The 144,179-nt window shown below is 42.3% G+C and overlaps 8 protein-coding genes and 2 pseudogenes across 10 annotated transcripts in view; 6 read left to right on the forward strand and 4 right to left on the reverse strand.

Moving 5' to 3' along the window:
* Positions 1–4,326: 4,326 nt before the first annotated feature.
* LOC128124141 (vomeronasal type-1 receptor 4-like) lies at positions 4,327–5,226 on the reverse strand. The gene has a single exon (XM_052760341.1). It carries the CDS (start codon positions 5,224–5,226, stop codon positions 4,327–4,329), a length of 900 nt encoding a protein of 299 aa, XP_052616301.1.
* Positions 5,227–29,105: 23,879 nt separating this feature from the next.
* On the reverse strand, positions 29,106–30,114 carry LOC128095623 (vomeronasal type-1 receptor 4-like). Its single transcript, XM_052714775.1, has one exon. The coding sequence runs from the start codon at positions 30,112–30,114 to the stop codon at positions 29,176–29,178; it is 939 nt and encodes a 312-aa protein (XP_052570735.1). The 3' UTR covers positions 29,106–29,175.
* Positions 30,115–36,940: 6,826 nt separating this feature from the next.
* On the forward strand, positions 36,941–50,905 carry LOC128094493 (zinc finger protein 883-like). The gene is made up of 4 exons (XM_052712905.1): positions 36,941–37,187; positions 37,787–37,825; positions 40,450–40,576; positions 48,490–50,905. Exons 1-4 carry the CDS (start codon positions 37,101–37,103, stop codon positions 50,277–50,279), a joined length of 2,043 nt encoding a protein of 680 aa, XP_052568865.1. The 5' UTR covers positions 36,941–37,100; the 3' UTR covers positions 50,280–50,905.
* A 3,842-nt stretch (positions 50,906–54,747) lies between these two features.
* Positions 54,748–65,983, forward strand: LOC128125595 (zinc finger protein 883-like; annotated as a pseudogene).
* A 117-nt stretch (positions 65,984–66,100) lies between these two features.
* On the forward strand, positions 66,101–72,641 carry LOC128125598 (cyclin-H-like; annotated as a pseudogene).
* A 132-nt stretch (positions 72,642–72,773) lies between these two features.
* Positions 72,774–76,753, reverse strand: LOC128125597 (vomeronasal type-1 receptor 1). The gene has a single exon (XM_052763177.1). It carries the CDS (start codon positions 76,708–76,710, stop codon positions 75,778–75,780), a length of 933 nt encoding a protein of 310 aa, XP_052619137.1. The 5' UTR covers positions 76,711–76,753; the 3' UTR covers positions 72,774–75,777.
* A 15,131-nt stretch (positions 76,754–91,884) lies between these two features.
* LOC128125596 (zinc finger protein 501-like) lies at positions 91,885–101,130 on the reverse strand. Its single transcript, XM_052763176.1, has 5 exons — positions 100,872–101,130; positions 98,486–98,524; positions 97,262–97,388; positions 96,212–96,298; positions 91,885–95,711 (listed from the first exon to the last, which is right to left on the reverse strand). Exons 1-5 carry the CDS (start codon positions 100,968–100,970, stop codon positions 94,789–94,791), a joined length of 1,275 nt encoding a protein of 424 aa, XP_052619136.1. The 5' UTR covers positions 100,971–101,130; the 3' UTR covers positions 91,885–94,788.
* Positions 101,131–111,534: 10,404 nt separating this feature from the next.
* LOC128094659 (zinc finger protein 773-like) lies at positions 111,535–127,170 on the forward strand. 3 transcript variants are annotated; one of them, XM_052713138.1, is made up of 4 exons: positions 111,535–111,647; positions 117,569–117,695; positions 118,178–118,261; positions 119,267–121,015. In XM_052713138.1, exons 2-4 carry the CDS (start codon positions 117,575–117,577, stop codon positions 120,232–120,234), a joined length of 1,173 nt encoding a protein of 390 aa, XP_052569098.1. In that variant the 5' UTR covers positions 111,535–111,647; positions 117,569–117,574; the 3' UTR covers positions 120,235–121,015. The 3 variants fall into 3 exon arrangements, 2 of the variants coding, with proteins under 2 accessions (XP_052569098.1, XP_052569097.1); XR_008213024.1 differs by lacking the exon at positions 119,267–121,015 and adding an exon at positions 121,141–127,170 and having other exon boundaries at positions 111,578–111,859; XM_052713137.1 differs by having other exon boundaries at positions 111,578–111,859.
* Positions 127,171–128,705: 1,535 nt separating this feature from the next.
* LOC128094261 (zinc finger protein 773-like) lies at positions 128,706–134,750 on the forward strand. Its single transcript, XM_052712500.1, has 5 exons — positions 128,706–129,086; positions 130,857–130,895; positions 131,961–132,087; positions 132,656–132,754; positions 133,254–134,750. Exons 1-5 carry the CDS (start codon positions 129,015–129,017, stop codon positions 134,159–134,161), a joined length of 1,245 nt encoding a protein of 414 aa, XP_052568460.1. The 5' UTR covers positions 128,706–129,014; the 3' UTR covers positions 134,162–134,750.
* A 7,067-nt stretch (positions 134,751–141,817) lies between these two features.
* The window catches only part of LOC128124142 (zinc finger protein 773-like), a 6,861-nt gene continuing 4,499 nt past the window's right edge, over positions 141,818–144,179 (forward strand). The window contains exon 1 of the mRNA XM_052760342.1: positions 141,818–141,850. Coding sequence (XP_052616302.1) covers positions 141,818–141,850 — 33 coding nt within the window. The remainder of the gene's footprint in view (positions 141,851–144,179) is intronic.

Raw genomic sequence — 144,179 nt, forward strand, 5'->3', positions numbered from 1 at the left:
CCTCCACTGTTGGTGGGAATGCAAACTTGTCCAGTCACTCTGGAAATCAGTATGGCAGTGTCTCAGAAAATTGGCAATCAGTCTACCTCAAGATCCAGCTATACCACTCTTGAGCATATACCCAAGGAATGCTCAATCATACTCCAAGGTCACATGTGCAACTATGTGCATAGCATCATTATTCATAATAGCCAGAACCTGGAAACAATCTTGATGCTAGTTGCCCCTCACCTGAAGAATGGATAAAGAAAATGTGGCACATAAACACAATTGAGTACCACTCAGCAGTAAAAAAACAATGGCACCATGAAATTTGCAGGCAAATGGATGGAACTAGAAAATATCATCCTGAGTTATTTAACCCAGACTCAGAAGGACAAACATAGTATGTACTCACTCATAAGTGAATACTAGATGTGAGGTAAAGGATGGCCAGACTGCAACCCACAGCTTCAGATAGGCTAGCTAGCAGGGAAAGACTCTAGGAGGGACACATGGATGGCTCATCGAAGGAGAAGTGGAAGAGATCTACATGAATGGACTTGGAGTAGGGGAGCATGGAGGGTGAGGAATGGGGCATGAAAACATTTTGAAATGGAAGGGTGGATCTGTAACAGGGACAGAGAAGGAGGGTAGGGAGGGAGATACCATGACAGATGAGAACATCATAGGAATAGGAAGAGACAGGGTTCTGGGGAGGCTCTCAGGAATCCACAAGGATGACCTCACCTTGGACTACTGGCAGTGGTCTAGAGGGTTCCTGGCCTGGTCAACTTGGAGACCAGTCTAGCAAATACCCTAACTGTCATCATAGAGCCTTTGTCCAGTGAGTGATGGAGGCAGATGCAGAGATCCATGGCCAGGCTCCAGGCTGAGCTCTGGAAATCCAATCAATGAGAGAAAGAATGAATTCTGCAGGTGGGAGACGACGAGATTAAGATGGGAAGACGTGCAGAGATGACTGGCCACACTAGTGGAAGCCCATGAACTGTAGACTAGTGGCTGTGGAGTTCCCATGGGAATGGACTAGGCCCTCTGGATATGGAAGATGGTTGTTTGGCTAAAAATGTTTGGGGGGAACCCAGGCAGGGGGATGGGGATCCATCCTAGTGCATGGGCAGGCTTTGGGGAGCCTGGTGCCTATGGTATGATGCCTTGTACATACTTGGTGCACTGGGGAGGGGCTTGTACCTGCCTAGGCTCAATGTGCCGGACTCTGCTGAATCCCCATGGGAGACCTTGAGGGATGTGGGGATTTGAGGATATGGGGTGGCTTGGAAGGGAGGCCTGGAAGGTGGGCGCAGGGAGGAGAGGGGATCTGTGGGTGGTATGTAGAGTGAGCAGAAAATTTCTTAACCAAGAAAAATGAAAAGAAAAAAAGAAATTTTACCATTCTTTTCACATAAAATTCACATATCCCTTTTTTCCCTCCTCCTACCCCTCCAGGCTTTGCACATCCACCCACTCCCTATTCCCTCAAACAAAAAGGTAAGCTTTCCCAAGGAGAGTCAGCAACCTGGTACACTCAGTAGAGGATGGTCAAAGTGCAGTAGAGGAAGGTCGAAGTCCCTCCCCTGCCTCAAAGCTGTGTTAGGTGTTCCATCAAAGGTCGTGGACTCCAAAAAGCCAGCTCATGACCCATGGATTGATTCTGATCCTACTGCCAGGGGGCCCTTTAAGCAGATCAAGCTAAACACCTGTCTCCATTATGCAGAGGGCCTAATCCAGTCCTGTGGAGGCTCCACAGTTGTTGGTCTAAATTTCATGAGTTCCCACTAGTTTGGTTTGGTTGACTCCATAGGATTCCTTTCTTTTTTTTTTTTTTTTTTTTTTAGGTTTTTTTTTTTTTATTAATTTATTTTGCAATACAATTCAGTTCTACATATCAGCCACGGATTCCCTTGTTCTCCCCCCTCCCGTCCCCCTCACCTTCCCCCCAACCCCCCCCCCCATTCCCATCTCCTCCAGGGCAAAGCCTTCCCCACAGACTGAGGTCAACCTGGTAGACTCAGTCCAGGTAGGTCTAGTCCCCTCCTCCCAGGCCGAGCCAAACAATCCTGCATAGGCCCCAGGTTTCAAACAGCCAACTCATGCAATGAGCACAAGATCTGGTCCCACTGCCTGGATGCCTCCCAAACAGATCAAGCCAATCAACTGTCTCATCCATTCAGAGGGCCTGATCCAGTGGGGACCCCTCAGCCATTGGTTCATAGTTCATGTGTTTCCATTCATTTGGCTATTTGTCCCTGTGCTTTATCCAACCTTGGTCTCAACAATTCTCGCTCATATAAACCCTCCTCATTCTCGCTAATTGGACTCCCAGAGATCCACCCGGGGCCTAGTCATGGATCTCTGCATCCAGATCCCTCAGTAGTTGGATGAGGTTTCTAGCACAACAATTAGGGTGTTTGGCCATCCCATCACCAGAGTAGGTCAGTTCGGGCTGTCTCTCGACCACTGCCAGCAGTCTGTTGTGTGGGTATCTTTGTGGATTTCTGTGGGCCTCTCTAGCACTTTGCTTCTTCCTATTCTCATGTGGTCTTTATTTACCATGGTCTCCTATTCCTTGTTCTCCCTCTCTGTTGTTGATCCAGCTGGGATCTCCCGCTCCCCCAAGCTCTCTTTCCCTCAACCCTCGCCTTTCATTACCCCCACTCATGTCCAGGCTGTTCATGTAGATCTCATTCCATTTCTCTGTCATTGGGTGATCCCTTTATCTTTCTTGGGGTCCTGTTTTCCAGGTAGCCTCCCTGGTGATGTGAGTAGCAGACAAGTCATCCTTGTTTCATGTCTAGTATCTTGCTATGAGTGAGTACATACCATGTTTGTCTTTCTGAGTCTGGGTTACCTCACTCAGGATGATTTTTTCTAGATCCATCCATTTGGAGAGATGGCTCAGCCGTTAAAGGCTAGGCTCACAACCAAAAATATAAGAGGGATTCCTTTCTTGAAGATAGGGAGTCTTAAGCCCTTAAGTAACTTACAGCAATTTTTTTGCTAATTTGACATGGGACCAAACAGCATCCTAATATTTATATTTGTACAAACTGCAACCTCCACTATTGCATAAACTATTACACTCCAAATTTCCCCCTTACAATTTTTGAATCACGTATATTTTTATACACTAGACCCATAAAGGTATTTCCCACCTTCACAATATGTTTCTAGCTCCCTGGATTCAACAAATGCACCAAATTAAATGGGCAAATATGAAGACTCAAAGCAAGAGTCCACATATGAGAGAGACATTTAGCATCTGTCTTTCTGTACCTGGGAATCTCAACTTTTCATCACGGATGAGAGGGTTTCCTACAAGTATCTAGTCTTCTCTGAGGGATGATTTACCTTTAACAGTTCTAGGGGGTTCAGGGAGATGTGCTTTCTTCAGTGATATAACCACTAATATTTTGCCCCTGCTCTAAGTAAATAACCTCCAAACAATGTTCTGACAAACTCTAATTAAACACTGTGAGCCACACACAAAGTAGGACACAAAAGTAGGAAGGAGATGTATTGAGAAGAACAGTGTCACTCAGAAACAGAGTGGGATGAAAGAGTAGAAAGGAGAGGTGAAATACCTAAGTCATCCTATGTAAATTTATGAAATAATCAAATAGTTTTAAATTTAACATAAAGCAGCATACCCTGCAGTGAACTGTTTTCTCTTGGAAATACCATGCACTCATGCACATAGAGCAGCTGCGGTTACCTGCACAAGACCATCCTTATCAGCATGCCATCATGGGTGGAGGTGTGATTCACAAGATGACAGCCATATGAGGGGAGCTGAAGACACTTCCTGCTTGTTGGAGGAAGGGAGTCAAATCCCTTAATGATTTAGGGATCAGTAAACTGCATTTATACAAATAAATAATCACCCAACCATGCTCATGCAAGAAGCTATAATTAAATCCTATGGGGCATTAGAAATAGAGACATGAATAGGACACAGATTGGTGGGGTGGAGAAGGAGTCTGGAGGGGTTTATAAATATGAATCATGGGTAGATAAAATCAAAGAATATAAGCATGTGAGAACTCATGAAACAAACCTTGAAACACTTTAAACAGCCAGGATAACAGTGCCTATCATGTCAGCACTGAAGAGATGGAGGAAAAAGAGTTAACTGACTCTTGCTGGCCAGCACATCCAGTTGAATAGTTCCCTTGGAACTGTGGTTGTGACAGTTCTGAGTCCCATCTGGATGCTGGAATTGAACCCAAGCCCTCTGAATGAGCAGTCTTCTAACCAATGAGACATGGAAAGGGGAATGCAGACAGCACAGCTTTTAGAGCTCTTTGACGACACACGCAGTATTGTCAGTTAAGAACTGGGACAGCAGAGACTGAAAATGGAGGTGTGGTGTCTGATGAGCAGAAAGGGGCAGAATGCTGGGAAGCACGCAGCCATGGCTACACCTGAATTAGACAGCCACCAATCGGTTCCTTCCAGGACAGCCAGATAAGATGTAATGGCAATAGACGTTACATAGAAGAGCACAAAGCTGCTCACTAGACTGAGGATTCTTTGAGTGGCTCTGGTCTCAGGGGATGACCTAGGAGACAGGCATCTGTGGATGGGTTGGACCCTCTGCTTGTGTTTGAGCAAGTTAAATACCATGTAGCCACTGGCACACATCATCAGTCCCAAAAACATGACATCATTGGATGTCAATAGGATTACAGTAAGTGTTTTGATTGGTCTCCCAGGATTCACAACAGCATAGAATTCATAAAAATTTATAGCAGTAACATTTCTGCTACCCCTTATGTCAGTTATATACACTGGAATGTAGGCATATACCAACATCTGGAGGGCCCAGCACAGGCCTAGGGAAGGGCCAATGATACTGGGGGCTCTGACTTTGAGCTGTGCCAACTTGGAATTACTGGAGCTGATGGTGATGGCCTGAAAGACACTCAGAAGGAATGTAGAGACAAGGGATACTCCTCTACCAACTCTATGAAAATATAAGACAAGTTTACATGAAACATAATCTAGATAGTAAGTCTGACTAAAAGCAGCAATGGTCTGTGGGACTCCTTTGAAGAGAACTATGAAGTTGGCCCAAGTCAGGTGTTTGACAATCAGGTCCATGGGCTTTGTTCTGATTCCAGAGAAGTCAGCAATGATAAAACAACAAAGCAAGGCTGAGTTCCCCAGCATTCCCAGTGCAGTCTGAGATATGAAGAAGATCCCCACAGCCAGCTGTCTGGAGGTCATTATGCCATGGTCCTGGGTGCCTGCACAACAGGTCCAAAGAGCACTTGTTACATAAGTTGTACTATCTTCTTCTTAGTATGTCAAACAATGTTAGACACTATTAACAACTGATAGCTACTATGAAATGGGTAGTCAGCTTCCTTTAGAAGGTGGCCCGGATAAATCAGTATACTCCAGTGGATGGTCTTACATCCAAGAGCATAGGGCAACACAAAGTGTGTTTATGGGTTAAAAACTCTAAAAGACACAAAGGTAGGTACGTTGTGGAAGATGGTATATTTGGGAGAAGTAGAGGAGGTATGAAAATGATCAACATATATTATACAAATTTATCCAAAGTTGAAAAATGAGAAAACGTAATAGAGAATAATAAAAGAGCAATCAAAGTGGAGAATGCAAAATAGAGACCGTAATAAAAAACAAGAAAAAAGACAAGTTGTCCTCAGATACCAGCAAAGAAAACATTTGAATTCTCCTTTGTCTGCACACTCACAAGTAATGGAATTTGCATGTGAGTGTGTGTACATATATGTGCTTATTTTTGTCTTTAAGTGTTTTCAAAATTACTTCTTAATCTCTAAATGTATTGTAATTAATTTAAAATATAACCCTCTAATACTTTAACCAAGTCTACAAAACAGGAAATAGCAGATGACTTGGAAACGTGTTTAAAACATTATAAGAATGCACTTATTCCTTAGGAGGATAGCTGGTGAGATCATTCATCTTTTTGTAGTGAAATTAAAGCACAACAGACCCAACATGGAAATAATGAACAATAGTAGCATCTACTTTTATCTGTGGGATATAAAATTTCAGTAATATAGCGATAAATGTTACAGAAATTGATACATATTTGAATACGGTCAAAGATGCAATGGGTCCCTAACATGTAGCTAAATAATAATTGACATATCTGTGTGATTCAAAAGCAACATATATGTTGGGAATGAGGACACATATCTTTAATTCCAACATGTTTTAGGCAGAGTCAGGAGGATCCCTGTGAGTTTGGACTTGCCTGGTTTACATAACAAGCTCTAAAACATCCAGCACTGTGTAAAAAGAACCTGTCTCAAAACCACATAAAAAGTAAGCTCTAGTGGACATGGATATATATGTCTGGGATAAGTTAAATAATTAAAGGCCTTGGAACTGTATGACATGAAGTTGAATTCATTCAGTACTCAAATGCCTACAGACTTGAAATTTAGACATTGAAACATCGGTTAGTCACTTGCTCCTCATTTCACACCTGAGAACAAGAAGACCTCTAAAAGAATACTAACTTGTCACAATGCCACAATACACAGCAATTTACAAAAGGATAAAAAAAATATTCTGCACTCATATACAGCCACTGTGGGCAGCAGAATTAGAGGTGTAAACAAGCAGAGGCCATCAAACACCTCTCAAATTGCTCTCGTAACTAATTGTATTTAGGAGATATTTTACCAGCCCAAGGACCAAGGTCTGGGATTCCCAAAGAACAACAAGTGCACGTAAATTCTGAGAAATAGTCAGAAATGGTTTTAGTCACCAGGATCTCCACATTACTGGGAACAAATACACTGTTACTCTCTTGGAAAAGAACACAAAAAGTAGAAATCCAGGTTATTTTCTCTCACCTGCAGCCTCCATCAAACTATGTGGGTTTCAGTTCTTGGGCAGATCCTGCCCATATGAGCATTCATCCTGTGCAGGAGATGTTTCCTGAAAGAGGAGATCAGTTCAGAGGTACAGTGCTCTCACCCACCTTCCAGAGACTGCACTGTCCTCTGTACACTAGGTATCTGAAAGAGAATAACTTTCCTGTGCAGGTAGGATGCATAGGAAACGGGGATTTCTAGAAGGAGACTCAGTGGTCTTGGGACCTACAAACCTCATATAGGTACAAAGTTGATGGCGACCCCCAAGATGAAGGTTGAATGTTCTTAGAGCTCATCCCCCAAGAGGATGAGAGGATCTTGTCACAGGAAGGGACAATGACAGTTATACTGAGACAGTTGACATCACCTCTGAAAAACATTTGTTCCCATCAATAAACTGGTAAAAAATTTGACTGAGGAGTGAGCATTACAGAGAGGCAGGTTAAAGTGTAAAGTGACTCTTCTCTCCTGTGCTGTCAATAGCTGAGGTTCCTGAAGGGATAACCAGGAAGCTTACATTCTAGGAAGCAGGGACTGAGGGCAATGTGTGAAGGTACAAATACACTTGACTGTGGGGGTGCATCATTATGAAAATATCACTTACATTCTAAGAGACTGGGAGTTTTGTTGTACCTCCTAGACAGAGTTAATGCACCATGAGCTAGACTGCTATCCTATTGTGCATTATGCCTGTTTTTTAAATCTTACTTAAAGAGATCAATGCAGGGCTTGGAGAGATGGCTCAGAGGTTAAGAACACCAGCTCCTCTAGCAGAGGCCCTGATTTCAATTCCCAGCAAACACATGGTGGCCTACAACCATCTATAATGAGCGCTGGGGCACTCTTCTTAACAGCAGGCATAAATGCAGGAAGAATATTGTATATATAATAAGTAAATAAATCTTTTTTAGAAGGAGAGATCAATGCAACAACTGCCCTGCTTGACTTTGATTTTCCATGTAATCAGCTTTTAAAACATAAGCTAATGCATAGCTTTAATCCTAAATTATGTAGTCTTCCAGGCTCCTGACCCAAAAGTAGTGAAGGTGTGTATATAAGTTATGGTAACAAATGATAAATAGAAGAAGGAATTTGAAAGCAACATTATGAAACAAATATCCACCATAAGTATTGAAAATATCCAAGATATAAGAATATATAGATCTATATGCAATGATGGTTACAACACTGTTTGATATCTGGATCAATCGGGTGAATTTGCATTCAGTGATATAATACGCTGTAGGACACATTTAAAGACTGCTTTAAAGTATCTCCCATTCTTTCCTTCATGTGAAACTTCCATACTGTTCAATAAATACAGTGCTAAGTGTTTGGTGAGGCACACAGGGAGAGACAAATTCACAATTCATCAATCAGGTAGGTACTGATTTAGACTCCAACCGCAGACAGAGAATGAAGGAAGGCACCAGGTACGAGAGGTAAAGAATTAAAATCTGGGGACTAGAGAGATGGCTCAGAGGTTAAGAGCGTTGACTGCTCTTCCAAATGTCATGAGTTCAATTCCCAGTACCCACATGGTGGCTCACAGCCATCTATAATGAGATCTGGTGCCCTCTTCTGGCCTGCAGGTATATGTGCAGGTAGAACATTGTATACATAATAAATCTTTTAAAAAAAAGAATTAAAATCCGGGTTGTTTTTGGTTTAATGACTGGAGAAAGTGCTTCTTAATTTATATTCCATATCATGGCCCTGACACATATTAAATATTTCAGGGATACTACTAATTTATTCATTCCAATAGACCCTGATTCTTTTAGTCTGTCTGTACATAATTTAATTTCCTCCTCCTGTCCCCACATGAAGTGGACCACAACACTTCCTTTACTAACTTCCCTTCTTCCACTCATTCCTTCATACTTTGAAGTTCAGGACCAGATGGCTTTAGGACAGAACTCTGATGGATTTTCAAAGAAAAGTTAATCCCAGTACTCTACAAATTATTCTACAAACTAGAAACAGAAGGGTCACTGGAAATTTGCTTTACACTGCAACAGTTACCATGATATCAGGACCACAAAGAGACACAAAAAAGACAGCGTATTACCCACCAATTTCCCTTGTGATCATAGATGCAAAATTCCTCAATACAGTACTTGCAAACAGAGTCTAAGAACACATACAAACAAGAAGAAATATCCACCATGTTCAAACAGGCTTGATTCTGGAGGTGCGAGAGCAGTTTAGCATTTATAAATCAGTAAATGTAATTAATGTGCCAACTAAACAAACTGAAAAAAATGATCATTTTTGTAGATGCAGAAAACGCTTTTGACAAAATCCAATATCCATCATTATATATGCCCTGGAGAGATTGTGGATATTGAGGACATTTCTCAACATTATTAAACCAAACTTATAGCCAACATAAAATTAAATGGAGAAAAACTCAAAGCAATTGCACTAAAATCAAGAACAATACAATCTTGTCCACTCTCTTCATAAACATTCAATATAGTACTTGAAGTATTAGCAAGAGTAATAAGACAACTGAAGGAGATCAAGGAGTTATAAATTGAAATACAAGTCAAAGTATCTTTTTTTCTAGATAATTTTATAGTATATGGACGTGACCCTAAAAATTCTACTGGAAATATCCACAGATGATAAATACTTTCAGTAGTGTCTCTGGATCCACAATAAACTCAGACAAATCATTAGCTATCCTATATACAAATAACAAGTACCATACAAAAGAAATTAGTGAAATATCATTTGATCCATGACAGTAGCCTGAAATAATACCAAATATCTGGAGTATGTCCAACCAAGCAAATGAAAGACTTGTATGATAAAACCTTTGACTCAATAATAAGATATTAGAGCATAAAGAGATCACTCATGCTCATAGATCTGGAGGAATATTGTATTAAAAATGGCCATCCTACCTAAAAAAAACTGAATTTTGAGACTGAAGGCAATCTCAATTAAAATTCTAAAACATATCTTCACTGAACTTGAAAGGTCAATTCACAGTTGCATATGGAAACAAAAAACTGAACATCACTAAAACAATCCTGAGGAATATACTAACTTCTGGATATCACCATCCCTGATTTTTGAGTTGTACTACAGAGCTATAGTAATAAAAACAGATGGTATTAGCACAAGACAGACATATTGATCAATGGAATCCAATTGAAGAACAACATCACAAAATTGTTCATTATTTGTAATTTCACTGATGCAACTGTTGATCATACATGTAGGAAATATGACATCATTTAAAATACCCACTGACCAACAGGGCTCCTGTGAAAAGTCAATATCCCTGGAAGATTTTTAAAGCTCTGCCTACCTGGTGTTGTACTAACTGAGAGGCCATGAACTTTCCCAATAAGAAGTTGCCAGTGCACCCTCCTGCCACATCTGTGTGGATGAAAAAAATGTGGTTTTTAACAAGATGTTTCAACGGAAGAGTTGTTGTGGCCTTTGAAAATCCTGGAATGACAATGAATAAGACATCTGTACTATGTTCTTGATTAGAGTATCCAATTCCCATCAGTATAGTGTAGCGATAGTCAATGTTAAATTAAAAAAACAGTGACCAACATCCACCATATTTTGAGACCATTGCTGTGCTCAAACTTGTGCAATCACTGTGCCCAATTTAAGAAATGGGAGTTTGTCTTCACAGCCATAGCATTCTGCACAAGAAGGTACCCTGTGTTCATATTAGTCACTTCCATTGAAACACCATTCTCACTTTTAAATACTCACTTTGTTATATTTTAATAAGAGTTAATTGTATATTGGAAAATATAATTTTTAAAGATTTATTTTTTTATTGTATGCATAAAAGTCCGTATCATTTCGGCCATGCAGTCTTGTTTACCTAACCATGTCTCATGCTGTGGATCAACACAGACCTAAAGACCAATACCAGAATTGAGATCTCACTGCTTTGATTCCTTTCTTAACTCAACAGTGAACACAGTCCTTTTCTCCTCCATGAATTGGACAACAAAAGCTCTGTTTCATGTGTACGGCTCCTTCAATCATGCCTGACCATGTTCTTTGATGTTTTAGTCCCTTATAGTCACTGAAATATCAGCCAGAAATAACAACATATATTAGTAACACATTAGATCATGTCAATCAGGAACTTATTTATCCTATATTGACTCGTGTGCATCCTTTGCTTGAGGGGAAGTGGTAAATTGAACTCCTCAATTTCTCTGCTTCTGAAGATCTCACACTGATCCCACAGATTCATTTTCAGTGATTTCATGAGCCAGGTTAGGAGAGACTACTTCTTCCCTTGATGTGAAGATACATGATGTAGGCAGTTCAAATAGAGTATTTCCAAATTTCCCTAATTCCCTGTACTGTTAAAGAACCTATCTCAATACTCAAACTTACATCTTTGCTTTCCATGGATTACAAGTTAATATTCATCATTGTTGTTTTCTACTGTTTTTTTCAATAGTCTCTGCTCTTGAATCCTTAAAGTTATAAGAAATGGCACATGGAAGTTTAAATAGCTAAGTGTATAAAAGCCCAGCAGAAGTAACAATACATGAGTAACAGCTATCCTGTCAGTTGGACATCATTTTTTTTGACATTTATAGATCTTTATTGTGGACAGTAGCACAGAGGGGGATCTGATGTTTATGATGCCAATAGACATATGCTTTCTTTGCATTGTAGGAGTAAACACTAAAGTGATAACTATAGATGAATTACTAATGTCATTAATTTGTATATGCATCATAAAACTCTAATGTGTTCTGAAATAGATTAAGAAGAAAATTAAGTAAATATAACATTCCATTTCAAATTGTGCATACTTACTAATTTTATACAATTCATAATACATTCAAGTAAAGGTAATGCATATGACTTATGTAAAAATGAAACCGAATAATGTGAAAAACTTTAACATTGTCCAAACTAAAATAAAGAATTAAGTGTGAATGAAATATGGCTGATGGAAAGAGCCGTGCCTTACCATCCATAAAGCCAAGTGCTCTGTTAGCAACAATGATAATCAGTAAGGGAAGGCATGTGATCAGTTTGTACTCATCATTAGATTAATTTTGAAACAGGATAGATATCTCAATCCCAAGTAAAACAGGGAGGTTTCAAGCAAGTCATTTTACCTCTAGTCATTCAATACAGTGAGGAACTGCCTGCCTAATTCTTATGTGTAATGTTACATAAGAATATCTTAGACTCAAGTTAAAGATTTACATCTATATCTTCCAGGATTGTGTCCTATATAGCCATGAAAATGTTTACTCTGGTTATGAAACCATAGTAGCAATAGTAATCATACTGTAAACTATAATCATACTGCAGCTATAGAAATAATACTACAGAAAATAGTCTACATATCAGGTAAGGTAAGAAGAATTATCACATTGACTCTTTACCATAATCCTCAACACCTCCATAGGCTGACAGCATTATCCTGGTGTTACCCACAGTCACCCTGTCAGAGACTCATTCTTGTGAGTTCTCTGTCTATCCCACAGATCTTTTCTATACAAGATTCCCATTACTAGACATCAGCTACTAAGAAGGCCCTTTCCTCTTGTTGGCCCTGCTGATCAGACTGAAATACAAAGTACTCACCTGCCTACTCACCTCTACATGGTGATGTGCTCATTGGGTAGATCCAGAGTCGTTAATAACCAGCACTGCGAGGGAGTCACCTGAGGTACAGATTTTGTCTCTGTGACCTCACCTCCCTCCAGAACTGTAATTTTCATTTCACCTGTAGTGGCAATAACAGTGCTGGCCTTGGGAGACAAAATCAACTCAAACTTTTTCTAGTTACTAATCAACAAAGATACTTAAGAGTTTCTTGTGAATCTCTCCAAATGGATGAGGTGTTTTGAAGAGCCATTGAGTTTTCATGATCCCCAAAGTCTGACCAGGATCCTTTTGGAAGAGCTAGAAAGTTTGAGGTCAGGCTTGTGAGAAACTTAGAAAAGTCTCTATGTCGTTATGGATTTCAGGATTTAGTAATTTTGTCCAAGACAAATCAACTTAGTTTTTTATGAGTTACATAATTTCTTCTTTAATGTTTGAGTATTTTATTCATGCATATATGTTTCTGTCAAGTGTACCTGCCAGTATCTCCTTTTCATTTCCTTTCTTTTCTCACACCACAATTCCCATCAAAATTCATACACTTAGTTGAGAGAGAAAGAAAGAGAGGGGGAGAACTTGAAGGTGTTTATTGATATGTCAGCTTAGCAGAATATTCGTATTAGTTTCTCCCCCAGGGTCTCTGTACTCTTTAGCTGCATATTCTTGTCCTTGATAATGGTGCAAGGCATGGGTGCCATCTTGTGAACTCTGCCTTCAAATAGTTAATGAAGCAGTTTATTACATCCATGGTGATCATCAAACTATTGCACCACATTTGTTGTCGGTGTTGCTCTCAAGGTTCACACCTCCACAATATTTATAATTATGTCTAACACTTTGAAAACTACCTGGTAGAGATGAAGCTTCCACCATTCATTCTGCATGTTCTTTGACTCAAGTATGTGATATCTTTACCAATATACTCTTACAATCTAGGGATGAAAGACTTGTAAATCTTACAGCTATTCACATTGATCTTGGTTTTCCTCAATCTATTTCTTAACTTTCAAGCACCTAACTTGCTCCATTTTAGAGTACTTGACAGTAAAACATAGTTATGGTATCTGAGAAAACTAACTAAAGAAGTGGGACTAAAGGGGAAAACATGGTGTCACAATTGTTGTTGAATATTAGCTCAAGAGGTGTCACATTTGTTTATGCTGTGAAACATTTGTTTAATGATGCAAAATATATTGCATTCTTTTCTGCTGCATTTGTTTAATTCTGTGAAGCTGTGTTACTTTGCCTGTCTAAAGATTATAGTCACTCCCTTAACATGCACACTCACACAGACATATATAAATATTCTCAATATATAAAAACAACCTGCTTAGTATATACATTGTTACTTGGTATTTGATGACCTATTCAGTGGCTCTTCCCTGGGAAAGACTATTACTCACAATCTCAGCATTCCTTGGTTTTCTATAGTTCTCTGTCTATGGGTGGGGATTCAAAAGGCTCGGCCCTTATATGTCACCATGTCTATCATTATCATACTTACTTATATCTTATTTAGGAAGCCACGTTAATGATACTTCATAAGTATAGCCTCTAGAAAATTAGGAGGACCTTCATTCACATGACTAGTTTCCTGTTCCTCTGGCTCTTGCAATCTTTTCAACCTCCCTTCCACTGTGATCCAGGAACCTGAAGTTCAGGTCTGCTTAGATAAATCAAATGGGTCTGAGCACCACAATGTCTCTTGTTCTCTTCAATTTTATTTGATATCCTTCTCTATAAAGGTCCACATCTATTGCAAAACACATTTCCAGGGTGAGGGGTGAGACCTATACTTTTCTGTAGTTTAAGGACAAATGTTTACAATGTGATTAGGATCCTAACATAGACTGTGGAGTCAAGCTCCAAGGCTACAACAAGGTTAAGAGAAAAAATCTACTTAGGACTCCCCCCACTTTCTTTAATATGAAGAAATCTATTCACACATTAGGTGATCTGGTCATGGTCTTTATTATTCGGCTTCAGCATTTTCTTCACAACTTACATACACATTTAACTGCAACTTTAGGCAGCAAAAAAAGGTTACAGAAAACTCTTCTCAGGGTCACAAAACATTCCTTGTATAAGCCAAAAGAGACACAGGCAGCATACTCATGTCTGCTGTTGATAGTGGGTGGCTGTAGAGGTGGTTGTTTAAAAAAAAGTGTGGGTTTTGGCTGCACATTATCTTCCTAAAGAGATTAGCCTTAGGTGTGACAAGGGGAAAAGGCTAAGCTATTGAGAGATCTAAAGAAAAAGCAAAGAGATTGATGGGCGTTGGTGGCCCCTTCCTTTAATTCCAGCACTTGGGAGGTAGAGCCAGGTAGATATCTATGAGTTTGAGGCCAGCCTAGACTACATAACAAGATCCAAGACAGTCACCAAAGGTACACAGAGAAACCCTGTCTCAAAAAACCAAGAGAGACAGAGACAGAAAGAAAGAAAGAAACTGTGTACTACTCTACATTTCTTAGGTTTATTTGACATTATAGGTTGACATGTGACAAAGCTGTCAGTTCCTCTTTGCAGCTTCCAACAGAGGAGAACAACTGCAGCCCCTTAACTGGGAGCCACATGCAAATAACCAATGGGTGGAATGATGTCTATGGGTAAAAATGGTGACCTGTGTAAGTCAGAAGGGGAAGCAAGCAGCACAGTTTCACAACAGCACTTTCACCAAAGGCTGACTGGCAGAAAAAAAAAACTCAGATCTAAAAACACAATTTCTGTCCTGCAGCCTCAGCAGAGAGAGGACCTTGTAACTTTTTTTGTTCGATGCTATGAAGCCAAGCCTTCTCCCTGTAGTTCTGGCCATCTGTGTAGCCTTTCCTACTGTAACTAGGCATAAAGCTGAGTCCTTTCTGGACTGGTTTAATTGATTAGCTAGTTAATTGCCTATAATCCACATAAAATCTATGACTAAAAGGAGTTAGTAAACTGAGGTTAAAATCTAGGACCATATACTAGGCTTAGAATGTTCATACAAAGTGATGATTATTATAAGATCAGAGCAAGTATGTGCTGGATCCCTTTATTTGCTGCTACTATGAGAAACACAGAGAATTTTATGTCTTATTATCTGAAGGACTTTCATTCAACAAATCTAGAAACTTCATAATTTTATCCTTGAGTTTAACCTGTGAAATTCCCACTTGTGATCTAACCACAGAGACACTTCATCTGTCCTGGTTTGCCCTGTCATCATAGCTAATTACAGAGAACAGGCTTCTGTGTTTAACATCATAATACAAAATAAGAGCAGAACTATGAGAGGTTGTTTTATTTACCTGATTAACACAATGTAAAGAGAAGTCATTCTTCTGTCAATACACAGGAATGACAGTGCCCAAAGAATGAGAATAACACTGTTAATGTCTTGTAACAAGTCCCACAGCTGTTTTAGAGGAGAACCATCACACAAGAGAACCATAGACAGAAGCAGTCGGAATTTATAGGCAACGTTCCTTACAGGCCCTGTCTATGAGTCTCTTCCATCAGATAGGTTGTCATCTGGTGTGTTGGCCTTATAATTCTCTGTTGTTATCTACTGGATCTCCTTGAGAACCCCATCAGGAATCACGCTGGTTTAGTAAAGTGACAGTATCAGATTCTCCTTAAATCCATGACTTTACTACTTCTGGGTCTTTGGCTAGGTTTCCAGCACCAGGAATTTTTCCCTGCCTAAAGGAGAAAAATTTCCAAATTCTTTTTATGCAGCCATTATTAGCCTTAAACCAACACAGGCAAAATCCAACAAAATATAATGTATATGTATGTATATATATATATATATATATATATATATATATGAAAATCTATTATAAATAATTACATGCAAATATATACAGATATATACATGTATAATAAATTTTCTTTTCTATCACTAACTAGGAGGAAGTTATGTTGCTTGTAGGGAAATGTATGCAAAGAGATAGTTACATAAAGTGAATAAAACCAGTCATAGAAAATTCAGACAATTACAATTACATTAAGTGAATAAGCTAGTTATGGAAAAAACTGTTACAGGACTGGTGTGGTGGTAACACACCTTTAATTATCTACCATGACCAAGTAGGTTTCATCCCAGGGATGCAAGGATGGTTCAACATATAAAAATCTGTCAATGTAATACACCATATAAACAAATTGAAAGAAAAAAACATGATTATCTCATTAGATGATGAAAAAGTCTTTGACAAAATCCAACATCCCTTCATGATAAAGGTCTTGGAGAGATCAGGAAAACAAGGAACATACCTAAATATAATAAAAAAATAATAAATGCAATTTACAACAAGGCAACACCCAATATCAAATTAAATGGAGAGAAAATCAAAGTGATTACACTAAAGTCAGGAAAAAGACTGTCTACACTCCCTGTATCTGCTCAATATAGTACCAAAAGTTCTAGCAAGAACAATAAGACAACAAAAGAGGATACAAAATGGAAAAGAAGAAGTCATATTTTATCTATTTGAAGATGATGTGATAGTATACATAAATGACCCCAAAAATTCTACCAAGGATCTCCTCAAGCTGATAAACACCTTCAATAATGGGGTGGAATACAAGATTAATTCTAAAAAATTAGAGACTCTCATATATACAAATAATAAATGGGCAGAGAAAGAAATTAGAGAAACTGCACCCTTTACAATAGCCACAAACAATATAAAACACCTTGGAGTAATGCTAACAAAGCAGGTGAAAGTCCTGTATGACAAGAACATTAGGACCTTGAAGAAAGAAATTGAAGAAGATATCAGAAAATGGAAAGATCTTCCATGTTCATCGATAGGTAGGATTAACATAGTAAAAATGGCAATCTCACCAAAAGCAATCTACAGATTCAATGCAATCCCCATCAAGATCCCAGCACAATTCTTCACAGATCTGGAAAAGCAATACTCAACTTTATATGTAAAACCAAAAACGCAGGATAGATTTTTAAAATTACTGTACAAAAAAGACACTTCTGGAAGCATCACCATCCCTGACCACAAGCACTACTATAAACTTATAGTAATAGAAAAAAAACAGCTTGATATTTGCATAAAAACAGACATGTGGACGAATGGAATCAAATGGAAGACACTGACATTAATCCACAGACCTATGAACACCTAATTTAGTCAAAGAAGCCAAATGTTTACAATGGGAAAAAGAATGCATCTTCAACAAATGATGCGGGAATAACTGGATGTAAACATGTAGAAGAATGCATATAGATCCACTTATATAACCATACACAAAACTCAAGTCCCAGTGGGTCAAAGACCTCAATATAAATCCAGTTACACTGAACATGGTAGAAGAGAGTGTAGCTAGAGTTTTCCTGGTCCTGACTGCCCATGGTCAGGACAAATCTCTTTCACCTGACAGTCCCACAGCTGCTCAGACCCATCCAAGTAAACACACAGAGACTTATATTACTTATAAACTGTATGACCATGGCAGGCTTCTTGCTATCTGCTCTTATATCTTAAATTAACCGGTTTCTATAAATCTATACCTTTCCACATGGCTCGTGGCTTACAGTATCTTACATGTTCGTACTCACGGCAGTGGCTGGCAGCACCTTCTCATTCAGCCTTCCTGTTCCCAGAATTCTCTTCTCTGCTTGTCCTGCCTATACTTCATGTCTGGCTACTGGTCAATTAGCATTTTATTTATACAGAAAGATATCCACAACAAGAGAGAGTAGGGAGTAGCCTTGAATTCATTGTCACAGGAAACTACTTCTAAAATATAGCATCAGTAGTGCAACAATTAACAAATGGGACCTTCTGAAACTGAGAAGCTTTTGTAAGGAAAAAGACACAGTAAATAAGACAAAATGACAGCCTACAGAATGGGAAAAGTTCTTCACCAACTCCACATCTGACAAAGAGCTAATCTCTATACTATATTAAGAACTCAAGAAACTAGACATCAAAATACCAAACAAACCAATTAAAAATGGGCTTCATAACTAAACAGAGAATTGTCAACAGAAGTATCTCAAATTGCCAAAAGACATTTAAAGAATTGCTCAATATCCTTACTTATCATAGAATTGCATATCAAATTGACTCTGAGCTACCATCTTACATTTGTTAGAATGGCTAAGATCAAAAACAATGATGACAGTTTATGTTAGAGAGGATGTGGTGCAAGAGGAACACCTCTCCACTATTGGTGGGAGTGCAAAATCATACAGTCACTTTGGAAACCAATATTGTGGATTCTCAGAAAATTGGGAATCAATTTACCTCAAGACCCAATGATAACCACTCTTGGGCATATACCAAAGGAAGGCTCAATCATACCACAAGGACACTTGCTCAATTGTTTTCATAGCAGCATTATTCATAATAGCCAGAAACAGGAAACAACCTAGATGCCCCTCAACCAAAGTATGGATAAAGAAAATGTGGTATATATACACAAATGAAAATGTGGTACATATACACAAGGGAATATATCGTACATATACATAAGTGGAAATGTGGTACATAAACTAAACAGTAGTAAAAAAAACATTGGCATCATAAAATTTGTAGACAAATGGATGGAACTAGAAAATATCCTGAGTGAGGCAATCCAGACTCAGAAAGACAAACCAGGTATGTACTCACTCACAAGTGAATACTAGATGTAAAACAAAGGATAACCAGACTACCGCTCCACAGAAACGAACAAGGAAGACCCAAAGAGGGATTCATGGATTGCCCTGGGAAGGAGAAATAGATGAGATCTCCTGTGTAAACTGGGAGTGGGGGGTGGGGACAATAGAGGGTAGGGAATGGGGGATAAGAACATAAAGGAATGGGATTGTTGAGCTTGAACAGGGAAAGATTGGGAGAGCAATGAAAGAGATATCTTGACAGAGGGAGACATCATGGGAATAGGGAGAAACCTGGTGCTAGGGAAGTTCCCAAGAATCTGCAACAATGACCCCAGATTACACTACTAGCAATAGTGGAAAGGGTGGCTGATTTGGCCTGCCCCTGTATCAGATTGGTGAATACCCTAACTGTCATCATAGAGCCTTCATCCAGTTACTGAAGGAAGCAGATACAGATACCCACAGCCTAGCACCAGACTAAGCTCCAGGAGTCCAGTTGAAGAGAGGAAAGAGGGATTCTATGAACAACGGGCATCAAGATTATGATGGGGAAATCTACAGAAACAACTGAACCAAGCTCATAGGAACTGATGAACTTTAGACCACCAGCTGTGAAGCCTGCGTGGGACTGGAATAGGTCCTCTGCATAAGCCAGAAAGTTGTGTAGCTTAGTCTGTTTAAGGATCCTCTGGTAGTAGGATCAGGATCTATCCATTTTGCATGAGCTGGCTTTTTGAAGCCCATTATCTATGGTAGGATATTTTGCACAGACTTGATGCAGGAGGAGGGGCTTGTACCTGCCTGAACTGAGTGTACCAGGCTTTTCTGACTCCCCATGGGAGGCCTTACTTTTTCAGAGGAGGTGATGAGGGTGGGTTGGGAGTGAAGGCTGAGGTGAGAGTGGAAGAAGGGATGAGAGGGGGGTCTGTGGTTGGTATGTAAAATGAACAAAAAAATTTCTTAATAAAGAAAAAATAAATTTCAAAACATGGAATATACAACTGGCCTGGTAGTGGAGTCTCACATCTTTAATCCCAGCACTCAGGAGGAAGAGGTAGGCAGATCTCTGTTGAGTTCAAGGCCAGCCTGGTCTAGAAAGTGAGTTCCAGTACAGCAAAGGCTACACAGAGAAAGTATATATATATATATATATATATACATATATATATATATGTATATATATATATATATATATTAAAGTTGGTACTGGAAATAATTATCAAGGAGAGACACAGGCTATACAGTTTGTCCAAAAACAAGACAGGATAGGAATTGTCTATTCAAATTTGGAGTAGGGGCTAATGCCAAAAGCTCAGCTGCTCTGTGTTTAAAATGGCTAACTGTATGAATGGAACAATGACCCTTAACTAAAGAAAAATTCACTCATTTTAGCAACTAGTACAGGAACAGTTAGGTGCTAAACACATGAGGAACTACAAGTCCTCGGGATTCCATATATTAAGAAAAAAATCGTGGTGTCGCATGCCTTTAATCCCAGCACTTGGGAGGCAGAGCCAGGTGGATCTCTGTGAGATCAATGCCAGCCTGTGCTATAGAGTGTGTTCCAGGAAAGGTGCAAAGCTAAACAAAGAAACCCTGTCTTGAAAAACCAAAAAAGAAAGAAAGAAAGAAAGAAAGAAAGAAAGAAAGAAAGAAAGAAAGAAAGAAAGAGAAAGAGGAAAAGGAAAAGGAAAAGGAAATCTGGAAAATGGCAAATGTTGACATATTTGATAGCTGGAAACAAAGAATTTCAACACATGGGTACATTACAGCCTGGAGTTCCATTCCTTCTTGCTTAAGGAAGAAGGAGGAGAAGGGGGAAGAGGAGGAGGAGGAGGAGGAGGAGGAGGAGGAGGAGGAGGAGGAGGAGGAGGAATTACACCAATCTGTATACTAGGAATTCATGGTGCTTTAAGCTCTGTCAAAACCTCATAATTAGAGGATGGAGAGATGATTCAGTGGTTAAGACCACTGGCTCTTTTTCCCCAGGTCATGACTACAATTCCCAAACACCACATGGTGGCTCATAACCACCCATAAGGAAATCTGGTGCCCTCTTCTGACATGCAGCCATAAATGCAGGCAGAACATTGTATACAGATAAATAAATGAATCTTTAAAAAAAATCTTAAAAAAAAGAAAACTCATAAATAAGGAGGTCTTAAACTTTTAAAGAACTTACAGGTATTGTTTGGTTTACATATCATGGGTCCCATATGCCTTGTATAATTTGTGTTTGTACAACCGCAAATTCCATCATTGCATAAAATTTTACACCCCAAATTTCCTCCTTACAATATTTATACCACCTATAATTTATTATCCCTGCTCCTTAAAGGCATTTCTCAACTTCACAATCTGTTTCTACCTTCCTCAATTCTACAAATTTACCAAGATAAACAGGCAAATCTAAAGAGTCAAAACGCCCTTCTGGAACAGAGGTGAGGGCTCAGCCCGGACCCCATTCCTTGGCACCAGCCACTCTGGGGAAGACCTGCCAAACTTGACCACAGGTTCTGGCCACTGGGCAGGTTCCCTTCTAACCCCACCAGAGAGGATCCCCTTCTTCAAGACCCCTGGCAGACCCTGCAATCTCCACGCCCTGCCCCCACGCTCATCTACCCAAAACCCCAGTCACTTCCTGACACTTAGAGGCTGGCCCCCAGTTCCCATCCTGCCCCAGATTTCAATTCTGGACCAGAGGTGAGTGTCCTGGCTCAGAACGGACCTCATCTTGGGCACCAGCCACTCCGGGGGAAGACCTGCCCAACTTGGCCACAGATTCTGGCCACTGGGCAGGTTCCCTTCTAGCCCCACCAGGGAGGATCCCCTTCTACAAGAACACTGGCAGACCCTGCAATCTCCACGCCCTGCCCCATGGCCATTAAAACCCAGACTCCAGTCACATCCTGAGACTTAAAGGCTGGCCCCCAGCTCCCATCCTGCCCTGGATTTCCCTTCGGGACCAGAGAGAGAGAGAGACAAGAGCTCCCATCCTGCCCCAGGGACTTCCCTTCTGGACAAGAAGGCTCATCCTGCCCCGAACTTCCTGTCTGGACAAGAGCTCCCATCCTGCCCTGGAGTTCCCATTTGGACAAAAGAGCTCCCATCTGGACAAGAGAGAGAGACTTCCTGAATCTGTCAGCACTGTCTGAACCAAGTGCCATGATAAGACCAAGAACGAACCACAAGGAGATGGGCAGACGTCAAGGCAGAAATAGATACAAAAAATGAAGAGCAATACAGCATCACCAGAACCTAGCCCTCTTCCAACATCTAGACCTGAACATCAAGAATTGGAAGAAGCAGAAGAAAACAGCCTTATGAATGACATCATGAAGAAGCTAGAGGCTTGTGTACAGGAAAAGACAAAAAAAATAGGGAGAACACTGTAAACAACTAGAGGAAAGGGCAAACAAATTAGAAGAAAACAATAAAGTCCTGGAAGAAAACAATAAAGTACTGAAAGAAAATCAAGAAAAAGCAATGAAACAAATGAAGGAAACAGTCCAAGACCTGAAAAGGGAAATAGAAAAAATGAAGAAAACACAAACAGAGGGAATGTTGGAAATAGAAAATCTGAGTAAACGATCGGGAACTTCAGATGCAAGTATAACCAACAGATTGCAAGAGATGGAAGAGAGGATCTCTGGCGTTGAATATACAGTAGAAGAAATAGATTCATCAGTCAAAGAAAACACTAAAGCCAACAAAGTCATGAACCAAAATGTCCAAGAAATTTGGGACACCATGAAAAGACCAAACCTATGAATAACAGGGGTAGAAGAAGGAGATGAATACCAACTCAAGGGCACAGAAAATATATTCAACGAGATCATAGAAGAAAACTTTCCCAACTTAAAGAAGGAAATGCCTATGAAGATACAAGAAGCCTATAGAACACCAAACAGACTGGACCCCCCAAAAGAGTCCCCTTGCCACGTAATAATTAAACAACTAAACATACAGAATAAAGAAAGAATATTAAGAGCAGCAAAGGAAAAAGGCCAAGTGACTTATAAAGGCAAACCCATCAGAATAACACGCGATTTCTCAATGGAGACTTTGAAAGCCAGATGGTCCTGGACAGATGTAATGCAGACACTAAGAGACCATGGATGCTAGCCTAGACTAATATACCCAGCAAAACTTTCAATCATCATAGATGGAGTGAACAAGACATTCCAAGACAAAGCCAGATTTAAACAATACTTATCCACAAACCCAGCCCTACAGAAAGCACTAGAAGGAAAATTCCATCCTAAGGAAGTGAGATACACCCAAGAAAACACAGGCAATAGATAAAGCCACAGCAATAAACCCCAACAAAGAGAAGTACACACACATTACCTCCAAAAAATAACAAGAATGAACAATCACTGGTCATTAATATCCCTCATTATCAATGGACTTAATTCACCTACAAAAACACATAGGATTACAAAATGGATATGAAAGCAGGACCCATCTTTTTGCTGCATACAAGAAACACATCTCAAATTCAAAGATAGACACAACCTAAAAACAAAAGGCTGGGAAAAGTCTTTCCAATCAAACGGTCTTAAGAAACAAGCGGGTGTAAACATCCTGATATCCAGTAAAATAGACTTCAAACTAAAATCAGTCAAAAGAGATCAAGAAGGGCATTACATACTCATCACAGGAAAGATCCACGAAGATGAAGTTTCAATTCTGAACATTTATGCTCCAAACACAAGGGCACCCACAAATGTAAAAGAAACATTACTAAAAATTAAACCACATATAAAACCCCACACATTAATAGTGGGAGACCTCAACACCCCACTTTCACCACTGGACAGATCACCCAAATCGAAACTTAACAGAGAAATAAAGGACTTAACTGATGTCATGACACAAATAGACTTAATTGATATCTACAGAACATTCCATCCTAACAAAAAAGAATATACCTTCTTCTCAGCACCCCATGGAACCTTCTATAAAATCGAACACATACTTGGCCACACAGCAAATCTCAACAGATACAAAACAATTGGAATAACCTCCTGTGTTCTATCAGACCACCATGGTTTAAAGTTAGATTTCAACAACAACAACAAAAACTACAGAAAACCTACAATCTCGTGGAAACTGAATAATGCTCAACTGAATCACCAATGGGTTAAGGAAGAAATAAAGAATGAAATTAAAGACTTCCTAGAGATCAACGAAATCAAGACACCACATACACAAACTTATGGGACACTATGAAAGCAGTGCTAAGAGGGAAATTCATAGCACTAAATGCCCACACAAAGAAGTTGGAGAAATCTCACACTAGTGACTTAACAGCACACCTGAAAGCTCTAGAATAAGAAGAAGCAAAGTCTCCCTGGATGAATAGACACCAGGAAATTATCAAAGTGAGAGCTGAAATCAATAAAATAGAAACAAAGAGAACAATACAAAGAATCAATGAAACAAAGAGTTGGTTCTTTAATAACATCAACAAGACAGAGAAGCCCTTATCCAAATTAACTAAAAGGCAGAGAGAGAGCATCCAAATTAACAAAATCAGAAATGAAAAGGGAGATATAACAAGTGACAATCAGGAAATCCAGGGAATCATCAGGTCATACTTCAAAAACCTCTACTCCACAAAATTGGAAAATCTGAATGAAATGGATAATTTTCTGTATAGTTACCACATGTCAAAGTTAAATCAAGACCAGATAAACAATTTAAATAAACCAATAACCCCTAAGGAAATAGAAACAGTCATTAAAAGTCTCCCAACCACAAAAGGCAGAGGATCAGATGGTTTCAACACAGAATTCTATCAGATTTTAAAGAAGAGCTAATACCAATACTCTTCAAATTGTTCCACAAAATAGAAACAAAAGGAATATTACCAAACTCTTTTTATGAGGCTCCAGTTTTCTGATTCCCAAACCACACAAAGATGCAATACAGAAAGAGAATTACAGACCAATCTCCCTCATCAATATTGATGCAAAAATACTCAATAAAATATTGGCAAACAGACTCCAAGAAAACATCAAAACAATTATCTACCATGATCAAGTAGCCTTCATCCCAAGGATGCAAGAATGGTTCAACACACTAAAATCTGCCAATGTAATACACCATATAAACAAATTAAAAGACAAAAACCACATGATCATTTCATTAGATGCAGAAAATGCCTATGACAAAATCCAACACCCCTTCATTGTAAAGGTCTTGGAGAGATCAGGAATACAAGGAACATATCTAAACATAAGAAAGGCAATTTACAGCAAGCCAACAGCCAACATCAAATTAAATGGAGAAAACCACAAAGCAATACCACTAAAATCAGGAACAAGACAAGGCTGACAACTCTCCCCATATTTATTCAATATAGGACTCAAAGTTCTAGCTAGAGCAATAAGACAACCTAAGGAGATCAAGGGGATACAAATTGGAAATGAAGAAGTCAAACTATCACTATTTGCAAATGATATGATAGGGTACATAAGTGACCCAAAAAATTCTACCAGGGAAGTTCTGCAGCTGACAAACACCTTCAGCAATGTGGCAGCATACAAGATTAACTAAAAAAAATCAGTAACCCTCCTATATACAAACGATAAAAAGGCTGAGAAGAAAATTAGAGAAACATCACTCTTTACAATAGCCACAAATAATATGAAATAACTTGGAGTAACTCTAACTAAGCAAGTGAAAGACCTGTATGATAACAACTTTAAGTCTCTGAAGAAAGAAATCAAAGAAGATATCACAAAATGGAAATATCTCCTATGCTCATGGATAGGTAGGATTAACATAGTAAAAATGGCAATCTACAGATTCAATGTAATCCCCATTAAAATCCCAACACAATTCTTCACAGGCCTGGAAAGAACAATGTTCAAATGCATTTAGAAAAATAAAAATCACATAATAGCTAAAAGAATCCTGTACAACAAAGCCACCTCTGGAGATATCACTATTCCTGACATAAAGCTCTACTATAGAGCTATAGTAATAAAAACAGCTTGGTACTGGCCTAAAAACCTACATGTGGATCAATGGAATCAAACTGAAGACCCTGACATCAACACACACCTATAAACACCTGATTTTTGACAAAGAAACTATAAGTGTACAATGGAAAAAGAAAACATCTTCAACAAATGGTGCTGGCATAACTGGATGACAACATGTAGAGGATGGCAAATAGATCCATATCTATACCCATGCACAAAACTCAAGTCCAAGTGAATCAAAGACCTCAATATAAAGCCAGTTACACTGAACCTGATTGAAGAGTAAGTCGGAAATAGTCATGAATGCAGGAAACCACTTCTTAAATATAACACCAGTAGCACAGACAATGAAAACAACAATTAATAAATGGGGCCTACTGAAAATGAGAAGCTTCTGTAAGAAAAAGGACACAGTAAATAAGACAAAACGACAGCCTACAGAATGCAAAAAGATTTTCACCAACCCCACATCTGACAGAGGGCTGATCTCCAAAATACATTTAAAAAAACTCAAAATACTAGACATCAAAACAGTAAACAATCCAATTTAAAAATGGGCTACAGAGCTAAACCTAGAAATCTCAAAGGAAAAATTTCAAATGGCTGAAAGACATTTAAGGAATTGCTCAGCATCTTTAATCATCAGGGAAATGCAAGTCAAAACAAAACTCTGATACCATCTTACACCTGTCAGAATGGCTAAGATCAAAAGGACTGCAGACAGCTTATGTTGGAGAGGATGTGGAGAAAGGGGAGCATTCCTCCACTGTTAGTGGAAGTGCAAACTGGTACATCCACTTTGGAAATCAATATAGCAGTTTCTCTGAAAATTGGGAATCAATCTACCTCAAGACCCAGCTATACTACTCTTGGGCATATACCCAAGGAATGCTCAATCTTACCACAAGGACACATGTTCAACTATGTTCATATCAGCATTATTCATAATAACCAGAACCTAGAAACAACCTAGATGCTCCTCAAGAATGGATAAAGAAAATGTGGCACATATACACAAATGAGTACTACTCAGCAGAGAAAAAAATGACATAAAATTTGCAGGCAAATGGATGGAACTAGAAAATATCATCTTGAGTGAGGTAACCCAGACTCAGAAGGACAAACATGATATGGACCCACTCATAAGTGAATACTAGATATAAGGCAAAGGGTAATCCGGCAACAACCCACAACTCCAGAGAAGCTAACTAACAGGGAAGACCCAAAGATGGATGCATGGCCCACCCTGGGAAAGGGAAATAGATGAGATCTTCATGAGTAAACTGGGGATAAGGGGTGGGCAATGGAGGTAGGGGATAGGGCATGAGAACATAAGAGAATGAGATGGTTGAGCTGGAGCAGAGAGGGATGGGGAATGCAATGAAAGTGATACCATGATAGAGAGAGAGAGAGAGAGATCATGGGGATAGAGAGAAACCTGGTGGTAGGGAAGTTGCCAGGAATCCCCAAGGATGATCCCAGCTTGGACTACTAGCAATAGAGGAGAAGGTGCCTGAACTGAACTTGCCTGCCTCAGAGATTAGACCAGTGAATACCCTAACTGTCATCACAGAGCTTTCCTCCAATGACTGATGGAAGCAGATGAAAAGATCCACAGCAAATCACCATGCACAGCTCCAGGAGTCCAGTTGATGAGAGAGAAGAGGGATTCCATAAGCAACTGCATCAGTATCATGATGGGGAAACATGCAGGGATGACCAAACCAAACTAGAAGGAACTCATGAAAGTTGGATCAATGGCTGTGGAGCCTACATGGGAATGGACTAGGCCCTCTGCATGACGAGATAGCTGTGTAGCTTGATCTGCTTGGGAGACCTTCTGACAGTAGAATCAGAATCCATCCCTGATGCATGAGCGGGCTTTTTGGAGCCCACTACCTATGATAGGACACCTTTTGCATCCTTGAGGCAGGGCGAAGGGATTGAACTTGCCTCAACTGCATGTGACTCCCAATGGGTGGACTTGCCTTCTTGTGGGTAGGAAGGGGTGGAGGGGGAGTTTGGGGGTGGGAGGAGAGAATAGGGGGATCTTTGATTGGTATGTAAAATGAATGAAAAAATTTTCTTAATTAAAAAAAGGGGAAAAGTTTAAGATAAAGAAGGATACTCAACAGACAGTGGTGGCACACACCTTTAATCCCAGCACTCGAGAGGCAGAGCCAGGCGTATCTGTGTGAGTTCGAGGCCAGCCTGGGCTACAGAGTGAGTTCCAGAAAAGGCACAAAGCTACACAGAGAAACCCTGTCTCAAAAAAAAACAAAAAAAATAGTTAAAAAGGTTGAGGATTTAGCTCAGTGGTAGAGTGCTTGCCTAGCAAGCGCAAAGCCCTAGATTCAGTCCTCAGCTCCGGAAAAATAAAATAAAACTTAAATAAAATAAAATAAAAATAAATTTAAAAAAAGAAGGGTACTCTTCAGTGGACTGCTTTGTCTTGGAAATTTCATGCATCCATACACATAGAGCAGCCCTAGTTACCTGCATAAGACAATCCTTAACAGCATTCCATCATGGATGGAGGTGTGACTCATAAGATCCCAGCCATATCAGGGGAGCTGAAGACACTTCCTGCTTGTTGGAGGAAGGGAATCATATGCCTCAATGATGTGGGCACCAGTAAACAGCAGTTATACAAGTAAATAATCATCCACCAATGCTCATGAAATAAGCTTTAATTAAATTCTATGGGGCATTTAAAAAGACATGAAGGTAGAACACAGATTGGTTGGAGTGAAGAAGGAGTCGGGTGTGGGGTTATAATTAAGAATCATGGGTGGTGAATATCAGAAAGTATATGTGGGTTGAGAACTCATGAAATAAAACTGAAAACTTTAAACATCCAGATAACTGTGCCTATCATGTTAGCACTGAAGAGGCAGAGGCAGAAGAGTTAACTGACTCTTGCTGGCCAGCACATCTAGCTGAACAGTTTGCCTGGAACTGTGGTTGTGACAGTTCTGTATTGCCATGTGGGTGCTGGGAATTAAACCCAGGTCCTCTGAATGAACAGTCTTCCAACCCCTGAGACATGGAAAGGGAGATGCAGACAACACAGCTTTTAGAGTTCCCTGATAACACAAGCACAGAATGTTGTCTGGTAAGAACTGGGACAGCAGAGCCTGAAAATGGAGGTGTGGTGTCTAATGAGCAGAAAGGGGCAGAATGCTGGGAAGCAAGCAGCCATGGCTACACCTGCATTAAACACCCACGAACTGGTTCCCTCAAGGACAGACAGGTAAGATGTAATGACAATAGAGGTTGCGTAGAAGAACACAAAGCTGCTCACTAGGGTTAGGATGCTTTGAGTGGCTCTGGTCTCAGGGGATGACATAGCAGCCAGACATCTGTGGATGTGTTGGACCCTCTGCTTGTGTTTGAGCAAGATAAACACCATGTAGCCACTGGCACACATCATCAGTCCCAAAAACATGACATCATTGGATGTCAATAGGATTGCATTAAGTGTGTCAATTTGTCTCCCAGGATTCACAACAGCATAGTATTCAAAAAACTTTATCCCAGTAACATTTCTCCCACTCCTTATGTCAGTTATATACACTGGAATAAAGGCGTATATCAACAGCTGGAGGGCCCAGCACAGGCCTAGGGAAGGACCAATGATACTGGGGGCTCTGATCTTCAGCTGTGCCCACTTAGAATTACTGGGACTGATGGTGATGGCCTGAAAGACACTCAGAAGGGATGTAGAGACAAGGGATACTCCTCTGCCAACTCTATGAAAATATAAGACAAGTTTACATGAAACATAATCGAGATAGTAAGTCTGACTAAAAGCAGCAATGGTGTGTGGGATTCCTCTGCAGAGAACTATGAAGTTGGCCCAGGTCAGGTGTTTGACAATTAGGTCTGTGGGCTTCGCCCTGATTCCAGAGAAGTCAGCAATGATAAAACAACAAAGCAAGGCTGAGTTCCCCAGCATTCCCAGTGCAGTCTGAGACAGGAAGAAGATCCCCACAGCCAGGTGTCTGGAGGTCATTCTGTCATGGTCCTGGGTACCTGCACAACAGATCCAGAAAGCACTTGTTACACAAGTTGGAATATCTTCTTAGCATGTCAAACAATGTACTGCATAGTCACTATCACCTTATGTTCATAAGTAATGTTAAAATGTGTCTTTCTAGTAAGAAGTTTACTCGGTTTCAATGAATTCTTATTGTGTTTGAATTGCAGATAATTAGCTAGGAAATTGTGGGAAAAAATTAAACATTATATTGCCATGAATAGATGTTAGCATTTTCAAGTGCTTTACAATTATTTGTTGGTTTCAAGTCAACAGTGTTGTTGAGAGAGGGTCTAATGATCAGCCTGCATTCAGATGAGTGTCCTGGATGCAGACACACCTCAGATTTCCTATACCCGGCAGCGAAAAGGCAGAGACTTGTAAGAAAGGAAACTATTCATCTCCAGACAAAATAGTAATCCCTAAGGAAGGTATTATTCACAACTGATAGCTACTATGAAAATGGTAGTCAGCTTCCTTTACAATGTGGCCCTGATAAATCAGCCATGCTCCAGTCGGTGGTCATACACCCAAGAGCACAGGGCAGCACAACCTGTGCTTTACGGGTTAAAAACTCTAAAAGACACAAAGGTAGGTAGGCAGAGGAAGATGGTAAAATTGGGAGAAGTGGTGGTGATGGTAAAATAGTGCTGGTGGGTGGCACTGGTTACCGCCAGAAAAGTCACAGTCCACGGCCATGACTACCAGAGTTAGAAAGAGCTTTATTAGAAAGAAGGAGGGGAGAGGAGGGGAGTCAGGCCTGGAGAGAAAGAAAGACAGCGGGAGCAGAGAGAGAACACAGAAAGAGAGGGTGGGGGTCCGCGTCCAGCTTTAATAGGCTCAGATTGCGTGACCATGCAGGGGGTATGTAGTCGCCAGCGCCTGCTGATGATGTAAGGCGCCAGACCCGGAAGAGTGAGAGCAGGATCCTAACGGGGGAAATATGAAAATGATCATAAATTACACAAGCTTCTCCAAAGTTGAAAAATGAGAAAACATCATAGAGAATAATAAAAAAGCAATCAAATTGGAGAATGAACAATAGAGAGTAATAAAAAAAAAAAACAAGAAAAGAGACTAGTGACCCTCAGATACCAGGTAAGAAAACATTTGAATTCTCTGTACACTCACTTGTAATTGAATTTGCATGTCTGTGTGTACATGTATGTGCTTGTTTTTGCCTTTAAGTGTTTTCAAAATTACTTTCTAATCTTTTAATTTATTGTATAAAAGAGTATAGAGTATAAAATATTACTCTATAATACATAATGGGAAAGAGGAAGAAACTTGTGAATGTGTTTAAAACAGCATCCAATGAATGCATTTATTCATTAGGAGGATCGCTAGTGAGATTCCTAACCTTGTAAGGAAATTAAAGTACAGTAAATGCAACATGAAAATAATGAACTATAGTAGCATCTATTTTTCACTATGGGATATAAAATTTCACTATTATAACGATAAATGTTAGAAAAATTGACAGATTTTAGAATACTGTCAGTCAAAGATGCAATGAGTCCCTAACATATAGCCCAATAATAATTGACATAACTGTATGATTCAAATGCAGTATATGTATTGGGAATGGTGACACATGCCTTTAATTCCAAAAAATTTCAGGCAGTGTCAGGAGGATCCCTGTGGGTGTGAGGCTGGCCTGGTCTACATAACAAGCTCCAGAACAGCCAGGACTATGTAAAGAGACCCTGTCTCAAAACCAAACAAATAAAAAGTAAGCTCTGGGTGACACGGACATCTGTGTCTGGTGGAAGTTGGAATAGTAGGGGTCTCAGATCTGGGTGACATGAGATTGAACTCAGTTACTCAAATGCCCACAGACTTGAAATTTGGATATTAAAACATCAGTTTGCTGTTGCTCCTCTTTTCACAACCCAAAACAAGAAGCCCTCTACAAGAATATTAACTTCTCTAGTTATAGTTGAAGATTAATTAGGATAGAAAGTGAATTAGATACATTTTGGACTTAACAAAATAGGATAGATAATGAAATTATTTTCTCTGAATTTGTCAAATACAAATGGACTAGACATTGTTTAGACATTTATTACTTGTATATATTGTATATAGTCATTGTACTTTTGTATATAACTTTTCTTTTGTTAGTTATAACCTTTTTCTTTTTTTTCCTTTTTATTAAAATAGAAAAGGGGAAAAAAAAATAAATAAATTTTAAGATTGAAAAAAAAAAAAAAAAAAAAAAAAAGAATATTAACTTCTCACTATGCCCCTCTATACACCCATTTCCAAAAAGGGAAAAAATATTCTGCATTCATATAAAGCCCCCGTGGACAGCAGAATTTGAGGTGTAAATATGCAGAGGCCATCAAACACCTCTCAAATTGCTCTTGTAACTAACTAAATTTAGGAGATATTTTACCAGCCCAGTGACCAGTGTCTAGGATTCCCAAAAGAAAACCAAGTGCAGGTGAACTCTGAGAAACAATCATAAACTGTTTTAGTCACCGGGACCCTCACATTACTGGGAACAAATACACTGTCACTCTCTTGGAAAAGAACACAAAAAGTAGGAATCCAGGTTATTGTCTCACCTGCAGCCTCTGTCAAACCACTTTGGGTTCAGGTCTTGGGTGGATCCTGCCCCTATGAGCATTCATCCTGTGCAGCAGCTGTTTCCTGAAAGAGGAGATCAGTTCAGAAGTGCAGTGCTCTCATCCACCTTCCAGAGACTGCCCTGTCCCCTGCAGACTGGGTGTCTGAAAGAGACCACCTCACGTATGCAGGTAGGATGCATCTGTGGTGCTGGCTGCTGCATGGGGACTCACTGGCTAATCAGGCCTACAACCGTAATATGGCTCCAAAGTTGACAGCAACCCCCAAGATGAAGGCTGAATGTTCTCTGAGCTCATCCCCCAAGAGAATGACAGGATCATGTCACAAGAAGGAACAGTGACAGTTATGCTGAGGGAGTTGATATCACCTCTGAAAAACACTTGTTCGCATTAATAAGCAAGAAAAACTTTTAAATGAGTAGTGAGCAACGCAGAGGGGCAATTTAGAAGTGTAAAGTCACTCTTCTCTCCTGTGATATCAGAAGCTGAGAGTTCACGTAGGATAACCAGACAGCCATTGCATTCTAGAGAGCAGAGACTGAGGGCAAAGGGTAAAGTTGAAAGTTCGCTCTACTGTGCTGATGCATCATTATGAAAATATCACTTACATTCTAAGAGACTGGAAGTTTTGCTGGATCCCACAGCCAGAGTTAATGCACCTTGAGTTCATTAAGATGTAAGACTGCTATCCTACTGTGTGCTCAGTCTCTTTTTTAAACCTGCCTTTAAGAGAACAATGTGACAACCAACTGTACTTACCTTGGATTTCTCATGTAATCAGCTTTTAAAACCTAAGCTAATGCATAGCTTTCATCTTAGAATATGTAGTCTTCCATCCCCCTGATCTAGAGTCATGCAGGTGTGGGTGTATGTTATGGCATTAAATGCCGCAAAGAGCAAGTAGTTTGAATGCAACCTTATAAGGCAGATATCTACCGTAAATGTTGAAAGGCGCATGATTGTAGGCTGATAGATCTGTGTGTAGTGATGTTTGCAGCACTGTTCTCTGGGTCAGTTGAGGGCCACTGGAGTCGGTAACTTAATCTCTTGTAAAGCTCTTTTAAACATTTCTGTAAAGCATCCCTCATTCCTTCCTCCAGGTGAAGCTTCCGTGCTGTTCAATAAATGCAGAACAGAGTCTTTTGTAAGACACACAGACACACACAGAGACAGGGACACAGAGATGCACAAGTCATCAGTCAGGCAGGCACTGATTCAGACTCTCACAACAAACAGACAGAGAATGATGTAAGACACAGGGAAAGGTTCAAATCTGGGCCTGTGCTCTTAGTTAAATATTCGTGGAAAATGCTTCTTAATGTGACCCTGACACATTTTGAGTACTTTGGGTCTATTATTAATGCATTCAAACCAACTGCTTCTTTATAGTCTCTTTTCAAAATTTATCTGACAATTTGTTCCATAGATGCCTTATGAAATTCACTTGTCATTGGATGTAGTAGCAAAATCCTTTAATCTCATCACTCAGGATGCAAATGCATATGAGTTGGTGGCCAGGCTGGTCTACATAGTAAGTTCCAGGGCAGGTAGGGGCTGCACATAAATAAATTCAAGGTTTTTTATAATCATTTTTCACAAAGGAGATGGCTATGTGATTAAGTGCTTCCTGAATGAGCATGAGGATATGAGTTGGAATCACACACACACACACACACACACACACACACACACACACACACACAAGCCATGGAGGTAATGTGTGTCCATAACCCCGTTGCTAGGGTATCAGAGATGAGAATCACCAGAGGATTACTGGCTGCCCAGTCTAGCCTAAAGGAAGAACTCCAGGTTCAGTGAGAAACGCTGCCTCAAAAAATCAGGTGGAGAGTAATTAAGGAAGGCACAGCTCATTGACCTCTGACCTCTATTCAAGCAGGAGTGAGCACACACGTGGTGGGAGGGGCAGGGGAGCTCATTAGAGTGGATAAAATATGCAATCACCCATTAGATAGAATGCTCAACTCCGTACTATTTTCTTGAATAAAGGTCTTGGCAAGAACTGACAATGGCTGTTGCTCAATGGTGCAAATCCATCATGGGATCAGTAAATGATTTGTGAATGACTGGCCGGTCAGCATGAGGAGCAGATAGTGATAGTAGCATTCATTTATTCATTATTTTTCCCTCTCATTTTAAAGAAAAGGATCGGTCAAGCTGGGAGTGTAGGAGGTGGCAAGTTTCTCCTGGTCCTTCACAGAAGTACATGGGAGAAATCGGCATTTAGACTTGGAATTCCTGGGTTATGACTATGCAAGTAATTCTACCTGTCACTTAGCCTGGAGCCCAGGAATTCCAATGTGTGTGTGTGTGTGTGTGTGTGTGTGTGTGTGTGTGTGTGTGTGTGTGTGTGTGTTTATTAAGTGATTTTTTTACTGTTATATAATACATGTATCTTAAACATTAGCACAATATTCATCTAAAGTACATGATTAAACAAGGCAAGGTGTGGCACATCTTTAGTCCTAGCACCCAGGAATTAGAAGCTGAAGGATACGGAGTTCAAGATTATCATTGGCTAAATAGCAAGTTCAAGGGTAGCCTGCATGACATGAGACGTCTCAAAGTAAAATAAAATAAGCTGGTTGTGGTGGCCCCTGTCTTTAATCCCAGAATTCAGTAGGCAGACTATGGGATCAAAGGCATGCATCACCACACCTGGCTCAGTTCTGTATACTCCACATAAATGATGTCAGAGACCATGCCACATTTTGCATCAGGCTTCCTTCATGTAACATAATATTTTTTATATTCATCTATATTGTGTGGCTTGTATTAATGCCTTATTTCTTTGCATCAGAGTTCCTTCTCACATTCAAATGCTATTTATTTATTTCTATTTTTATGGTACTTCCAACTAGTTTTAAATGAATTTGGGGTATTTTAACATAATTTAACTGCTTACAGATTAATCTCTAAATATAATGTCTCTATTTTATATTTTATTTATTTTTTATTCTTTCTTTTTTTTCTTTTTTAGAGTGATTTAGTGCATGCCTAACATGTGCAAGGTCCTGGGTGTGATCTCCAAACACAAACACACACACACACACACACTCTCACACTTCTATGGAATCTTTCTTTGATGAGCCTCTCAAAACCAACCTAGAAAAGGCACTCCCTCAATGCAAGTGTTTTTCTGAATCACCTTGTCTAGAGATGGTCTGTTCCCTCCCCAGGTTCTGTGATGAGGAGAGTGGAACAAAACAGCCCCAGAGTAAAATCAATCGCATGTTCTTAAAGAACAGTTCAAAAGTGAACATTTCCAACAGACTCTACCACTGTTTCTCCTGATATAAAAACACCTGCAATTTGCTAGGCGTGAGGGCACACACCTTTAATCCCAGCACTCCAGAGGCAGTGGCAGGAGGATCTCTATGTGTTCGAGGCCAGCCTGGCTTACAGAGTGAGTTTCAGGAAAGCCAGGGTTATGAAGTGAGACTGTGTCTCAAAAACAAAGAATAAATAAATCCATGCAATGCGAAGGAGACGTTCAGCGTGGGGACGCTCATCCTAGGGAAAAAAGCTCAGTCAGGAAACTCCCTCCCCTGCCTTGCCTTTCCTGTCAGTATCTGCTAGATGTGGTGAACACCTGATTTAATGGTGTTTATTCTTTCCCAAAGAAATTTCACCTGAGGAGACATTGCTCTGCCTGGGACCCTCCCCAGTGTGAATACCAACTGGCTATCTTGTAAAGGGGGTTCCCAGTCCGTTTCTGCTGAATGTTTTCAGATCCCAATTTGATGTTTTGATATTTCTCTATCCCTTGCTAATATTTTTTTTTAACTTTGGCTTACTCTATCCTTAACTCGCTCGTTCAAAAGGCAAAGAGAGGTTTACAAAATCTTGCAAAGGAGGCGTGTATCGGTTTTCCTGTCTGCCATTTTAACTTTCTAAATTTGTGCTAAATTACCTCTATTTAAGTCACGCTGCAATGTGGCAGCCTTTGGTTAGGCAGTAACATATTCCTTCACTAAACATGGTCTGGGATATGCCACGGTCTGCAATGCTTTCCTTTATGAATACGTATAGGCTCCCCCAAATAAAATCCCCACTCTTCCTTTACTGCAAAAGTATTAAAAAATAAGTAAAGATCCTTCTGAGGATGGACCACGGGTTGACGTTGTTGCGGACCTGAGCATAGGAACTACATTACCCAGAATGCCAAGAGCAGAATAGCAAATCCTGAGCCAAAGAGAGCAGTTTCAGACCGGGAGGACCGACAGGCACTGGGTGGGACTTCCTACATTGCGCCCTGTCTGTGGTTTAACTTCCCTTGGGTAAATTTTTGGAGGAATCCGAGCTTTGGGATAGCCAAGTTGGACTCAAGGAGCAGTCGCCGAGTGACGGCCGATGAGACCACCGGCAGCGGTGGTGGCCGTGCGCGGGTCCCAGCACCATCAGCAGAGTCCGATGGCGACTCCGAGGCATCCGGCTCAGGTGAGTGCTGCATGCTAGGCGTTCCCCTACCCCAGACACTTCAACCCTAAAGCCTATTGAGCGCCCCTCACGTACCCCACCCCCGCTAAGCTCATGTCCCTATGGAAGAAATACCTGAGTCCAGAAGAGTGCCAAGCCTGTGGGTGGGGTCCCCATTTCTCATAACTAGTGTAACGAGGCATGGGATAGTGGGACCAGAAGGAGATTGATTGACTGGTATTGGTAATGTCATGTTTGGACACATGAGCCAGAAGCATTCTAGCTTGAAAATGGCAAGGTGAAGCCTATTACTTAGGTCCTCAGGGACCTAGGAGCCAGCGGGACCTAATGGAAGATGAATGTGGTCATGGGCTGTACAAAATATTCCAAAAGCTGCACAAAGTTAGAACGGGCTGGGAGGAGATAATACGGATCCTCAGGAAGGTTAAGCTTTGTGCAACATCCCACAGCTGGTATGACTCAGCATTGTGCACTAAGATTTAGAGATAAGTTGGACATGCAAAGGTCGTGAAGATCTGGGACTGGACAGGGGTCATGGGAAGGCCTGAGCTCATGAAACCCTACCTTGGTCCTTGACTCTTACACCTTTCTTCCCACAGATTTTGAGGTCCACAGAAACGCATATGGTCTGCACACAGGTGAGTGAGTGGTGAGGTGGTGAGAACCTCAGCAGTGTGACCCCACTCCTGGTCTCAAGTTGATAGTAGAATTCATTTTTGTGGGACTTCTTACGAGTGGGATGTGAAGTCTAGCATGGAGGCACATCTCTGTAATCTCAACACTTGGGAGGACAGAGGCAAAAGGATCACCAGTTCAAAGCCAGCCTGGACTACATGGTGAGACCCTAAGAAAGACAGAGTGCTTGGTAAGATGGCTCAGCAGGTAAAGGCACTTGCCACCAAGCCAGAGGACCTAAATTAATCCCCAGAACCTACATGGTAGAAGGAGAGAACTGACTCCTGCAAATTATCCCCTGATTTCTGTGAGTATGCACACACACACACACACACACACACCCCACAATTGAAAAATGAATAAACCTAAAGAAGAGGAAGAGGCATGACCAGCATGGTAGCTCACTGGGTTAAGGCACTGAGCACCAAGCCTGACAACTTGACTCTAACCCCAGGACACACAGAGTGGAAGAAATGGACCAACTCCATCAAGTTATCATGACCTTCACGTTCATGCTAATTTGAACACATGAACACTCACTCGATAAATACATACATACATATATACATACATACATATATACATACATACATACATACATACAAAGAAGAGGGGTATTGGGATTTCAAAACCCGTAGTGGGGCTGTCAGCTGATAGCTAGTCACACAGATCTGAAACTCTGAGGAAGATTAATCATAGAGACATCCCAAATGGCGAAGGCTGATTTTGCCTACAACTATAGCTTGACTTTTAGTTAGGAAGTGAAATTGGGTCTTTTTTATTTTACTTTTTATTCTTCACTTCTTCATGTTCTAAAGGCTGTTGTTTTTTGTTTTTTTTTTTTTTTACACCTCGAGTCAGCTGGTACTCCTGCCTCAGTCTGCTAGGTGCTTGGACTATGAGTGTGCACCATTACACCCAGAAGGAACCCGATCTTCATAGTAATGCCATTAGCAGAAAAGTAAGGGTGAAAGCCATGACTAGATCTGATGATGACTGAGCATCTAGCTGGAGATATAGACATCATTAGCACACCTGAGTGAGTGGAGGAGCTATAGGAACCAGGTGAGAATGTTGCTGATCTGGTAGGTGGCCAAGGCTTCCATAGAAAGTGTGGAACTCAACTCCGACTGAAAAAAAAAAAAAAGAAATCATTGAGTTAACATAACACACACACACACACACACACACACACACACACACACACACACACACACACACACACCGGCCTCACCAGCATTTAGGAGGGAACCTTGGAGTGTCTGAGGAGTTTCATTCAGACAGATGGAGAGCTCAGGGGCATAGGTGTTCATCTGGGAGGATCAGTATGTCTGGAGCCTAGGAGGGCTTCTGTAGCTAGACATTCAGTCGAGTTTAGTTAGAGGAAGCCTGTGACTGGTGAGATGGCATTAAATGCCACAAAGTGGTGAACCAACCTGTCACTCCCCAAGTTGTGATGTTGACTGGCCTTAGAGCAAGGAACAGAATCAGCCATAAAGGCATTGGGAGGGACTAGCAGCTGCCTCTCACACTAGAAAGCCTCTTGCCTCCATTTAGGAAGCTTTCTCTAGATACCTTCTGCTAAACAATGCCCAAGGAGATGCTTGTGGTATGGGGTTTGGAGTTTGTGGTGGCTGTGGGAGTGAGCTGTTATAAGAGAGGTATGGACTAAAGAAACACCTAGTGATGGGAAAGGTTAGCTGGATACCTGCAGTCCCTGGGATTAGGATGCCAGGCAATCTCTTACTTGGTTTGGTGGGGGAACCCGAGGAAATTTTCTTGACCAAAGTTAGGTCAGCTAGACTTTGTGAGTTGCTTCTGTCGGTTAAAGGGTTAAAGACAGGGAAAGAGCTCAGAGCAGAACAGAGTTTACTGATAAGGTTCTTCAAGTACGTGGAGAGAGACGTTCAGAACTGACTACCATTTGGAATTATTTGGGGTTCAGGGTGCACCCACCCCGTATACCCCTTTCTATTGGTTGATAGGCGTCTCATACCCCTTCAATTGCAAATGAATCTCAGCTTCTGTCTATGAGCAAGGAAGCCATTGCAATAGGACCCTGTGATTCGGTTTGTGAGCAAGGAAGCAGCTGTAAGAGGGCCCCTTCCATTAGTGCATGAGTAACTGTGGATTGGCTGGGATAAGAGTGGGCATCCCAACCCCTTCTGTTCTCTGTGGTATACCAGACACAGAGAGACCCACCACATGCAAAAGGAAATAGGCTGTTTCAGAGGAATGCAAACTGACCACCTGTTGCTTAGGGCAAAACGCTATTTTTAAAAAGTCCTCACACTGTGGTTTGATGCTCCACCTTCTCCCCTCCTAAGGGCCCATGGCCTCAAAAGAAGTTCTGATAGCCTTGTTATTGACAGGTCCAAAATGCATAGCTACTCCCTCCTCTCCTTCCTCTGGGTGCACTGGGAGGTTGTAGTGATCTGGGAATGAAGTCACAGGTGAGTCTCAGTGTGTTGGGCTTTTTAATCTTCTCAAGAGGGGAGTAAGCAAGGCGGGGGGGGGGGGGGGGGTTGAGTAAACTAGGAATCCTAAAAGAAGTTAGTCGTTGAGTGACTTATCCCCATCCTGACAGGGCTGTGTGACCTTTGAAGATGTGGCTGTGTACTTCTGCCAGGAAGAGTGGGAGCTCCTGGATGAAGCTCAGAGGCTACTGTATCTCAATGTGATGCTGGAAAACTTTGCACTTACAACCTCACTGGGTAAGGCCCCTGTACCTCCTCTGTGTCTTGGTTCCCATCTGCCTCTTTCTCCTAGAATGAGCTCTGCCCTTTCCACAGCCAAACTATAGGCCCTGTTGACTCCCCTACTTTCTTGACAGGTATGTTATGGGTATCAGTGCTGAGCTACATTCACTGCCCAGAGCAGCCCTAATGCATGCCACCCTGAGTATTCATCAAAATGTCTGGGTGGCAGAAGTCCTACAGTCATAGTAACGGGGCTGTCTCACTTTCTTTTCTGTTGCTTCGATAAAATACCTTGACAAAAGCAACGTGAGGTGGAAAGGCTCTATTTAGACTCAACGGTTCCACATTACATTCCATCACAGCAGAGAAGTCCCGGCAGCAGGGGTTTGAGAAAACCGGTCGCATCGCATCCACAGTCAAGAGCAGAGAACAATGAATTCATGCATGCCAGTGCTCAGCTGATTTTCTCATTCATAGTCAGTCCAAGACCCCAAGCCCAGGGAATTGTGACATCCATAATGGGCAGATCATCCACCTCAATTAAGGTAGTCAGAACAGTCCCCCACAGCATACCAGAGGGCCCTTCTTCCAGGTCATCCAAGACTGTGTTAAATTGACAGTTAACAATAACCACAGCTTCTAAAGTGACATTGCCCTTTACTTGTTCAGATGGCCATGTTATATCCATAATTCCTTTTTCTCCAAGTTCTGCCCCCTTCTGGCTGGTGTCTGATAGCTGTGTCTTTCAGAAATTTCATACGTTGTGATGCTTGGTGCTTATGTGGACTTTGGACTGTTGTACATGACCCTCTATCCAGGCCTCTTTAAAATACTGATCATTTTTTTTGCCAATCACTCATCTGTCTTGTCTTTCTTTAAGACTTACGTTTTCTGTTTCCTATGGTGTTTAACAACTTGGGGTTGGGAGAAAGTCCTGATTTCTTTTCACAAGGTGGACGGACATGTCAAGATGGTCACAATGGTTGCCTGTTCCTCATGAGTGAGTAACAGTTGATGCAGGGTATGACACCGGGGTTGTGTTCAGATCAAGCCAGGAATCTGCAGTGTGTCTAACAGTATTATGATGTAATAAATAAATCCTTCCTTCAATTAGTCACCTTGGTCATCATGTTTTCTCATAGCAATGGCAAGTAACTGGCATACTAACCAAAAAGAAAGTAGCTATGAGTTGTAGGTTTTCTTGACACCAAGTCTCTGTTTCCCAGGTAGCAACTGGTGTCCAATGATTCAGTTTATCTAGCAGGAGTTCAAAATAGGTCACACAGTTAGAAAAAAAAAAAAACAAAAACTGCTCCCAGTTAAATGCAGGTTTTCTTTAGTATTCTCTTGCAATGTTCTGAATGTCTTTGCTGTCTGTAGCAATATTCCCCTGTTCATTTCTGATTTGGTTAATTTGGGTCCTCTCTTTCTTTTGATTAGTTGGGTCAAGGTCTGTGATTCTTTGCTGTATTGTCTTTATTTCTGTTTCATTAATTTCTTTCTGGTTTTTATTATTTCTTGCCATCTACTGATCTAGGTTTGTGTTGTTCTCATGCTTTCCAAATTCTTGAGTTGCCTTCGTTAAGTCATTGATTTGAGCGTTCTGATTTTTTAATGTAGGCTCTTAGAGCTCTACACTCTCCACATAGGACAATTTTTAATGTGTCCCAGAGATTTTGTTGTGTTGTGTTTCCATTTTCTTTTATCTCTGGGATACTGCCAGCCCAACACTCAATAGTGCATTTAATTCCATTGGATTTGTGCACTTACTAGAGATTTGCTTGCTGTTAGTTTTAAGTTTTATCATTTTATGGTCACATAGGATATATGGAGTTGTTTCTATTTTTCTGAATTTGTTAAGATTTGTTTTATGTCCAGGATATAGTCTATTTTAGAGAAGCTTCCATGGGCTGTAGCTAGAATGTATATTCTTTTGTGTTTGGGGAAATATTCTGTAGTTATCTGTTAAGTCCATTTGATATATGATGTCTTTTTAATGCTGATGTTTCTCTGTGTATTTTTTGTCCAGCTGACTTGTCTATGGAGAAAGTGGAGTATTGACAGTGTCTACTATTAGTGGGTTGGTGCTTATCTGTGTCTTTATTTTTACTAATTCACTTTGTATGAAATCCGGTATAATTGTATATATGTTTAGGATAGTAATATCTTCCTGGTTAATTTTTCCCTAGATTAGAATGAAGTGTCCTTCTTTATCACTTAAGGTTAGTTATAGTATGAAGTCTGTTTTATCAGGTATTAATTAGTATAGCAACACCTACTTGCTTCCTGGTCCCACTTTATTGGAGTATTTTTTCCCAGTCTTTCACTTGAAGGTGGTGACTATTTTCAAAAACTGGGGTGAGTTCCTTGTAGACAACAGAAAGAAACATTTTTGTTTCTTTTCTTTTTTTGGCAGAGGGCGGAGGGGGGCCAGGGAAGAGCTGAGACAGAGTTCCTCTATTTAACTGCCCAGGCTATCCTAGAACCTGCTGCTGCCTCCTGGGTGGTTGCCTGACTGGATTTTTGTGTCTTGATCCATTCAGTCAGCCTGTTTGATTGGAGAATTAAAGCCATTGATATTTAAAGTTACTTAAAGGTGTCGGTTGATTACAGTCACATTTTTGCTGTCTATATCTCTTGGCAATGCTTATTCTTCTTTTCATTCCAAAGTATTGCTTCCCACATTATGTTTAGGGTTGATCCACTGGGTATGAATTCTTTTAGCCTGTTTGTATCATGGAACGTTTTTCTTTCTCCTTCAATATTTTCTTCCTTCAATTATGGAAGATAGTTTTGCTGGGTAGAGTAGTCGAGGCTGGTGGTCATGGTCTTTTAGAATTTGGAGTACATTGCTCGGGGGCTGTTTTGGTTTTCAAAGTTTCCATTGAGAAATCAGCTGTTGTTCTGATGGCTTTTCCTTTATAAGTGACTTGGTATGTTTTTCTCATAGCTTTTAATAGTCTTTCTTTATTCTGTACATTTAGTGTTATAACTATTATATGTCATGGGGAAGTTTTCTGGTACTGTCTACTTGGTGTTCTGTGTGCTTTTGTATCTATATGTGTGTGTCTTTTCTTAGTTTAGGGAAGTTTCTCTGTGGTCTTGTTGTAGATCTGGCCTTTGCCATTGACCACAAATTCCTCTCCTTCTATCTGTCTAAAATTCAAAGATTGGAAAAAATAAATTTTAAAAATTTAAAAAAAATAAATAAAATTAGAAGATTGGATCTTTTCATGGTATCTCAAAGTTTCTGCATATTACTTTCCTGCATTTTTAATTTTTTTCATAATCATCGTTTGTGTGGTCTAATTCTCCTACTTCATCTTCAAGACTTGATCTTCTGCCTTCTACTTTATCCATTCTGTTTATTAGGCTTTCCGTTGAGTTTTCTAGTTGATTTCTTGAGTTATCTTCAAGACCTGATATTTGGTCTTCTGTTTGAGCTATTCCATGTGTAAGGCTTTTGCTAGTTTTCTAGTTGGGTTGTTGAGTTTTTCAATTCCATCTTCATTCCAGCTTGAGTTTTCTAAACTGAATTGAGATTTCCAGTCCTGAATCGTATTCGTCATTTCATTCAGCCTTATATTTGTATTTCCTTGGACATCACTCAGGTGTTTATTTTTATCCTGTTGAAGTTTAGTTAGGTGTCTGCTCATGTTCTCTTTAAACTCCTTGAAGTCTTGGATAAAGTTTATGGTTTTGTTTTTGTTTTTGTTTTCTTTGTTTTTTATACAGAGTCACACTATGTACGTCTGACTGTCCTGGAACTCAGTATGTAGACCAGGCTAGCCTCAAACTCTCAGCAGTGTACCACCACACCTGATGATGATATTCCTTTTCAATTCTGTATCCTGGGACTCATCTAGGTAATTCTCATTAAAGAACATTTCTAGCAGATCAGTGGTTTTGATGGGAGACATGCTGTCTTGGCCTTTCATAATGATTTGTTTTTTCAGTGTAGTCTGGGCATGTGGACTTGTTTCTTTGGTTGTGTGTCTGATGTGAGATTCTATCCTGTCTTAGATACACACACACACACACACACACACGATCATAGTTATATATATATATATATATATATATATATATATATATATATGATCATAGTATTACTTTTTCTTACCAACTTTTTTCTTTTTTCTTTTTTAATCTTCCCCTCTTTATCTCTGTTTGAATTGCTGTTTGTTGAATGTGGCATCTGTGGGATGGAGCTAGGCCAGATAAAACTGGTGCATTAACTGTTTGATTGATCCTAGGCCAGGCAAAGCCAGTCTGAGGAGAACCTTGGTCTGGAGCTAGACCTTTGGGTGTAGAGTTGAATCTTCTTTTAAAACGTGCATTCATATATATATATATATATATATATATATATATATATATATATACACACACACACACACGTGATCATAGTAATATATATATATATATATATATATATGATCATAGTATTACTTTTTCTTACCAATTTTTTTTCTTTTTTCCTTTTTAATCTTCCCCTCTTTATCTCTGTTTGAATCTTTATTGCTGTTTGTTGAATGTGGGCTTTTAACTTCCTGAACCTTTGGTTTCTTTAGTTTCCATTTTTGGCACATCAGATGACCATAGGAGGTAGGAAAGGCCTGGGGTCTGCACCTTCTGGGTTGATGTTTGCTCAGTGAGCTCCTCATGTTAGGAATAGTCTGTTAGAAATGGTAACCTCTCTTTCTTTGGTATTCTGCTTTCACATAATGTGCTTGGACTCTATATCTGGGAGAACAGTGGTAACTTAACTTTCTTTTCTGAATTCTTTGTTTTGTGATAACTTAATAGGCTCATCAACTAGAGGCCTTGTGACCCTCTTTACCATCATCTATAAAGGTAGAGAGTATGTTATAAAGTCAATGTAAAATGCCACTGAGGCTCAGTATCCAACCTTTAGCCCACCATGCTACCCTTCACTGCCTGCCTGTCCAGTGGCACTCTCAGCCATTTTAAATTCTACTGAGGGACACCTCGCTCTCTTTCTTCTGGAGCTTTTTTCTCCCATCAGATAACCAGTAGCCCTGACAATTCCTGCAGCTACAGCAATAGCCCATCCTGCTCTATGGGGACCTTACCCTATGGTCCCCAGGAACAAACAGGCCCAGAGACACACAAGTAACCCGCAGCCCTTAGACCCAAAGATACATTGAGAAAACATAACACTTACCACACAGTGTGACCTGTAACAGTTTTAAGTTGAACAGTACGCAAACAAATACCTACTAAAGCACAGGCATGCTGTGCTCAGAAGGGCAGGCAGGCAGCACGTGTTGATCAGTACTTCAGGTAGTAACTGGAGTAATCCGGGGAACGGCCTCTGCTCCACCACATGAGCGGCCCTGCTTGCTCTCACACTTTCATTGATACATACTGTGGGTTTTAATTTCTAAAGATGACTGAATGGCAGCATGGAGCGGTGAATGCTATTGAAAGGGGATTTATTTCTGAGAGAAGGAGGTATACTGCATCATTCAGAGTATGGTGAGGAAACAGCGGGTGCTGAGGATGCAAATGTAAGAAAAGGATTAATTGGAGGGCAGGTCATGTGCACTTGAGTGCAGGCCAGAAAGAAAATTGTGTCTCCTGGAGCTAGACTTACAGATGGTTGTGAGCTACCTAATGTGGATGATAGAAACCAAATTTGCATCATTTGGAAGAGCAGTGCTCATTCTTAACCACTGAGACACATCTCCATCCCCAGGATATGGCCTTCTTGTCTAGAATATGACTGGGATAGTTAGGGCAAAGGAGTCTACTCTTGAATATACAAACTATGAAAACATGGTTTGCAGTGCTGGATCTGGATTATTCTAGCAGCAACTGAACTAAGTTAAGTTTTATGCTATCTATTAAGAACTGACACCCCCCCCCAAAAAAAGAACTGACCTCCCTACCCACACATGAAGGAATGAAATGGTTGGGAGGAAGGCAGAAAGAAAGAAAGAAAGGATCAAAAAAAAATGGAGAGGAAAAGAATTAGAGAGAGAGGAGGATTCCATGGTTAAGAGCGCTTGCTACTCTTGGAGAGAAATGGAGTTTGATTCCTAGAATGCCCATCAGGCAGCTCAGAATCTAAACCCAGCTCCAGGAGGTTTGACACCTTCTCTGGCCTGTGTGTATGTGCATATATACACAGATACACTTATGTACATAATACATAGAAATGCAAAAATAAATCTTTAAGGAAAAAAGAGCTAAGGAGGTAGACATTGGAGAGATGTTTCCATTTGACATCTAAACTGGGGCCTATAAGGGAAGGACTGGTTATTTGCCCTATAGTCTTTACTCTCGTCTTTTCTGGAAAGAACGAAAACAATAACAGGTCCAGCCTTTATTGTTTTCTCCCAGGGTCTGTGGAAGAATCTAACAACCAGATGAGGATTCTAATCTGAGAGATATCAAATGAATCTAAGCACACTAAATTCTTTATTCTTTCTTTATTTCACTCTCTTTATTCTTCTAAATCAATTTTATCTACACAGTTTCTTTTTCTGTTCTCATACTTAGCTCCTCTCCGTCCCTCCTGCTCTCAGTCCCTTCTGCTGTTCTCTCATACCTATCGAGTTCTTTCCATCCCCATCTTTGTTCTTCTAAATCCGTTCTCCCCAGTGCTGTGAGAGAACCAGTATATATACACAAGCAGTAATTCTTTGGCAAAGCAATGCAAGCCTTGAAGTTTTCAGGGTTGCAGAGAGAGATGATAAGGATCCACACAAAAAGCACTAAATGTCAGCTTCTAATTACAACCCAAAAGGGGAGTGACTAAAGGGGAGTTCTCTGGTAGGGTCAACAAAAGGCAAGATCAATTAGGGAATCTAGGAATAGCACCTGGCTGAGGAGGAATTAAAACTTAATTTGCACAAGAAAAAAGCTTGGCACCTGTCACCTGCCTGGCCTGGAGGCAATCTCCTTGGGTCAGTGGGAAGCAATTACCTTAACTCAGTAACTAGCAAGTAACTAAAACATCATCCCAGGAATGTAAGCAATAAATCTCTTAAATTAGGGTCTTGTGTAAATAACCCTGGGTGAAGATAAGGAGTTAAAGATTTAATTGCTAGTGGTTATTTTCTCTTATCTGTAAGTGAGATGTGCTAATGTTGATCTGCATTTGTCCTTGGATAAAAAGGTATCTTAGCCGAAATACTTATGTCTGGAGAATGGCTCTGGCCAGATTTATGTTAATGAAAAAATAAACACAGCTGGAGACAGTTGTCCAATTACCCCAGATGTATAGGGAAAGTTGTGTCCAAGATTGAGATGCAGTCATGAGATTACATGTACACATAACATGGAAATGCACAGTAAATGGGGAGACTCTTAGCTGTTATTGCACAAGAAACAATTTGCAACAAGAGACAGCCAGTTCATTCAAAAGGCAGTAATTCCATAATGCCTTGTGTGATGGTTTCCTCCAACAGATCCATTAGTTCTGATAGGTTGACCTTCTGAACTCTAGTTGTCACTGCTGTATACTCTCATGAACTTCTGCTACCAGCAGCTCTCAGTATGGAAAGGTTTAAATAATATTCCTTTTTTTCCTCCAACAACCACAAAAATGAAATCCACCTGTAGATAGTTGGCTACAAGCAGATTGCTGAACACTAGCTAGTCTTTCAGATAGAAGTCTGCCAAAGAGGGATATTTGTTCTGAAAGATTAAATTGAATTATGTCATTTTTCCCTCTCTCCATTTGACACAACTTACGTCTTTGCAATAAAAGTAGCTAGAAGCTTGGGCAAACATTTTCTTCTCATGTACCTTTCAATCATAAGATAATCTGAATATAAAGCTAAGCATATATATATTTTTTTAAATAACCACTCTTCATGGTGAGGTCAATAAGGAAAATAAATTTAAAGCATAATTAGCAATTTCAGCCACAGTGAATATGTTCTCTGCCCTTTCAGTTTGTTGGCGTGAAGCAGAAGCTGAAGAAACAACATATGTACAGGGTGTTTCACCAGCTGAAGAACCACAAGACAGGACTCCAAAGGAGGGTCTACCCACGAAGAAGACTCATCCTTCTGACATCTGTGTTTCAGTCTTGAAAGACATCTTGCATCTGAATGACCTTCCTGGTCAGAAACCATATTTGACTGAGGTATGTACAAACCTCCTGGACCAGAAGCATCCTAGAACCAAGAATTGGTTAAAAAGAGATGTGGACTCCCTTGTGAAGAGTTGTATATTCCATGTATCAAGGAATCCTTTCATCTGTAGTAAGATTGGAGAGAAATTCCCAGCTATGTGGAATCTTCTCCAACCCCAGGCCATTCCCCAAGGTGAGAAACAAAACAAAATTAAGCATGGAAAGACTTTTCACAGTGACAAAAATAATTCTAAGTCAAATGAGTATAAGAAATCTTCCAGCCCCCAACACAGGCTTCTAGAGTACCAGAGAGTTTTCAGTGAAAAGGGGAGTGCTGAATCTAGCAAATGTAAGCAAGACTTAAACAAGTGCACAGTTGTACCATCCCAGACAGACCAGACTGACAAAAGACCATATGAGTGTCATGACTGTGGGAAATTGTTTGGCCAAAAAGCCACACTTAGAATACACCAGAGACGGCATACTGGAGAAAAACCATATAAGTGCGGTGAATGTGGCAAGTCTTTCTGTCAAAGCTCCAACCTCAGTGAACACTGCAGAGTTCACAGTGGAGAAAGACCTTATGAGTGTGTGGACTGTGGGAAAGGCTTCGGGTGCCACTCCAGTCTTCTCCGGCACCAGAGAACACACACAGGAGAATGGCCGTATGAATGTGGTGACTGCGGACGATTGTTTAGACAGATCGTCAGCCTGATTACACACCAGAGGACTCACACTACAGAGAAGCCTTACGAATGTGGACAGTGCGAAAAGTCTTTTAGTCACAAAGCCACTCTTACTGTACATCAGAGAGTTCATACTGGAGAAAAGCCCTATAATTGTGAAGAATGTGGGAAATCCTTTAGCCAAAGTGCCAACCTTATTAAACACTCCAAAATTCATACTGGAGAAAAGCCTTATGAGTGTGGGGAATGTGGTCTGTGCTTTCGTCAAAGAGCCACCCTCATGAAACATCAGAGAACCCACAGTTCAGAAAGGCCTTATGAATGTAGGGAATGTGGTAAGTTCTTTAAACAATACTTCTACCTCATTGAACACCGTAGGATTCACACTACAACAGAATTTTATGAGTGTGAACAGTGTGGGAAATCCTACACGCAAAAAGCCACCCTTCTTAGACACCAGAGAGTCCACACAGGAGAAAGTCCTTATAAATGTGAGGAATGTGGAAAAGCCTTTGAGTACAAATCCAGACTTGATCGACATCAAAGAACTCACACTGGAGAAAGGCCTTTTGAGTGTGCCAAATGTGGGAAATTCTTCAGGGAAAGCTACAATCTTGCTGAACACCAGAAAATTCACACAAAAGCAAAGCCTTACAATTGTGATCAGTGTGGGAAATGTTTTAGCCGGAGAGCTGACTTGGTTAAGCACCAGAGGGTTCATACAGGAGAAAGGCCTTATACATGTGGCGAATGTGGGAAAACCTTCAGCCGAACTACCAACCTTGTTCAACACAGCAGAATTCACACTGGGGAACGGCCATATGAGTGTGACCAGTGTGGGAAATCCTTTAGCCAAGTATCTACCCTCACTCGGCATCAGTTACTTCACGCTGGAGAAAGACCCTCTAAATATAGCAAATGAGGCATGTCTTAGACAACCCTCTCTAGCATCTTCTAACATGAAAAATGTCACAGAAAGGCAGAAAATGTGGAAAATCCTTCAACACTAGGTAGACCATCACAGCTCCTGGAAGCCTACATTTGAAAACACCATTAGGCCTCCCAGAAAATTGCATTGTTGTTCCTTGTACACACTAGAGAGCCTAACATGAGTATTCAGAGGGGCAAAGTACTGTGAGTTCCAGGCATGTGTAATTTGTACTGGAGGTCCCCAGCACGTTCTCTATGGTCCGTCTCTTTTGCCAGAATTAAATAACTGCCATAGTGTCTCCTCAAAAGTGTCTCTCCTCTAGCATCTCAGATTGAGTGCATATTCCCCCCAACATGCCCATATTCTCCCCTTCCCTAGTGAAAGCCTCAATTGCCTGTGCCTTGCAAATGACCTTAATCCCTTTTTTTGGTCTGTATTTTGCCTAAAAGAACCTGGTCTGGGTTTAGCTGGAGGCTTCAAGAAAGGATTATCTTCTTTTTCATTCTTTGTCTCATATGATTCATATTACTGTTTACATACTCCAAGATCACTAGCCAGTAACTTCCTGCTGTTTCGTGCAATAATAAAGGCCTTATGTTATTTTTGTGTATTTTTAATCAAGAGTTTCTATTCACAACCTTGGGTGGGTAACATGCTACCATAGGCCCTGTTTGTATAGATGGGAACAGTTTTTTGAGGCAGCTCCATTCATGCCTCAATGGGGGTACTGTCGTGGGAAAGAGTACTTCTCATTGATGTCGCTTTCCAAGACCTTTAGTGGAACAAAACAGGGTGTTCAGTCCTCACTTTCTGCCTCAATGCTTGTTTTTTGTTTGTTGTTGGGAGGAGGGTGTTTTGTCTTTATTTAGACTACAGGTTACTTTGAAGGTGAGGTCACTTGTTAGACCTACAACATTCAGTGCTCTTAGAATAACTTAAATTTATTCTATCATCCCCACAAGATTTGACATGATGCCCAAGATTGTTGAAGGGAACCTTTTCACTCAGATTCATAGAACCAAGTCCATGACTCCAAGTGTCATTTATCACTTAAGAAATTAGGGGAGCCAAATAGGAACAATAACTGATACATCACCACGGGCTTTGATTAGTTGAGAGGTGGGGTTTTATGTGAGAACAAAGACAGAGACCATACGTGTTGCATTCTGGAAAATAATTCACCATATCTTGTGTCCTGAAATTTTAACTGGGTCTGAATTCAGGCTCTTACATAATTATTTCTGGTTGCTTATAGCAGTATTTTACTATGAGAAACATCAGCAAAAAACAGAGCATGAAGATTCAAAAGCATGTAGTTTTGCCAGGACCAGAATGTGTTGGAGTTGAAGATAGAGCAGCCATAGTTGCTAATGGAAGCTATAAAAGAAGCCAAGCGGTCTGGAGAGATGGCTCAAAGGTTAAGAACACTGGCTGTTCTTCCAGAGGTCTTAGAGTTCAATTCCCAGTACCCACGTGGTGGCTCATAACCATCTGTAATGAGATCTGGCTCCCTCTGCTGGCCTGCAGGGATACATGCAAACAGAACATTGTATAATAAATAAATAAATCTAAAAAAAAAAAAAAAAAAAAAAAAAAAAAAGGAAGAAGAAGCCAAGCACTTCGTTGCTAGGGCATAGAAAAAAAAAAATACCTTGAAGGCTCCAGGCTGTTGGAAAAGACTTTCCCTTTTAAAGGGTGCTGCTAAGATTTTGTAAAGAATTCCTTAGACAGATGCTCCCCTGTGCAGGCCACCGAAGCTGTGGACCAAGGAGACTGTGGTTCTGCTTGAGCTGGCAGTATTAATATCATTGCCATGGTGCTGCTTTCATGGGCAGGCAGAACGGAAGTCATGATGTCATAGAGGCTTCCACCAATGCCAGAGAATAGCCCTGTGATGCCAACTAGGGTGTGACAGGGTCAGTTTCCTCAGACGCCTCTGATGGAGATTCATGAAGCTTGAAAAATTAATACTGAAGTGCGTGTTGTATGTCAGGAACATGGGATGTCTCTCAAGGAAAAGTGCCAGCACCGAGTGGAACCAGTCCCATAGAGACTGTACGGGCTACAAATAACAAGGCCTTAGGGGTAGGCATACCCAAGCCTGTTGGATCTCAGGTGACGGCAGCATGTGACCCTGATCCCAGAGATGGGGCTACAGAATTCAGTTTTCTTTGTTCGTTTTTTGCTCTCCTTCGTTCCCATTCCTCCCTTCTATGATCCAAATCCTTTCCTTTTGAAACAGGAATGTGTACTCTGTGCCATTGTAATGTGGACTTATGTAACATTCTTGTGGGTTTTATTTGGCTCAGTCAAGAGTTTACCTTTGGTCTCAGAAGAAACTTTGAGCTTCTGAACATCATTGGAACTGTTAAGAGTAAAGACTCATGAAGTGGAGCTAAATGCATCCTGAGGTGGCTATGAGCCTTTGGGAGCCAGGAATGGGATTTTATGGTTTGGCTCTGAAATGCCTCTCATGTTTTAAACACTTGCTTTCCAGATAGAAGTGCTGTTTTGACAGATGGTGGAATCCTTAGGAGATGAGGCACAGATGGCAGGAGCCGGTCACTAGGAGCAGGTCTTTTGATGGTTATACCCAGCCCTAGTTAAGTGGTTCCCAACCCCTTTGGGTTGCATATCGGATATTTACATTATGATTTATAACTATCAAAATTACAGGTATGAAGTAGCCACAAAATAATCTTATGGTTGGGGGTCCCCACAGCGTGAGGAGCTGTATTAAAGGGCATCGGCATTGGGAAGGTTGAGAAGCACTGGCCTAGTTGTCTCGGCTGCCTCTCTGCCTCTTACAGTGTTGTGAGCAGCCTTTGCCACACGCTCCTCTTACCTTCAACTAAGCTGCACCACACCCCACCCCTAGCTTCCCCAGTCGGACAGGCTGAAACCTTTTGAAACTGAACCAGCGTAAATCATTACTTCAGTTATGCAAAATTAGCACACTGATATATAACGTGTGTGTTTATGTGTACATTTTATGGTATATGCATTGACCAGGTTATAAATCCATAAGGCCATCATGATCTCAATAATGTTTCCATGTAGAATTTCTCTTCTCTTGTATAATCTGTTTTCCACTGAGTTTTAGGTATCTGGTGACTTGCTTTCATTCATAATGGTTTAATTTTATTTGTAGCTTTTAGGATTTTATTTGAAGGGAATCAAAGTATTTGCTCTTTTTCTAATTATTTCCGTATTGAGTAATTTGTTTTAGATTCATTATTGTTGCCTATAAGAACACATCATTATTTTTATTGTTAAGCAGAATTCTATTCTGTGGACAAGTCACTGTTACCTGTTAATGATCAAGTGGCTAGTTGCCAATTGAAGACAATTAGTAAAGCTAAAAGAACATAGGTGTACTTTTCTTTTTTTGGAAAGTATATTTTACTTATACTAATGATTTCAATTAAGGTAACTTTCACATTAAAAAAAACCTTAAAAACATGTTTAACCTGATTGAGTACATTCACGTTAAGAAACGCTCTCAGAATGTGCAGGCAGTCTGGCTACCACATCTGTAACCTCTCTGATCGCTAAGGTTGATTTGATTGATGTGGCTGGCTAGGCAAGCGTTCTCTTCCTCCCTCGCTGCTCCATGCATGTCCCTGCTGAAGCTGTGATCTTCGAAGAGGAAAATGTTCCCTGGTAGAGAAGGAGAAGTCTTTGATCAAGACCTCCAAAGAAGCACTGAGGAAAATCTTATAGACTGAAGAGATGTCTCAGTAGTTAAGAGCTTATGCTGACTTTCCAGTGGAGCCGGTTCAATTCCCAGCATCTTTGTCAGATTGGTAGTGTCTGACGTTGACTCCAGCTTGTGGGGGGGAGGATCCGACACCCTCTTCTGGCCTCCGTGGGCACAGAGGGAGAGGGAGAAATAAAAATAAACATTAAAAAGAAAAAGACTTTGATGGTTGAGTGTTCAGCCCTAAATAAGACATTTATGCTATTCCCTCCAATGCTCAGAAAACGCATTGAAGAGGACCCAGAAAGAATGCAAGGGTTCGAAGACGAGAGGAGGCTTTAAAATGCCATATTCTGGGTAATACGCAGCCATATTAATCACAAACTGAACAACTACACATGACTCCAAATCCAGCTTCTCCCTTTAGAGACCCAGTCCTCATCTGGCTCTACTTTGCCAGTCTACTTTTGTCCATAGGAAGAGACTGTAAAAGACTCCAAAACTTCAGATTTTTGTTGCCGTTTGATTTGGTTGGTCTCATTAATGCCATATGCGTCAAATACTTCTAAGTCACTATTTTTTTGCTACTCTCAGCACTTTCTGCTGCGGTTCCCCCAACCCAAGAGATTCTAAAAGTGCGGGGTCGACCCCAGGCTCAGGAATTTAAGGACTATGTGAATTGACACCTCGGGTCTTTTTATCACAAAGGACCCGAACTCGATCCGCAAAGTTGGTTATTGCGACCCCGCTAGGCTGCGTGGAGGGACTGTTAGGCTTAAACTTCCAGCAGCTTCAAGAACCGGAGTTTAAATCCTTGAACCTGCCACTGAAACCAAAGGAGGAGGCAGCGTAGCCAAGGAAACTACATTGCCCACAATTCTTTGAGCCCAATGGCAAAAGGCTGGACCAATGGATCCTGAGAAAGGCCTTTTCAGTGCTTGGACCACAAGCTTTGGGCAAGACAGCCTACATCTCTGCCAAGCGGTCCTTGTAGCTGCTTTGGGGTTATTTCTGGCTATCATTAATGTAAGAATGTGCAGTGGGGACCAAGGTAGGCGGAGAGGACAGAAAGTGCTGCAGATCTACGTCGCTACCACTGGCGGCCGTGAGGGATGCTCGAATGTTTGCAGAGTACACGGCTGCTGCCACCGCAGTGGCGCAACCTGCTCAAGTAAGTGTGGCGTTCCCCTGGCCTCACCACAGTCCTACTAGATCTGCAGTACAGTTCTGTTCTCGTCCCTATTGTAGAAATCCCTGTGTCCCGAACAGTACTGGGCTTGTGAATGGAATCCCTATTACTGATTTCGGATGTGATTGGATGAGAGTGGGTCCCACAAAGGACTAACTGACAGATGTGTGTCCTGTCTTGTTTACGAGATTAAACAGGACCATTTATGCCTTACAATGGGAAGGTGATGAATTTTACTTGTATCCTTACGAATCTGGGGCTTAGTGAGGCTCGGAATGAAAGAACACGGTTTAAAAACACCTTTCAAAGTAGCCTGGAGGAACTAGCACTGAGACCCAGGAAGGCTGAGGCTGCTAGGAGTCAGCTATGAGTGCTGACGCCTAGAGATAGATAATTCAGATCTAATAAGGCCTCATAGCTCTAGGACTGGATAGGGAGGCCTGAGCTGGTGAAACCCCTACCATGATCCTTGGCAACCTTCTTCCCACAGATTCTCATGACTACTACAGCACTTATGGATTGTTCACAGGTGAGTAAAGAGTGTATTCCAGGGGATTCGCTGATGACCTCACTCCTTGTCTCTGGAATTGTGTGCTAAACTGATTGTTTCGCCAGAGTTCCGCTGCATGGACCTGGAGAACTCACAAACCAGGAGTGGAAACCCAGGCTGGGGGTTATATAGAAAGGTTTCTCACGAAACTCTTAGCAACCAGGGGGGATGAGAAAAGAAAGGCTGCCCCAGGCATGGGTTCCAAAATATGGAACTGAAATATGAGGCTGAACTTGCTTAGAGATACAGGTTGCCTGTCCTTCTGCTGACAAAGCAGCAGGGCAGAAGCCTGGGATGTCCCATGTCTATTCTGGAGATGATAGGAGCAGAGATGATTTGGTGAGATTTTACCAGGTTCCCCATGGCTGCAGCAAGAACACACTGTAAGCGTTACAGCTCAGATGAAAAGGTATCCTGGCAGTTGGGAACCAAGGAATACCACAGAGTCACACCACACAACAAACTTCACACAAGAGAGATACTGGGAGGGAAAAAACCAAGAAGGTTTAAAAACCTGCCTCTGCTCAGGGGAGAAACAACGGAGAACTGAACAGGATACAGGGCTTATATAGTTTCTTGGGTGGGAGGGGCTTTTGAGGGTGAAGCTTTCCAGGATGGAGATTGGTGGGATTTCAAATCCAGAGACAGGGCTTTTTACTCTGTAGAGCAAGGGGCAGGGTCCAGCAGTTAGAGTGGTCTGTGGGTGGAACCTGGGAGTTCGAGCTTCTCAGGGTAGGGACCTGGGAACTAGTGTGGCTTGAGGGACTTACATACACTGTGGGGCTAACAGGAGGTGACAGACACCCCAGAGTCGCAGCTACTGCCCTAGTCCAGGGAATGGTTGGTATGGCTTCATCAGTGTGGTGACTAGAGGGCCAAAAGCTGTGGTTGGGCTCTGGATTGCTTTTTCATTTAAGAAATCTGGGTTTTTCTTCAGGGGGAATGAGAGAAGGGTAAAATAACTCAAGGGACTCCAGATTTTTAGATTTTTATTGGGTGGAAGCTTAACTAACTGCATTTTAACGTTGACTGTAGAATTCGATTTGGGGATATATTAGGATATCTGAAATTTTGTTTTGGCCATCCTAAAAATGAGGTGTAAATCCTTATGTGAATATAAACCCCAGTAATCCCAGCACTTGGGGGGCTGAGAAGGGCAATCAGAAGTTCAATATAAGAATGAGCTATATTTTTATTTTTAAAAATATTTTAACCTTTTTTTGTCTATTATTGTGTATATATACATACATGCATGTCACAGCATATGTACGCAGGTCAGAGGGAAATTCTGTGCAGTTATCTCCTTTTACATGTTGTACAAAAGAGAGGAAAGAGAGCGGCAAACCTGTGGGTGCTGGCATTCAAGACATAAAACAGTGAAGAGTCAGCTCACCTTTACATGTGTGCGAAGGACACATCTAGGGGATCCCTGGAATAATCGTCTAATACAATGAGTTACAGCCCTGTGTTTGCCAAGCTCAGAATTACATGGCTTCCTCCAGCAGGCCTATGGGGACTGTAGGAGAACACAGTGATACTGAGCCTGCAGTGAGAGGTATGTGTCAATGGCCTTGGAGCCTAGTATCTCCCAAAGAGGTACAAAATACCAAGTATAGTGTATGAAGGAAGGGTGTACAGGTGGGTGAACTTGGAATCCTAGGAGAGAAGTAGATCATTTTGTGATTTGTCTCCATCCTGACAGGGCTGTGTTACTTTTGAAGACGTGGCTGTGTACTTCTGCCAGGGAGAGTGGGAGCTCCTCGATGAAGCTCAGAGGCTACTGTATCTCACTGTGATGCTGGAGAACTTTGCACTTATAACCTCTCTGGGTAAGGCCCACATACCTCCCCGTGGTCTCATTTCCTTCTGTTCTCTGTATCCAGACCATTCTGCTATCAGACTACAGGCCCTGTTGATTATCCCACTTCCACGATAGGTGCATTGTGGGTGCCCATATCTGAGCTGTGTGCATTACCCTCAGCAACCCAAAGACTCGATGCCTCCAAAAGATTCACTGAAAGTTCTGAGTGGCAAGAGTCCTGGAATCTAATCTATAGTTCCCACTTGGCTTGCTCTCTTTTTAGCTGGGTGACTCTTCACGTCCATAGTACCATTGCTCCATTTTCTTCATCCTCCTACCTGACACCTCTTTATAGCCACCTCCTTCAGGAACTGGCAAGCACTGTCATGATTGGTACTTGTGTTGGGCTATGAATTCTTATCAGACCTTCTTCTAGGCTTTTGTTGTTGTTGTTTTTCGAGACAGGGTTTCTCTGTGTAGTTTTGGTGCCTGTCCTGGAACTCACTCTATAGACCAGGCTGGCCTCGAACTCACAGAGATCTGCCTGCCTCTGCCTCCGGAGGGATTAAAGGCGTGCGCCACCACCACCTGGCATAAATAAATCTTTACTAAAAAAAAAAAAAAAAAAAAAAAAAAAAAAAAAAAAAAAAAAAGACTTGCATCATGGAGTTCACACGTTCTTAGACAAGTAGGACTGTGGGGGAAATTCCTGGTTTTCTCATAGGATAAAAAGCAAAAGGAGTCTCATGGGGAAGCTTGGCCCTCATGAGTGGCAAGTGAGGCAGGAAATGACATCAGAGTTGTGTCCAAATCACACCAGAAAGCTGTTACACAGCAGTGTTTTGATGTGCCACTAGCCATATCCCATTTCTGTGTTTTCTTCGCCACCTTCAGTAGTTGCTTGGCTCCTGCTCCAGCTGTCCCAACCTTTCTTCCTGCCCCGCAAGCATCACTTGCCCCTCATCAGTGTCTTCCAATGCTGACCCATCCTTAGTATGCCCTGTGAACACTGATCTTTAAACAGCACTGCAGACTTGTACAGTCAGAATTCTCTGAACCTAGACATGTCAAGTGTGTTACACATCTACCCTTGTCAAAGGAGCATGTCCAACAGTTATATTGTTGAGTTGTGTGATGAGATAGGCTTTTAAAATATTTGTAAAAGTTAGTTGCGTTGTGTCTGACCAACAAGGAAGGATGTTCAAGTGGTCTCTGTGTTTTTACAATACTAACAGTGTGGCAGGCACTGCCGGTCTGCATTTTGACTCAGATTTGATTCTATCAGGAGTATGAAGTGTGTCTCATATATTAAAGGCTCAGTCTCTTCAAACTCCAGTTGCAAATCAGATGTCCAGAGCAGTCCATTTTTGTCTATGCAACTACAAATTTGAGAGTTCTCTCAACATGTCTCTGGTTTAATAATGTTCTAGAAAAATGCTGTTATGGAGCTTGCAATTCAGGAATATCAAATGGAATAGCTGCATAAGCAAAGCTCTGGTCAGATGGCCAGCAAGATGGTTCAGCAGATGAAGGCATCTGTGACCAAGTAGGTAGTCCCAAGTTTGATCCCCAGGCCTCACACTGTGGAGCTATATAGCTTTCTTCTGGTTTCCATGCAAGAAAGAAGAGTAGAGGGAGAGAGAAAAGGAGGGAGGGAAGTGAGAAGAAGGGAAGGAGAGAAGAAAGAAGAAAGGAAAGATTATTTGAGCAGAAAGTTTGGCAGCCTTCTGTCCTCTCTGGGCACACCACTCTTCCCAACACTTCTCTATAGTGATCAACCCAGATGTTTCCTAAACCATGTCATGTGGTGGTTTTGATGAAAGTCTCATTGATTTAATCATTGCATATAACTGATTAACTGATTCCACCCCTCTCCCCTCCCAGTGATCAGTATGGGGCTGAAATTACAATCTTTGCATCAGATCTTGGACTCTTCTAGAACTTGTCCACAATGGGACTTAGGAGTGGCTCCAGGAACTAGTTAGCACACTAGCATGCAGAGGCATTTTAGGATTAAAAACAGACACAACTGGGCTATCCAACAGAAAAACAATGGAAATAATTCACCCTTTATAAGTCACATTTCCTATGTTTTAGCTCTTGAAAGCCCTGTTTTACTATAGGCTAACATTTTAGTAGTAGAAGTAGTAGTAGAGGTAGTTTTTTGTTTGTTTGTTTGGTTGGTTTTGGTTTTTTTTGTTTTGTTGTTGTTTTTGTTTTGTTTTGTTTTGTTTTTTGGTGCTGAATGTTGAACCCAGGACTTTGAACTTGCTTAAGAACCACTCTATACCTGAACTACATACCTAACTCAATGTGAACTTTTAAACAGGGGCTCCATTTGGTTGAGTCATGTCTTGTGTCTAAGACCATCTAAATTTGTTATTTCTTAAATGAAAGTTCGACTATCTCATGGATAGAATAATTTTGGACTTTAGAAAGGAATATGACCTTGTCGTTCAGTATCTGGCCCTAAGACAGACAGAGCAGAGGAGTGTATTCTTGGTTATACATGGAAACATGATTTTTTTAATGTCATTTCTGGATTGCTTTTCTTTTTTCTATATTAGCTCCATGCTACCCATTGATCACTTTGTCACCTGTTAACAATTGTTCACCCTTCTGCTGGGCAGGGTGGCACATGCCTTTAATCCCAGTACTTGATAGGCAGAGGTAGATGGATCTTTGTGAGTTCAAGTCCAGCCTGGTCTACAGAGTGAGTTCTAGAACAGCCAGGGCTATGTAAAGAGATCCTGTCTCAAAACAACCAAACAATTGGCTTGACTTAAAGATTGAATGAGAAGAAGCATTCCTTAGGAGGTTAAACATCAAATATAGAGAAAAACAATAATAAAGCATCATTGATACACTCCATCCACAGTTAACATGACTTTCAACAGCATTTTTCTTCTTTCAGATTGTTGGTATGGATCAGAGTATGAAAAAAATCCTTCTGTACGGAGTGTTTGTGTAGAAATGCCACAAGCCCAGACTCCAAAGGAAACTCTACTCACTGTGAAGACTCAACCCTGTGACATCTGTGTTCCTGTCTTGACAGACATTTCGCATCTGGATGACCTACCTGGACAAAAACTGTTCTTTGTAGAGGCATGTTCAATCCTCCAGGGTCAAAAGAATCATCATGCCAAGAATCCATTAAAGGGAGATGTGGACAGTGACTCTCTTATGAAAAACTGCATGCTCCATGTGTCAGGGAATCCCTTCATCTATTGGAAAATTAGAAAGGACTTCTCAGCTAAATGGGACCTTCTCCAGTCCCTGAACAGTCCCAAAGAGGAGAAGCTAAATGAAACCACCAAGTCTGTGGAGGCTAATAGTAGAAAAAGTCACTTTAAGTCACAAGAATTCAGAAAACCTTCCAGCTACAAACTCAAGCTTTTTCAGCACCCAAGGGGATGCCCTGGAAAAATGGATTTTGAGCCAAGCAAATACAGACAAGCCTTACAAAATAAATACTCACTTGTCGCATCCCAGAGAGTTCCCACGGAAGAAAGGCCTTATGAGTGTAGGGAATGTGGAAAATCTTTTAGCCAAAAGGCCACACTTACTATACACCAGAGACTTCATACTGGAGAAAAACCATACAAATGTGGCAAGTGTGGGAAGTCGTTCAGCCGGAGCTCCAACCTCATTGAACACTGTAGAATTCACAGTGGAGAAAGGCCATATGAGTGTGGAGAGTGTGGGAAAGCCTTTGGATGCAAATCCAATCTTGTCCGACATTAGACAACTCACACAGGGGAGAAGCCATATGAATGTGACAAATGTGGGAAATGGTTTAGGCAAAGCTTCAGCCTCGTGGAACACCAGCGCATTCACACCACAGTGAGACCACATGAGTGCAAGCGGTGTAAGAAGTCCTTTAGTCAGAAAGCCACTCTCATTATACATCAGAGAGTTCACACTGGAGAGAGGCCATAGAAGTGTGGAGAAGGTGGAAAATCCTTCAGCCAAAGCTCGAACCTTCTCGAACACTGCCGAATTCACACCGGAGAAAAGCCTTATGAGTGTGGGGAGTGTGGGAAATCCTTTAGCCAAAGAGCTACCCTCATTAGACACCAGAGAATTCACACTGGAAAAAGGCCTTATGAGTGTAGGGAATGTGGTAAGTTCTTTAGGCAAAACTTCAGCCTCATCGAACACCGTAGAAGTCACACTACAACAAAAATTTATGAGTGTGGCCAGTGTGGGAAATCTTTTAGCCAAAGAGCTACCCTTATCAGACATCATCGAGTTCACACTGGAGAAAGGCCTTATGAATGTGAGGAATGTGGGAAAACCTTTGGGTACAAATCCAGACTTGATCGACATCAGAGAACTCACACTGGGGAAAGGCCCTATGAGTGTGCCGAATGTGGGAAATTCTTCAGGCAAAGCTACAGTCTTGTTGAACACCGGAGAATACATAGCAGAGCCAGGCCTTATGAGTGTGGCCAGTGTGGAAAGTCCTTTAGCCGCAGGGCTGCCTTTATTAAACATCAGAGAGTTCACACTGGGCAAAGGCCTTATACATGTGGTGAATGTGGGAAATCCTTCAGTGGAAGCACCAGCCTTATTCAACACTGGCGAAAGGCCATATGAGTGTGACCAGTGTGGGAAATCATTTAGGCAAAGTCTGTCCCCATTCAACACCAAATAGTCCACACTGGAGAAAGGCCTTATGAATGCACCAAATGTGGTAAATCTTTTAGCCAGCGCTCAAGTTTCTTTCAACACCAAAAAGGTCATGGCATGGGGAATACTCAGGAAGGCAGCTAATGTGGGAAACTCCTTAACCCTGTGTCAACCATAGCTCCTAAAAGTCCAGATTTTAGAAAGGCCTTAGAGCAACAGGTAATGTAATCTTTTGCTCTTAACAGATAAGCTGAACATTTTGGGTTTTTGTTGTTTGTTTGCTTGTTTGAGACAGGATCTCCCTAAGTAGCTCTGGCTGTCTTAGAAATTACTACGTAGAGCAGGTTGGCCTCAAACTCATAGTGATCCATCTGCCTCTGCCTCCCAAGTGCTGGGATTAAAGGCATGTGCCACCACACCCAGCTAAGGTGGTTTGAACTTTTTTGAGCATGACATCTGCCAACATGTAAAGCCCATCATAAACATGTGGGTCTAAAGGGTCCCATGCCTTCCAGGTAGTGTGATGTATATGGAAGCTGCCCTTCAGCAGTTCTTGATAGTCCTCCTTGCTCAAATTAAATCACTGCCACATTATTTCATTGAAAGAGCTTCCCCTCTTAGCACCTTTAACATATGTGTACATGTTCCACCAGCATGCCTGGGCTCCCTAGAGGAAATTATCAGTAGCCTGCACCTTAGGGGTGACATATTTCCTTTTCTGACTGACTGTATGTGAGCCTGTAATTTGGTTACTAAGGAGACTTCTGGGCAAAGACTTGTCTTCCTTTAAATTCCTGGCCCAATGTTACTCTTTGTAGTTGAGATAGACTTTATTCCCTTTTCTGACTGAATATGCATGTCTAATTGATACTTAACACACTTCAACTCACTAAGTAGTTGCATCCTCTGTAGTATTGCTGGGCTTTGTGCACTAGAACAGGCCTTATTCTCTCATGTACTTTTAATCAAGGGGCATGGTTTGTCTCCCTTGATGAGCAGAATTCTAACATAGGCCCAGGTTGTTCGAAAAGCAGGACAGTTTTTCATGAAGCCCCACTGTGTGTGCCACAGTAGACACACTGAGAGCAGTTCTCTCTCAGTGGTGTATAGTTTGCAATGCTGGCCCAGTAACTACTAGCATTGCTCCCACTGTAGGAAAGCAAGGCATCCTGGACCTTGGCTTTTGTGGCCTAGGTGTCTTTAATGTTACTGCTTTTTTTTTCCCCCTGGAGCTAAGGATCAAACCCAGGGCCTTGTGCTTACTAAGCGAGCACTCTACCACTGAGCTAAATCCCCAACCCCATGCTTTTTTTTTTTTTTAAGATTAGTGAATCGTGGGGCTAGAGAGATGGCTCAAGGGTTAAGAGGCACTGACTGCTCTTCCACAGGACCCAAGTTCAATTCCCAGCACCCACATGGCAGCTCACACCTGTCTGTAACTCCAGTTTCAGGGGACCCGATACCCATGGCAAAAGCACCAAAGAACATAAAAGTAAAATAAAATATATCTAAAAAGAATAAAAGTAAGGCATTAAAAAAAAAAGACTAGTGATCACCCCCATGGAAAGATTAGTTGTTTTAACTACCTTTGGTGCTCCTTGATACAGCTTGGACTAATTACAATATTCCCACATAAATTTACATTTAGTGTGCAGTGCTGGTGAACAGACACATTTCATATGGGTTCTGTGAAGACATGAGTAATCTTATGGTTCCACAAGTTTTTGTCACTGGGATCCAGGAAAGAACAATAATTAGTACCAAAACATAGGGTGTGGTCCATGGATTGTGGAAGAGCTGGCAGAAAGCTGTATGCATTGTGTTGCTTATGAAAACTGTCTTAAATTCTAGTGACTGTGTCTTGGGCAAATCACACAACCAAATCTGTATGTCTTGTACTTGAAGTCACTGAGAAGATATTCTTAAACTTTTGCAATTCACCACATTTCTTGAAATTCTGCATAAGTTTGAATGTTATGTAGGCAAAAATACAAGGAAATTTAACTGAGATTCCCATAAAGGAACAACTGATGATGTTTTGGGTTTTGGTTGGTGGTCTGGCTTTGGTTTTGTCTAGCAAGGATTGTTCTTGTCTGGATTTGAATCAGCCTCCATTGTTCACCTCCCCATCTCCAGCTGCTGTAAAACTACCTTCACCTAGTGTCAGTGAAGAATGGAAAACCAGTGGGGTTGCCAAACATAGTTTCTAGAAAAATAGAGATTTATCTTTTTCGCTTTTAGCCATTTTTAAAGAATTTACTTGTGTAAATTCTTTAAAGGTATTTGAAATATCACTACCTCTAAATATTTAAAGTGTATGCATTTTAAAAGTTTATCATCCATGTATGCCATGAAGACATTGTGAACTCTGCAGTCAACATATTCAAAAGTTGTTATGTTTCTATATAATTCCCCTGTGGTCTCAGGCTTTCAGGTATCCAAAGATTTCCTTTGGTTTTTTTTTTTTTGTTGTTGTTGTTGTTGTTGTTGTTGTTGTTATTTTATTATTTTATGAGAGTAAGTATTTTACCTGTGTACCACATGCATGCCTGAAAGAGAGCATCAGATCCCCTGGGATTGGAGTTATGAATGGTTGTGAGCCATCATGTGGGTGCTAGGAATTGAACTTGAATCCTCTACAAGAGCAACAAGTGCTCTTAACCCCTGAGCCAACTCCCCAGCCCAATTTGCATTGTTAAATTGAATTAATTTGAGTTTTTATAACTATTATGGATAGGATCATCTTGTGCTAACTTTTAAAAAATCAGTTTTTAAATTTTATTTTATGTGTATGAGTATTTGGTTGCATCAATGTGTGCACCAAATGCATGCATGGTACCTGCAGCGGTCAGAAGAGGGCTTTGGATCCCCTGGAACTGTAGTTAAATATGTATGTGATGCTGAGCACCAAACCTATGCACTCCAAGATCAACAAGTATTGTTAACTGCTGTGATATCTCTTCAGCAATATCAGTTAGATACTAATATTTTCCTGTGTTTTTCACAATAAGCAATCACTTTTAGATTCCTGACACAAACATTTTTCTCTGAGAAGTATTCTCTTATAGTTGTGTCACTTCGTTCATATTAATAAGCAGGTGAATCATTTCCAGTTTGGTACTGATAACAACAAAAAGGCCACAAAGATTATGTATGTGCAATTTTTAAATGTACAAGTTTTATCCTCTCTTAAACTAATTGTATCCTTGTAATCTCAATGTCAGTATGTATACACACATACTACTTCATAAGTCTGGCCATTCTTCTTTTTCCAAGACAGGGTTTCTCTGTGTAGTCCTGGCTGTCCTGGAACTCACAAAGATCCATCTGGCTCTGCCTCCCAAATATTGGGATTAAAAGCGTGGGCCACCACCATCCAGCAAGTTTGCCCATTCTTAGGTAAGGCAATCCCTTAGGAATGGTGAGCTGTCTATAATGTCAGCTCATTGTGGGTTTAATCCATTTCTATGATGTTGATAGTTCTACCTGCTGTTCCATCAGTATACCTTTTCTCATACAATGTTAATACCATTTGTCTATGTTTAATGGGTAATGGCTGACAATCCCATTTTTTCTAAAAAGTACAAAACATTTATAACTAAGAAATGTAGTGGAACTTTACTTAGTTTTTGGTCATATGAATAACTTTGATAAATGAAATAATTGTTTTTGAATACGAAAAATATTTTCTCAACATTTTGTAATATTCATAGTATTAATAGTATGGACATAGTAATTTTTAACTTGAAATGCATTCTTAATGTTTTCAGCGCATTCTTGAATCTAGAAATTCAGTAAGAACAAATAAACGTGTTGCACCACTTATCAGTTTTCCTGATACAAATCATCCTAGTCAGACGGGCATGTGATGTCACTACATGTGAACTTAGAGATGTGACATCATATTCTTTCTCTGTCATACTGATAGGCATATTGTCAAGAATATATGATCAAATAATTGTGAAGTGACAGTTTGGGGCATTCATACCTTTCTCTTTATGAAAGAGCTTTATTTCCAAACATGGTGACACACAGCTGTACTCCCAGCACTCAGAAGACTAAGGCAAAATAATTATTTAAGCCCAGGAGTTCAAGGCCAGCTCAAGAAACTAAGTGAGACCATCTCTAAAAAAGTAAAATAGATCAATTGAAGTTTGTTTCACAACAAATTCTACCTATATAATGTGTAATATTGGTGTCTTGATACAAGCTTAATTTTTTGTCATTACTGTGATAAAATACTTGATAGAACCTACAGGAAGAAAGATATATTTTTGACTTACAAAATTCAGGAGATTTTGGTCCATTATGATAAGGCATGGCTGAGTGGTTCTGACACCATAGGAGCATGTTGGGGACCACTGGGAAGAACAGTGTCATATAGACATGACAGGACCACTGCACTCATGAGCCCATACCAGCTGTGACTGCCTGCTCAAGGTGAGTAAGCCAGCATGAAGTGGGGTGCTTATTAGCCCCCTACTGAGGAGTTATTGACTGTTGATGACTGTTAAGAGGAGAGAGAGAGTCAATTTTCTTTAGAAGTGTAGCCTCTGGTAAGCCAACCATGCTTCTGTGGACGGCCCCACACCCAAAGTATATGAAGAGTACAAATTGGACTCTGTGGGACAACTCAAAATTGGTTTGCTAACCTCACATGCATGCTGTGGCACACACACACACACACACACACACACACACACACACACACACACACCAATAAATAAAAATTTACAATACAGTACTCCCCTACAGGGTCCCAGGAGGTCTGCAAATGGTCAGTGACCCTGCTTCCTCCAACCGTGGGGCTGGGGACCACTCTTGGGCCTGGGCCTGATTCTGGGCCACTGTCTCATGGGGGAAGATACTCATTTCCATCACCTCAAATCTGACACTTGGATCTCACATCCTGTCTGTACAAAGCTCAGTGACAGAGATGAAGTACAGGTTGTTGCTCTGCTATGCTGGAAAGGTACCACAGCAAGCTCAGAACAAGAGGTACCAGGTTGCAACTGGTTACAGTGAATTTGTCTGTCTGCCTTTCAGGCCTGTGAGATGGTTCTATGGGTGTAGACATCCACCTCCAAGCCTAACAACCTGAGTTCAATCCCTGGAACCCACAGAATGGAAGGTGAACCAACTCTCCCGAGTTGTGCTGTGGGCTACCACATGTGTGTCGTGGCACACTTGCACACACACATATACACACATGCCAAATAGACATTGGGCCTAGAGAGATGACTCAGCAGTTGAGAGCACTCTGCCTTTGCAGAGGACCTGCGCTTAGTTCCAGCACTCTTTAGGGTGGACATACAAGACTCACAACTATCAGTAATTCAAGCTCCAAGAAATCAGGCACCTCTGACCTCTGTGGGCACCTACATTCACATCCACAAACCTACACACACAACACACAAATGAACATAATTAGAAACAAAAACAATTGTTTTTTAAAGACATGTAGTGATGGGTAGGAAGTGAGCTTACTAACATTCAGTAGTGAGCATTTAGGACTACAGTGTCTCCTTGGCCTAGAACACAGGAAGCCCTGGGTAATTTACTGACAGTCACTCAGACTATTCATGATGTATCCCAGCTCACTCGTTGTCAGGACCTGTCTTGTTTATTAATTGATCATCCCTCATATTATTTTTCCCTCTTCAGTGTCCATCTTCAAATCCTATATACTGGACCAGCAGTTCTACCTGGGTATACAATGGGTTTACACTGGGATTCTGAGGGAAAGGACTGGGATGAGAAAGGAAAGAGTCAAAAGCTGAGGTCAGTTGGGCTGCCAGGGCTGATGACCAAAACTAGAAATTTCATCAGTACTACAGCTCCATATATACTTCTCAAGTGGGGAGTATCACCACTCCTTGTATACCTCAAGTGAGGATCATCACACTCCTTATATACCTCTCAAGTGAGGAAGCAGAAAACAAGTCAGTAAAGTAAAGCAGAAAACAGCAGAATTATGGGGAACACAGAGCACCCCCTACTTCCTGTTTTGCAAGATACATACTTGTACAGTAAGCAAGGCATTTCATATCTCAGTGTCTGGAACATTTGATCACAGTTTTACAGGGAGACTGTCAAGCTCCAGGTCCCTGGGAGCCCTGGCACCAGTCCATTCCTGGCCTTGCCAAGTGTGACCCTGAAAGGGAACCAATGCCCAGGGCTTCTTGTTCCATCCCCAGGATCCCAAAAGGCTTTTGGCCCTACCTAGGCCCTGACAATCCTGTTTCCTTTCTTTGGTTTTTGCAATAAAAGGGGTTGTACCTGGGCCTGTGTATCCTAGGCAAGCAAGCACCCTCTGCCACTGAATCATATCCCTATCCTGCCTCTCGTTCTTCAATGTGAGCCTGCAAATAACTTCCAAAAGCCACCACAGCCCACATTGCTGCTTGTGGCATGGGAGTGATGATGGTATTAACTTTGAGGACTGCAATAAGACAAAGTTGACAACACACCAAGCACCTATGTCTGCTAGGCACTCCACTGAAGACCTCATGAACATTTCTCTCTAGTTCTCAGCAGTGTCTGGTAACAAAGGTATGATTATTCCAAACCAAAGGCTGGTTTGGAAATTGAAGCTTAAAGAAATGGTCCTAGGGTACTGCGGCTTTGGCTGTGGCCATATCTCAACTGGCAGCAAGAAAGTGGAAGGAGCCAGTGAGGCGGCTCAGCTGGTAAGGATGCTTGCTGCCAGGCCTGGAAACCTGAGTTTGAGCCCCAGAGCCCACATGGTGGAAGGAGAGAACCAACTCCAAAAGATTATCCTCGGACTTCCATTTGCACATTACTAAATAAATAAATCACGTTATTAAAAAAGAAAGTAGGAGCAAGTCATGGTGGTTCACACCTTTAATCCCAGAAGTAGGTGGATCTCTGTGAGTTCAAGGCCAACCTGGCGCACATAGCAAAGTCCAGGCTACCCATGGCTACACAGTTAGAGCCCTTCAAAAATAAAGTTGAAGAAACTGCCCCGAGAAACATCTTGGTTCACTAGAGGGTTCAACTACTCAGGCTTGGGGGGATTGGACTCCAGTTTTTCACAAAGTAGGAATGATGTGTTCTCCATTGGCTATAAGACAACCTTAGGTTTGTTCTCTCAGCTCCCAGCTCTTTCTATACTCTTGTCTATGTGCCCAATGAAGACCTGCAACAGACTTGTGGTAACCCACAAGAAGCTAATGAGACCCCCCCAATCTTCCATTTCTGTGAGCACTTATTCTGTTGTGCTCATATTAGTCAGCAGGACCCATCAGTGACTGAGATGAGGCATATATCCTATCCTTGAGTAAGACAACTTACTGTCTAGTATAAAAAGAACACATGAAAACACATATAATAAATTAACTTAAACTTGTCTCATGCCCCTTTTAAATTTCTTTTAGAATTTCATACTTCAATATATGCATTTTGCTGGGCTGCAGTCTCCTGGCATGTCACTGCTGTGGGATGTTGTTCTGTATGCTGTGAATATATGTTTCTCTGATTGGTTGATAAATAAAATCCTGATTGGCCAGTAGCCAGACAGGAAGTATAGGCAAGATAGCAGATAAGGAGAATTCTGGGAAGAGGAAGGATGAGTCAGGAGTCACCAGCCAGACACAGAGAAGGCAAGATGTGAAGGTAGAACTGAGAAAAGGTACCAAGCCATGTGGCTAAACATAAATAAGAATTATGGGTTAATTTAAGTATAAGAGCTAGTCAGTAATAAGTCTGAGCTAATGGCTTATATAATTAATATAAGCCTCTGTGTGTTTACTTGGGGGATGCAAGTGGGAGAGGTTTGTTCTGACCACTGGCCGGCCAGGACACAGGAAAACTTCCAACTACATTTTGGCACCCAATGTGGGGCAAATAAAGTTTGCCTGGAGATCAGAGGAAACAGCAAGCCATTTTAAGTAAACACACAAATCAGGCAGTGGTAGCACATGCCCTTAATCTGATCACGTGGCAGTCAGGGTCTCTGTGTGTTCAAGGCCATACTAGGGAACAGAGCCAAACTTGGTGACACATACCTTTAATCCAGTACCAACCATAGAGACCTGAAGGTCTGTACAGACAGGCAGTGACAAGGAAGTGAGGTAACTGGGCTAAGAGCCAATGAGAGGGAAGAACAGTAAGGCAATAAAGGTGCAGGGAGACAGGAAGTATCTCACTTTGGAAGCTGTGGCATGGTGAAGTAAGGTTAGCTGATGGCTATTCCTAATTCCCTGATCTCTAATGCTTTTACCCCTATATTTGCCTCTGTGTTTTTTATTTAATAAGACTGCTCAGAAATTCCACTATATATTATTGTTGTTGTCTTGGGCCTTTCAACCTGCCATGGTTACACCATATACCACAGCAACAGCCAGAAGCAGCACTGGACCTTTGCAGGCAAGGAGCAACTGGCGCACCTGTGGGCTAACACCAACCACAAATTCAAGTGCAAAGGGGTGGCTAACAGGAAGGTTCTTCCAAATGATCCAGTGTTTTTTGAGCCTTATGAAGAAATGACACTTTGCAAATACTATGAAAAAAGATTATTGGAATTCTGCTTGGTGTTTAAGCCAGCAATGCCACTCTCTGTTGTGGTTACAACTTGTATGTATTTCAAGCATTTTTATCTTAATAATTCAGTAATGGAATATCACCCCCAGATAAAAATGCTCACTTGTGCATTTCTGGCCTGCAAAGTAGATTAATTCAATGTGTCTAGTCCTCAGTTTGCTGGAAATCTTCAAGAGAGTCCCCTTGGACAGGAGAAAGCACTGGAACAGATTTTGGAATATGAATTACTACTTATACAGCAGCTTAATTTTCACCTTATTGTCCACAATCCATATCGAACATTTGATACCCCATGTTGGAGAATCCAGAGATTTTGAGGAAAACAGCTGATGATTTTCTTAGAAGAATTGCGTTGACAGATGCTTATCTATTATACACACCTTCACAAATTGCCCTGACTGCTATTTTATCAAGTGCCTCTAGAGCTGCAATTACTATGGAAAGTTATCAGAGAGTCTAATGCTGAGAGAAAATAAAACTTGCCTGTCACAGTTACTGGATATAATGAATAGCATGAGAAACCTAGTAAAAAAAAAAAAAAAAAAAAAAGTATGAGCCACCCAGGTCTGAAGAAGTTGCTGTTCTGAAAAAGAAATTAGAGTGATGTCATTCTGCTGACCTTGCCCTTAATGTGGTTATGAAGAAGAGGAAAGGCTAAGAAGATCATGACTATGTATCACAGAAACCCCAACAAGAAGGGGAGGAATGGACTGATGATGACCTGGTAGATCAATCTCTCTAACCATTTGAAAGTACAATGGCAGTGCTAACTAAGCAACAGAATTAGGAAGCATGTCTGACATTTAACTTTCTTTTAAGTAGTACAATGTGAAACATCAAAATATATTAAACTTTTCTAATTATAAAAAAATACATGCATTGTTATCACACCCACTCTTCCCTCCGCATCACCCATTTTTAATTCAGTAAAAATTGCAAGATCTAGTTCTGTATACTTTCTGGGATATCTAGTTGGACATTACTGAGCAAAAATTAAACTTTTTCATACCTACTTCCATTTTAATTGTGTTATACTTAATGAATGAAATTTTAAAACCGTGCTGTTGGGACTTTACCTGCAGGAACCAAATTGTGGAAGTGGGACCAACAATGACTATCCATATTTGACAAGCTTCAACCAGAGATTCCACAGAAAGATGATAACAAAAAAAGGATTAACTCAACAAATTAAATACTAAGGACCTTAGAGCTTATAAATAAAGAGAAACTGGAAGGACCTTCAGAGTTCATCAATGCCCATCCCTTAGGTAGGGAGCTGGGGAAGGTGAGCAGGGCAATGTTAGCATTCACTTTATCTTTATTGGAGGCTACTGAAAACACCACTTGTCTTAGACTACTAGCAACAGTGGAGAAGGTGCCTGAACTGGTTTACCCCAGTAATCAGATTGGTGAATACTCTAACTGTGATCATAAAAACTTTCTCCAGTAACTGATGGAAACAGATGAAGAGATCCACAGCCAAACAACAGGCCAAGCTCCAAGAGTCCTGTCAAAGAGATAGAAGAGGAATTATATGAGGAAGAGGCATCAAAATCATGATGGAGAAACCTACAGAGACAGCCAAACCAAACTAATGGGAACTCATGAAATTTAGACCAACACCTGTGGAGCCTCCATGGGACTAGACTAGGACCTCTGCATAAGCAAGACAGTTGTGTAGCTTGATCTGCTTAAGGGGCACCCTGGCAGTAGTATCAGGATCCATCCCTGATGCATGAACAGACTTTTTGGAGCCCACTACCTGTAGTGGGACACCTGGCACAGCCTTGAGGCAGAGGGAGGGGCTTGGACCTGCCTCTACTGATGTACTAGGCTCTGCTGACTCCTCATGGGAGGCCTTACCTTCTTGTGGGAGGGAATGAGGATGGGTTAGGGGAGGGGTAGCTGGAGGGGTGAGAGGAGGGAAGAGGGGGTGATCTGTGAATGGTATGTAAAATGAATTAAAAAATTTATTGGGGGTTGGAGAGATGGCTCAGTGGTTAAGAGCACTGGCTGTTCTTCTAGAGGTCCTGAGTTCAATTCCCAGCAACCACATGGTGGCTTCCAACCATCTGTAATGAGATCTGGTGCCCTCTTCTGGCCTGCAGACATACATGGAGGCAGAACATTGTATACATGATAAATAAATATTTTTTTTAAAAAATTTTTCTTAATATAAAAAAGACCACTTGTGATCCCAAAGAGACATTTTAAGAAATCACTGATACAATCAAATATGATAGACCTAGAAGAATGAAAAAAACTAACATTGGAAGAAAGAAGAAACAGCTGGGAGGATAAGCCAGTGGCTGCATGATGACATCACCCTTGCCACTGGCAATACATCTGTATGGGGTGCTTCCATTCCATTCCCTTTGTGTTCCCACATACTTGACCTTTTCATAGCAGCTTTCAAAACCATTGCCTTCCAGTCTCAAGAAGATTTTGGTTCTTATCTTCTTTTACACAGAGAATTTTAGTCTTCTCTGTCATAGTATGACCAAACTGAACCCCAATGGAAACTCAATAGAAGTACAAAGAAATCAATCAATTCCATTGGGGTTTTTGTTCTTATATGGGATTTCATGTATCCCAGAGAAGCCTCAATTCTGCACAGCATAGTAAAGGGAGATCTTTCTTGTGGGCTGCAAGAAAATATCATAGCAATTCAGCTGTGTATTAAAGCTATACTTTGACCAAGGGTCTGTCAAGAGGCAAGCCATTTATTATGAATATTTGGTGCTATCTAGCCTTTAATATTTCAGCTGTCTTCTACTATGAAATTCTTGCATCCCCAAATATTTTCAGACCTGCTGAACCTCTAGGTTACTAACTACCCTGCTGAGCTTAGGAGATAAGCTGGCTGGAGAGGTATAGCTTTGCTTCTTGTGCAAATGAAGCTCAGACCATCTCCTCACCTTGAGACCTAGTGACTCTCCAGAGCAATTGACTGAGAACAAAAGAGGTTTTTACATATCAAGGTGTTAGGTGGAACAACATTCCTGAGGAGGCAGAGAACCACATGCCCAGGAAAAGAAAGAGCAGGCATTTTCTGTAGAAAGGGTCATGGGGAGAGAGAAGAGAGGAAGACAGAGGTTCCATATAGGGTAAGCAGATCGTGGGTAGAGTTTTCTGAGTGCCAGGAGTAGAGAGTAGTGGAAAGGGAAAATGAGGAAATGGAGGACGAAGATGAGCCTGGAAGCATAGGAGTTTAGTCATTAGCAGGACTATGAGCTAGGGAACTGGACAGAACTGAAGCTATGTAGACAGGATTTCATCCCAGAAAAATAAAGTAGATGGATAAAGAGCTTGGTATGTCTAGAGTTATTCCTGCCTTGAATGCCTGACGGACCTATAGCTGTATTGATAAAATTTTGTCTTAGAGGAATAAAGTTAACAGACATAAGAGCATAGTGTAAGTAGATTTTTTTCCCCTCAGATGTCCCATGCTGAATGTAGCTAAACTGCCGGACCCCTGGGTATTCAATAGATCTTGAGCTTCTGATGCTCCCACCTCCACTTCCCAGGTGCTGGGATTGCAGATGTAAATCACCATACCCAGTTTTATGTGCTTCTGGGGACTGAACCCAGGGATCCTTCATGTTATGGAAGCATTCTACAAAACAGCTACATCCCTGCCCTCACTAACAGTTGTGTGCATTTGATTCAGAACCATCTTTTATTGGCTTCTACCTAGAAATGGTTTTCTTTTCATTTTTATTGCAATTATGGCACGTGCATGCGTGTGTGTGTGTGTGTGTGTGTGTGTGTGTGTGTGTGTGTGTGTGTGTGTATCCATATAGATGCATGTGCAGGGTTCAGGTGACAGCTGTGAAAGTTGGATCTCTCCCACCAAGTGAGTCCCAGGGATGGAACTCAAGTTGTTAAGTTTGGCAGCAGATACCTTAACCCATCTTGATGGGCATGAAATTCTCCAAGAACTAATTTACAAAAGAATATGTGTAAGGTATTTGAAATTTTCAAATATCAAGATTAAGGAAGAGTATGAAAATCAAATCAGTGTACTAAAAGGAAAGAACTCAATCTTTTAATATCCATCTTTTCTCTTTTGAAATTTGTTATCCAGATGAAAATAGCCAAAAAATTTGTAAGCATTTAAAACTTTATACTAGATGCTACAAATTGAGACTAATTGAAATCAATTTACAAAACAAACCATAAAAGGGATAAGAGAGATGGTTCAGCAGTTGAGAGCTATTTATGTTCAGAGAACACAAACTTGACTCCCAGCACTAGCACAGGGTAGCTTACAACCTCTCCTATCTCCAACTCCAGGGGAATCTGAGGCCCTCTTCTGGACTCTACAGACACTGCACTCACTTGCATATACCCACAAACAGACAAATATATACTCGTAATAAAAAATTAAAAATCAGGAATGAAAATGAGTATATTTTTAAAGTAAATATTCTGTAAGGAATTTAAAACAAAAATAACTGCTCATGTCACCCACAGTTTGAACCCATTCACCAGCCTTGCAATCCCGTTAAATAGTCATACTTTTTTTTATTGTTCCTAATTGCTTAACCCAGCACTTTTCAACACCTTCCTTTATAGACTCATAGATTCTTTCTAGAATTCTTTCTTATGCACTCTAAACACCTAAACACAACAAAATCCGGAAGCTTCACATATCTTCCTAAACACGGTATCTTTCAGGTGCTTTTCCCACAGCCAGAAAGAGGTTAACACAATTATATGTAAACAATATATAACTTGTATATATCTTCATCAAATCCAAAATAATAGATGTCTCCTAATTGCCCAAACTTATAATTTTCCTTCCACGACAATATTTAAAATTTCCCTGATTTGTTCCACTACGACTACCCAGCGATGATAATTAATTACTTTAGATGTAAATTAATAATGTAAATGTATAGCTTTATGAGAAGATCCATGTGGGCAGGGACATTACTGGTCCTATATGCCCTGGTTGACTTCACAAAATTCTACTATGTAATAGCTAACTAAATGTTAGCAATAATTGAAGTGACTTCACAAAAGAAAGTAAAGAGAGCCAGAGCACTTGAACTAATCAAAAAGACACTTGGTCTTCAGGCAACAGCCAAAACACAACCTAGAGATTCTGGTGTCACTGATGATGATCACAAAGGGGCTTAATGCTGGGAAACATGTACTCAAAAAAACAGAGCTGTTCATCGTCCAGTAACTGGTTTTTACAGTTAATGTTGTCCAGATGGCCAAAGCATTATAGATTGAATAGAAGGCAAAGAAGGAGGTCACCAAAATCAGGATAGTGCATGTGGCTCTGGCTTCATGGTTTTGTCTAGACTTGGAGAGGGCTTGGTTGTGAATGTATTGTACTTGCTTCTTGTGTCTGTGCAGTAAAATGACCATGGAGATGCTGGCCCACATTATGAAAGCTAGACCCCAAAAGTCAGGGGAATAATATAGGAGGACTGTATACAGTGGGTTATAGTGATCTGGCATTTCCCAGAAACAATACCTATAATTACTTTCTAAACTGAGATTCTGTCTACCCCGTGGGCTACTCACTAGAACAGGAATGAATGAATTTAATACAATATGTAAGATCCAGCACAAGAAACAGCAGAAGACAATGAACTTTAGAGATCTAATCTTGACCTCCATCCAACTCCAAATACCAGGGTTGAGCTTAATGAGCTGGAATCCATTCAGGAGGCAGATGGTATTCAAGGAAACAGCCATGCCCACTCTGCACCAGTAAATGGCTAGTTTACATCCGACATCATCCAGGAAATCTTTCCATCCAAAGGCCACTATTGTTTGAGGCATCCCTTTGAAGAAAAGGACCAAGGAGTTGGCAAATGCTAACTGGTTGAGAATTAGATCTGTGGATCTCAATTTATGTCCAATGAAGAAAGAGATGTTGTAAAAGCAAAGGAGGGAGGAATTTCCAAGGATCCCAACTCCAGTCTGAAGGAGGAAGATAATTCCCGTCTCCAATTTTCCAGCACCCATTGCAATGACATTGAGAGGGTTGTTGATTTCAACTGAAGTCAGAGGACTTGGTGGGGGAAAGAACCAAAATAAATGTTTTACATCACAGTAAAGAAACTTTCCCTCTGTTTATCCCAGATTATATATCCTCATTTTAGGTAAGTGTTAATAGCATTCTATGCTTACTTATGCAAAAGCAATTAACAGAAGAACAGCACTGGAAATATCACAGCATCTAAATACCAACATTGGATAAATAGATGAATGCACAACTATCCAGCAGATCAATACAGCAGTGGAGATGAGGAAAGACCTCTGGGTATTGATCCAGTCAGTGATATTCCAAAGTTTTTCCAACAGGATTGTGGAATTCAGAAATGTCTTAGCCAATGAAGAACTTTGATTACTTGCGGATTTATGGGTGTTTAGCTTGCAAGAAAGGCTGGATGGATGCACAGAGGTGCCTTCTCCTGAAATGAGTCCTGCTGAAATATAAAGATGCATACAACTGAAACATCAGTCCACTGCTCCAGGTCATTGTGGGCTAAACCCTTTACTATTTGGTGTCCAGGCCACCTCTTCTTTTAGATTACCACACAAGCTGTAACTTCTCCAACTCTAGCAGCTTCAGACTTTCAAGATACCATATTTGTTATAGTCTTAGATGGTCTTTAACTTTCACCATGTGTTAAGATAATTTACTAAACTTAGCAGATTTTGTCTACTTCTTAATTGACTTCGCTCATGATACTTTTCAATGCTCCAACAATTTCCATGTTTGAGTTGTTTGTTAGTTTTCATTAATGCACACACTACACTATGGAAGAAAATACTTTGTGGAGTTTCCTCCAATCTATATTTTAAGTGAAAATCCATTATTCACAGAATCAAAATTTGTTAATTTTTAGGAAAATAGAAGAATATGCACTTAGCACCAGAAACTTGACTATTTAGAAGGACCATGGTGAAAATTTAAGAAATTTCCTTATATCACAGTTTTGGCTTGATGCAGGTTTAAGCATTATAGATTACTTAAGTCATGTTAAAATTAAATTGAAAATTTTAAAGCTATAAGGCCAAAAGTAAAATAAAACAAAATAAGGTCATGTTTTGGCCTGAAAACCAATTTAGAAAAAGATAAATTCTTCAAGGAGGACAGTAAAACTACAGATATGCACTGGTATGCTTGTATAATCAATCAATCAATCAATCAAGCTCTGTGTGTGCAGCTCTCTCCCTCTATCTATCTATCTATCTATCTATCTATCTATCTATCTATCTATCTATCATCTCTATCTGAAGGAGAATTTGAATAATATCAGGAGATAGCATCAACATGAGCATCTCTCATCTGCTATTATAATATACTCTTAATGAAAGACCCTAGCCCTTCAGGCTTACACCCCCAAGCCTCAGGAAAGGAGAAACTTCAAGCACCAGGAAATGAGAAACTAAAAATCTAGTTCCAAGGGCAATCTGACTCAGCCACTACTCAATCACCCCTGAAACAATATAACAATGTAAAGAGATTTCTATTAAGAGATGTGCTCAACTGTGACTGGGAAAATTGCAAATGTTCCAGGGAGGACCACTGTGACCTGTATGTAAACTCCACTCCCACAGCAGGGATGATATGGAAAGATTTTCATTGATGGCACTGGTATAAGATTTGAAGGTATTAAGGTTCCAATGATTAACATTAGGGAATGCCTGCAAGTGAGATTGATTGGGAATGCTCAGAAAGCCTTAGCTATCTACTATGTCTGGAAGTTCTGGAAAGCAGGGGTTAGGATTTGAACAGTAACCTGAGCAGCTGGACCTTGTATACTGAGGTGGAAACAGAACTAGAGATGCAATGCAATGCACACAATTGAGAGAGAGAGAGAGAGAGAGAGAGAGAGAGAGAGAGAGAGAGAGAGAGAGAGAATGTGTACATGACCTCCACAGCCAGAATGCATAGCTGTAACCCAACACAGTCATATTTGGAAAGCATGATCTAGAGGACCCCATGTGATTTTTCTAATTGAGAGAATGTTCTTTGTCAAATGTCAAGCTTGGATGGACTCCATCTATCTATGTGACCTCTGTTGCTGAGTGCTGAAAGCAGGGATCCAAAGAACCTTGAGGAGAGACTGGGTTCCAGTGGTCCCAGGACCTGGTACCCTCTGAGGTAGGGAGATAAATTGCAGTGGCTATCTTGGGAATGGCCAGAATCCCAGGGGAAAGGGCTTTTTACAAACTCAACACTTCCTGTTTTTACAGGGTTATATGGCTTTTGAGGATATGACTGTTTACTTCTTGAGGGAAGAATGGACAGTTTCATTCCAAGAGGCAATTTCTGAACTGCAATGTGATGCTAGAGAAGTTCGTACTCTCAAGCTTTTTGGGTAAAAGATTCCCACCCTGGTAGAGAATCCATGACTACTTATCTTTTCAGTGGAAGCAACTAGTATGGGCTTTCATGTCTCCTCTCTTTCCATTTGGTTTTGTATTACATGGAACCTATGGAATCACTCAAGTAGGATTGTGGGAAAACTCCTTCATGCCTGAACTGAGAATCATGACTCACGCAGTGTGGACAGGTAGTTGGATGGTGGAACTGGGTGACGTGTGAATTGTGGAATAGGTTGAAATGAAGATTATCTATTGAATATAATGTTTTGGTACCAAGCCAAAGGCTCTTGACAGATGTCTATCTTCTCTGTTGCCTATTTGTTCTCTCCAATTTTTTTTGTCTCTACTAGAAGTTATCCATATGTGTTTGGCCTAGACCCGTAAAGCACTGTGGGCAGTGGCTTACCTGCATTGTGTTGTTAGCTGTGTGTCATTTCCCTCATTCGTCTTAGCATAAAGTTTCCTCTGTTTTTGTATATTTCTGGGACTGAGTCTCACTCTGTAGCTCTGACAGTCATCCTAGAAATCTCCATATTGGCCAGGTTGACCTCCAACTCACAGAAATCTGCCCACTTCTGCCTTCAAAGTATGCCATCATGGAAGGCTGGATGTAGGTTCTTTTTTGTTTGTTTGTTTGTTTGTTTGTTTTGTTTTGTTTGTTTCTCTGTGTAGCTCTGCCTGTCCTGGAACTCATTCTGTAGACCAGGCTGTCTCAAACTCAGCAAACTCAGAGATCTGCCTTCCTCTGACTCTCAACTGTTGGGACTAAAGGCATGCACGACCATGCCCAGTTGAATGTAGGTTCTTAAGCCAGCAAGGTTTGTGGGCCTTGATATACCATTGTATACTGTGTTCTGTGTCTCCAGCAGCTGATCTCTACAGAAAGCTTTCTACTAAGGAGTGTGTTTGAGGCCCTGAGAGCCCTCCTTGTGTTGCACACCATGCTTATATTGTTGGTACCCATGTCACCCCTGGACCAATGATCTTGACAGTCTCAGCACTGTACTTGGCCCTTCCCACCTTTAATAGCTCCTGTGTGCTGCCAGCACCTTCGTTCTCATTATTCTCCTTATTGTCTGCTGTCTGTCTCTCCATGGTCGACGTGCACTCATCAGATGTCCCTATGTTCAGGTTCTTGGACTGGAGCTAACGCTGAAAAAAAAATTCATTTTGAGCAGAGTATTTCTACAGAAAGGGAACTCAGTGCAACATGCATGGGCAGCTGAAATGTGGCTGGGACCCCCTATAATAATGAGGAATACCCAATTATGAAAAGCAGCAACCACATGTCTGAGAAGAGTTTCCAGCGCAGGAAGGATGGCATGGACTTCCAGACTAGCTCAGATTTTATCAGGCATCAGTGTGACTCACAGTGGTGGGAAGCCACCCAGGAGCATTGAGAGTGGAGAGGTCTTTCCCATTGGGAACAAGAGCTGTAAGTGTGACCATGGCTAAATCTTTAGTAAATCGTTACTTGTGCAGCTCTGGAGAATACACACTGGAAGAATGCATTTAAAGGCAGTGGGTATGGTCAACTATTTAAAGGCCTTACATAAAGGTTTCCTAGATGTAGTGCCTGGATGCTGTGGGATGGTCTGTATGTCAAGTGTGTTGCTGATTGGTCAATAAATAAATCACTGATTGGCCAGTGGCCAGGCAGGAAGTATAGGCGGGACAAGGAGGAGAATAAAGCTGGGAAGTGGAAGGCTGAGTCAGAGAGACACTGCCAGCCGCCACCATGACAAATAGCATGTAAAGATGCCGGTAAGCCACGAGCCATGTGGCAAGGTATAGATTTATAGAAATGGATTAAATTAAGCTGTAAGAATAGTTAGCTAGAAGCCTGCCACGGCCATACAGTTTGTAACCAATATAAGTCTCTGTGTTTACTTGGTTGGGTCTGAGCGGCTGTGGGACTGGCGGGTGAGAGAGATTTGTCCTGACCGGGGTGCGGGGGGAGGCAGGAAAACTCTAGCTACACCTGGAAGAAACCCTTTAGCCAAAAGCCGATTGTATTCAACATAGCAGAGTCCATATGAGGAAGGAAAAGAGTCTTCTGTGCAGTTAATGTAGAATAATTTCCAGGCAAAACTTCATACTTGATTGGCACTATATAATGCACATTGGATTATGGTCTTAGAAGTGTGGGGAATGTGAGAAATCATTTAGCTGAAAGTCCAAATAGTACACTGAAGTGTTTGGTGCCTAATCCAGGGCACACAGTAGGAAACTTTGAAGACTTAGGTCAAGGTAGCATTTGTGTACATCTGGCTGCAGGGTATGTGAGAGGGTATGGATGATAGTTTGGGATTGCCATGTCATGATTTTCTTTTTCTCACAGGCTTAATATTTCATAGGATCTTATTGGTATTGAGACACTAACCAATCATGAACAGATTAGTGGAAGATGCCCCAGAGTTCATCCATATGATTCCCATTTAAGTAATCTCTAAGCTGTAGTGCCTGGAACTCTGCTTGCTCTTCTTTTTGTCCTTCCATCTTATCACCATGGAAGGTGATCACAGAATGTAACATTCCTCAGTCCCTTATATGAAAAGGTTCCCATGTATGGCAAGGAGGTATTAAGATTCCCATGATCAGCAATAGGGAATGCCTAGAAATGAAATTGGATTGGGAATGTCCAAAAAACCTTAGATGTCCTTTATGTCTAGAAATAGTGGGAGGCAGCAGTTTGGAATAGAATTGTACCTGAGGAGTTGGGCTGGAACACTAAGATGGAAATGGAGGTGCACTATGATGTAACGTGTATGATGAGATGGAGTGCACACAGTTGGCCTTCGGGCCCATCTATTAGATGTATAATGCAGAACAATGACCCAAGTCTGTTCATATTTGGGAGGTGTGATATGAAAGACCTTATGTGAATTATCTGGTAGAAAGAAGGGACTTCTCATGTCAGTCATCAATCTTGAATGAATTCCATATGTCCACATTTATTTTTTAATTGAGTAGTGAATACAGTGGTCACTGGGACATTGAGGAAAGACTGGGTATCAAAGGCTCAAGAGTCCACTACCCTGTACGGTAGCAAGCTAAGCAAAAGTGGATAGCTCGTGGTTGGCGAGAGGTCTAAGGAAAAAGGCTTTTTATGAACCCAACTCTCCTTTATCAGACAGGGCTTTGTGGCCTTTAAGGATGTGGGTGTCTACTTCTCAAGGGACAAGCGGACACTGCTGGATGACTCTCAGAGGCTTCTATACCACAGTGTGATGTTGGAGACTTTTGAATTCTTAGCCTCTTTGGGTAAGGACTTTCCACTCTATCAGAGCTTTCTGGCCTGGGCTTGGCTCTTCTCACTGCCTACGGCAGATCTATGAATGCTGGCATGGTTTCAAATCAAGAAACCATTGACTAACACTTTGGTGCAGCATGTTAAGGAACATGAACTGTTTCCACTACAGCTGCCCAGTGGCTTCCTTGTCATTTCTGTTATTTTCAAAGCTAGGATATCCTTCCATTGCCTGCTGTGTCTTGTGTATTCTGCTGCAGAACTGCGAAACAGAGGCTTTCCTTCATTGTGTTGTTAGCTATGCACTAACTCCCTGAGTTGTACTTTAATGCAAGTTTTTTAGTTGTCATGTTTTATGGGCCTAGACACAGCCATCTGCGCTGTGTGTATCTCAAGCAGCTGAGACCTGCAGAAAGCCATTTGTCCATGAGTATTTGAAGGTACTGTCTACTCCCTCTGGGACATGCCACCCTTGTGTTGTTGCTGTCTGTGAAGCCCCTGGACCTATTATCTTCCCGTATCCTGTGAGTTAGTGGGACCTTCCCAAGGCTACTTAGGTCCTTTATGATCTACCAGTAATCCCAGGCTCTTTACTAGTGGTTACACTAGTTACAATCTGTCACTCCAAAGTCTACATGCCCTTTATCATCATTTCTCTGTGCTCAGGTTGTTGGAACAGAATAGAGGATGAAAAGTCACCTGATGAGCAGAGCATTTCCACAGAAGGAGCGCTTGGTGCCACCATGCTCCAACAGCAACAGCTGAGGCATGAGAAACCCTTAGGAAGAGAAGAGGGCAGGATCCCAGCTGTAAACAGTGGCAGAAGCCACTTATCAGAAACGATATCAAAGAACACAGGTGATGCCATGCACTTCCAGACCAGCTCGGATCTTCTCTGGTATCAAGTGACTCATGATGCTGGGGGACCACTCAGGAGCCCTGAGAATGGAGAGACCCTTCACCCTGGAAACTACAAATGCAGTGACCATCGATCATTACTCAATACTTGTTCTGCACCAAAGAATACACACTGGAAGAAAGCCTTTTAAGTGCCATCAAAGTCCCTCAGCTGAAAAATGCATCTCATCCAACACTTCAGAGTTCACATCGGTGAAAAGCCTTTTACTGTAGTGAACATGGGAGAAACCTTTTAGATGAAAGGCTGATCTCTTTCAAGACTTTTGTGTTCACACTGGAGAAAAGTGTTTCAAGTGCACTGAATGTGGGAAGACTTTCAGGCTTACCTCTCCCTTGTTGTGCATCAGAGAGTTCACACCAGAGAATGGCCTTTTAAGTTCAGTGAATGTGGGAAGTGTTTACCCAGAAGCCCATCTCATTCAACACCTTTGGGATCACTCTGGAGAAAAGTTTTTCACATGCAGCAAATGCAGAAAGGCTTTCAGATGTAACCACTCCCTTGTTGAGCACCAGAGAGCTCACACTGGAGAAAGACCTTTTAAATGTAGGGATTTGGGGGAATTGTATAGGTACTGAGTCAGCCTTACCACTCATTATAAAATTCACAGTGGAGAAAAGTGGAGTGCAACAAATGTGGGAAATTTTTGGACAAAAATTCAACTTTTTCTTATCATTAACAGGTACACGCTGGAGAAAGACCTTTTCAGTGTAGCAAATATCAAAAGTGTTTTAGGAACAACACTAAACTTGTGAACCACCAAAAAGTTCATACCAGACCTAAGCCTTTTAAGTGAAATGAATGTGGGAGACTCTTCACCATGCATTACAGGCTCCTTAAACACGAGAGAGTTCACACTGCAGCAAGACATCATGAGTGCAAAGAATGTGGCAAGGTTTGCCAATACAGTTCTGGTCTTTCTAAGCATCAGAAAAGTCACACCTGGCAAATGACATAGGCGTGCAATGAATGTGGACAGTCCCTTAGTATTACTAAATAAACACCAGAATATTCACTGAATGAAAGTCTTGAAATGCTTCAAATGTGGTGAGCCTGCACCCACACCTCCATCCTAGTGACACAGGACAGGTCACCGTGTGGAATGCACCATGACAATGCTGATTCTGGGAAAGCCTCAGTGGACTATCTGCTCTGACAGTCATCATAAACACAACCAGATTGGTGTATGGATGCCCCAGAAAAGCTTTGGGGCAATCTTCTTCAGCCTTGCGGGGCTCAATATGACTTTGAGCAGATGCTCTGAGAGTCCTTTGTGAGGGACCCAGCAATCAAATGCACCTCATACAGGCACACTGGACCAGCATGAGGTTTGTTACCATCCTGCTCTCCCCAAGAAGATGCTAATTGCCAGGGAATGCAAGGAGAGGAAGCCCTAGGATTTTGACTACACAAGTGTGGAGTGCAATGTCCATGTTTATGAGTTTAAATGAGGGAAGAACAAAGTAGCCTTGTTTTATGTAAGCTCCATACTTTCTCTTACCGAATGTTTACATTTCCCTAAATAATTGTTTATTTGCTATGTACTCTTTTGTAAATATTTTTGAAATTTTATTTTTATTAGATGTACTTATTTCATGTGTATGAATATGTTAGGGGCACCATATGTGTATAGTACACACAGAGATCAGAAAATGGCATTGGACTCCCTGAAACTGGAGTTAAGAATCCTTGTGTGCCACCCTGTGGAGCTGGGAACTGAACCTGGTTCCCAAGTGCTCTTAACTATAAGTATATGCTTTATGATTGTTTTCAAAGGTTTCTGTTATGTTCTTATATTTGACTTGTGATGCTGGGGACAGCTCCATGAAGCTCCTAATGCTGTGTATTTAGTGCAAAGCCAATGTTTAGCATCCTTTGAGCAGGTCTCAGATTCTATTCTGTGTGTTTCACACTGACTCCTAGAAGGTATCAGATTACCAATTCTTCACATCCACTGTACTCAATAGTATAGTTGCCATATAATGTGACTTCATTATGCCTTTTCCTCATTGATTCATGTGCCACTTTTAAAATAAAGCTTCCAATTTCAATCGTATTTTTCAGAGTCATGTCTTAAATTTGTGCTAATTTTAAAAACTGGTCTAGGCCATCTCTCCAAGCCCCTCATAGATTTTGGGGTTTTTTGTTTTTTTTTTTTTTAATTTTTTTATTTACTATGTGGCCTTGGCTGTCCTGGAACAAGCTTTGTAGAACAAGATGGCCTTGAACTCAAAGATCCACCTGCCTCTGCCTCCCAAGTGCTGAGATTAAGGGCATGTGCCACCACTGCCCAGCTTTTAATTTGTTTTGTTACCCACTGGATTAAGCCAGGACCATGTGTTGACCATCTACTTGAAGTTATTCACTGAAGCTTCTTGGGCTCAACACCTGGTAGACAACCAATAACTCCCCTTCTCTCAAAATCTACCCATAGCCTGTGGTTCTCCAGGGGAAAAGTAAGTACCCTGAAAAACTCCCCAGTTCATCCCTATCAATGGTTCCATTCTTGTGCAAACCCTGGACAGACAACAGAAGATGCTCTGGCTCTGTTACTGGGATCATTATGTCTGGCCCAGAAGATGACATTTCACAGCCGTCCAGTCTTCTAGCTCTTCCATTCTGTCTCCTCTTCTTCAGTGTCCCTTGGCCTTCCAGGGATGAAGATAAATGCCTTGTCCAGGTGAATGAATGAAATGCCATTCACCTGTAGCTTATCATTAGCACCTTAAACAAACAAGAGCCTCTTCATCTACTTAAATCCATTCCATAGAAGGGCTTCTCTGATTAAGGCTGAGAGTAGCATTTGTCTATGAATATAGACACATATTTAGTAGTCAGTTCTATGCTCTGTCTATTAGCTAAACAACAATCTTAAGTTCTGGTCTGGGACCTGTGACCTCCCCAATCATGGGTTTTGACTAGGTTAACAGTGCCAGGCATGGCTTCCCTCCTTGGGAGTGGGCCTAAATCCCATCAAAGAGTGGTTGCTTACCTCCAAGCCATGCCAGTATTTTGCAAGCATGAATATCTTGCCTGCTTGAAGCAATAGGTAATTAAACAAAAGCCTCAATACTGAGTGGGGGATACCTCCTCATGAGTTGTTAACCAGGGAAGCCCCAGAGGCACCCAAAATTACAAGTTTCTGTCATCCTTCTTGATTGACTATCAGAGCTAGAGAATAAGACTCTAATGATGAAGACACCACACACTTTTGATTCCAAGATACCCTACAGGCTATATTTTTTATATTATTTATTTATGTATATGGGTGTTTTCTATGCATGTGTGTCTGCACACCAGGAGAGGGCATCAGATCCCATGGGACTACAGTTACAGATGGTTGTGAACCACTATGTGGGTGCTGGGAATTGAACCCAGGACCTCTGAAGTATATCACAACCCCTCTACCATCTGGCTTTAAGAGTAGCAGAAGGTGGGGGCCTGGAGAGATGGCTCAGTGGTTAAGAACACGGCTGCTATTCCAGAGAACCCAGGTTCAATTCCCAGCACTCAAATGGCAGCTTACAACTATCTGTAAGTCTAGTTCCAGAGGATCTGACACCCTCATGCAGACAAAACACCAATCAGTACTCATAAAAGATAGATAGATAGATAGATAGATAGATAGATAGATACATACATACATACATACATACATACATACATACATACATAGACAGATAAGGTGGGTAGGTAGGTAGATTAAAAAAGAGTAGCAGGAGGCACAGTGTAGGCTGCTGGGAGAGAAACAGCATCAGTGGTCTTACCTATCTGTGAATAGCAGTAATTCCTGGTCTCCCAGACAAATCTAGGTCTCTGAGCTCATACTTTGATGAAGTGCTTATCATGTCTAAGAGTTTTCTGCTGGGGTATTTTTACTGTTGGAGTTGTGTTTTGGTGCCATTTGTTTTGTTTTTGAGACAGGCTCTCACTGTGTAACCCTGGCTGGCTTTGAACTCATGATATAGACCAGGCTAGCCACAAGCTCAGAGATCCACCTGATTTTGCTGGAATTAAAGGCATGTACCACCACCCCCAGATTAATTGGTGTGTGTTTGTCATCTGGGTGTGTGGACTTGGTCCAGCTGCAGTACCTTCTTCAGCATCATGGACTCCCTGCCCTGAAACATAAACCAGACAATACAAATGTCAAGCCCCCTGTGTTGTATATATTAAATATTCTGTCATATCAGTGAAAAAGTTAACTAATAGAGCTCTCAGAGCTAACAGCCTTCCTTTAGAACTGTGTTTATTATATCCCAAGTGTCTTAGTATTTCATTTTTTTTTTAGCAGGGTCTCTCTATGTGCCCCTAGCTGTCCTAGAATTTTGTGTAGATCTGCAGGCTGGCCCTAAATTCACAGAGATCTGACTGCCTCTGCCTCCCAAGTGCTGGGGATAAAATATTGAGCCCACATCATCCTTTAGTAAGTAGTATTTTCATTTGCATTTGATTTTAAGAATTTTAAAATTTTTCTCCTGATTCTTCATTGATCCACTGGTCACTCAAGAGCAGTGTCCAATTGCTGTTTCTTTGCATAGTTTCTAGATTTTCTTTTACTATTGATGTTTAGTTTTATTTCACTGTGATATGAGTAAACAGAAGAAATAATTTTGATCCTTTTGTATTTGTTAAGACATCACTTATAGTTTACAATGTGATCTATTTTGTAAAGCACTCCATGGTCTACTGAGAATATGTCTTCAATAGTTACTGCTTGCAAAATTCTTTGGTTTTTTTTTTTTTTTTTTTATGTATATGGGTGTTTTGCATACATGTCGGTCTGTGCACCACCACATGTAGTACCAACAGAGGCCAGAAGAGGGCATTGGATTCCCTAGGAATTTGAAATTTGAATTCTAGACAATTGGTAGTTGCTACCTGGGTGTTGGGAAATGAACCCAGGTCCTCTGGAAGACTCTTAACCACATAGCGCTCTCTCCAGCCCATTTGCAATAATCTGAAGTTCTCTTGCAATTTAACTCTTCACTTTTGTTTTTTTAAGTTTTTAAAATCTATGTGATAGCTCTTTTGATAACAATGCGGTATTGATGTCACCCACTATGAATGTTTCTGTATTATTTATCTGTTCATGTCTAGCAATGTTTATTTTAGAAAATCATATACCTGAATCAGTACATATATATTTATTACAAATTGTTGCTCATATTAATAGATTATAGCATGTTTTATCTAATTCAATCTTAGGTAAGGTGAAATTTAACAGATGTAAGTTTAGCTGCTCATGGTCAGTTTTTGTCTTCCATGTACTTTGTATATTATTTTACATTTTATATTATCAATCTCTTTGCCAATGATTTATTTATTGTAGATTTAAAAAATTAGTAAGATCTTGCTTTTAACACACACAGTAGGTCTTTGTCTTATAACTAGAGAACTCAGACTATTAATGGATAGTTATTTACCAGGGACTATGTGTTGATTCTGGCAATTTGTTGATTGTTTATGTTTGGTTGGGTTGTTTGTTCATTGTTTTTTTTCTCCTCGACTTCTTTTTGGAATTTGCTGGGTTTGTGAGTTGGACATGACTGACTCGTTCCTGGTTCTCCTTTATTTATATCTTTATCTCTTTCTTGTACACTCATGACTAAGAATGCCTTTCTTGTTGGATGGTCGTGGCACACTCCTTTAATCCCAACACTGGGGAGGCAGAGGCAGATAGATCTCTGAGTTTAAGGCCAGCCTGGTCTACAGAGCAAGTTCTAGAATAGCCAAGGCTATACAGAGAAACACTGCCTCAAAAAAATTTTTTAAATGTTTTTCTTTAAGCAGAGCATATTGATGCATGGCTATAACCCCAGAATTTGGGATTTGAAGGAAGGAGGATTATGTGTTCAAGATCATCCTCAGCCTGAACTTCATTAGATGAGATCTTAAACTACTAAATGTTGTGGGCAGTTGAGATGGCTCAGCAGGGAAAGGCACTTGCTGCCAAGCCTGCCAAGCTGAGTTCAATTCTCAAGACCCGAAAGGTGGAAGGAGCTGACTCCCAAGAATTCTCCTCTGACAACCCCATGCACACTGGGTTGCAAGTCACACACACACACACACACACACACACACACACACACAACTTGGAAAATAAAAATGAAGTGTGTGTAGGATTAAGTATCTTCTATGTGCTGGATTGATGGTCATGAGTTGCCTTAGTTTCTCTATGCTGAAATGTCTTTCTTTCCCTGTGAAGTTTAAAAGGTGAAACTGCTCAATTTGCAGTCTTGGTTACCAGTTATGTTCATTGACTGCCAGAAATAGGTCATTTCATGCTTTCCTGAATTGTTATGGTTTTTCTGAGAGCTGTGATAAAGTTCTGAGTGGCTCCCTGGTTTGGTGAATTAGCATTTTCCACCAGTGGCTTTTAACACTGATTTGTTTATTCATTTGTTTGTTTTGAGTAAAACAAGACAGAGTTTCTCTGTGAAGCAGTCCTGGCTTTCCTGGAACTCGTTCTGTAGACCAGGCTGGCCTCGAACTCAGAGATCCACCTGCCTCTGCCTCCCGAATGCTGGGATTAAAGGTGTGTACCACCACTGCCTGATAACACTGATTTTCCACTTCCTAATTTTTACATTTAGAGGATGACGTGTCACAGAGAGATTCTTCTCTTGTCACTTAAGGTTCTTAACACCTTCTGTGCCTGAATGTCCATTTCTTTCCTTAGATTTGTAAAATTATATGCTACCATTTCACTGAATGCCCTTTCTATTGCTTTAGATTTTTCTTTTAGTTAATTTGTTGGGGGTTTATTTATTTTAGGTGCATGAACGTTTTGCCTGCATGTGTGTTTGTTCCTTGTGTGCATGCCTGTTGGAGTTGGATGGTGGTTAGCCACAGTGTGGTGGGTGCTGGAAACCAAACCTCTGCAAGAAAAGCACGTCCTCTTTAACTGTTGAGCAATCTCTCCACCCTTCCTTAGACTTTATTTCACGTCTTCCTTCTGTTCTCTGGATTCATAGGTTTGGCCTCTTGATCATGTCCCATAGTTCTTGAAGGTTCTCATACTTGTTTTTCTTTAGGTGTTTTGTTTTGTTGTGTAGCTTTGCGCCTTTCCTGGAACTCGCTTTGGAGACCAGGCTGGCCTCGAACTCACAGAGATCCGCCTGCCTCTGCCTCCCAGGGTTTTTCTTTTTGAGACAGGGTCTCACTGCAGTGCTAGCCAGCCTGGAATTCACTATGTAAGCCAGGTTAATAACTCATAGAGATCTATTTGCATGTCTCCCAAGTGCTGAGATTAATCGATTGCACAACCACACATGGACCTCGCCGTATTTCACTTTTTTGAGACAGGTTTCTGTGGATGAGGCTGGCCTCCCACTTTGTACATCAGGATTATTTTGAAATTCTGACAAATCTGCCTCCATCTCCTGAATGTATGGGCCATCACCTCTGGACTGTATGCTGCTGTGATCCAAATCCAGGACCATGTGCATGCTGCACAAGCCCTCTACCAACTGAGCCACACCTTAGCTACCCTCACATTTTGACCTCTCCTTTATGTTAGCCTATTTAAAACAAAAAGTGTCAGGATTGGAAAGATGACTCAGCAACAAAGAGCACATTTTGTTCTTACAGAGGACAAGTTGGAGTCTCAGGCCCCATCAGGAGTCTTACAACTGCTTGTACTTGGACATCTGTCTGTCTGTCTGTCTATGCACATGCCTGTTACATCACTGACTGATACATCTGCCTTCAATCTTATGCAGGCTTCGGTGATATAATGGAAATATTCAAGTGTACTATTTTGCAGATGTGCTCTGGTGATGAAGTCCAACAAATTCCTCTTCAAATCTCCATCTCTCTGGTGGTCATAGGAAAGCTTCAGCTACTCCTGATTTGTGTGATGCATTTCCCATAAATAGGAGGCTCTTAATGTCTGGTAGATAGGTCAGTGATGGACTGACACACCTTAGTATGTGCTTAGTTTCTGTTCTATGTTTTCTTTCTTTCTTTCTTTTTCTTCCTTCCTTCCTTCCTTTCTCTCTCTCTCTCTCTCTCTCTCTCTCTCTCTCTCTCTCTCTCTCTCTCTCTTTTATGCATCATGAGGCCTGCTTGTTGCTAGGCTTTACCCACACATGTCTCATTTTCATTTGTTATCGCAGAATCTACTTGCTGTTCCTGGAAACCACTCAACTGTGGGTCAAGTCCAGTGCATACCAGGCACAAATCCAAGGCCACCGCTGTCTCACATCACAGGCCTCTGCAGGAGGTCCCGCCTTTCAGTCTGGGAAGGCATGAATGGGCAGAAGTCTGTGTAGACATTACAAAATCCTGTGTCACATGTCTGTTCATAGGCATAATTATACTCTTTATATTAGGAATGCATGGGGCTATACCTTCATGGTTAGAGAATTCTCACCTCTTTAGAGAAAAATACCTTAAATCAGCAAGTTGACTAAATGCCTGAAGCCCCGAGAGATCAAAGGGAAAAGCTGGGCATGTTGGCACTCAGGCAATCTAAGTTCTCAGGAGACTGGGGGAGGAGAGGAAAGAGTTTGAGAACATCTGGGATCAATAGTGAGACCCTGTCAGAAAATAAAAACAAAACCCACAGACTTTGATATTTTTCTCAGAAACATCAACTTTCAAAACAACAACAGAAAACAAGTTTTTCTCTTTTTTCTTTTCTTTTTTTTTTTTTTTTTTGTGGGGAGGGGAAGACAGGTTCGTACTATGTAGCATTGGAATTCACTATGTATACCAGGCTTGCCTTGAACTCACAGATCCAAAAAGGAACGAAAAAAGGCAAACAATAAAAGAAAATAAGCAGAAAAACATGGGTACCAGGTGTGGCTGAATGAAGTGAGAACATGACCACTCCAAAGTATGGTTGAGAGGAAGAGTTTTTGTTTGTTTGTTTGTTTGTTTGGTTTGGTTTGGTTTTTGGTTTTTTAAGACAGGGTTTCTCTGAGTAGCTTTGGAGTCTATCCTGAAACTCACTCTGTAGACCAGGCTGGCTTCGAACTCACAGAGATCACCTGCCTCAGCCTTCTGAGTGCTGGGATTAAAGGCATTGGCCACCACTGCCCAGCTGAGGGGAAGGGTATTATTGTAGATATGAGGGAAAGTACAGCCAGAAGCTTGAGGAAAAGTCCAGTGCAGAGACAGAAGGTAGTAGACTAAACCTGACCAGTAGATTAGACTGGGCCATGAGAGAAGAGAATAGGAGATCAAGAGAAGAAATGAGAAGAGAGGGGGGTAAGAGATAGGTCCAAGAGGACCAAGAGAGCCAAAAAGGAAGAGAGCATATGGCTGAATGGCAGAGTTATACAGGAATCAGAAGTAGATCATGAGCTAGAGGAGTTTAGGATAGGGCACAGGGTGAGAAGAGCTGAGAGGAGCCAGGATGCCAGCATGGACTCTGAAACAGGTACTTACAAGGCTTCGATATGCTAATAGGCACCAGAGGTAGCTGTTTTGTCCCTGTTTCTTTAGAACCTGACAGTGGCCCATGCCTTTACATCAGCACTCAGAACACAGAAGATGGTAGATCTTGTGTGTTCTAGGATAGCCTGGTCTACAGAAAGAGTTCCAGGCTAGCCAGGCCTACACAGTAAGACTATATCTAAACAAACAAACAAACAAAACATGGGTGGTAAGGCCAGAGAAATGGCTCATTGACTAATAGCACTTACTGTTCTTTCAGAGAAACTTGGTTCCATTCCCAGCATCCACAACACCAGTTCCAGTGACTCTGATGCCTGCTCTGCCCTCCAAGGGACCAGACATACATGTGGTGCACATAATACAAACCCACAAATGTAAATAAGTCTTTAAAATAAAAACTCACTATGTAGACCAGGCTGAACCTGAACTCACAGAGATCTGGCTGTCTCTGCCTCCTGAGTGCTGGGATTAAAGGCCTGTGCCATCGCATCCAGGTATACATAAGTAATAAAATTTCTAAAATGAGGCTAGAGAGATGAGAAGGCTCAGAGGTTAAGACCACTGGCTGCTCTTCCAAATGTCCTGAGTTCAATTCCCAGCAACCACATGGTGACTCACAACCATCTATATAATGAGATCTGGTGCCCTTTTCTAGTGTGTGGGCATACTTTCAGGCAGGACTCCATATACATAATATATAAGTGAATCTTTTTTTAAAAAATTGATAAAATAAATACTTCATGACTTACAGAATGTCAGGATGTGAGAACCTGGTATTTGATATGCTCTAGAAGGAAATATGAAACACATAGCCACTTAGAACAGAATTTGGTAACTTCTTAAAAACTTAAAACATGGAGCTGGAGAGAAGCTTCAGTGTGTAAGACCACTTACTGCTCTGACAGAGAACCTGGATTCCATTCCCAGCAAACACTGTGGGTTCATAACCATCTGTAACCCCTGTTGCAGGGATTCAATGCCTTTTTGTAGCCTCAAGGGCACCAGTTATGCACTTAATATATATACATATGTGCAGCCAAAATACTCACACATGAAAAGACAGCAAACACCTAAAACATATGGACTGGACTCCTATATGACAGAATAAAGTGCTACATGGAGCTGGTCCCCTACAAAACTGGGGACAGTTAGAAGCACAACAATCATGAAGACTATACAGCAAACAATCATATATTCCAGGAACTACAACATTCATTTAAAAAATAAATAAAATAAAATCATGTCTTATTTAATGGAAGCCACTCTTCCCCCATTCAAACTCAGTACCATGGAAACTCCACTCCTCACTGGTACAGTCAAGAAAACAGGGCTGCCTAAGTTCCCCAGAAAGTATTAATTTGGGGGAAATAGGAAGATGGCAATAATCTTCATCTAGTCCCAATGTTCTTATTCGATGAGTAACTTTCAATGAAAGGCCACTCTCAGGACTTCTGTTCAAAATCTGGTTCACTCCTAATGCGGAGCAAGGTTGGCCAATGGCTGAAACTTTTCTCTACATTTTCTGCATTCACAAACCTATCTGGGTTGTGTGGATAGTAGGATATTACTATTATAAGCAGACATTTGCTCAAAGGCTTTCCTAGAGTCAGTGGGCTCATGATGCATCCCAGTACTGTGGCCTCTCCAGTTCAACAGGATGGAGGTGTGGGTGAAGGCTCCTCACATCTGAAACACTCTTGACTTTTGTCCAGTGAGCATTCTCTTGAGTTCATATTCATACAGTAGCCTATGAAAATGATTTTCCCCATTCACTGCACCCAATACATATATTCTACCCAGTGTGAATCTTCTAGATTCTAGAAAATCAGGTCCTGTAGCAAAACACTTATCCACACTCCTTGCACTCACAATGCTTCGCTGCAGTGTGAAATCTCTGATGTTTAATGAGGCCACACCTCACAGTAAAGAATCTCCCACACACATTACACTCAAAATAATTTCCTCTGTTGTGAACTTATTGATCTTTCATGAGGTGAGAAATGTTTGTTTTGTTTTGAACACTTCCCAGATTCATGACATTCAGAAGGCCTTTTCCCCAGTGTGCACTCAGACATGATAAACACAGCTGAATTTTTTTTTTTTTTTTAAACGGTTTTCCTCATCCACTGCACTTCTAAGGCTTTTCTCCAGTATGAACTCGATAATGATGCAAAAGGCTTGATCTGTTCATGTAGGATTTCCCACATTCACTGCAGGTAAAGGGTGTTTCTCCTGTGTGCACTCGCTGATGAGCAACAAGAAAGCAGTTATGCTTGAAGGCTTTGCCACATTCACTACACCTGAAAGGCTTTTCTCCGGTGTGAATTCTGAAATGCTTAATGAGAAAGGCTTTTTGGCTGAAAGATTTCCCACATTCGCTGCACTGAAAAGGCCTTTCTCGAGTGTGCACTCGGGCATGATAAACAAGGCTGGACTTTTCCTTAAAGGCTTTTCCACACTCGCTGCAATTGTAAGGCTTTTCATCGGTGTGAACTTGATAATGACGTGTAAGGTTCGATCTGGTCATATACGATTTCCCACATTCACTGCACGTAAAGGGTGTTTCTCCTGTGTGAACTCGCAGATGAGAAACGAGGGAGATATTATGCTTGAAGGCTTTGCCACATTCACTGCACCTAAAAGGTTTTTCTCCAGTGTGAATTCTGAAATGCTTAATGAGAAAGGCTTTTTGGCTGAAGGACATCCCACATTCGCTGCACTGAAAAGGCTTTTCTCCCGTGTGTATCATCCGGTGCCGATTAAGGTGAGATGTACTAGTAAAGACTTTGCCACAGTCACTGCATATGCAGGTTTTCTTCTCAGCGTGAATGGCCTCTCCACTCTCAGTGCTCTTGGGTGCCTCCCCACCACTGGAAGTCACCTGATGCCTAAGAAGACCTGAAGAAGTCTGGATGATCATTGCATTGTCTGCACTTAGCAAGGGTGTCTCAGCACAGCTCAGCATTTGCTGTTGGAGCATGGATGAACTAAGATCTCCTTCTGTGGAAAGACTCTGCTCAAAGCGGGGCATTTCACTCTCCACTTTGATCCAACAACCTGAACAGAGACAAATACTGATGAATGGCATGGAGACTGTCAAATGACAGACAGACAGCACATATTACTAAGTGTTCTGAGACTTTTTACCGAACAAGGGGATTAGTTCAGGGTGGTAAGGACCCATTGTCATGCTGAATTTGTCAATATCATAGGACCTAGGGACCTTCGGGACAGTAAGAAAATAATCGTGGAGTGAATCACTGGGAGAAGCACTGTGAACCATAACACTGTCCTCAGCAATAGCTTTCCACAAGCCTCAGCTGCTGGAAATGCAGGACACAGTGCAGAAGGCTGTCTAGGCATGGTAACTGAGGAACTGGCATTCAAGGACTGCCCTAGGTATAATGCACACTAACACCATCAAGGAAAGCCTGAGTTTCACGGTGTGGCAAAGCCACGGGCCAAACATTTGAAAATGATACCTGGGGACAGTCCTGGTTCAGATATAATAGCTACACACATCAGAGACCAGCAGCTTCCGAGTACCTACATCATACCTGGAGTCAGGAATCTCAGTGCAGGCACAGAGAGCTCTCCCCAAGACTCTAGCTGAGTGACGCCATGGATCCCAGAAGGTGTAAGTCCTAAAGTAAAATGATACAAGAAGTGAGAGTTCTGTTCTAGGACTGAGTGATGCAACCCATACATTCGATGGGAAAGAAGCCTAATGAGAATAATCCGGTAAGAGTGTCTCACATAATAAAAAAAAAAAAAAAAAACACAATAACGAGCTCACCAGTGCCACAATTCCCGCCGCATGCAGACAGAAGGCATGTTACCTAGAAGCACCCAAGTAACAAAGATGCCAAACATTTCCAGTGTCACCAGGTCACAGAGGAGCCATCAGTGTTAAGGCTGGTAACCCCAGGCAGCGCATGGTTGTGCAAGCCATTAATCACAGCACTCAGGAACCAGAGCAAGATCTTGGTGAGTTAGAGGAGAGCCAGGTCTCCCTAGTGAGACCAGCACAGCCAGGTCTCTACAGACAGACCATGACTCAAACCGTCCCCAAACCCCAAAAAAGATCCTAACCCTAGACTGATTCCTGTGTCCTTTTGCTGCAACCGTGAGAAACAAGGCTGCTGTGAAACAAGGTCTGTTTTTAACCGGTACTTTATACTCCAGGACAGTGGAAGAAAGATTCCGTGTCCACAGGTCAAATTTGAGAAGGATAAACTCCTCCTTAGGAAAGACAAGCCAGCCAGGTGGTGGTGGCTTCACGCCTTTAATCCCAGCACTCAGGAGGCAGAGGAAGGCAGATCTCTGTGAGTTAGAGGCCAGCCTGTCTACAAAGTGAGTTCCAGAACAACCAGGACTACACAGAGAAACCTTGTTTTGGAAAAAGAAAGAAAGAAAGGAAGAAAAGAAGGAAGGAAGGAAGGAAGGAAGGAAGGAAGGAAGGAAGGAAGGAAAGAAAGAAAGAAAGAAAGAAAGAAAGAAAGAAAGAAAGAAAGAAAGAAAGAAAGAAAGAAAGAAAGAAAGAAAGAAAGAAAGAAAGAATACAAGCCTACACAGACATGCTCTGACAGGATGGGAGCAGTCCTTACCCAGCGAGGACATGAGTGTAAAGATCTCAGTCATCACAGTCTGGTACAGCAGCCTTTGGGAGTCATCAAGCAGTTTCCATTCCTCCCAGGAGAAGTACACAGCCACATCCTCAAAGGACACACAACCCTGCCACAAAAGGGAAAGTGGAGTTTATGTGAAGTCTCCTTGTCAGGGACTCTTTCCATCCTCAAGACAGCCATTCTCACTGAGCTTCCTACCTCCGAGGGTACCAGGCTCTGAAGCTAGGACATCCAGTCTGTCCTCAAGGGCCCACCGAGTACTCTGGTCAGCACTCAGCAAGAACGGGCAGGTGGACAGGGGGTGGCTTAGTCACTTTTCTATTACTGGGAAGAGACACCATGACCAAGGCAACTTATAGAACCAAGAGTTCATTGGGGGCTCACAACTCAGACAGGGAGTCCATGACCCTCATGGCAGCAGGCATCATGGCACCGGAGCAGCAGCTGAGAGCTCACATCCTGAACCATAGGTACCAGAGAGAGTTAACTGGGAATGGCATGGGCTTTCGAAACCTCCAAGCCCATCCCCAGTGACACACCTCCTCCAGCAAGGCCACACCTCCTAGTCCTCCCCAGACTCTCCCACCAATGGGGAACAAGTATTCAAGTCTATGAGCCTATGGGGGCATGGTCATTGAAACCACCACAGCTGGAGTCAATCCAAGCTTGAAGGATGCCATGGAAAGGCCCTCCTTTCTATCAGAGAATTCACATGGGCTCCTCCCAATCATCTGCCTCACACAGACCATATTTGGGTCACTGGTATCCACTGTGTCCCAGGCAGGAAGGCCAGGAAGCCATCTATACATACTCTCACAGCATACACATCAGTCTTCACACTGAACTTCCATTTCCAACTCAGTATGCAAGCCCAGGCTACTACCTTCCACTAAATCCAGCAGACCTCATGCACACCTGAGGATTCCTCTGCATTCCCTACCATCTCACTTCCAGGCAGCCGCTAATGCTCATCCCTGGAACTTTAAGACCTTGGAAACTTAAGCCAGTGGTTGCCATAAATGGAAACCTGGCCATGTAACCATGTATTCCCTGCTGTGGACATGGGGACCTTATGTTCTGAGCACCTGCCAGGAAAGCCAATGGAAGGAGAGAATGCTAAGCAAAGAGTCCCAGGACACCACAATCACAGAGGTCTCTTATGTGAAGACTGAGGAGTGTGTTTCCTGAGCACCCTCCACTTACCTCTTCCTGGTTGGCAGGTTTCACTGAATAATGGGAAACCTGCAGAAAAACAATGCTGTGAGTAACAAACGAAGTGTTGGTATCCCAAAGGTCCATCCAAGTCCCCTCACATACCTGTAGTCAGGTACACCCAACTGCCCCCATGGGCTCCAGCTCTTAATGGTGTCTCTTACTGAGTGACCTCGGACAAGGAATCAATCTCCTCAATTTGTTCTCTGAGGATGAGAATGGCAGCCTAAGGCTGGAGAGATGGCTCAGAGGTTGAGAGCACTGGCTGATCTTCCAGAGGACCCAGGTTCAGTTCCCAGCACCCACAAGGCAGCTCACAACTGTCTGTGACTCCAAGATCTGACACCCTCACACAGACATACACGAAGGCAAAGCACCAATGGACATAAAATAAAAATAAATAAATAATTTTTTAAAAAAGGAAAGGCAGTCTGTCTTATTTACTGTTCTATTGCTGTGACAAGACACCATGACCCAGACAACTCTTACAAAAGAAGTCATTTAACTGGGGCCTGCTTACAGTTTCACACTGTTAGTGCATGACCACCACGGTGGGAAGCAGACAGCCATGACACTGGGGCCATCTCCAAGAACTTTAGATCCCCAAGAACTTTACATCCTGACCCACTTGCAGCAGGCAGAGACAGAGACACCCTGGTCCTGGTGTGGGCTTCTGAAACCTCAGAGTTCACTCCCAGCCGCACACTTCCTCCCACAGTACTACACTCCCCAGTCCTTCGATCCTTCTCAAACAGTTCCATTCCCTGGTGACCAGCATTCAAATATTTGAGTCTAGGGGAGCCATTCTCATTCCAACCAACACAAAATCCTACTCTAAAAAGAGAATCATAGTATCAAACCCGGTCTGATGTATCAAGTACTTGGTACAGGCTCTTCCTGTGCACATGACTCAAGCTTCTGTGAAGAGTTTCACAAACGCACGTTTTCAAAATGTATGGTTTTATCTCCACACATAAGACTTTGGTATTAGCCAGGTGTGATGGTACAGACCTTTATGCAACACTTGGAAAGCAGACACAGGCAGACTTCTGTGTGTGAGGAGGCCACCATGGGCCACAAAGGCCAGTTAGTGTCACATGATGAGTCTCAATGGGGCTGTGGGGGGGGGGGGGGATAACTAACACAGACTTTACTCAAATACTGAATGTCTTCAACTAACTGTAAAGTACTTTCAGTAATATTTTACTCTTGCCTGTCACAAACACTCCCCAACGGGGCCAATTGTTTTACTTTATCCAATTTTGCTTCACAACTACACTCAGCTCAGCAGCAAGTCCTGATGGCTGAGTTTTTAAAATTCATTGGAAGGTCAGGAGAGATGGCTCTGCTGTTTAGGGCACATTCTCCTTTTACAGGCTACCAGAGTTCAGTTGGCAGCCTTACCCCAAAGGAGAACACAGAAGAAGGCAGATCTCTGTGAATTCAAGTTCCAGCCAAGATAAAAATAAAATAAAATAAAACAAAAATTAAAAGGAAAAGAAAGAAAGTACATCTTTAAAAACTATGAAAGAAGGCCTGCGTAGGAGGCCACTCCTTTAATCCTATCACTCAGGAGTTAAAGGTATATATTTTGAGGGCTGCCTGGTATATAGAGAGAGTTCTAAGACAGCCATGACTACATAGAGATAGATAGATAGATAGATAGATAGATAGATAGATAGATAGATAGATAGATAGATAGATGGGTGGGTGGGTGGGTGGGTGGGTGGGTGGGTGGGTGGGTGGATGGATGGATGGATGGATGGATGGATGGATGGATAGACGGACGGACGGACAGACAGACAGACAGACAGACAGACAGACAGACAGATAGATAGATAGATAGATAGATAGATAGATAGATGGTAGAAAATATCAGAAATCTATCAAAGATCCGAAGAGTCTCACCACCTCCATGACCCACACTCCAACCCGTTCATAATTCCACAGGATTTACTCATGGATTCATAGGTCTCTGTCTCCATCCACATTACCCGACCTCAGCCCGATATTCCCCAGAAAGCTTGGAAAACTGAATAGATCGAATCTCTCCAATGTTCAAATCTTCCGTGGAGTCTCCACAAACAAAAGTCAGTTCCTTAGACGCACTGAGTCCGCCCCCATCTAATGCCAGCAGGGGTCACTCCAGGGCTACTACTGTCATTGAGTTCAGGCCCGCCCACAAGCCTTGGGAAGTACAGTCTACCAGACGCTGTGAGTCAGAGGGGGTCGTTTTCTAGCATACAGATGTCAGAAATAAGAACCACGTCCACTAGTGTCCTACAGTCGGGGACACAAGACCTGCCCCTTTGGCTCCTGACCCAAGATCTCAAAGCTCTAGAACTCAGGGGTAGGCGGGCGATCACCAGGCACTCACCTGGAACAAGGCTCCACCCGCAGCCTCCACCATCACCATCGGGCTCCACTGGCCGGCGGGGCCCTGGGACATGGCCATTCCTACTCGAAGCCTGGTCATACAAGTCGTCACAAACCTCAGATCCGTCTCCGTGACAGAGGACAAACGCTTCTAACTCTCCCGTTTTCCTGCCATGATCAATGCTAAAGAAACCAGTTTTCTGTGAATCAGATTGACAGACCCAGAAAGTTTCAAAGAAATCTCCTGCACGCAAAGCCAAAAGTCCCGCCCAGCGTCGTTTTGTCGTCACCGAAACGCTCATTTTCATTGGCTGAGATCGGAGCAGTGTCTTCTGGACAATGTAGTTCAGATAGGATCAAACGCCAGGAAGTGGACACACCTGCCCTGATGGAGCAAGATACTCAGTCTAGTTGGGAGACTGTTTTAAATTACAGATGTGCCAATATTTCCTTGAGCTACAAGGTCGGACTTGCTGACCCACTTAAGTTACAGAACTGCAGGCAGAGGCAGGTGGATCTCTGGGGTTAGAAACCAACCAGTCATAGTTCCAAGACCAGGCAGGGAGCATTGAGACACCCCGATGTTTTGTTTTATTTAATGTTTACGTAAGATGCCTGAGAAGGGGCAGTGTTGGCTTATGGATTTTAAATGAAAAATAAAAAGGGAAGGATATGACTGTTTCTAGGTATGGTAGAGGAGAAGGTTTACTGTAGATAAAAGGGAGAGAATAGCCAGAAGCGGAGACATCTGGGAGAGTTCAGAGAGAACACGACCCTTACCCATGTGAGGAGAGGGGAGAGTAGCCGTTGACCAAGAGGAGCAGCCTGGCCTAGAGACTGGCATAACCAAAATGGCTGAGTTACACAGAGGAGCTGGGAGGAAGAAAGTCCAGCCCAATACTTGAGCTAGGGAGCTCAGGGTGGGGGTCTGGGTATGCCAGCCAGAAGGGTCCTGTAGCAGGTTGAGATTGAGGGATGCTGGAAGAACCTGGCGGCCAGTGTCCGCTTTGATATGCTAATGGACACTTCAGTTAGCCATCTGTCTTGGGTTTGACACCTAACAGATCTTAAGCCTTTACCTGTATATGAACGGTATTTGCCAGATCGTTTTGCAAATAAAATGAAGGAATTATCGTGGAGAAACAAAGAAAGGATATATTTGGAATATTACACCACTGATCTCCAGAATTCAGATTCTTCTCATTTTGACGCATCAGATATGTTCTCAAGAATAACTTTCCTATTGTGCATCCCCGTGCTAAGGGAAATTTGGGGATGCATAACAGGATTCAGCCCTGCAAATCACCATACTGTGGGCACTGAGGATGCACTTCAGAGGGACTCGGGCAGCAGCTTCCCAGGGAAATAAGAACACGCGCATAGGTAACCACCACAGTGTCTGCAAGGAGTCCCATTAACTCCTTACATGCCACCTCTCCAACTTCCATCTCTGTAACCCGTCCTGTTCTTCACTGTGCAGCTGTCTGAACTACATTACCCAGAAGAGCCTGTGCAGAAAGGCAGGAAGGTTGGGTGGAGGTGTTGGTGCTTGCTTGTAATCCCTGTGGATCTCTGAGTTTGAGGCTAGCCTGGTCTAAGGAGTGAATTCAAAAGCAGTCAAGGCTACATAGAGAAAGGGTAGCCCAGTCAGCTGGTCTGTGAACTCTGGATGAGGTGACACATGATCCCTGGCCTACCTGATGTTACAACATCCCGGGGTCAGGGTGGTGAGCCTGGGCATTGGGCTGATGTCCCCTGATAGTGATCCAGTCTTACACGGTTCCTGTTTTTATTTATTAATTTTAGTCCTTTAAAGATTGTACTTGCTCTCTGGGCCAGTATCGCTCCTGTAAACATGTGAGTATTCCTAAGACCCGAGGGACTTTCTGCAAGCTGTGTGGCAAGCACCAGGACAAAATGACCCAGTTCTAAGCGGATTTTGTTATAAAGACAATAAAATCATGAGTTTTTACTTACTTAAAAAAAAATAAACTTTTTTTTCATTTGCGTATCTGTGTCCCTGCACTTGTGCAAGTCAGAATACCTTTTGCAAATGTCAGTTTTCTCCTTCAGCTGTTTAAATTTAGATAGTTGCTTTCCCCCGTTAGCCATATCACCTTCCCTGGATTCCCACTTCTGACATGTGTGTGCTAGACCAATGGTTCTCAACCTTCCTAATGTTGTGATCCTTTGTAAAATATCTGTGTTGCCCCGGGGGTCTTAGGCAACCCCTGTGAAAGGGTCATTCCACCCACAAAAGGGGTTCAAACACACAGGTTGAGAACTAATGTGCTAGAGTGTTGCACCTTCTGCAAGTAATTTTATTTTTGTTTGTTGTTGTTGTTGTGTGAGACAGGGTCTCCTTGACTGTCCTGGAACTTGCTCTGTAGACCAGATTAGCCTTGAACTCAGAGATAATGCTAAAGGTGAGCCCCACCATGTGGAGCTTAATTTTTGTTTGGTGTGTGTGTGTGTGTGTGTGTGTGTGTGTGTGTGTGTGTGTGTGTGTGTGTGTGTAACTCCAGGGTGCTGGTATTAAAGAGGTCAGCCACCACACCCAGCTTAGTCGTTTGTTTTTTTCCACCTGTGCCTCTGAAATACGGGGATTAAAGGTGTGCACCACCACACCCAAACCCAGCTGCACTTGCTCTTTCCGAGGATCCAAGTTCAGTCAGTTGCCAAGTCCACTAGGGTCTCACAGCATTGATCACTCCAGTTTCATGACATCTGATGCCTTTTTCTGGCTTCCACAAAGCCTCCAGGCATGTGCCACAAATACATACATGCAAGCAGACACTCATACATATAAAATAAAAAAAATAAATTTTAGCTGGGAGGTGGTGGCACACGCCTTAATCCCAGCACTCGGGAGGCAGAGGCAGGCAGATATCTGTGAGTTCGAGGCCAGCCTGGGCTACAGAGTGAGTTCCAGGACAGGCTCCAAAGCTACACAGAGAAACCCTGTCTTGAAAAACCAAAAAAATTAAATTAATAAATAAATAAATAATAAATAAATTTTAAAACATGATTTTGTTGTTGTTGTTGTTGTTGTTGTTTTAAGTGGGCTTGACTGAAATGAGAGGAAAGAAGGAACTGGAGAGTGGGACTTCCTCCACTGTGAAGGGAGCAGGCAAAAGCACCTTTGCGTTGCTTACAATGCACTTCCTGTTTACTTGGGTAATATTATATTCTTCTGGGGTCTTTGATGGAATTGAAGACTAGGTAGTTATAATTATAGTTTTCCTTAGTTATGAGAAAAGATCAATTAGATATGAAACTTTAGACTCACAAAGATAGGATAAATGATAGAGCATTTTCTTTAATTTTGACAAATACAAATAGACTAAATATTGTAACTGTAATTCTTGCTTGATAACTCTTGTTATATGTAATTTTACTATGTTAAAATGAAGACACTCCCTTTTGATTGGACAGAAAAGGGCAAGTGCTGTGGGATGGTCTTTTTGTATGCTATGAGTATGTGTAGCTCCAATTGGTTAATAAAGAGGCTGCTATGGCCTTAAAAAAAAAAAGCACTTTCACCTAAGTACTGTCCTTTTGACTTCAGACTCCATTTTACCTTTAGGGTAAAACAAAGTTCAGGTTCCCAAGCCTTAGGGGAGCTAAGAAAGAGTCGTTATGCATCTTTAGTTCTCTAGAAACATTACAGCGGTTCCTAACCACAGAAAGAACAAATGAATCTGTTTGGTTGGACTGAAAGGCTTGCACTGTATATCTATCGGTTGACAGTGATGGGACATTCAAGGAAGCCCTCGATCTCTAAATCCTGATTGGTCAAAATTGTAACTGTAACTTGGCAACAAATGTTTGTGAATTTGTGCTTATAAACCCCAGCTTCTTCCCCTGCTCGGGGCTGCCAGGAGAAACAAGGCTCCGGAGTCCTTGCTCCGCAGCCCTGGTTGATCAGTGACTGGTTATGTGATGAAAGATTGAAATCTTTGGAACCCATAAGTATTGCCTCTCTTCTTAGGTGCAACAACTGATGTAGGCCCCTTCTGACTGGTGGCTGCAGGACCGGACATTTTTAGAGTGTGAGCATTCTGGATTGTGATTGAGACATGGCTCTTGGTGGGATAGATTCAGTTCAGCAGGCCTTCATGGCCACTCCCTGTGGAGAAAAGGAAGGTCAGTCATGCACTTGGCACAAGTAGCCCATCTGTGCCTCACCTCCTCAGCCTTACGCAGAGGAATGATCCTCTGTCCCTATGAAAGGACCCTAGCAGAATTCTCTCCTTGGGGTACACACCAGCCAGTTAGCTGAAGTCTAAAGCCTGATTTCTCAGGCTCTGTGTTTGTTTAATCACTCTGATCTGATGAGTACCTGTTGAAACAGTATTTGGTCAAGATTCACACATAAATGGGTGATTAAAACAGCATGGAAATAACATTATTGTGAGCACTTAACAATTGCTTGAAAATATTCAGCACTTAAAGATTTTTTTTTTTAATGAAATGTTTGATTCTGAAGCCCTCCCTGGCTGTCTTGGAGTTTACAATGGCTGTATAGACCAAGTTGGCCTTCAACTCATAGATACCTACCTGATTCTGTCTCCAAGGGTGCTGAGATTAAAGGTATGTGCCACCACACCCAACCTTGAGGAAAATGTAATTGCTAGATATCACATTCTAAATTAAATGTATGTAAAATAAAACCATACATTTCCTAAACCTGCCTGATTATTTGCATTGAAATTCTTGATAGAAATCCAATTATGTGTCCAAGCAGAGAGACCTTACTGTTAGGTCTCTAACCTGGGACAAATAGCTGAGGTGTCCATTAACATATCAAAGAGGAAGCTGGCCTCCTGGTTCTCCCAGCTTCCCTCTGTCTCTAGCTCTCAGAGGACCCTCCTGGCTGGCTGGCATACCCCGTCCCCTACCCTGAACTCTCCAGCCCAGATATTGGGCTGGGCTCCCCTCCCCCTACCCCCAGCTCCTCTAGCCCCTATATAAATCAGCCAATTTGGCTATGCCATGATCTCGGCCAGTCTCTCGGCCCAGGACACTCCTTTTGGTGGGCAGCTCCTCCCCCACTCTACCTCTCCCTTCCCCCCTTCTCTTCACATGGCCAGGCTCAGGCTTGTGTTCACTCTTGTCCCTGCCTCTGGCTATGCTCTCCCTCACATCTTCAGTAACACTTCTTCTCCAGCATACCTAGGAGCTGTCATGTCTTCTCCTTTTTATTTTATTTTTTTCATTCACTAACCAAGTACATAACACACAGGACTGAGTTTGACACAGTAATACTCCTTTTAATGTAAGGGTGCCATTTTTATCACTGTATTCCAGAGGATAACATGTAGGAACTTGTTGCCTTGTTCAAGAGCACACAGGATGAGACCTCACTGAGAAGTGAGACGGTTAGTTATATCAGCCTGCACATAAGAGGGAGGGCTTGGATGGTCTTTGGTAATGCCAGCATCATTGTTATCCTTGTTTTATCATAGATTCTTTTTAATGCAAAGATGCCTACCAACCATGAAGAGATAAGTGGAGGGTGCCTCAGGAACTCACACTCCTCAGTTCCCACTTAAGTTATCTCTGGTCCTGTAGTGTCCTGGGACTCTCTCCTTGCTATTCTCTCTGTCCTTCCATCTGGTTTCCATGGAAGGGCAATCACAGAATGTAAAGCCAGCGAGTCAGGGATTATATGGAGAGTTTCTCATTTATGCAACTCCTGTCCTGAGATTCAGAGGTATTAAAGTTCCCATAGTGAACTTTTAAAAATGCCTGGATATGGGGGGAGGGTGTTGGAGAAATGGATCAGCTGTTAAGAGCACTGGCTGCTTTTCCAGATGTCCTGAGTTCAATTCCCAGCAACCACATAGCAGCTCACTACCATCTATAATGGAGTCTGATGCCCTCTTCTAGTGTGCAGGCATACATGCAGATAGAGCACTCATACATAAATTAAAGGTTTTTTTAAAATGCCTGGATGTGACGAATTGGGAATGCTCAGACCACGTTAGGTGTCCATTGCATTGGAAAAACTGGAAAGTATAGATGAACACTTGAACAGTAGCCTGAGCTGGACCTTGTATATCAAGATGGAAGTAGAGACATGCATGTTGAGAGGGAGAACGTGTACATGGCCTCTGGGATTATGGAGAGCGGTAACTGAAACCTGATTAAACTTGGAAGGCAGGATGTGGAGGGCCTCATGTGATTTAGCTGGTTGAGAGGAGTGACTCTATGTCAAACATCAAGCTTTGATGGGGTCCATTTGTCCACTTCCCTTTTGTTGCTCCATGTTGAACCCAACCTTCAGTGGGATCATAAGCAGAAGGTGTGTATCAGTGGCCCCAGGGCCTGGTACCCTCAGAGGTAGGAAAATAAACTTCCGTGTCTGTTGAGCAACCATGATGACTGGTGTTCCAATCCCAACACCCACATAACAAACTCGGCTTCGTGTAAACCTCTGCTACTCCAGTTCTGTGGGGTCTGAAACCTTGTTCTGTCTCCCATTATTCAGTTGCAAACTCAGAGGTGCAAACATGCGGACATCCGCTCACACATCAACTCACTGATAAATCAATAGACCAAATACTTTAAGAATATCGCAACATGATGTTGATGTCAAAACCTACTGGGAGTGGCTGGATGCAGAACTCAGCTGGTAGAAATCTTGCCTAGTATGTGCACACCTTGGAATTTGAGCTCTATCAACACCACCCCAAAGGGGTGGACCACACACTCAAGAAGTAGAGGCAGGTGCACCAGAAGTTCAAGGTCATCCTTAGCTACATCGCAAGTTTGGTTGACCCAAGGCTACATACAACCTTATCCAAAAACAACAATTAAACACACACACAAGGAAAGGGGTAGATTAAGAGTTCAAGGGTGTTGGGAGTACAAAGGTCTTTGTGCCCACAGATCTTTGGGGAACCCAAGAATATAAAGCACCCAGGATTGTTCTTTCAAAGGGAAGGACATAAAACCTGTTTTTCCAGAAAGCTAGGAATTAGGAGTAATTAATAGCCTGGTGATCTGCATCATCTGTTGGGTCAGGCCATATCAAGCTCCTACAACCAGGACTAGAGATACCTAGTAGTCTAAATGACCCTAATATTATCTATATAGAAAGAGGCTCCACCAAGCTCCCACAACCAGGACCAGATGTGGCTAATAGCCAAAAATGACCTCTATGGTATCTGTATGACCGAGACCCAGGCCAGATCCTTCCTTAGGGCCTTAAGCTAGTACAGGTAGCCTATCACTAGAACCCATCTTTTTGGAAGAAATGACATGTACCGTGAGTCAAGTTCCAATGTAAATACGATTTCTTGTGCACCAGGGAAAACTTTTTTTCCCCCTAAATTAAAGTGTTTAAATTTGTTGGGAATACACAGCCTGAGATCAGACTCCTTGAGTCTTGACCCAGGTTGACAGTCAATCTGATTGAGTTTTCATTAGCACCTTTTTGTGGTTCACTTCCTTGCTGTGACCACCTGTGGGGTCCCCCTTGCAAAAGCAGTCTAAAAATCAGAAGGACACTGAAGCTTATAAAGAAAACTCACTAAACGTATTCAACCCAACTTGTTTTTGTTTAAGGCTGTGTCCTGGAATTTATTGCACAAATTCAAGGAGATATATGTGAATGCAACAAGGAGACAATTTTATATGAAGAAAACGACAATGAAAAGTAAGTAGTGTGTTATGTCTTCTATGATGGTGTTCTTACAGTTCTACATATACATACCTGTTTATATAGCCCATTTGTTTAATCCTGTAGCAACATTAAACCCCCTTCAAAATCTATTCCTGTATTTTAATGTGCTTGCACATTCAATGAAATGTTCCTGAGAAGTTTTTACATTGTATTAAAAAATTATTTTAGATTCATTTATTTTATCATTTCATATGTCCGAGTGTTTGACCTGAATATATGTATTGTATATGAGCCATGTGCATGTCTGATTCCTCAGTGCCCTCGGAGGTCAGAAGAGGGCATTGGATCCCCTGGAACGATAGCCGTAACAGTTAGTGGATACCAATTGGGTGCTGGGAATCAAACTGGGGTCCTCTGCAAGATCAGCAAGTGCTCTTAACCTGGGTGCCAACCCTCAAGCTCCCTGCAATTGCTTTTGTTGTTGTTGTTGTTGTTGTTGTTGTTGTTGTTGTTAGCAGACAGTCTTCAGGTTCAGCCAGTTGGACTGGAGCAGCTCCCGAGGCTCTTTTGTGCTCCCTCACATACCTGAAAAACTCCCGAGATGGACTCACTGGGTATTTTATAGTCAATCTGTTGGTGTCTTTATTGTTTTCCCTACTGTCTGTGTTAATCTCTCTAGGTGATATCCTCTTATCTCTGGATTCTGAATTTCCTGCAGATTTTACTATGAATTTTGCTATGACTGTACTTTATAACATGTATATCAGATTCACTGTGAAAGTCCATGCCGTGGTGGCCAGCTCCACTTTATGGCTCAGATGAGAAGAGTAGTCTAGAATCTACTTTTCTAATGTGTTTCAAGACAATGATTTATCTATTATTATTATTATTATTATTGTTGTTGTTGTTGTTGTTGTTGTTGAGACAAGGTCTTCCTATATAGCCCTAGCTGGCCTTGGGCTCACTATGTAAACCAGGCTATCCTCACAGAGATCTCAGGCTTCTGCCTCTCCTGAGTACTGAGATAAAAGATCTGTTGCTACCACATCCAACTTAATGATTTATTATTTCCTGTTTGATTTAAGAAGGTGAGGCTTCCCACTCACTGTCCCACTGCTTTACAATGCCAGTCGCACCTCATCGTCAGCTCTTCCTCATAGCACACCGTGGTCTTACAGAAAGGGGGCTAGATACAATGAGCACTGCAGGAAGAACAAAAATGGTAGAGCTTTCCCTACCATGTCTCGTAGTAGCAATGTGGATTCCCACTCCTTCCAGAATCAACACTCACCATCCAGTTCCAGGATGTTCCAGAATGACAGGAATATTTCATTAGCTCTTGTCTTCTGGAGTCCCCTTAAATCTGCAGAGGTTGATCATTACTTCATACAGAGATGAGAGTCAGGAGAATCCAAGAAATCATAGTGGAGTCCAAGGCAACAGAATAATATAAAATGAAGTTTTAGCATTTCTTCTGTCCACAGCAGCGGCTGCATCCTGCCCATCTGTGGGGAGTTGGTTCTGAATTCAGAAACAGTGGAATGGTGGTAATGTGGAAGAGGGAAGGATGCAGGGGACCGTGTGTGTGTGTGTGTGTGTGTGTGTGTGTGTGTGTGTGTGTGTGTGTGCTGGCTTATGGATCTGTCTTTTTTGCTCTGCCATAACGGACACCTCCTAGGCCCGTGAGAAAAGACAGGAATACAGATGGAGGAGAAAAGGAAAGTGCATCTTTTTTTTTTTTTTTTTTGGTTTTTTCGAGACAGGGTTTCTCTGTGTAGCTTTGCGCCTTTCCTGGAATTCGCTTTGGAGACCAGGTTGGCCTTGAACTCACAGAGATCCACCTGCCTCTGCCTCCCAAGTGCTGGGATTAAAGGCGGAAAGTGCATCTTGGTTCCTACCTCAAACCTCTGAACTAGAAGTAGATTCACTGAGAGAGCCAAGCAGACACTCATTCTTCTGTCAGAGATCAGGCCTCAGTTTCAGTTTCCTGAGACTGAGCAAGCAGTTTCTGAAAGAATCACAAACAATGGACAATCAATCTTCAATGCCCCTGACAGCAGGGACGAGGGAAATAGCATATACCAAGCCTGGGCCATCCCCTACAGTATCTCAAGGCAAGGACCAAAATGATCAAATGTCCAAAGGGACAAATCTTCTACCTCTGCCCCCTTGGAACTTGACCAAACTTGCCCAAAGATGGTAAAACTATAGCCCTAGCCAATTAGAAGTGTACTAACATAGTTGTCCCTTGCTTAAGCCAATCATAGATAGGATGACCTAACTGCTTCTAGAATTCCCTTAGCTATGTATAAAAGGTGCCTGTGAGCTTCTCTTGAGGTCGCCATTTTGCCATTGGGCCTTTGCATTTCTCTTACTCTTTTTTTTTTTTTTTTTTTGGTTTTTCGAGACAGGGTTTCTCTGTGTAGCTTTGTGCCTTTTCCTGGAACTCACTTGGGCTCTTGAGAATTATATGCTCTTGCTGATTGTAAAAAAAAAAAAAAAAAAAAAAAAAGTGCATTTTGGAATCGCGGAGACTTGTTTCCCGAATTCGGACTGTTTTCACATTTTTTTTTTTTTTTCTTTTTCGAGACAGGGTTTCTCTGTGTAGCTTTGCGCCTTTTCCTGGAACTCGCTTTGGAGACCAGGCTGGCCTCGAACTCACAGAGATCCGCCTGCCTCTGCCTCCCAAGTGCTGGGATTAAAGGCGTGTGCCACCACCGCCCGGCTTGTTTTCACATTTTTACACACCAGATAAGACAGTGTCACCATTGGCTTTTAAGGAAATTTGGGAATGCATACCCGATTCAGACCCACGAATCCGCCTTACTGTGGCCTTGATGATCAGGGAAATGGAAACACTGGCGCATCTGGAACCACTACAGTGTCTGCAGAAGTCCCTTTAACTCCTTGCATACCGCTTCTATAGCTTCCATCTCTTTGGCTATGTCCTTGTTTCCAGGGTGCATGTTGTCCGAACTACATTACCCAGAAGAGACAGCGCAGAAGGGCTCAGCCAATGAAAACTGGCGATTCCGCGGGCTTTAACAAAAAGAAGAAGAAGAAAAAAAAAAAAAAAAGACAAGACAAAAAGGCATTGGGACTTAGTGGTTGTGGGCAAGTGATTGTTCTCCTGGATGCTCGTGTCAGGTCAGTGGAAAACTGATTTTTTTTTACACCTCGTTGTCCAGGAAGAGGAGGCTTGAGAGGAGCGAGGCGTTGTGCACTAGCACCCAGACGGGTTTGAAGTCTGCGACGATCCCGTGTGACAGGTTGCACGCCTAGTGAGGACAGCCATGTCTATGGATCCAGCTGTCCAACAGAGTCAGGCTGTGGTGGCTGGGCAGGGAGCCCAGGCACAGGTGCGTACCACGTGATCACACCCCCGGTTCTTGAGTTAATGAAGGCTTGGCACAGGGTTCTCAGGCACGTCCACTAACGAGCCTGGGAAGATTTGTGAGTGTAAGACATGTTCGGGGCCACAGAAGCCTGGGCAGCTTTTTGGGTTGGGTTCTGGTGTGTTTGAAGACGGGATCCCATAAAGCACAAACTGGCCTCAAACTCATAAACCTCCTGTTACAGCCTCCCAGACGCTGGGATTACAGACATGTGCCCCCATGGTCCACTACTTGAACAACCAACTTACCTACCTTCCTTTATTACCTCCCTCCCTCCCTCCTTCCCTCCCTCCCTTACTGGCTCCCGTTTTCTCTTTTTGTTTGAGGCAGGGTCTCACCGTGTAGCACTGGCTGGTCTGGAAGTTGTTACATGAACCAGGCTGGCTTTGAACTCAAAGAGGTTTGCTCGTCTCTGGCATGGGTCACGCCTGGCCCCAATCTCTCTTCTTTAAAAACATATGTGTGTGTGTGTGTGTGTGTGTGTGTGTGTGTGTGTGTGTGTGTGTGTGTTGTGTTTGCCTTCGTGTATGTGTGCGTTTGGGGGCAGGAGGGTCCATGCATGCTTTGGCACAGGTACAGAGGACACAGGACAATTTTTGTTGATTTTTTTCTCTCCATCCACTTTCATGTGGGATCTGGGAATTGAACTTAGATCATCTGATTTTTCTTCAGCGAGCTCATTTACCCACCAAACCATTCTACCAACCCAGACCTGGATTAATTTTACAGTCCTCAGATCTCACATTTTCCCTCCCCAAGAAAGAAATTACTATAGACTGGGTCAAGTTTCCCCTTGGGGCTCTGCCAAGGTTCTCTCGTTCCAGCTTGCCCAGTCTGGGTCATCACTGCCTGGGGTGTCTGTCTGCTCTGCTGCTTCCCTAATCCACTCAGCTCTGGGCTGAAGAAGAAAAGCTGAAGGTTTATTATTACTTTATGGTCCTGAGAGTGGAACCCAGGGTCTCATGAATAGTTATCAAGCCCTCTATATTGAGCCTCATCCCCAATCCTTGACTGGTGGCTGGTACTACACAGCTGAGCCACAGTCAGCTCCAAGGATGGAGTCCTGTGATCTGATGTGGTATTGACTGGTGTCTGAAGGACTGGACATTGCTAGAGTATGAGGATTCTGGATTGTGATTGAGACATGGCTGTTGGTGAGATAGATTCGTCTCAGTAGGCTTTCATTGCCACTCCTTGTGGAGAAAAGGAAGGTCAGTCATGCACTTGGCACAAGTAGCCTATCTGTGCCTCACCTCCTCAGCCTTATGCAGAGGAATGATCCTCTGTCCCTATGAAAGGACCCTAGCAGAATTCCCTCCTTGGGGCACACTGACCAGCCAGTTAGCTGAAGTCTAAAGCCTGATTTCTCAGGCTCTGTTTATTCACTCTGATCTGATGAGTACCTGTTGAAACAGTATTTGGTCAAGAATCACATATAAATGGTTGATTAAATAAACCACATATAAATGGTTGTTTAAAACAGCATGGAAATAAGCACTTAACAATTGCTTGAAAACACATTCTGCATTTGATTAAAGCCTAATGCGTTAAGTATCACATTCTTTTATCTGATTGCTTTCTCACTTGTTTTTATGTGTATGAGTGTTTTGTCGGCATGTCTGTCTGTCTTTGCACCACTTGTGTGCTTGGTGCCTGCAGAGTCCAGAAGAAGGTATTGGATCCCCTGGGATTGGCGTTACAATGTAAGCTACCATGTGAATGCTGGGAATCAAACCTAGGTCTTCTGTTCTGAAAGAGCAACCAGTGTTCTTAATAGCCGAGCCATCTCTCGGACCCCAAATATCACATTCTTAAATAAGTGTATATAAATCAAATGCATGGTTTATGAAAACATGCCCACATATTTGGTTTTGAGGGGGAAATGATTAGTTCTTTGAGAATTTCTTTCACTGTCTTTTAATCATATTCATCCCCTCCTCTAGGTCCTCCCAGACCCACCTGCTTCCCTATCCAAACCATCAAGTCCAGTTTGTGTTAGCTATATACTCTTGGGTATATAGCCTTCTACTGGAGTTTGGTTGACTTACCAAGAACTATACTCTTAAAGAAAACTAACTCATGCTCTCCCAATAGCTATCATCTGACAAGAGCTCTTTGGTAAAGAGTGGGACTTTGTGTCTAATGACCCTTTCCATGGTCTGGCTTGACTATGCCCAACTCTTGTGTATGCTGTCACAATTGTCATGAGTTCATATATGCAGCTGCCTTGCTGTTTCCTTATAGTTATCGGCTACCTCTGGCTCTTATACTCTTCCCACCACTCTCCCTATCCCAGTGACTCCTAAGCCATGGGAAGAGGTGTTAGTGCAGGGCTAACCATTCCAAAACCTCTTATTCTCTGCATCTTGCCTAGTTGTGGGTCATTGTATTGATTACCATTTTCTGCAAATAGAAACTTCTCTGATGAGGGTTGGGAGATGATTGAGCTTTGGGTGTAACAATAAGGCATTGAGAATCAGTTTAACATACCATGTCCATGGAGCAGAATAATAGTATATTCTCCTCCAGGGCCTTGGACCTGCATAGACAGAGATTCTTGGCCCCAGAATGGTGTCAGGATTGGAGCTCATCTTATGAGGCAGGACTTAAGTCCAATCAGAAAGTGGTTGATGAGTAAATCCATGTCCCTTGCTATTCTGTTCACAATAGCCAGAAACAGAAACAGCCTAGATATTCCTTGACTGATACTCAATAATGAAAATGTGGTACATTTACACGATTGAATATTATCCCGCTGTTAAAAAACAAAATTATGAAAATCACAGGTAAACAGATGGAGTGAGAAACAGTCGTTTGGAGTGAGGCAACCCATGTCCAGAAAGAGAAATGTTGTATGTTTTCTCTCATTTTTGAATGCTAACTTTGAATGTTCAGCTGTGTGTGTTACATTTGGAGGTTGGGGAATGGGCATGGGGGTCTTTCAAGGGGAGAGAGATAGTATGTAGTAGTATAAAGGTACATAAAGGGGATAAAGGGGAATAATGGAACAATAAAGGTTAAATTGAGGTGAGGGTGGGAGGTAAGGGTAGAGAGGGGATTGGGGAGAGATAAATAGCACTGAAGACTTTTTGAGAAATCATATGGGAGATGGGTGTCGTAGCTCATGCCTTTAATCTCAGCACTCAGGAGTCAGGGGCAGGTGGATTTCTGTGAGATTGAAGCCAGCCTGGTCTACATAGTGAGTCCCAGAACAGCCAGATCTATCTGTGTAGAGAGATACTGTCTCAAAAAGAAAAAAAAATGAGCAAAAGAATAAAAAGATCATATAGAAACCCTCTACTACAGAAGCTTACACACACACACACACACACACACACGCACACGCACACGCACACGCACACACACACACACAATTTCTCTATAATGGGGTATGATTTTTTTTCTTGCTGTAATAAAGGCCATGATCAAAACCAAACTTTGGAGGAAAGGGTTTATTTGGCTGTCTTAGTTAGGATATCTACTGTTGTGACAAAATACCATGACCAAAGCAATTTGGGGAGGAAAGGGTTTATTTGGCTTACACTTCTTTTTTTTTTTTTTTTTTTTTTTTTTTTTTTTTTTTTTGGTTTTTCGAGACAGGGTTTCTCTGTGTAGCTTTGCGCCTTTCCTGGAACTCACTTGGTAGCCCAGGCTGGCCTCGAACTCACAGAGATCCGCCTGGGGATTAAAGGCATGTGCCACCACCGCCTGGCTTTGGCTTACACTTCTACAGCACTGTTCATCATTAAAGGAAGTCAGGACAGCAACTCAAACAGGGCAGGAAAGCAGGAACTGATGCAGAAGTCATGGAGGGATGCTATTTACAGGCTTGCTCCTCATGGCTTTCTCAGCCTGCTTTCTTATATTCTTATAGAACCCAGGGCACCAGGCACCATTGGCTGGGCTCTCTGCTATAAATCACTAACTAAGAAAATTCCCTACAACCAATCTTATGGAGGCATTTTCTCCATAAGATTCCCTTCCTTCAGATAACTCTAGCTTGTGTCAAGTTGCCATAAAACTAGCCATCACAATGGCTTATACTTCCATTTCATAGTTCATCATTGACATAGTTAGGGCAGGACTCAAGGCAGGAACTGAAACAGAAACCACAGAGAAATGTAGCTTTTTGGCAGGTTCCCTATGGCTTGCTCAGCTTGTTTCTTCTCCTTCTTCTCCTTCTTCTCCTTCTTCTCTTTCTTCTCCTTCTTCTCCTTCTTCTTCTCCTCCTTCTTCTTCTCCTTCTTCTCCTTCTTCACACTGGCATTTACCTGGAAGCTTTGTCCCTACAAAATACCCTTTTATAGTGCTGGAAGGTGCTATGCATGCCACCAGAGGAGAAAAGTAAGCACTTGTCTGAACCAGCTGTGAACCCTGGAACTATAACAACAGCCTGGCAGTGCCCATTTGTGCTAAAAGTCTTGACTACAGTATTATACATCCAGGAAGGACTGCACACAGTACTTGACATGATGTAGGACTGAGTGTAGTACAACAATACTCCTGTCAAGGAATGGGTGTCGTTCTCATTCCCGTGTTCCAGAAGACAACATTGAGGAGCTGATGAATTGTCTAAGGGCACACAGTTAATAAGAGACATCACTGAGGTCTGAAGCTCAGCGTAGATATTCCTGACGGAGGTATGAGGGGGACTTGGATGGTCCTTCAGGATGCCGACATCATTGCTCTTTACTCACAGCCTTCTTTACCCACAGGTTGCAGTAAGAGCAAAGACATCGACTGACTGTAAAGAGATAGGTGGAGGGTGCCACAGGAACTCACACTCTTCAATCCCCTCATAAGTGATGGCTGGGAGTCTTTACTTGCTATTCTCCTATCCTTCCATCTGATTTATATGAAAGATGATTATAGAATATAAGGTCTCTGAGTCCAGAGCACAAATTATATGGATAGGTTCCATTTATGGAAGCCACTCCCTTAAGATTCAGAGGTATGCAAGTTCCAGTGATGAGTATTAGAAAATGCCTGGAAGTAGGATGGATTAGGAAGGCTCAGAAGCTGGGTGGTGGTGGTACATCCCTTTAATCCCAGCACTCAGGAGGCAGAGACAGGCGGATCTCTGTGAGTTCGAGGCCAGCCTGGGCTACAGAGCGAGTTCCAGGAAAGGCTCCAAAGCTACACAGAGAAATCTTGTCTCGAAACACCACCCCCGCCCCCGGAAAAAAAAAAGAATGCTCAGAAGCCCTTGGGTGTGCATGAGATTTGCTGGATGTGGTGGAAGGCAGCAGTTGGGAGTGGTACAGTAGATGAGAAGCTGTGGGCTTGAATACTAAAATGGGAAATGGAGGGACATGAAGAGTGAAAAACGATGTGCCTAATAACAGAACGAATAGATGGGCTCTCGGCTCACATGCTAGGGGTATAGTGGAGAACAGTGACTCAGATCTGCACAAATTTGGTTAGCATGATGTGGAGGAACCTATGTAAATTGTCTGGTAGAAAGGTGGAACTTTCCACACCAAGACTGGGTGAATTTCATTTGTCTATCTGCCTGTTATGGCTGATGCTGAATATAGTGTTCACTGCAACCTTGAGTAGAGACTGAGTGTCAATGGATGAAGAGCCTGGTGCCCTTTGCAGAAGGAAGCTAAGTGCAAGGGGCTGCCTTTGGGATGTCAAGTTAAATTAACTCAATGTTCTCTGTTGTGGCAGGGTTGTATGGCCTTTAACGACGTGGCTATCTACTTCTTGAGGGAGGAATGGACACTGCTTGATGACTCTCAGAGGCGTCTCTACCACCATGTGATGATGGAGGTCTTTGTTCTCATGTCCTCATTGGGTAAGCCTCCCCCACAACATTCTGTAAGAGCAACCTATCTTCTTTTCTAGAGAGAGATGTCTTCTTCCCAAACTGACCCATGGACCGTTGACTCTTCCCCACTATCCTGGAGTAGGAAATACAGGTGAAAGACATGGGCAGGGTACACTAACATCTTCTTTCTCCTAAGTACAGCAAAGGGACACAGGAAGTGACCTGAGGTGAGGAATATTATAGTAGCTTCATAGAGTTCACACTGATGGCCTCTCCATGACACTGTAAATACACGGCATTCCTATGTCCTGGGTACTGTTCTCTTCCTCTAGGTGACTTGGGTCTGCCTGTGGCAGGAATTGTGACACTGATATGGACACTATTTGGTGAATTTTCTTGCAAGATCTCTCCAAGGGTCTTTGTCATTAGTTTTCTTTCCTGTGGATTGCCATGAGCTACATCACTCTGACTTGGTATGGGACATTCACCTGTCCTGCTCTTTACTTTAGGACTCATACCTTCTGGGACCCGTGACATCACTCAGCTGGAGTCTTCAGATCCCTTCATTCCTGCACTGAGATTCCTGACTCCAAGTATGTGGATGGTACTTGGGAGGGTGGAGGTCGCTGATGTATGCACTCTGGATGGGTTCATATGAAGTATCTTTCTACTGGTTCTGATGTTTTGGTGCCAGAGCAAAGGATCATGGTAGAGTCCATCTGTCTATGTTTGCCCAGTTGCCTACCAGTCATTGCTGTTATCTCAGAGCCAGGACTCTCTCTCTCCTATGAGTCTTGTGTGTTTTGCCTGCTCCCCTGTAGCACTATATTAACACTGGATTTCCTTTATTGTGTTGTTAGTGTGCACAAGTCCCCTGAGCAGTCCTTGAATACAGGATCTTTGGGTGTTGTGTTTAATGGCCATCGACACAGCCTTCTGCATTGAGTTAAGCATCTCTGTCTTACAGTTTTTATTACTGTGATAAAACCATGACCAAAAACAACTTGAAGAGGAAAGGGTTTATTTCATCTTACATTTCCAAGTAATGGGTCCATCACTAAGACTAATTCAAGGCAGGAATTCAAGTCAAGAACTGAAGCAGAGGCCAGGGAGGAACACTGCTTACTGGCTTGCTCCCCATGGCTTGCTCAGCTGGGATCGCCTGACCAGGGGTGGCACCCCCCCCCATGAGCTGGCCTCGCCTACATCAATTATTAATAAAAAGAAATGACCCTTGATTATGTTATGGAGGCACTTTTACAATTGAGGTTCCCTATTCTCAGATGACCCTAGCTTGTGCCAAGCAGCGGGAAAAAAACCCAACCAGGACAGTCTCCAACAATTGAGGCTCTATAGAAAGCCATTTTCTAAGGAAGGAGTTCAGGTCCCCACCACTCCTCCTTGTGCTGCATGCCATTCTCATGTTGTTGCTCATGAGGTTTCCTGGGACAGGGATCTTCCAGCTTCATCACTGTAGTAGGCCCTTCCCATCTTGAAGTTTCATGAGACACCTCAGGTACTGATCACTTGTGTGTGTTGCCACTTCCAAGTCTATGTATCCTTTATCACTGTTTCTCTATGTTTGGATTGCTGCAAAGGAATTGTGGTTGAAAAGATACCTTGTAAGCAGAACACTTCCATGGAAGCAGGGCTTAATGCGACCATGCTCCAATCGCAACCACTGAGCTGTACTGAGACATCCTTACAGAGAGCAGAGAGCAGGATTTCAGTTGTGAAGAGCAAGAAAAGTGACTTTTCACAGAAGAGTTTACAAAGCACAGACAATGGGGTGGACCCCCAGACTCCCTCAGGTCCTCTTGGGCATCCTGTGACTCATGGTAGTGAGGAGCCACCCAGGAGCACTAAAAGAACAAAGGCTATTCGTAGTGAGAAGAGGAACTACAAATGCTGTGACTGTGGCAAATCCTTCAGTTGTAAGTCTCTGCTTATTCGACACCGGAGGATACACACTGGAGAAAAGCCTTTTAAGTGCAGTGACTGTGAGAAATCTTTCATCCAAAAGGCTGATCTGAATCAACATGTCAAAGTTCACACTGGCGAGAAGCCTTTCAGATGCAGTGAATGTGGGAAAGATTTCAAACATAGTCGCTCCCTTGTTGGGCATCAAAGAGTTCACACTGGAGAAAGGCCCTATAAATGCAGCCAGTGTGGGGAATCGTATATGAACAAATCCAGCCTCATTCGTCATAATCGACTTCATACTGGAGAAAAGCCTTACAAGTGCAGCGAGTGTGGAAAATTGTTTAAAGAAAGATCCAGCCTCGTTTATCATGCCCGAATGCACACTGGAGAGAGGCCTTTTAAGTGCAGCCAATGTGGGAAGAGTTTTAAAAAGAACTCACACCTCGTGAAACACCGAAAAGTTCACAGCAGAGGAAAACCTTTTAAGTGCAATGTATGTGGGAGATGCTTTACTGTGAGGTATATCCTCATTAAACATCAGAGATTTCACACTGCAACAAAGCATCATGAGTGCAAGGAATGTGGGAAAGTGTTTTGCTACAGGACTGGACTTTCTAGACACAAGAAGACTCATACTGAATAGAAGTATTGAGTGTCATGAACATGGGAAATCGTTTTCATCATCTACTACATGCATGCAAGGGAACATTCACTGGACAAAAATCAAGAATGTTTGAAGTGAGCAGCCTTCACCCACACCTCCATCCTGTTCAACTGGAGAGGCCACGGTGCTGGGATGCTTCATGAACCCACTGATTCTGGGAAAGCCTTTGAGCAAATGTCTGTTCTTATTAGTAACATATGTACAACCCAGATAGGTCTGTGAATGCAGAGAAAATCTTTGGCCATTGACCAACCTTATCCTAAAAGTGACCTTTGTGAGGGAGTCATTCATTGAAAGTTACTCATCAAATAAGAACACTGGGACAAGATGAGAATTATTGTCATCTTCCTATCCCCCCAAAATGAATGTTTTCTAGGAAACTTAGCAAGAGGAAGGTCTGTTTTTTGTTTTGTTTTGTGGGGTGAAGGGTTGCTTTTTTGAGGCAGAGTTTCTCTGTGTAGCCTAGGTTGTCCTGGAACTAGCTCTGCAGACCAGGCTGGCCTCGAACTCAGAGATCAGCCAGCCTCTGCCTCCCAAGTGCTGAGATTAAAGACACATGCACCACCACTAGGCCAAGCCCTGTGTTCTTGACTGCACCAGTGTGGAGTGGAGTTTCCATGAGACTGAGTTTGAATGGAGGAGGAACAGAGTGGTCTCAGTTTCAATAAGACATGGTTTTTGTTGTTATAGTTGTTTGTTTGTTTGCACTTGTTTTCTCACTAAATGTTGCAGTTCCTGGAATAAACGATTGTTTGCTGTATAGTCTTCATGACCGTATTGTTCCTAAGTGTCACTAGTTTTGTTGGGGACCAGCTCTATGTAGCACCTTATGCTCCCATGTAGGAGTATAGCCCATATGCTTTAGGTATTTGTTGTTTTTTTCAGGCGTAAGCATTTTTTCTGCATATCTGTACGTACATTGAGTACATGCCTGGTAAAAATGGTATTGGATTGCCCAGAACTGGAGTTACAGATGGCTATGAACCAGTGTGTTTGCTGGAAATGGATCCCAGGTCCTCTGCAAAAATAGTAAGTGGTCTTCAATACTGAGTCCTCTCTCCAGCCCAAGTTTTAAGTTTTTAAGAAGTTACCAGATTCAGTTCTAGTTGGCTGTGTGTTTCAGATTTCCTCCTGAAGTATTTCACATACCAGTTTGTCACATCCTCCCTGATACTTTGTAGGTTGTGAGGTGTTCACATGAGTCATTTTAACAACTATGCAGTAGCATATGACTGTAGTTTCATTTTTTCATTATGTTCATATATTATTATAAAGATTCATTTAATTTTGTCAGTTTATGTTAGAACCTGCAGGTATGTGTGTGTACCACATGTATGTCTGGTCCCCTTGCAGGTCAGAGTGGCCATGAGAGCCCCTTGAACTAGAGTTATAGATCCTTGTGAATTTCTAGTCAGTGCTGGGAATGGAACCAAGGTTATCTGCAAGAATAGCAGCTACTGTTAGCCAATGAGCCATTTCTTTGTTCTCCTCACTCATGTTTCCTTCCTTCCTTTTATTCTTTCTTTCTTCCTTCCTTTCTTCCTTTTTCTCTCTCCCTCCCTTCCTTCCTTCCCTTTCCTTTCTTCCTTTCTTTCTTCCTTTCTTCCTTTCTTTCTTCCTTCCTTCCTTCCTTCCTTCCTTCCTTCCTTCCTTTCTTTCTTTCTTTCTTTCTTTCTTTCTTTCTTTCTTTCTTTCTTTCTTTTCCTTCTTTCTTTTTTTCACTCACTATTTAGCCTTGGCTGTGCTGCATTCCCTCTGTAGACCAGGCTGGCCTTGAACTCAAAGAGATCCACCTACCTCGGCCTCCAGAGTGCTGACATTAAAGATGTGAAGTTGGGGAATGGTAGTGCACGCCTTTAATCCCAGCACTTGGGAGACAGAGGCAGGCAGATCTCTGTGAGTTCAAGGCCAGCCTGGTCTACAGGACAGGCTCCAAAGCTACACAGCAAAACCCTGTCTTGGGGGGAAAAAAAGTGAACCATCCCACTTAGCACCCACATTTCTTGCTAATTTTCTTCTATTATTTACTTTTTTCTTTTTGTTTGTATATGTGCTTATTTAAAAAAAAAAACTGGTTTCCAAGCTAAGAGACAGAGATAGGTGTATCTGTGAGTTGAAGTAAAGCCTGGTTTACATGGTGAATACCAATGCTACATAGTATGAACCTCCCTCTCTCTCTCTCTCTCTCTCTCTCTCTCTCACACACACACACACACACACACACACACACACACACACACACACACACACGAATAAAAAAAGAAAACAAAGAAAAATTTGTTTTCTCTTATTGTTTTAAAAGTTTTTGATATTTCTGTGAAAAATATCACAGTCTGTGGGTTTTTGTTTTTCCATTTTTATTTTCTGACAGGGTCTCACTATTGATCCCAGATGTCCTCAAACTCTTTCCTCTCCTCCCCCAGTCGCCTGAGAACTTAGATTGCCTGAGTGCCAACATGCCCAGGTGTCTCCTTTGATCTCTCAAGACTTAGGCATTTAGTCAACTTGCTGATTTAAGGCATTTTACTCTGAAGAGGTGAGAATTCTCTAACCATGAAGGTATAGCCACATTCATTCCTAATATAAAGAGTATAATTATGCCTATGAACAGAGACATGTGACATAGGATCTTCTAATGTCTGCACAGACTTCTGCCCATTCATGCTTTCCCAGACTAAAGGGCAGACCTCCTGCACAAAAGAAAATAGAATGAAAATTAAGCATACACTAAAGCAGTGGTTCTCAACCTTCCTAATGCTGTGACTCTTTAATACAGTTCCTCATGTTGTGGTGACCCCCAACCATAAAAATATTTTTTGTTGCTGGGCGGTGGTTGCGCACGCCTTTAATCCCAGCACTCGGGAGGCAGAGGCAAGCAGATCTCTGTGAATTCGAGGCCAACCTGGGCTACAGAGTGAGATCCAGGACAGGCTCCAAAGCTACACAGAGAAACCCTGTCTCGAAAAAAAAAAATTTTTTTTTGTTGCTACTTCCTAACTGTAGTGACGCTACTGTTATGAATCATAACGTAACTATTTGTGTTTGCTGGCAGTCTTAGGTGACCCCTGTAAAGGGTTGTTGACACACGAAGGATGGTCTTGAATATCATCCTCAAATCCCAAGTTCTGGGATTACAGCCATGCATCAGTATGTTTTGTTTGAAGGAAAACATTCTTAATCATGAGTATACAAGAAAGACATGAAGACATAAATAAAGGAGAGCCAGAAAAGAGTCAATCATGTCCCACTCACGAAATCAGCAAATTCCGAAAAGAAATAGAAGAGAAAGGATGAACAAATAATCCAACCAAACATGAACAAGCAACAAATTACCAGACTCAACAAACAGTCCCCAGTTATTAACCTATCTATAATAGTTTGAGCTCCATAAGACAAAGGCCAACTGCTTGGGTTCAAAGAAAAAATCTGACTGATTTTTGTCCACAATAAATAAATCACTCACCAAGAGATTTATAATGTAAAATGTAAAACAATGTGCAAAGCACATAGAAGACATAAACTAACCATGAGCAGTTAAACATATATCTGTTAAATTATACCTTACCTAAGATTGGATTAGATAAAACATGCTACAACATATTAATATGAGGAACAATTTGTTAAGAACTTGGAATAATAACTATACATGCACCAATTCAGGTACATGATTTTCTAAAATAAACATTGCTAGACATGAACAGATAAATATGTACAGATACATTCATAGTGGGTGACTTCAGTACCTCATTGTCATCAAAAGACCTGTCCCCTAGATAATAAAAAATAATTTTAAAAAACAGTGAAGAAATAATTGCAAGAGATCTTCAGACCATTGCAAATGGGCTGGACAGATGGGAGTGATCCACAAACAGACATGTATGCAAAACACATATACACATCAAAATTTAAAAAAGAGTATTTCAAACAACAACTATTGAAGATGAATTCCAGTAGCCCATGGAGCATTTTCTAACATAGATCACATTATAGACTATAAATTATGTTTTTGTTTGTTTGGTTGGTTTGGTTTGTTCGTTTTGGTTTGGTTTTTCCAGACAGGGTTTCTCTATGTAACAGCCCTGGCTGACCAGAAACTCACTTTGTAGACCAGGCTGGCCTCAGACTCACAGAAATCTGCCTGCCTCTGCCTCCCAAGTGCTGCGATTAAAGGTGTGGGCCACCATGCCCATTGTAAATGATAACTTAACAAATACAAAAGAATCAAAATGATTACTTATATCTACTCATATCTCAGTGCAATAAAAATAAATGTCAATAGCAAAAAAAAAAAAACTATTAGAAACTATGCAAAGAAAAAGCAACTGGCCACTGCTCTTGAGTGACCAGTGGATCAATAAAGAAATCAGAAGGAAAATTTAAAAATTCATATAATCAAATGCAAATGAAAATACCACTTACTGAAGGATAATGTGGGCTCAAGATTTTATTCCCAGCACTTGGGAGGCAGAGGCAGGCAGATCTCTTTGAGTTTAAGGCCAGCCTGCTGATCTACATAGAGTTCTAGGACAGCCAGGGGCACATAGAGAGACCTTGCTGAAAAATAAAAAAGGAAGAAAGAAAAGGAAAAAGGAAAAGGACCATACAAGAAACTGTTCTAATAATAGACACATAATAACATAATAGACACAATTCTAAAGGATGACTGATAGCTATGAGAGCTCTATTAGTTACTTTTCTCATCAGTATGACCAAATATTTAATATATACAAGCAGGGGACTTGAGATTTATACTGTCTGGTTTATGTTTCAGGGCAGGGAGCCCATGATGGTGAAGAAGGTACTGCAGCTGGACCAAGTCCACACACCCAGATGCACATGCATGCACAAACACACACAGATTAATCTTTAAAAATAACTCCAGTGGGGTGGTACATGCCTTTAATTCCAGCAAAAGTAGGTGAATCTCTGAGCTTGTGGCTAGCTTGGTCTACAACATGAGTTCCAGACAAGTCAGGGCTACAGAGAGACTCCCTGTCTCAAAAACGAACAAATAAACAAAACAACAAAAACTCAACAATAAACAAACAAAAATCCTGTAGGGATATCTTGCAATCAAAGATGTGTGATGTATTCAGCATTAGTGTCTTATCCTTTTATTCTGGTAATCAACCAAGAAGATGGCAGAAACTTGTAATTTTTTGGATGCCTCTGGGGCTTCCCTGGTTAACAACTCGTGAGCAGGTATATCTTCCACTCAGTATTGAGGCTTTTGTTTAATTACCTATTGCTTCAAGTAGGCAAGATATTCATGACTGCAAAATACTGGCATGAACTGGGAGTAAGCAACCACTCTTTGATGAGATTTAGGCCATTCCAAAGAAGGGAAGCCATGCCTGGCACTGTTAACCCAGTCAAAACTCATGGTTGGGTAGGTCACAGGCCTCAGATCAGAACTTAAGACTGTTGTTTAGCTAATAGACAGAGCATAGAACTGGCTACTAAATACGTGTCTATATTCATAGACAAATGCTACTCTCAGCCTTAATTAGAGAAGCCCTGCTATGGATTTAAGTAGATGAAGAGGCTCTTGTTCAAGGTGCTAATGATAAGCTACAGGTGAATGCTCAGCCATGGACAAGGCGTTTATCCTAGTCTCTGGAAGGCCAAGGGACACTGAAGAAGAGGAGACAGAATGGAAGAGCTAGAAGACTGGAAGGCTGTGAAATGTCATCTTCTGGGCAAGACATAATGATCCCAGTAACAGAGCCAGAGCATCTTCTGTTGTCTGTCCAGGGTTTGCACAAGAATGGAACCATTAATAGGGATGAACTGGGGAGTTTTTCAGGGTACCTACTTTTCCCTGGAGAACCATAAGCTATGGATAGATTTTGAGAGAAGGGGAGTTATTGGTTGTCTACCCAGTGTTGAGCCCAAGGAGCTCCAGTGAATAGTTTCAAGTAGATGGTCACACACCGCCCTTGTTTAAAACAGTGGGTAACAAAACAAACAAACAAAACCCAAGAGGGGCTGGAGAGATGGCTCAGCAGTTAAGAGCACTAGACACTACTTCAGCCTTGTTGAAGAAAGCAGGCTTTGTCTGCCCACCATCGGGACTCTGTTCTGTCATGAGGCCACTTTCCTTGGATGTATAAAGAATCCTTGTCCTTTTGCCCTGTGTCACTTTGTGGAGCTGGTGTTTGCCACATTTTTTGGTGGAAAGTCCAGCAGGTTTTAGGAATAGTCACCATGTTTACAGGAGCAATATTGTCACAGAAAGTAACTACAATCTTTAAAAGAGTAAAAATTAAAATAAAACAGGTCTCAGTCAGGAATATCAGCCCTATACCCAGGCTTGCTCCCGACCCAGACCCCAGCGTGCTGTAGCAATCAGGTAGGTCAGGGATCGTGTTTTTACCTCATCCAGAGTTCCCAGACCAGCTGACTGGGCTACCCAGAGAGGCACATATACAGGAACATTCCTACCCAACTCTTAGAACCAGACACACCATGGCAGTACAGATTTCAGACCTGTCTAGGTGCCAGAGGACAAAACTTTCTCCTCTCTCACCTTCCTACCTTCTTGGTTTTCTTTTACAGAGAATGTTTCTTTTCTTTCTCTTTTTTTTCATCTCCAAAAACATTTATTAGCATGATTGAAAACATTTTTTGAATAATAACAGAAGGAGATTTTAAACATGAATGAGTTATCTGTGGCTCTACCTTATAACCAGTATTTGGAATGGAATGGACAGTTTTATAGCCAGTCTTCATTTATTAAAAACAATCCATTGCCGGGCGGTGGTGGCGCACGCCTTTAATCCCAGCACTCGGGAGGCAGAGCCAGGCGGATCTCTGTGAGTTCGAGGCCAGCCTGGTCTCCAAAGCGAGTTCCAGGAAAGGCGCAAAGCTACACAGAGAAACCCTGTCTCGAAAAACCAAAAAAAAAAAAAAAAAAAAAAAAAAAAAATCCATTTATCAGTTCCATGACGTTATGACTATTGTTTTGTCTGGGAATGAGTCCCTACAGCAATTACATATAAAAAATATCTTTCATCATGATTGGAGAGTGACCTGTGTTGGAGCGTGACTCTGAGTAAAGAGTTGAATAAAAATACACAGAGTTGGATTTTTGTTTTTAAAAAATACTCCTTTATACACTACAAAGAAAGAATTAGTATTTTGGCTTTAAATTCCTTCATGATACTGAGAAGGACTAGAGAGAGTGTTTCTTGTGTAGTCCTGGCTGTCGTGGAACTCGCTCTGTAGACTATGTTAGTCTTGAACTCAGGTTCACCTGCCTCTTCCTCCCAAGTGCTGGAATTAAAAGTGCATGCCATTGTGCCTGGCTAACCTTCCAGTGTTTCTGCGCAATCTCCTCTGGGTAATGTAGTTCAGACAGCATGTACCACGGAGACCGGGACAGTTGTAAAACTGGAATGTAGAGAAGCGGTGTGCAAGAAATTAACGGGACTGCAGCGGGCAGTGTCGTGGTTACAGAAGTGCCAGGGTTCCTGTTTCCCAGAGCAGCTGCTGCCCAAATCTTTCCTTCTGAAGCGCATCCTCAGTGTCACAGCAAGGTGGTTTCCAAAGATGAATCCCGTTGTCCATCCCCAAATTTCTTTTCGCACAATAGGAAAATTATTCCTGACGACTCCACACTGGTGTGTAAAAACGAGAAGCATCGCCGGGCGTGGTGGCGCACGCCTTTAATCCCAGGACTTGGGAGGCAGAGACAGGCGGATTTCTGTGAGTTCGAGGCCAGCCTGGTCTACAAAGCGAGTTACAGGGCCGGGCGGTGGTGGCGCACGCCTTTAATCCCAGCACTCGGGAGGCAGAGCCAGGCGGATCTCTGTGAGTTCGAGGCCAGTCTGGGCTACCAAGTGAGTTCCAGGAGAGGCTCAAAGCTACACAGAGAAACCCTGTCTCGAAAAACCAAAAAAAAAAAAAAAAAAAGCGAATTACAGAAGAGCCAGAGTTGTTACACAGAGAAACCCTGTCTCGAAGGGGGGAAAAATAAGTGGGGCGTAGGGAAGCGTCTGAATCTAAAATCCCATGGTGAAGGAATCCTTGATTCCAAGTACGTCATTTTTGTCTTCCATGGTCACCATTCCTGTATTTAGTGGCACGGACCTGGTAAATACCATTTCACACAAGGCAAAGGTCTGAAATGCAAAAGTAAGCATTGCCCTATCTCATGCATTTCTGAACATCAAACAAAACAACTAGATCTCAGTATGTAGCCCTGCCTGGCCTGAAACACACTGTGGCAGGTTGGCTTCTAAAAACACTGAGCTCTATCTGCCTCTGCCTTCAGTTCTGTAATTTAGAAGAGTTCCAGCAAGCTTGACCTTGTAGCTCACCCCCTATTTCTAACCCACACCCAACTTGCCTCAGGTAGAAAACATTGGGGCGTCTATAATTACAATAGTCTCCACACCAGTCCCATGAAGTCCATAGAAACTGAGTCTCCTCCATCTGGGCAGTTGTGTCCAGAGCTGACATCTAGTTGATCCTATTTGAACTACATTGCCCAGAAATCATTGCAAGAAGCTCAACCAATGAAAATCGGTAGTTCAGTGACGACAATGACCGTTGGGCGGGACTTTGGGTTTTACGTGAAGGAGAGTCTTTGTAACTTCCTGGACCCGTCAGTATGGTTCACAGAAAACTGGTTTCATCTGAGTTGGCCATGACAGGAAAACCGGAGCGTTAGAAGCGTTTGTTCTTTGTCACAGAGACGGGTCTGAGGTTTGTAACGACACGTGTGACCTGATCCAGGCTTGGAGTAGGGCTAAGCCATGTCCCAGGGCCCCACCATCCTGTGGAGCCCGATGGTGATTGTGGAGGCTGCTGGTGGAGCCCTGCCTCAGGTGAGTGCCTCGAGATCGCCCGCCTACCTGAATTCTAGAGCTTTGAGATCTGAGTCAGGAACCGACAGGGCAGGCCCGGTGTCCCCGACTGTAGGACACTGGTGGACGAGATTATGGTTTTGACATCTTAAGTGCTAGAGAGCGATCCCCTCTGACTCACAACGTCTGGTAGACCATTCATCGAAAGGCTTGCAGGCCTGCCGGAGCTCAAAGACAGAAGCCCTGGAGTGACCCCTGCTGGCATTAGATGGGGGGAAAGGGCGCAGTGCGCCTAAGGAGCTTTTATTTATGGAGATGCTGGTGGCCACGGAAGATCTGAGCAGAGGAGAGACTTGATCTATTCGGAGTTTTCCAAACCTTCCCGGGGAATATTGGGCATGGATGAGGCGATGTGGATGGAGGGATGGAGACAGAGAACTTGAATCTTTGGGTATATCCTGTGGACTAATGCAGGAGTTGGGGTTGTAGACCACAGAAGTGGAGAGCAGTCTTCAGATATCTGATAGATCCCCCGCTCCCCGCCCGAGACAGTAGTTCTGGCGGTCCTGGAACTAGCTGTGTAGACCAAGATGGCCTCAAACTCACAAAGGTCTTCCAGAGTGATTGGATTAAAGGTGTGGCCTCCCACCTCGGGCCTCTCTGATAGATTTAAAAGAAGTACTTTCTTTTCCTTTCCTTTATTTATTTTTTTACGTGAAAACAATCATCATTTGAATAAAGTCTACTGTATTAACTATCACTATTTTTCCCCCCTTGAATTCACTGTGTGACTCTGACTGGCCTATGTAGCCCATGCTGGCCTCAGACACAAAGATCTGCTTCCCTTTCATTCCATGTGCTGCAATTAAAGGGGTGCACCACTATGCCTGGCTGATACCGCCCCCCCCAACACACACACACACACACACACACACACACACACACACACACACACACACACAAGGCTTTCTCTGTAGGACTAAAGGCATGGGCCACCCACCACCACCTATCTCCTAAATTCTTACTTAAATGTGTGTAGATAAAACGATACATTCTGAAATAATTGTTTAAGTGTTTGTGAAACTCCTGACACCACAAGTATTAGTCATGTGCCCAGGAAAAGCCTGTGCTGAGTACTTGTCACGTAGGACTGCGTTTGATGCAATGGGTTTCCTCTTCAGCCAGGACTGTGTGGTAGTTTGGATGAGAATGGCATCCATAGGCTCGTGTATTTGAATGCTTAGTCACCAGGGAGTGGCACTGTTTGAGAAAGATTAGGAGGTGTAGCCTGGTTGGAAGAAGTGTGTAGCTGGGAAAATTTGCCAATGTCCTCTCTGTCTCTCTCTGTCTCTGTCTCTCTGTCTCTCTCTGTCTCTCTCTGTCTCTGTCTCTCTCTCTCTCTCTCTGCCTGCTGCTTCTATATCAGGATGTAAAGCTCTCAGCTACTGCACTAGCCCCATGCCTCTCTGCTTCCCACCCTGATAATAATGGACTAACCCTATGGAACTATGTAAGCAAGCCCCACTTAAATGCATTCATAAGAGTTGCCTAGGTCATGGTGTCTCTTCACAGCAATAGAGCCGTAAATAAAACAAGCTGCCATTCTTATCCTCAGAGAACAAACTGAGGAGTTTGATTCCTTGTCCGAGGTCACTCAGTAAGAGACACCATTAAGGGATGAAGCCCATGGGGGCAATTGGGTGTACCTGACTACAGGTAAGTGAGGGGACTTGGATGGACCTTTGGGATACCAACACCTCGTTTGTTACTCACAGCATTGTTTTTCTGCAGGTTTCCCATTATTCAGTGAAACCTGCCAACCAGGAAGAGGTAAGTGGAGGGTGCTCAGGAAACACACTCCTCAGTTTTCACATAAGAGACCTCTGTGATTGTGGTGTCCTGGGACTCTTTGCTTGGGATTCTCTCTCTCTCCTTCCATTGGATTTCCTGGAAGGTGCTTAGAATGTAAGGAATACATGGCCAGGTTTCCATTTATGGCAACCATTGGCTTAAGTTTCCAAGGTCTTAAAGTTCCAGTGATGAGCATTAGCGGCTGCCTGGAAGTGAGATGGTAGGGAATGCAGAGGAATCCTCAGGTGTGCATGAGGTCTGCTGGATTTAGTGGAAGGTAGTAGCTGAGGCCTGGGCTTGCATACTGAGTTGGAAATGGCAGTTCAGTGTGAAGACTGATGTGTGTGCTGTGAGAGTATGTATAGATGGCTTCCTGGCCTTCCTGCCTGGGACACAGTGGATACCAGTGACCCAAATATGGTCTGTGTGAGGCAGATGATTGGGAGGAGCCCATGTGAATTCTCTGATAGAAAGGAGGGCCTTTCCATGGCATCCTTCAAGCTTGGATTGACTCCAGCTGTGGTGGTTTCAATGACCATGCCCCCCATAGGCTCATAGACTTGAATACTTGTTCCCCATTGGTGGGAGAGTCTGGGGAGGACTAGGAGGTGTGGCCTTGCTGGAGGAGGTGTGTCACTGGGGTGGGCTTGGAGGTTTCGAAAGCCCATGCCATTCCCAGTTAACTCTCTCTGGTACCTATGGTTCAGGATGTGAGCTCTCAGCTGCTGCTCCAGTGCCATGATGCCTGCTGCCATGAGGGTCATGGACTCCCTGTCTGAGTTGTGAGCCCCCAATGAACTCTTGGTTCTATAAGTTGCCTTGGTCATGGTGTCTCTTCCCAGTAATAGAAAAGTGACCACCTGCCCGTTCTTGCTGAGTGCTGACCAGAGTACTCGGTGGGCCCTTGAGGACAGACTGGATGTCCTAGCTTCAGAGCCTGGTACCCTCGGAGGTAGGAAGCTCAGTGAGAATGGCTGTCTTGAAGAGGGAAAGAGTCCCTGACAAGGAGACTTCACATAAACTCCACTTTTCCCTTTGTGGCAGGGTTGTGTGTCCTTTGAGGATGTGGCTGTGTACTTCTCCTGGGAGGAATGGAAACTGCTTGATGACTCCCAAAGGCTGCTGTACCAGACTGTGATGACTGAGATCTTTGCACTTGTGTCCTCTCTGAGTAAGGCTTTCCCTCCATCCTGTTAGAACATGTCTGTATTGACTTGGTTTTTTGTTTTGTTTTGTTTATCTACAGAGAGACATATTCTTCTCACAGCTGGCCTGTCAACACTCAGTCTTTCCCCGCACTGTCCTGTAGTTGAAAATACAGGTTATAGACACAGGCTTGTTACACAATACCTTTTCTCCCTTAAGAACAGTAACAGCAAACAGGAATCATTTTGAGGTGACAACATTTGTATGGTGCAAGGGCTCCTGGAACTCACTGTATTGACCCAGCTGTCTGGAACTCAGAGATCCTCCTGCCTCTGCCTTCCAAGTGCTGGGATTAATGGTTGTCAACACTAGGGGGTTGGGAGCCTCAACAGTGATCAGTTTTCCCTGAGCTGATTACATGGCAAATACATAGCATCTCTGTAACACAGATACTTCCCTCTTCTTCTCGGTGACATGCCTTGATGTTTTTCTTACAAGGATTGTTCTCATTAGGCTTCTTTCCTTTGGATTATTATGGGTTGATTAGTCTGTCCTTGTATGGAATGCTCACTTCTTGTATCATTTTCCTTTAGGACTTGAACTTTCTGGGATCGATGACACAACTCAGATGGAGTCTTGCGGAGATCTCTCTGTGCCTGCACTGAGATTCATGACTCCATGTTTGTGGACAGGTACTCGGAGGGTGGAGATTGCTGATGAATGCACCTATTATTTCTGAACCAGGACTGTCCCCAATGTATCAGTCTCAGATGATTCGCCCATTGCTTTGCCACACTGTGAAACTCAGGCTTTCCTTGATGGTGTTAGTGTGCTTTATACCTAGGGAAGTCTTTGAGTGTAGGTTCCTCAGTTACCATGTCTTAGGGGCCTAGACAGCCTTCTGCACTGTGTCCTGCATTTCCAGCAGCTGAGGCTTGTAGAAAGCTATTGCTGAGGACAGTGTTATGGTTCACAGTGCTTCTCCCAGTGATTCACTCCACGATTATTTTCTTACTGTCCCGAAGGTCCCTAGGTCCTATGATACTGACAAATTCAGCATGACAATGGGTCCTTACCACCCTGAACTAATCCCCTTGTTCAGTAAAAAGTCTCAGAACACTTAGTAATATGTGCTGTCTGTCTGTCATTTGACAGTCTCCATGCCATTCATCAGTATTTGTCTCTGTTCAGGTTGTTGGATCAAAGTGGAGAGTGAAATGCCCCGCTTTGAGCAGAGTCTTTCCACAGAAGGAGATCTTAGTTCATCCATGCTCCAACAGCAAATGCTGAGCTGTGCTGAGACACCCTTGCTAAGTGCAGACAATGCAATGATCATCCAGACTTCCTCAGGTCTTCTTAGGCATCAGGTGACTTCCAGTGGTGGGGAGGCACCCAAGAGCATCGAGAGTGGAGAGGCCATTCACACTGAGAAGAAAAACTGCAAATGCACGTACTGTGGCAAAGTCTTTACTAGTATATCTCACCTTAATCGGCACTGGAAGATACACACGGGAGAAAAGCCTTTTCAGTGCAGCGAATGTGGGAAATCCTTCAGCCAAAAAGCCTTTCTCATTAAGCATTTCAGAATGCACACTGGAGAAAAGCCTTATAGGTGCAGTGAATGTGGCAAAGCCTTCAAGCATAATATCTCCCTCATTTCCCATCAGGGACTCCACACAGGAGAAATGCCATTTAAGTGCAGTGAATGTGGGAAATCCTACAGGAGCAGGGAAGGCCTTAAAGTTCATTATCGATTTCACACTGGAGAAATGCCTTTTGAGTGCAGCGAATGTGGGAAATCCTACAGGAGCAGGGAAGGCCTTTTGAATCATTTCTACAGTCACACGGCAGAGAAGCCTTTCAGCTGCAGTGAATGTGGAGAGTATTTCACCCAAAACTCTGACCTCATTGAACACCTAACAGTCCACGGCAAGCCTTTCAAGTGCAATGAGTGTGGAAGAGTCTTTAATTCAAGCTATAACTTTGTTAGACACATGAAAGTTCACATTGTAGCAAAGCAGTATGCGTGCAGGGAGTGTGACAAAGTGTATTGCAGTAGCTCTAGCCTGTATAAACACCGGAAGATTCACACTCGATAAACGTCTAAGGAAGGCAAAGAAGGGAAGAAGTCCCTTAGTCATCTAAATGAACACCTGAAATCTCAGTGGAACAGAAGAAGTGCTGAGTGCTCCAGAGCAGATGTCAGCATCATTCACACACACCTCCAACCCATAAAAGTGGAGAGGTCACGGGACTAGGATGTGTCATGAAGCCATGGCTTCGGGGATCCAGGTTTGAAGCCTCTGAGCAAAAGTGTTTTCTGAAAACAACATCACATCCCACATAGGTTTCTGAGTGCAGAGGTTGTAGGGAACAGCTTCAGCCACTGGCAAACCTTCAGCTTTAGGACTGAATCTGACCTTTAAAGAGACGTTCTGAGAGTGGCCTTTGTAAGAGATACATCCATTGAAACTTCCTCCTCTGGTAGATCTCTTCCCAAGAAGTTGACGCCAGGGAACTAAGAGAGAGGGAACTCTGTGCTTGACTGACCAAGTGTGGAGTGGAGTTTCCATGTGACTGAATTTGGTTGGGGGAGGAACAGAGTGTCCTTGGATTTTAATGAGACATGACTTCTCCTTTTACTGAGTGTTACAGTGCCCTGAATAAATGTTTGTTTTTTTCCCCCTCTGTAGTCTTTCATGACTGATTGCAGAGGTTTTCCTCTGTGCTCCTGGGTTTCAGTAGACTTTTTGTTATTGTTAGAGTCATTTTTTTATGAGTGTTCAGTTCATATATGTATGTCCACCAAATACATATGTTTATATATGTATACAACATGCGTGTCTGGTGCTGACAAAGGTCAGAAGAGAGCATATCCTCTCCCCAGAACTAGATTGAAAGAGCAACATGTGCTTGTAACAACTGAGTTTCCCTGATTTTCACTAGTTTTGATGGAGAGCAGCTCCATGGTGTCCCTCATGATCTCATGTTGATATGTAGTCCAAATGTTTTCATTTATGTGTTTGCTTGTGTGTATGTGTGTGTACTGAATGCATATGTGGTGCCTGAGGAAGAAAGTCATGGGATTCCCCTGGAACTGGAGTTACATATGGCTGTTAGCTGCTGTGTGTGTGTGTGTGTGTGTGTGTGTGTGCGTGCGCGCTGGAAATGGAACCTAGGTCCTCTGCAAGACAGCAAGTACTCTTAAGCACTGAGCCATCTCAGCAGCCCTGTCACATACTTCCTTTTGTTTTGAGACAGGGTTTCTCTGTGTATCCCTGCCTGTCCTGGAACTTGCTTTGTAGACCAAGCTGGACTCAAAGATCCATCTGCCTCTGCCTCCTGAGTATTGGGATTCAGAGCGTGCATATACATGTTTTCAAAGTATGACTCTTCAAATTGTGTGCTTTTCTTGGTTTTCTGTGTGTGTATGTAAGTATATACCCCGGCACGGTTCTGTAGTATTGTTTTAAATTTTTATGTGCATGTCTATGGGGTTTGTTTGTTTTTGTCTGTATTTTGGGAGACAGGATCTTACTTTATACCCTAACTAGCCTGGAACTCTATGTAGACTAGGCTGGCTCTGAACTGACAGAGATCTGCCAGCCTACGCCTCTTGAATGCTGGGATTAAGGTGAGTGCCACCACACCTGGCTTTGTTTTGACATGTCTTAATATTTCTGAGAACAAGTATCAAAGTCCGTTTCCTTCTCTGTCCTTTAGTGTTTTATGACAGACCTGTGTGCCTGGCTGGCCTCAGGCTATTGATTCTCATAGCTCAGTCTCCTAAGCATGGGGATTGTATGTACACCAGCATGTGTTGATCCCACTGGTTGAGAAGAAGACCATTACCACCATTTTTTTTTTTTTTTTTTTTTTTTTTTTTTTTTGGTTTTTCGAGACAGGGTTTCTCTGTGTAGCTTTGCGCCTTTCCTGGAACTCACTTGGTAGCCCAGGCTGGCCTCGAACTCACAGAGATCCGCCTGGCTCTGCCTCCCGAGTGCTGGGATTAAAGGCGTGCGCCACCACCGCCCGGCCATTACCACCATTTTTGAGCCAAATTTGAAATAAGCTTTGTTTTCTCTGCCACTTAAAGAATGAAAAGGGAAAACAAACCTCCAGTCCTGTAGGTAGCAGCAGGAGAAGTCTCAAACAGGCAGACATGAGCAGACAACACCAGCCAGTCAAGAAAGGCCTCTACCAGGGATGAGGAAACAAATGTACCAAGCAGACCTCGAGAGCCGGGACTCTGAAGCCCAGCCTCTCCTTGAGGGCTATTTTTCTCTTTCCTTTTCCAAGTCTTTGAAGGGTCTTGTGTTAATCCCACAAAGCAAGAATAGGACTACTACCACAATTTTTGAGCCAAATTTGGCCAGGTCTCTACCCAGGATTCCCAGAGTATGGTACCAAATTACATTAGTTAGAGGCTTATAAAGGCAAAACACACAAGGCCACATACTCCCTGTCTTCAACTAGTCAGGGGTAAGCATACATCCTGATGTGCTTTTTTTGTTTTTTTTGGGTTTTTTTTTTGTTTGTTTGTTTGTTTGTTTCTTCAAGACAGGGGTTCTCTCTGTGTAGCCCTGGCTGTCCTGGAACTCTAGACCAGGCTGGCCTCGAACTCTCTGAGATCCACCTGCCTCTGCCTCTCAAATGCTCGGATTAAAGGCATGTGCCACCACTGCCTGCCTTGATATACTTCTACTTCCTGCTGATGTACTTTCCACCCAGGTGTGATCAAGCACATCCTGTGCAGTTTGGGCAACCAGCCTAGCTTCCAGGAGTGAAAACCTGTGGCTTTTATCTTACATAAACAACAGCCCCCAGCACTCCAGGAAGTTATTGGTCTTTGGGCAAGTGAGACTTATAGGTTAGAGGCATTTTTGTTTTATAGATTTCTTAAGCACAGTAATTTAAACTTAAAGCCTAACTTTTGTCCTCATACACACTTAGCTGTTTTCAGTTCTCAACCCTGCCTTACCTTGATCTGTCAGGGTAGCAGAAATGCCTAAATCTTGACAGATTGATGACTTTGTGCTGTGGTACATACCTTTAATCCCAGCATTGTAAAGGCAGAAGTAGGCAGATCTCTCTGAGTTTGAAGCCTGGTGTACATAGTAAGTTCCAGGACAGTCAGGGCTATGTAGAGAGACCCTGTCTCAAAACAAATAAACAAACAAACACATAAATATAAAAGACTTGAATCAAATGCCAAATGTTTTCAAGCCAATGCTAAGATCTCAATAATCTTTTATCAATTGTGTTTTAGTTGCCCATTTGTGTATGAATATTGACCCAGTACTGGGTGTGTCAACAAGTACTTGCCTGAAAATTGAGAGTGAATAAACACAGGCTGGCCCTGAGGAGTCAGCTCTGAGGGGTACACTCCCAAGGATGGAACTCTGCTGAGGGTCTTTCCATAGGGACAGGGGATCATTTCTCTGTGTAAGACTGAGGAGGTGAGGCACAAATAGGTGGCTCTCACTGCATGACTTTCCTTTTCTCCTCAAGGAATGGCCATGAAGGCCTGCTGAGCCAAATCCATCCCACCAACAGCCATGTCTCAACCACAGCCCAGAACCTTACACTTTAGAAACTTGAATGCTGTAGCTACCAGTCAGAACAACTGGTCATTCATCTCCACCCCTGTGGAGGAAGTACCACCTAACAGGCCCTTCTCACCCTTCTGTTCCTTCATAGCCCTTTAGAAACAAAAGTGTCAGGAGTTGGAAAGATGGCTCAGTTAAGAGCACTGACTGCTCTTCCAGAGAACCCTGGTTCAATTCCCAGCACCCACATGGCCATTCACAACTGTCTGTAACTCCAGTTCCTGGGGACCTACATTCACAGCAAAACACTAATGTACATGAAACAAAAATAAATTTCTTAAAAAAGAGTAAAAGTATCAAAATTCTCTTTCAATACAAGGCCAGGCTTTGTGTTGGTCCTGATTCCACTGACCACCCTTTAGTGGTGGTTAAGTCCTGATTCCACTGACCACCCTTTAGTGGTGGTTAAATCCTCAATTTAAACCATTACTTGAGTAATTGTAATTTCCTCTTCTGGGTTCTTAGACTTACTAAACAAACAAACAATGGAAGCCGGGCATGGTGGTACACACCTCTGCGTTCTTAGACTTTTTTTCCTTAATGATTTGTTTATTTTATTTTTATTTTATGTGTGTATTGGTGTTTTGCCTGCACATATGTCTGTGTGAGGGTGTCAGATCAGCTGGAGGTGGAGTTACAGGCACTTATAAGCTGCTATGTGAGTGCTGGGAATTGAATCCAGGTCCTCTGGAAGAGCAGTCAGGTTTTGTAACCTCTGAGCCATCTCTCCAGCCCCCTCTTAGGATAGATAGATTAATAGATAGATAGATAGATAGATAGATAGATAGATAGATAGATAGATAGATAGATAGATAGTGCCAGTTGTGGTGGCACATGCCTTTAATCTCAGCATTTGGGAGACAGAGGCAGGCAGGTCTCTGATTTCAAGGCCAGTCTGTTCTACAGCAAGTTCCAGGACAGCCAGGGCTACAAAGTAAGACCCAGTCTCAAATAAATAAATCACCAGGGATGGGGCTGCTACTGGAGAGATAGTCCAATGGTCAGGAATGCTTTCTTCTCTCCCAGAGGACAAAGTGCATCTCCCAGCACCCAGTCCTGGTAGCTCACAGCTGCCAGTAACTTCAGCTCCTGGGGATCCAATTTCCATTGCCCCTAGAGGCAAACATGCATGTCCATTCCTGCTCATAAACAGTCATGGAAATTAAAATAAAATCTACGGAGGTTAAAAAAAAAAAAAAAAAAAAAAAACCAAACATAGGGCCTTGCGAGATGGTTCCGGAGGTAAAGATGCTGGCCACCAAGCCTGACAAACTGCACGCTAGGAGATTCACCTGACCCCCATTTCCAACTGTGAACGTACATAAACAAAATGAAAAAAAAAAAATGTGAAGAGAGAATTGCAAAGAAATTTCTTTTTAATATAAAATGGACTAGAAAGAAAGCTCAAAGCTAACTTCCCAGTGTTTGTAAGAAGAAAACAAAACAAACAAAAAACTTGAGCAGACAAGACAAACTATAATTCTCAGCAGCTGCCAGGAGAAAACTTATGGGAAGCCACGTTTGAGTCTGAGCGGGGTTGACATGTTCCACTAATGGAGACTGTGAAGCAAGGACACGTACACAGTAGCTTCATGCTGGAAGAGATGTGGTTTGGAGAACCAATGAGAAAAAAAAAAATGAGAAAAGACAGTGTCCGGAAAAGTACAACCAGTTTTTGGCCAGTAGTGGAAAGACGGGATACTTTTCAAAGTAGGAAGGGAAGCTCTGCAGGCTGCCTGAGGGAAGCTGGGCAGTGTCTGCATGGAGGGAGTCCATGGAGAACAGGTTATTAAACTCAATGGGACTCAGATAGTTTGAGGGTGGAGAATTCCCGGTGAAAGAGGGTAAGAACTCCTCTAGGACAGGTGATTGACAAGCCCAGCTGGATCAACACTGAAAGGGATTTATTATTTTATGTGTATGGATCTTTGGTGCCTGTCTAAAAGTGGACCACATGTGTGCCTGTGTGCAGCAGAAGAGGGCGTCAGATGCCCTGGAAATAGATGTTCCCTGGGGAAACCTGAACCTGGGTCCTCTGCAAGAGTAGCTGTTAGACCTGAGCAAAACCAAATCCAGTTTAATTAGACTGGCTAGCTGGCTGCCTCTCTCAAAGTCAGGCTTTCAGAGAGCAGCCTCTCACTGGCTTTTGAGGTCCCTTTCATGGGGAAGGGTTAGGGTTGATAGAAAACAGTTGATGAGATAATTAGCTGTTAGCACCTGCTGGGGAAGACTGGGGGACTCAGGGCTCAAGGCTGCCTGTGGGGTCGATAGGTGCAAGAATCCATCATGTGGAAGAGGAGCGTCATCAAGGTATCTGCAAAGACACATTTTCCTAAGGCAAAAGGGCAATCACAGATTCTGGTGTTTAACAAGGCAAAGGGGGTGGCCATACGTCATGGGGTCACAGTTCAGAGTAGACTGAGAAACATCGTTTGCAGGATATATTAGGTTTAGGAAACAGAAACTTTTTCTTGCAAGATATGGAGACTTAATAACAATGTATAACAATGTAGCTCCTTAACAACAGTGTGGCTCCTGTTAGGGTTTCACACAGCAAGTGCCCTGAACCTCTGAGCCATTTCTCTCTAGCATTTGAATTAACTTTTTTTTTTTTTTTTTTTTTTTTTTGGTTTTTCGAGACAGGGTTTCTCTGTGTAGCTTTGCGCCTTTCCTGGAACTCGCTTTGGAGACCAGGCTGGCCTCGAACTCACAGAGATCCGCCTGGCTCTGCCTCCCGAGTGCTGGGATTAAAGGCGTGCGCCACCACCACCCGGCTTGAATTAACTCTTTTAAAGCAGGGCTGTTGTGGCCCACGCCTTTAATCCCAGTACTCGGGAGGCAGAGTCAGGAGGAACTCTGTGAGTTCAAGGCCAGCCTGGTTCTACAGAGCGAGCTCTAGGAGAGGGACCAAAACTACACGGAGAGACCCTTTCTCAAAAAACCAAAAATAAATAAATAAAGAGCTGGGAAGGCAGAGGCAGGAGGATCTCTGTGAGTTCCAGGACAACCTGGGCTGCACAGAGAAACTCTTGTCTTGAAAAAGCAAAACAAAATCAATTCTCCATCTAGACCTAGAATTTAGGTTGTAGTCCCCAAGTGCCTTAATGGGCCTCGGTGCAGAGGAGAAATCCCCAATCCTAGAGTGGCAAAGATGAAGCTCTCCCTTCTAGGCTACCAGGATGAGTCCCTATATGGGATCATGTCACTGTGTTCCAGTTTATGACGTACACCTTGGGACAATCAAGCAATCAGGTCAGGGATCAGTCAGAATTCACTGGATACAGGCATCCTGACATGCTCCTGCATTGGGACTCTTTTGGAGAGCAAGGCAGAAGAACTTGGCAGTCGCTACCGAAGGCTTGAGCAGGTCACTTGGAGTGGCTCAGACTTCGTCCTCTCCTGCCTTCCTGTCCTGGTCAATACAGGGTAAACCAGTTTGTGCAGATCTGACCAACCCATCCAGGAACTTTGAAAGGGATTACCTGCAGGCAACATAAGTAAGTCTGATTCGAAACTATTTTTAGTTACGGATTCACCCGTTTTCACTGGCTGAACAAATTTAATTTTTAATTTTTCATACAATATATTGGTAATATTCTTTCCCCTCCAAAAACTCCTCCCAGATCCCACTCCCACCCAACTTCATATACTTTCTTGATTTAAAAAAAAGGGGGGGAGGGGTGCACACACACACACACACACACACACACACACACACACACACACACTACCAACAACAACAACAACAACAAAACCCCACGGAGTCCCTTTTGTATTGGCCAACTGTTCCAGAGCTTGAGGCCTGCCATGGAGTGTGGTATATCCAGGGCTGTTGTGTGGTGAAACTTTTTTTTTTTTTTTAGCTCAGCCAATCAAAATGGACATTTCCATTGTTGCGAAACGTGTTGGGCGGGCCTTTTAGCGTTGCGGGTAAAAGATTCTTTTCAAAGTTACTAGTTGGGTTACTCTGTTGCACAGAAAACCGGTATCACATTGAGTAGTCCAGGGCAGTTGCCAAAGGAGAAGAGCCTTATCGTCTGGTACCAAGGTGTGTCTGACCTCTGCTGCGGCACCCTTGTGTTGATCCGCTGAGTGCCTGGTTCAAGGACGCCTGAGTCCCTGTCCCCTGCTGGCCAGCAGAGTCTGATGGCAGCCGCTGAGCAAGGACCACAGCCCCAGGTAAGTGCCACGTGGTCCTGGACCTACCTGAATCCAAGAGCTCAGGGAGAGAGCCCTGAAGTCATGAGCCTGCGGGGCAGGGCAGGGCAAGGGATCCTAGACTGTGTGGTATGCTGGCTCTAAGGTGGACTACTAGAGTCTCCTTTCAGACACTTGTGTACTAGGAAGTCCATCTGACTCTAATGAACACCGAGATGGAGTGTACCTCCCAAGGCTTGCAGGCAGGCTTGGGCTCAGCGCCACCTAGCAGCTGAGTTAGATTTGTGAAGGTGCTGGTGACTCGCTCGATCTATTTCTCAAAGCTTCAACCCTCCTGGAGGAAGCGGAATGTTGTGGGTGGAGACAAAGCAGAGACCTGCGATGTCTGTAATCTTGTGCGCAAAAGTAGGGGTGGGTGTGGACCATAGATAAAGGTGGAGAGGAGAGATCGGATCTCTAGACGGATTTTAAAATGTGAGCTATCTATCTATCTGAGCAGTGGTGACACACGCCATTAATCCCAGCACTTGGGAGACAGGCAGCCGGGTCTCTGAATTCGAGGCCAGCCTGGTCTACAAAGTGAGTTCCAGGACTGTTACACAGAAACCTTGTCTCGAAAAACAAAACAAACAAACAGACAAAACCCCCAAAACACAACAACAACAAAAATCTGAGCTATCAGGGCACCCTGCTGGGGCAAATGCAGCTGCGAAATTGATATAAAAGCGTGAGGTGGGTTTTTTTTTTTTTTTTTTTTTTTTTTTTGTTTGTTTGGTTTGGTTTGGTTTTTCGAGATAGGGTTTCTCTGTGCAGCTTTGCGCCTTTCCTGGATCTCGCTCTGTAGACCAGGCTGGCCTCGAACTCACAAAGATCCGCCTGGCTCTGCCTCCCGAGTGCTGGGATTAAAGGCTTGTGCCGCTGCCACCACCACCCGGCTTGTTTGTTTGTTTTTGATTGGGAGTTTGTGCTGCAGCAATTTCACATATTGAGATCACTTCATCCTTGGGGATATTGAGAGTCTCAGAATGATAATGCCATATGGGAAGCTTGCTCATTCGCTTCTGGAGTTCTGAGGGAAGTGTGTGAGGTGGGGATAAAGAAGGGCGGTCCACTGACACCAGGGCCAACACAGGCTGATGTCTGGGAAGGAGAATATTAAGCGTCTTGTATCAGCCAGGTATGGTGATGCACATAAGCCCAGACCTCAGGAGGCAGAGGCAGGAGGCTCTCTGTGAGTTTGAGGCCAGCCAGGGCTATGGAGAGAGACCTTGTCTCCGAAAAACAAAAAATCAAAAAGTCTTACATCAGGTGGGAGCTGAGGTGAAGCAGGATCTAGAGTTAGGAAAGCCTCCACTATGTAGATTTTGGGTGCAGGCTTGAAGTTTATCATAGAGTGTAGGATTCTGGACTGTGGAACTTAGCAGATCAAAAGGTATCCATTTCAACAGGATCTGGTCAAGAACCATAATCAAACAGTAGCAATTAAAACAGCATGACTGGATTGGGGAGCACAAAACTTTAATCTCATCACTCAGACCCCAGAGGCAGGCTGATCTCTATGAGTTCAAGGATAGCCATACATGCATAATGAGACTCTATTGATGGATATATATCTATAGATATACACACATATGTATATGTTACCATGGATATAACATTATTGTAAGCACCTAACATTGCTTAAAAGCATATTCAGTGTTTGATTATGTGCTGATTATTGCATTTATTCTGTTTCATTTCAGACAAGGTCACACTCTGTAGCCCTGGCTTATCTAGAGCTCATTATGTGGACCAATTATAGCTAGCCTCTAATTCACAGAATTCCACCTGTTTCAGCTTCTGGAGTGCTGTGATTAAAGGCTGTGCCACCTTGCCTGGTGTAGTATTATTCTTCATTAAATATACATAAATAAAGCCAACCATTCTGAACTCATTATGTAGACCAGGCTGGCCTCAAATTCATACAGATTCACCTGCTTCTGCCTCCCGAGTGCTTAAATTAAAGGCTTGTGCCACGACATCTGGCTTTCTGCTAAAACACTTCCAAAAAGTAATTATGTGTGTAGGAAACACCTTTGCTGAGTACTGTGCTGAGTGACACATGGGACTGAGTATGACATAATAATATTCACGGAATGTTCATAAACACATGAGTATCAATTTTTTTTTTTGATACTTGATCTTACTGTGTAGCCCCAGCTGTCCTTGAACTCACGAATCTTTGTAGCTAGCAGGCTGTCCTCAGACTCAAAGATAAGCCTGCCTACTCCTTTCCAGTGCTGGAATTAAAGATGTGCACCTCTTCACCAGGCAACATGGGCACCATTCTTCTCCTTATGTGCCAAAAGAC

Source organism: Peromyscus californicus, unplaced genomic scaffold (assembly GCF_007827085.1).
Source record: "Peromyscus californicus insignis strain IS unplaced genomic scaffold, ASM782708v3 Scaffold_4__1_contigs__length_199733344, whole genome shotgun sequence".
Lineage (NCBI taxonomy): Eukaryota > Metazoa > Chordata > Mammalia > Rodentia > Cricetidae > Peromyscus > Peromyscus californicus.

Bases quoted from the DNA above. Each gene is read 5' to 3' on its own strand.
- LOC128125597 (XM_052763177.1), bottom strand. From the start codon at position 76,710: ATGGGTGCTGGAAAATTGGAGACGGGAATTATCTTCCTCCTTCAGACT.
- LOC128094659 (XM_052713137.1), top strand. From the start codon at position 111,794: ATGTCTATGGATCCAGCTGTCCAACAGAGTCAGGCTGTGGTGGCTGGG. The intron at 111,860-117,568 runs GTGCGTACCACG...CTGTTGTGGCAG, and splicing joins GGCAGGGAGCCCAGGCACAG to GGTTGTATGGCCTTTAACGA. The intron at 117,696-118,177 runs GTAAGCCTCCCC...TCTTTACTTTAG, and splicing joins TGTTCTCATGTCCTCATTGG to GACTCATACCTTCTGGGACC.
- LOC128124141 (XM_052760341.1), bottom strand. From the start codon at position 5,226: ATGACCTCCAGACAGCTGGCTGTGGGGATCTTCTTCATATCTCAGACT.
- LOC128125596 (XM_052763176.1), bottom strand. From the start codon at position 100,970: ATGACCAGGCTTCGAGTAGGAATGGCCATGTCCCAGGGCCCCGCCGGC. The intron at 96,299-97,261 runs GTAAGGACTGCT...ATTTTACTTTAG, and splicing joins TACACTCATGTCCTCGCTGG to GACTTACACCTTCTGGGATC. The intron at 95,712-96,211 runs GTATGATGTAGG...GTCTCTGTTCAG, and splicing joins ACTGAGATTCCTGACTCCAG to GTTGTTGGATCAAAGTGGAG.
- LOC128094261 (XM_052712500.1), top strand. From the start codon at position 129,015: ATGTCCCAGGGCCCCACCATCCTGTGGAGCCCGATGGTGATTGTGGAG. The intron at 130,896-131,960 runs GTAAGTGGAGGG...CCTTTGTGGCAG, and splicing joins AACCTGCCAACCAGGAAGAG to GGTTGTGTGTCCTTTGAGGA. The intron at 132,088-132,655 runs GTAAGGCTTTCC...ATTTTCCTTTAG, and splicing joins TGCACTTGTGTCCTCTCTGA to GACTTGAACTTTCTGGGATC.
- LOC128094493 (XM_052712905.1), top strand. From the start codon at position 37,101: ATGAGACCACCGGCAGCGGTGGTGGCCGTGCGCGGGTCCCAGCACCAT. The intron at 37,826-40,449 runs GTGAGTGAGTGG...CCATCCTGACAG, and splicing joins CGCATATGGTCTGCACACAG to GGCTGTGTGACCTTTGAAGA. The intron at 40,577-48,489 runs GTAAGGCCCCTG...CTGCCCTTTCAG, and splicing joins TGCACTTACAACCTCACTGG to TTTGTTGGCGTGAAGCAGAA.
- LOC128095623 (XM_052714775.1), bottom strand. From the start codon at position 30,114: ATGACCTCCAGACACCTGGCTGTGGGGATCTTCTTCCTGTCTCAGACT.